Source organism: Poromitra crassiceps (genome assembly GCF_964638095.1).
Source record: "Poromitra crassiceps genome assembly, chromosome: 16".
Taxonomy (NCBI): Eukaryota; Metazoa; Chordata; class Actinopteri; order Beryciformes; family Melamphaidae; genus Poromitra; species Poromitra crassiceps.
In genome coordinates, this window is record NC_139645.1 from 9742803 (window position 1) to 9886981 (window position 144179).

The window sequence follows — 144179 nt, forward strand, 5'->3', positions numbered from 1 at the left end:
CTACAGCTTTGTGCGAGTGTAAATGTACATTAAATGTGTAATCTCAGTCTATAAATTTCCACAATCTGTAAGCCTATTTAGACCATAGATTTAGAAAGCATGCTCAATGAATAATGATCTCTATCACTCATTATGTGTGTGTGGTTGCACTGATCGAATAATTCATATATAGGCTATAATAATGATATCCTAATATAAAAGAGAAAACTGCTGGACTGAATTGAGACGATGCGGGCATACTTTTCATTGATAAAAACTAGCCTATTTTTGCTCATATATTGGCATACAGCCTACAGGACACAGTTCCAGCTGAAACATGCAAGAAGCCTGCATATTTATTGGGGCTATCCCATATTTATCCCATCTATATTATATGTATAGGCTTTTCTGGCATGTAGGAGAATATCACCCTCACTCCATTTGAGGCTCCGTTTAGCCTATGATATGCGCTGCGGTGATTAATAGTGATCATATTTCTCCACGCATAGTTGAGCTGTTAAGACATAAAGTGGTAAGTAGGCTTAATTTAATTATGTAGCCTACAGAGCCACAAATGTTTTTCTTGTTATATTCTCAGTTGACTGCAATCTATTTTTCATATGGCGATCTTATATGAACGGTGAGTGACTCCAGAGAGCCGATTATATGGGTCTGTCATGGATTTTGATCTTATCCTCTGAAGCTAACCTGGTCGCGACCAGGTTAGCTTTGCAGCGTCAGTTGCCATGGTGATTGAAAGTTAACTTGCTTTGTAGTACGGCTAAACCAGGTTTAAACTCAAACTTACTCGGATAAGGCATTAAACTAGCTTCGTAGTACAGGCTACTGCTCTCAGTCACAAGGCTAGTGACTGGGAACTGAGAGAGCAGATCACGTGGGGGCTGGGTTTACCTAGGCTAGGATGACCATGCCACGACAGGTTTTGCAGTCCACAGAGTAAGATTTATTTAAATATAGCAGCAGAGAGCATCAGGATGAGCACACTCAAAATAATAAACAAAATCTATATTGAACTCTAAGCTTACCTGTAAAGAAAACCCCCCCAAATAAACAACATGGTTCTTACCTGCTTAACTAATAACAAACACAGGAGAAAAATTAATTAAGGATAGAACAGAGATTCTCACCCCTACATGCTGCTATAGGACTGCTCACAATTATAATCAAAAGTTTAGTACTTGATACAATTATCAAATGGGTTTAGCTAGGCTAACACACAAAGACTGAATCAGCTCCTGACGTGACACAGCCTGGTTGGGAGGAGGAAAAAGAGGAGTGAAGAGGCCTGGGCCAGGCTCCTTTCAAGGCCAGTCCCATCAGCCTCCCAACCAATTACCAGCCGCACCTGTAGCAAAAAGAACATGGGAATGGAGTGACAGCTCCACCGGGGGCAGGGAGGGAAAACACATGTCAGAACTTCAACAAATGGATAGTCTCTAACCCCAATGTGGACTGCCACAGAAATGACCCACACTGGGTCATAACACACACACACACACACACACACACACACACACACACACACACACACACACACACACACACACACACACACACACACACACACACACACACACACACACACACACACACACACACACACACACACACACACACACACACACACACAGTCTCTCTGTCCTGATCATTTCTTTGTATCTTTCTCTTTGGAAACAGACAGGCACCAGTGGACCCAGACGTCACCGCTGTGATCAGTGTGACAAAACATTCACAAAACTTCACCTGTTGAAGCGTCATCAGAAAGTTCACTCAGGGGAGAAGCCCTACTCCTGTCAGGAGTGTGGACACTCTTTCAGTCGGTCAGAAAACCTAAAATCACACCAACGCATCCACACTGGAGAGAAACCCTACAGCTGTGACCAATGTGGGAGCAGCTTCAGTCACTTAGCTACCCTAACAACACACCAACGCATCCACACTGGAGCTAAACCCTACAGCTGTGACCAATGTGGGAGCAGCTTCAGTCAGTTAGGTGCCCTAACAACACACCAACGCATCCACACTGGAGCTAAACCCTACAGCTGTGACCAATGTGGGAGCAGCTTCAGTCGGTTAGCTAACCTAACAACACACCAACGCATCCACACTGGAGCTAAACCCTACTTCTGTGACCAATGTGGGAGCAGCTTCAGTCGGTTAGCTCACCTAACAACACACCAACGCATCCACACTGGAGAGAAACCCTACAGCTGTGACCAATGTGGGAGCAGCTTCAGTCACTTAGCTACCCTAACAACACACCAACGCATCCACACTGGAGCTAAACCCTACAGCTGTGACCAATGTGGGAGCAGCTTCAGTCGGTTAGCTAACCTAACAACACACCAACGCATCCACACTGGAGAGAAACCCTACAGCTGTGACCAATGTGGGAGCAGCTTCAGTCACTTAGCTACCCTAACAACACACCAACGCATCCACACTGGAGCTAAACCCTACTTCTGTGACCAATGTGGGAGCAGCTTCAGTCGGTTAGCTAACCTAACAAGACATCAGCGCATCCACAATGGAACAGGCTACTGGTGTAGTGGCTGTAAGAGAACCTTCACTCGGTCCGATAGTCTGAAGAAACACCGCTGCATCTAACCACCTGCTGAAGAGCACCTCCGCTGCCACTCAAGTGTTAAGAAAATAAAAAAGACAGTGTTCAGACACACAACAGACAATCCGTTTTCAGTTGTAATTGTTTCTGTACTGTATGTGTGTGTTTTTTTTTGTATGTTCAGAAGTTGCTGTTTACATTTTTGAAGATTATTCATAAAATCCTGCAGTTGCAGTGTGAAATAGTGACCGCACACAGCATGGAAAATATGATCTAGATAAGAGATGGAGGTTCTGGGTGAAGTGTTTTTGAAATCCCAGTTGAAAAAGGTCAGTCCTGAGTTTGATTTAGATTTTTTTGCAATGTGTTTACATTAGTTTGTATATTGATTGTCCTGCAAGTAGGTGTGTGTGTAGCAGAAGAGTTGCCATTCACTGTTTTTTCAGTTTTTGTTTAAGATGATGGAAGTGTGTTGAAAGCACCTGTAGTTCTCTGTGAGAGCACCTGTGAAGTGCTGGAATAAAGCAACAATGTTCTTTTCTCACATCTGCGCCATTCACTTTCTACAACTGCAAGTATTGAGTGTGTGCATGTGTGTTATTGCTTGTGTGTGTGTGTGCATGTGTGTTATTGTTTGTGTGTGAATCCCTTGCCTCCTGTTACCAGAATGGAACAATGCAAAACTAAAAGTAGGCTGTGTCGACGCAGGATGGGAAGAGATTCAAAGCAAAGAGTCAAATTGGACACACAAAGGCCAGAGAAAGGGACTGGAAACAGACTCATGCACTAAAGATGACATCACTAATGCACTACAGATGACATCACCATGGAAGGATCCATCATCCAGAACAGGAGCAAACACATCTTACCTGTTCACTGTGAATCCACCACATTCACAACTCTTTCTGCAATGTGTGATGTCTATTGTGATAGCTAGAGCAAATCATTGGATATTATTGTTAAAGGGGTGAGACTGACAATACATATTTTCCATATTAAATATATCAGGTGGTAAATCAATTAGGTGTGTTTGAGCGTTTAAGATAGACTCTGTATAGGCACAGCACGTGTGTGTGTGTGTGTGTGTGTGTTAATCACTCTACAACACAGGGTCAGACCAGGGGGTATGTATGTGGGTTTTTTTATGTTCTGAAGTTGCCGTTTAAATGTTTGAAGATATATTCGTAAAATACTGTAACGGCGTACAGCAAAGAAAAATATGATCTAGTTTACTTAACTTTTTTTTGGTATGTGCAGCACCACACAGCTTTTAGCTATGTTTAATTTAAGGAAAATGATGGTGTATGGAAGTGAATGGAGAGTTTTCCCCCGTGATGGGCGTGGCCTATTTCATGCAGTGTCTCTATGCCATGGGAGCCGCTGCTTGAACCTTTGATGCGTTTGCCTCATTTGCACATTTCCATTCAGCATGTGTTCATGTGGCCGCTCTTAGTAATTATGTTGATGTTTCCTATGTTTGTAGATTCGGCCCTAAATGTGCTTAAGTTGATCAACTTGTTCTGTAAAGCTGCATTTGATAAAAGTTATGTTTTACTAGTTTACTACTAGATCATACCACCACAATAAATCTTCAAAGTTCTCAATTTCACGGTCTTCCCCCTTTGCATCGTTTCCATATTGGATGACACACACACAAGATGCTCACAAGTAATTTTTTACAAGTCCAAGTCTCAAGTCTTTTAGCTAGAGTCCAAGTCAAGTCTCAAGTCTTTTAGCTAGAGTCCAAGTCAAGTCTCAAGTTTTTTAGCTAGAGGTCAAGTCTCAAGTCTTTTAGCTAGAGTCCAAGTCAAGTCTCAAGTTTTTTAGCTAGAGGTCAAGTCTCAAGTCTTTTAGCTAGAGTCCAAGTCAAGTCTCAAGTTTTTTAGCTAGAGGTCAAGTCTCAAGTCTTTTAGCTAGAGTCCAAGTCAAGTCTCAAGTTTTTTAGCTAGAGGTCAAGTCTCAAGTTTTTTAGCTAGAGTCCAAGTCAAGTCTCAAGTCTTTTAGCTAGAGTCCAAGTCAAGTCTCAAGTTTTTTAGCTAGAGTCCAAGTCAAGTCTCAAGTCTTTTAGCTAGAGTCCAAGTCAAGTCTCAAGTTTTTTAGCTAGAGGTCAAGTCTCAAGTCTTTTAGCTAGAGTCCAAGTCAAGTCTCAAGTTTTTTAGCTAGAGGTCAAGTCTCAAGTCTTTTAGCTAGAGTCCAAGTCAAGTCTCAAGTTTTTTAGCTAGAGGTCAAGTCTCAAGTCTTTTAGCTAGAGTCCAAGTCAAGTCTCAAGTTTTTTAGCTAGAGGTCAAGTCTCAAGTCTTTTAGCTAGAGTCCAAGTCAAGTCTCAAGTTTTTTAGCTAGAGGTCAAGTCAAGTCTCAAGTTTTTTAGCTAGAGGTCAAGTCTCAAGTCTTTTAGCTAGAGTCCAAGTCAAGTCTCAAGTTTTTTAGCTAGAGGTCAAGTCTCAAGTCTTTTAGCTAGAGTCCAAGTCAAGTCTCAAGTCTTTTAGCTAGAGTCCAAGTCAAGTCTCAAGTTTTTTAGCTAGAGGTCAAGTCTCAAGTCTTTTAGCTAGAGTCCAAGTCAAGTCTCAAGTCTTTTAGCTAGAGTCCAAGTCAAGTCTTGAGTCTTTTAGCTAGAGTCCAAGTCAAGTCTCGAGTCTTTTAGCTAGAGTCCAAGTCAAGTCTCAAGTCTTTTAGCTAGAGTCCAAGTCAAGTCTCACGTCTTTGAGAGGCAACTCCAAGTCAAGTATTTTAGCTAGAGTCCAAGTCAAGTCTCTTATGGATGAGCGTTCTATCATCTGCTGCATGCCATCCAGTCTGCTTAGAACACTGCATAGCTCAAACTAAGGGATTCAAAGCATGTAGGCACTATTAGCATCCAGCATCAGCATTGATTAGTTAACATTAATATATTAATATACCTTTCCTTAATGTTAATACACACAAAGACAAAGATTGTTCACAAGTCCCAAATCTCAAGTCCAAGTCAAGTCTCAAGTCACTGTGTGTGTGACTTAAGTGCGACTCCAAGTCCAAGACAAGTCTCAAGTCCTCATCTCTGACACACATACAGTACACTTAAAAAGAGAGAACAGTGCACAAAATGGAGCTTCATTTGGGACAACTTTATTATGATATTGCCAAAGCTGTACATATTCTATAAATATTTTTTTCAAATACTGAAATACACCTGGCATCTCATTTCATGGAGTCCCTGTGTTTACAGCAGCAGGCTAGTGACAGGGAGGGAGGGGCTTAATAATCCCCTTTAAAAAGGTCTAACTCCAGCAGGGGGCGCTGTGTCCCGTTCCCAAAGCCAATTTGGAGATGCTTCTTCTCATTGAGCTCATTAATGTAACAACTAAAACAACAGCATCTTGTGACCATCCTGATCATTTCCTCCGCAGTTTAATTACTACAAAATAAAATCCACCGTGGACAACAAAATAAAGCATCTTCCAGTGATATAGCTGTATTGATATATTGCTGATCTGGGGGGGAACCGGTTCACTACATGATACACGCGCGCGCACACACACACACACACACACACACGCGCACACACACACACACCGTGAAAGTGCAATGGGACCAGATTCAACAGTTCTTCACTATTACAGAAACAACATTAATTAAGACATGGAGGAAACAACTACAGCAGGGCTGGACGGCAGTTGGGCTTAAACACGTTTTCCGAAGACAAACTCCAAACACAGTCATGTCACACTTAACTCATCATATTCACGTCAATCAATAAGCACTGTAGAAAAGAAATGTAGTCCTTCCTTACATTCATCACTCTGAAAAGCCAGCGAGACGGTTACTTGTTAAAACCTGGCTCTGGCAATGGCTAACTACTAGGTATTGCACATCTAGCGAATAAACAGTTTGTAACATTTTATTCTGAGAAATGTACAGCATATATATATATATATTAAATAAATACTATATATAGAAAATATATATAATATTTATTTGATTTTATCCTTATAATAATAACATGCAATTGATAACAGCAGACCACAGACAAGAAATTTTACAGTAGAACTAGAACAGTAATTGAGCCTCACAGGGCAAGCTAGGGCAAGAGAACACATCTTAAGACCACTCACAGTATTTTAGGGATCAAAACGGCGAAAACCCTCGACAAGCGTTTCCATGCGGCGCTCCGGTGCAGTGACCCGACTCCGCCAGATGGGGGCGGTGTTGAGGTTACCGGTGCAGTGTACAGTAGCGTTTCTCACAAACGGGACACACACCGGCACGACGAAGAGGGGGCTCTTCTAAATGTTTGGCCAGTTTTCAACTTGGACAGACTGGAACTTTACAGTAGCGCAGGAGAACGCACACAGTCGTTACGGAGTGTGTGTGTGTGTGTGTGGGGGGGGGGGGGAGTGGGCGAAGCTACTTCGTAGTGAATCTCGAGGCTGCGCGTGAAGACCTGCACGCACTTTGCGCCTCGTGACCGCGCCCCTCGCGCCCCGTAACCGTCACCGTAGCCACACACACGCCTCCTATCGTTGGGGACAGCTGGGTCTTGGCAGCGGGAACACTAGAGGACCACGCTCGGGGGACTGGTTTCTCCCCCGGGTTAAGGAGCAGGTAAACGCATAGCTAGCCGGTATGGCCCTTTAGGACCGTGGCGGTGAGGGTTCGGAAGCATTTTTTTTTTACATGATAACCACAGACCAGGGTCAAATACATCTACACACACAGGGGGTCTAGGGAGGGTCTTTTCTTGCGCTGTACATACAACAGGATAAAGGAGCAAAGGGTGTGTGCTTAGAAGAGGTTAGGGATTGTCAGAAGTCTAACAGAACTGAGATGCCGCTGCAAGTAGAGAAGCACACCGCAGGCGGGCAGGTGGGCGGGCGGGCGGGGGTGGATGGGGGCGGGTGGGGGTGGATGGGGGCGGGGCGTCGACTAGCTGGGAAGGGGTCTCGGCGACAGGAGCTTGGACTTGCCTTCCGCCTCCTTCCCCTTCACCGCCGCCACGTAGGAGAAGAGGCAGAGGACCGAGTAACAGATCTGATGTGCCTGTGGGAGGAAAAGATGGCCGTGAGGAGAGAGAGAAGTCTGGGCACTTAACTGTTCCACAGGCATGATGACGTTACGTCTGCGTACGTTACTGGGGCGGAGCGGGCGCGGGCGGGGGGGGGGACATGGAACCAAGCTCACTTTTGATGTTTGACCCAGTCTCCAACAGAGCAGTTTGCATAATGCATGTGTTCAATTTGCCCTTTGGGACACTAATAAACTTGAACTTGAACTTCTTGCCACTGGCATTTCAAGTGTGCCAAAAATTTTGCATTCAGTCATTAAGTTGTCCGTAGTCGGCACTAAATTTGATGGCGGTTGCGAGGTCTTTTAGCGATTTCTTGCTACTGTAACCTCATGTATTAGCACCAGTTAAATGATGGATTGCGCCAAAATCACCTGTGTCTCCGGTAGATGCCGTAGCTCTGTTCAGTGCACATGTTAACGCTTAGCATACAATATGTTTGGATAACACATGTTAACGCTTAACATACAATGTTTGGATAACACTAGTAGTTGCCTTGGGTTACTAAACTATGAGGAGAAACCTTAGACGGTTTTCTCATAATTGTGTTGCTAGGGGACAGTTTGGTTGCTAGGGGACAGTTTGGAACCTTGCTTATGTCCCGTCAGTTATTGTACTAGCAAACACCGCAACAGGAAGTAAGCTGGGGCACATTTAGAATGTTTATGTTGTCGAGTTGAAACAAGTCTATATTCATCCAAAATGTGGTTGGCCTGTAGATTTGTAACTTCTGAAAACAAAATCTCAATGTCCATCATTAGTGACCTGTGATATAATTCATACTTACTAATACTTTACTAACTTTGCTCACTTCCTGTGTAGCAGAATCAGAGTAACTTTATTGATCCGCGAGGGGAAATGGAGTCAACAAAACAAGTTACACTCAAAGTCTTTTGGAAAGAGAGAACGCTTGTGTCGTCTTTTGAAAGTAGTTCTAATAAGTTCACTTTAATTCTTTCAATGGCAGGTCCAGCAGAGCTGCTACAAGTTCTTATTTTCTCATTCTAAATATAATGCTAGTCGCCGGCTATGATTACTTATCGACCCGTATGCTGAAGCGCTAACATGAGTAGCTATCTGCTATCACAGCTAGCTTGCATACGACCCGTATGCTGAAGCGCTAACATGAGTAGCTATCTGCTATCACAGCTAGCTTGCGGACTCAGAGAGATGATTTGGAGCCAATCCGGGTCAGACGACCAACGGGTCAAACTCATAAAAAGTCCGAGCAGTCTTTTAATCAGAATACAGAGGCAGGCAACTGGCAATTCCTCAGTGTCGAGTGCTTCCTTGGAGATAGGGCCTTCCGTTTTCAAACTCAAAAGACCCTTTTCACGGGGGGCATTTTGTGTCGAAAAGGCAGAATAAACACAGGTGCAAGCAAAACACTAATGAGAGTTTCCAAATTTCAATCATGGACGTTTGAAACCCTCATTAGTGTTCTGCTGTGTTTACCCGGCCTTTTCGACACAGAATGGCCCCCGTGAAAAGGGTCTATACCATGGCTGAATCAGAGCATACCTCCAAAGTGGCGTCTGCCATGCATTTCAGATGCCAAAGTCAAACACTGTGAGGCACATTTTCTGCTGTGCACCACCTGGTGGCGATCACATGCGCTGGCATAGCATTTAGTGCGGCGGAGGAACAGAGGACTCACCATGGGGGTCTTGTACTTGTGGATCACCACTTCTTTAGTTTCAGGAACTATGCCGGTGCAAGAGACAAAACACACAATTCAAAGGCAGCAGGAACCCCAAACGAGGTCGAGCTAGGGCTCGCAGGGGGGGTGTGTGTTATGTAATGCACGTTATAACCAGTGTTGGGGGTAACTCATTACAAAAGTAGCATATTACATGTAATAGATTACTTTTAGCAGTAACTCAGTCATATAACTTATTACTGTACCAATAGGATTTCAGTGATATTATACCAGTTGCTTTGTCAGGTAACGGAAGTTACACATTTAGTTCAATTTTATTTTTTCAAAGCACATATTTAAATAAAGATACAATGCTTTCTTAATCAAATTGTGTGCTTTTATGCAAATAGCCACTATAGATGACAATAACAAAGGAAAAGGATAACATTTAGAATTTTGGACAGTTTACACTGACTTCAAGACGGGTGACATTTTTTTTCGGGATGGTCCCGGGGCGGCGATGTCATTCTGCTACTGCTGTTATTTTGGTGAAAGTAATGCAATAAAGTAGTGTAATAAGTAACGAGTTACTCTACACAGACAGTAATAATGCAAAGTAACATATTACTTTCAAATGAAAGTAACTAGTAATATGTAGTATATTACATTTTGAAAGTAACTTGCCCAACACTGATTATAACAAGGTGCAGAATGAGCTGTGGGCCAGGAGAGTCCCCCCCACAACAGTCAGCATCACATTTAGCATCAGATCAGAGATCAGATCAGAGAGGAGGATGGGGACAATAACGGTGCCTCTTCTACATTAATACAAATACAATAGCTAATGAAGAGGTTAAACCCTTTATATGGCAAAACCATTTCAATGTGAGCAGCAGGTGATTGTTGGTGAGAGGGACAATCGTGGCCCACGGAAAAGGACAAATAAAAACACAAATGGCTTAACAAGAGACTGCACATGTTGTGGAGTTTCAAATACTACAAAAAATGATAATACGGTAATAAAAAACAAGGACAACCTCTTCCCCCGAATGAATTGAAAGGTTAAAGACGTCACAGAAGCTAACAGAGGTCCAAATCCTTTGACCCAGGACCATGTCACTGTCCATGGGACAGATTGACTTTTCATTAGTAACTGTGAACCCATAGCATAATAGAGGCGGGGCTGAGGTCAGGACAGGTGAGAGGAAAGGGGGGGGGGGGGGGACTGCACCCCCCCCCCAAAACAGTCCCACAAAACAGTCCACTTGCCGGGGGCGCCAAGGCAGACTGTCAAAGCATGAGGGGCGCGAGAGATGGGGTCTGGGGGTGATTTCCAAACAAAGAGCCGGTTATGGAGGAAGCAGAGGAAGACTCGAGGCGACATGGTGACAGTAAAGAAAGAGTTCTGCCAAAGTAATGGAGGGACTGACAGAGGTATATTCTACAGAGGACCAATTGAAGAAGAAAGGAGAAAGATGACAACACTTTACCTGCTGGAGAATGAAGGTTTTCATAGTGGCAAAGATGAGGGCAACATTACAAAAACAGCACATATACTGTAGACACGGCAGTAACCCAGCCCGGCACTGAGATGGACGTGCTAGTCCCGTCAAGGTTCCCTAACAAGACCCAGCCTGGCACTGAGATGGACGTGCTAGTCCCGTCAAGGTTCCCTAACAAGACCCAGCCTGGCACTGAGGTGGACGTGCTAGTCCCGTCAAGGTTCCCTCACAAGACCCAGCCTGGCACTGAGATGGACGTGCTAGTCCCGTCAAGGTTCCCTAACAAGACCCACCCTAACAAGACCCAGCCTGGCACTGAGATGGACGTGCTAGTCCCGTCAAGGTTCCCTAACAAGACCCAGCCTGGCATTGAGATGGACGGACTAGTCCCGTCAAGGTTCCCTAACAAGACCCAGCCTGGCACTGAGATGGACGTGCTAGTCCCGTCAAGGTTCCCTAACAAGACCCAGCCTGGCACTGAGATGGACGTGCTAGTCCCGTCAAGGTTCCCTAACAAGTCTCAACCTCTATGAACCAGATGCAGCAGCTTCTCATATGTGGTTTCTTCCTAAGCATCAGAAATGGTGCACTAACCTTTCCAGACCCTTTCCTACAGTAGTACAGTCTCACTACAAACACCACACAGTGGTTTCAGTACACCAGTCAACCCAAACTAAGCTACATGCTAACTTAGCATAGCTTTTGTTCTACTTTCCCTACTCAATACAGATGACTGCAGACCACCCCACTAACATAGAATCAGTTAAAAAATATAATAACAATAATAATAATAAAATCAAAAGAATAAAAAAAAAAAGAGTAGGCTTCATGCTTGTGCTTTTGACTGCTCTGACTAAGTCTCTCCACAATTCTGTCCCTCCACTACCAACAAGAGGCTGGGAAAATTTGGCTACAGGAGGTTAAAATTTAAAAATTCCCAAGATGCCAAGAAGAGCCTCTGAAGAATTCATTGCTCACTTGAAATGACTACTGCCATCTAGTGGCTTAAACTGAACCCATATGAACTCTTGTGAATCACTTTGCCATGAAGCTGAGTTACTGCCGTGCCGAGTACAGGCCTAGAATCAATAGATGGTGTATTTACCAAATTCCTCCAGGACAAAGACTCCCTTCACTGTATTGCACTTTTTAATGTGACTCAGCTCTATGAAAACCTAAAACAAACAAAAAACAAACAAAAACAAAGACAGAACATTATTAACTCAACAACACTTCATATTAAAAAAAAATAAAAGAATAAGCATGGTAAATCTGTTTTTATTCAGTATGACAGGTAAAATAAGACAACTGCACATGGAATGCAAGCTTTTAACTGCTAACAAAAGAAACAAGCACACTATGGGAAGTTTCCATGATCAAACGCATACATGGGCAGGGGTTAAATGAGTAGAAATGCATTGTAACGTTTAGTCAAAGGATGAGTTGTACATTCAAATCAATTCAAGATGACTTGTCTCATGAGTAAACTATTATCGGTAAATGGAACTACTAGTAATTGGAAGATATTTCTATTTGGATGTCAACAGCAAAAAGGTCGCTGCTGGATACCGCAATGTTTCTCTTTTTTGTATTTATGCTCAATGATATGTAATATGGCCCATATAATGCATACATGGAATTTCCATCTAAAAAAAAACGCAGACAAAGACACAAAAGTAGATTTGCCAGACAGCTACAAACAGTCAAAAGAAAAAAGAAAAAGGAAACCCAATAAAAATGTGTAACCCTAATAAAGCAAACACAGCAGAGGTGTGTGTACCTTCCGCTCCTTGCAGGGGGAGAGAGCATGGGAGAGAAATGATTTGGATTATTATCGGACACAAGAGCACAAACACTCGCCGGGCACTAACCACACCTCGTACAGATTTACGGCACTAACCACACCTCGTACAGATTTACGGCACTAACCACACCTCGTACTACCACACCCCCGTCACAAGAGAATCAGTCCCAGACTAGAAACTAGGGGGGGGGGGGGGGGGGGGGGGAGACTAGATGTTTGACTAGGGTTTTGAGAGCTGGATTCACCTGTCTTTTTCTTTGGACTTTGGAACATCTCCAGCCAGCCTCCCAGGGCCCCTCCATGCCTCCTCCTCCAGCAACAAGGGCTGGCACCAACACCACTTTACCATGAGGCCGCTCACTGCCGTTACAGTAACGTCACACTACTGTACCAAGCGGGATGTCACCTCCGACACCATCAATCAACCACTGGCCCAGCACCAGACCCACACCGCGCACTCGTCTCACAGCCATAGGTGGCCGCTCGCTAGGGCATCAGCTACAATTCCCAGCCAGGAGTTTCATGGGACAAAATTAGGCAAACTACGGTAACCTAAACAGCTCAACTGGCACTGTGAGATGAGAAAGACCACATCTCCACATGAACTCTCAAATCTGATGCATTATTAAGCTCAACATGATCAAAATGATTCCAATTATCGCCGGTATGGCCAAATGCTCTTCCAATACGACCGGTATATGTACGACGGCCGGGAAGAGTCTTTGTCAAATAGTGCCGGGTTCCTCTGAACTTCTGTAATCAGTTCCTCGGCAAGCAATGCCATGAATGCAGTGAACTAACAAATGATCCACCCGTGTAGAAATGTATTGTGATTTCTTGAAGATGTTCAATTGTTGTCAGTCTCTACATCTCTATCCCCCCCCCCCCCCCCCCCCCCCCAAAAAAAAAAAAAAAAAAAATCACTCAGACTCACTCTCTCATCTTGGGAGATCTGACCTGAGTAAAATACGTCAGTTCACACCTGGCATTAGAATATGTGTCCCCACATGGGTCTGGGGTATCCAGATCTCACTTCCCCGCTCTATATGCAAATAAAGACATCTGCATCCAGTGTGTCTTGTGCGCTTCTCTCTTGTTACTGTGCAGTTGAAATTCTGATCATAGAAAAGTCTCCATATTTCTTGAGATGACCAATGCGGCCGGTAACGTTACAGAATTCGGGATCTCCGCAGCTGCAGTGTGCTTTTAATGAGCCATATAGGCGAACAAAATAATTTTCTTAATAATTGTACAAATTTAAAAATTTAGCCATTTCAAAGGAAAATAGTTTGTCAGTCTGCAGAATAACCTAATAACATGGTGAATATATAACTGCTTTTGCAATATTATTAAATGAGACGTTTCATTCAAGTTTCATAGCCTAATCTATTGAAAAATAAATGTGTTGTTGATGTTGCTGTTGATTAGTATTTACTTTGAGCTTAGAGGATTAATCAACGTTATAGGAGAGAGTTGTATGTTGTCATTGAGCCATGATTTCCCTTGTTATGCAGAGAAGGTCAGTAGAGAAGGTGGTCCTTAAAGTGTCCGAGGTCGGATCGCTGTTCAGACACACACATGAACGGGAGCCGATGCGAGTCAGCCCACCTCCGAAGGTGGCCTGAGGCGGTCGGATTTCAATGTGCATCGGGTGCGTTCAGACCTGTACTTTACTGAGATCGGAGCGCCAAAGATCGGAGCTGAGCCAGTGCAAGGTCTGAACGGGCTCCAAAAGAGGAGCATCCAAATGGATTGTAGAAGGTGTTTTAGAGCTGCAGGTAATCTTTGGTCCATGAATCAAGTCATTTGTGAAAACCTTTCATCATACTCAAACTCGATAAATCCTGTCCAATGACATACACATTTTTAACAAGCAATTTCTTTAAAGATCTAAAAAAAAAATGAATGAAAACCTTGCCATGCTACGAATCACAGTTTCAATCGCAGCTGCAATATTCTGTCAAATAATGCAACTAAAGCTACAACTAAAACGGAACTGCATAGGTTGACATTGCTCTTTGATAACAGCTGTCGCCACTTATTTTATGTCCAATATATTAACAGCAACAGGACCTTGCTAATGATCTTTCCTCGTGGTCACTTTTTAACGGTCCTGAACTTGCGAAACATGGCCAACAGAACAGGGCCCAGATCTCCAATGCTCACTAGCGTAATGATGAAGATGTTCAGTAAAACACAGGAGTATGTTCAAGGCTCCAAACTTTAAAAAAAATGAAAAAAGGTGCTATGATAAAATAGCCAATTATTAATGAAAAGTCTTCGAGGTCTTCTGTCTTACCGGTGACGTTTAACACACACACACACACACACACCAACACTTTAGCATTTCCTCCCAACATAGATGAACATAAGGTTTTGGGCGCCACGAATATCAAACAGAAATTTGTGTGGAAGGATGTGTTCATCTGAAACACATGCACCCAGACTGACGGACGCACACACACACACACACACATACACGCACACACACACACACACACACACACACACACGCACGCACACAATGATACTGAGTAAAGCAAATCAAAAAAAGCAATAGCACAAACCTCTTCCTCTAACTTCCAAAAACCAACAACAAATTCAGTATAAAACTACGTGTTTTTTTCCCTCAATTGTAATTGGCCAATTCCCCCTGCTGTCCCAGTCGTTGCTCCGCCCCCTCTGCCGATCTGCGGAGAGTTGTAGACTAGCACCATGCTTCCTCCGATACACGTGCAGTCGCCAGCCCGCTTCTATTCACCCGACAGGCGAGGAGTTTCACCGGCAGGACGTAGCGCGTGGGAGGATCACACTTTTGCCCCCCGGTTCCCCCCCCCCCCCTCCCCGGGCAGACACCCCCGACCGACCAGAGGAGGCACTAGAGCACCAGTCTGACCAGTACGTCTTGAATACGGAATGGAAAATCGTACACATTTTGTCATCATTAGCCACTGTGACATGATTTCATGTGGACTTTAGAGGAAGAGAGACACAAGATGCGAGGAAACGATAAGAGAGACAAATGGGAGAGACAAGCGGGGGGGGGATGAGCGGAGGGAGGGAGGGTTGAGAAGGGGGCGGAGTTAGAGGGATTCTGGTCATCATGCCCCTGTCTGTGTGAGGTGCACAGCGCTGGTTGGCTAGTGCGCTGGCCTCCTACCTGGCTGTGCATGAATTTGAGGTTGATTCCTTCCAGTGTGACCTGCAGCAGGCCACCTTCACCAGTTTTCATGTCCTGGACCGGGAACTCTCCGCCCAGCTCCGGACCTGGGGGAAGGAAACCCGAGTTAGGCGCTAGCGTCTTTGAGTACTTAAAAAAGTGCTATATAAGTCCTATCTTCTATTATCATTATTATTATTATTATTATTATTATTATTATTAGGAAGGATACCAAGTCTGCAACTAGCCGCTTTGCCATTCATCTCAATAGTCAAAGTACACACAATTATTACAAAACAAGCAATCTAGACAACCTGCGTTACGCACGACTGGGGATGTGACAAACAACGTAGCAATTGTTTAGCTACGTCAAGCTTGAGAATACTTGAGGATGTTTTGAATGATGTTGAAATGAGATGAAACCTTTAAAAAAAAAAATCAAGAAAAATCAAGATTGCAGCCACCAACACAGTCAGAAGTTCCATCAGAAGCAGCTACAGCATACCCATAATGTCATTCTTGAGAAAAGTCTGCAAGGTCTCGTAAGAAACGTTTAACCTTTTGCTGGATAGTCATTTTGGACAAAAAATATCTTTGATATTGATGTGAAATAGGACATACACAAAGCATGCACGCACGCACGCACGCACGCACGCACGCAAACACACACACACACACACACACACTTATTCCATACCTGGTTTAATGCTCTGCTGTCTAGCAGCAGCTCTTTCCATACTATCTTTCACACAGTAGTAGAGTTCACGACACTGGAATGCAGAGAGGAAACCAGGTTGTAAAGCATGTTGTAAAGCAGGCTGTGTTACTGTGACGTACCACTAGAGTGGATTTACAATTGTGGCATGCACACGGATAGCGATCGGGAACCTTTTTGGTATAGAACTTGTTGAGCTGCGTCTCCTGGCCGTTGCGTCTCCAGAGACACAGCACCTTGGTCTTGGGGCAGTAGGTCATGTTGATCAGCTTCTCGTACCACCAGCGCTCGTAAACGGTGCCGATGTTGCTGCGCAGGACTATGCAGTCGTCGCACACCTGTGGAGGAGTCGTCGAGGGAGGGTTATTCCTCCGCACAAAGCGCGACATGCTCGAGATGGAAACTCATATCTGCCAACATTAGGCTGTGAAAAAGAGGGTGATTTCCTGGGGTACCCATGATAGAACCCATCTTAAATTCTGATATTTTGAGGTGAGAGGTCTAGGGCGACCCCTTTGAAAATGGTTTTTCCCGTCGTTAACATTTGAAGCATCATTTGGCCCCGTTTCCGACAAGCTAGCATGAGAAGGTTGGTACCAATGGATGCCTTACGGTTACCCGACTCTGCCAGATGGGGGCGCTATTTTGTTAGCCTTACAGTAGGTCATCTCATTTCATATGTTACCAGAAACTTCACTCTGGCTTACAAACTAAGCCCACTACAGCCTCTGAATGAAAAACGGGAAATCACTTCGAAATCGGGAGCACAGCCGGAGAAAGGGGTTGAAAATCGGGAGACTCTCGCATAAATCGGGATTGTTGGCAGGTATGCAAACTTGAGGGAAGTTTCCAGATATTCCGATTCCATTTCCTGATTTAGTTTCAAGTGAAGCATTTGCCTACCTCCATGAAGAAGATGTCGCCTGTGGTATCAGTGCCAGCATGCACAACAAATGTCTGCTTCTTGATGTGGCGACTCCCACTGGGCCTGATGGAGAGCTCACGGCCGTTCTGAAAGAGGCCACAGAACGATGCACAATTCCTTCAATTAAACTAGCCAGTTGACATTAGAGCCCGACCGATACTGGATTTTTGAGGCCGATGCCGATATTGGGGAGTAAAACATGTCCGATATCGATATATCGGCCGATAGTTATATTATATAATACATATTATAAAATGGCTCTCTCAAATCAAGCAATCTGATTGGTTCACAGCCATTGTATAATTCCAGTAACCGAGTTCAATAACCCATGGCTATGGGTTATTGGTTGCCATGGCAACTCTCTTACTAAAAGGCAGCGCTGCACTCGAGCCAAACAGCTTTCTCCTGATCTGCTGTATGGAGGGTCACTAGTCGGACGCATGATGGCGCAACTCTCTTACTAAAAGTACCTCAAAAACAAAATGGCGGAGACAGCTTTTCAGATCCTTGTGAATCGATCTTCGCTTATAACTTTACTAATACTTCACAGAAAATGATGTTTTGTACAAGAATAGACGCGGGCTAATGTCTTAACCCCTCTCTCGCGCGCCCTCACTCTTAACCCCGCATTTCTAAATAAGACGTAACGTTACTTGGTGTGGGCATATGGCTCTGGTGTCGGGCTTTGTAAAAAGTCCAGGCAAGCGCCAGGATTGGCCAATGTCGACTTCAGTCTCCAGAACGATCCAATCAAATCACCCGCACGTCTATCTTCTTGCTAGAGGTCCCGCCTTACAGTAGTGTTTCAACTGACTCTCAGAATACCATGCCAGTCGGACTTATAGTGTTATTGTTATTATATTATTATACTTGGAACCCTTTTATAAAAGCAATATAGCACTCGAGCAGCGTGTGTTGTGGAATATATCCCCCTGCTCAGTTGTTATCCCACTCGGCCTGCGGCCTCGTGGGATAACAACTGATCAGGGGGATATATTCACCACAACACACTTGCTCTCGTGATATATTGCTTAAATATATATTAAAAAGAATTGCAATCATCCCTCAAATATCAAACACTTGACAAAGCTGTGACTTGACATGACTTGAGATATGTAATGTAGGCAGGATATTTGGCAGCTTATCAATAAACTTCATTGTCCAAAATGACATCAATTGATGTCAATCAGTTGAAAGGGTCAACTTCACTGGGAATTTTATAATTATAAATAACTAGAAATACAATAAAAAAAAATATATAGAACAAATATAACATATAACTTGAGTTAAGAAAAAAGATCAAATATACACACAACATGCTGTCTATAACTTAAAAAATACAAAATAAAAAAATATCGCCCAACATATCGGCCGATACTGATATATCGGTTATTGGCCGATATCGGTCGATAATATCGGTGGACCGAGATATCGGTCGGACTCTACTTGACATGTTTGCTAACGGGACAGATATGTACCATTTGGGCCAGTTTGTCCAACAACTCATTGATCTCTTGGCTGTGTGTGAGGCCGACGTGGGACTTCCCCATCAAACGCCTCACTTTCTTCCGGACGTCATTTTTGGTCACCTGAACAGAGAGAAACAAGCGCCTTGATGAGCCACGGCAAAATGTGCAGGACAGAGGCCCATCATCTGACTGTACAAAGATCACAAGGACAAAGAGAGTGAGACATACTTTCATCATCAGCATGTAGGCAATCATATTATGCAACAGGGTGGACAGTAGCCTGTCCTCATCTTCCTCCAGACGCTTGCGGTCATGTTCCCCTAGTGACAAGTATCTGTAGTGAAGCAAATCCAACACAGAGAAACAAGGGAGTTTTTAGTCGTTCGAGATGCGGGGCTTGAGATAACTCAAGTTAGGATGAGAAAGTGGAAAGGCAAACATGTGAAGCTGAAAGCATGCTTTTAACCTTTCAATCATCTCCTGCGGGCCCTGGTCCATCCCCATGCCCTCGCGCTCCAGCATGACGGCGTCTAAGAAGGCGTCTTCCCAGAACTGGACCTGGTCCCACAGCGTGGAGCGCTCCTTACCTGGAGACAGCACACGTGTAGCTTAGCTTCCTAAATGTGCCAACACCAACACTTACATCAGCAACACAGTCAGCTGTGGTGCCACCCGACACATAGTGCAAATGACCATAATAGTCATAAACATACAAACCCAGGCCAAAAACTCAATGAGTAATTTAAATGCCCCTTACCTTCAGGCCAACTATCAACAATATATTACACACACACACAATTTCATACACACATTATGGACATAACTTAATGGCTTCTGTTGGCTATTTTGAACAGATAAAATGTCATATCATGGTAAGGGTGGGCAATGTGGCCAAAATCTCATATCAGATATTATCCTAATTCCCCATATGCACTGCAAAACTTGTCATTTTGGTTTGTTTGTTCAACTTCAACAAAAGGGATTGTAAAAAATATTTTGTTATTTCTAGTCTCAAGTGGTATACAAGCGCAGCATAGCTTTTGGTCTACTTGTCTCCTGAAACCTTCATTTCAAATGTTTGATAAGACTCATCCTCTGGTAGACCTCTTGCAAGCATTTGTATGTCTTTCTCAAATGACTTGTGTGTGATGCTGCCTTCAAGTGCTGCTCTTCATAAGCTCCTTCTTCCAAGTTCAAAAGTTTTGATTACTTGATAAACTTTCAAGTGCCTTGGGTTGGGAATAATACATCTGATGCTAATATTGTTCCGTTTGGTGGCTGCTGCTACTTTGTGCTGCATCAGCCTAATTAAAAGAGGGAATGTAAAGTGACGTTTTAGTTAAAAAAAATAACACAGTAATCAAATGCATCGCTTTTAACATGAGTCGTTGACACGGCTTCCATTATCTCCTTCCCTAAACGCCATCTTGCTAAATCAAGTATAGAAAATCCCAACATTCTCCATTCCTATTAACCACTGTGGCGGGCCATTTATGCGCACTCAACTCACAACTATGATATTTCCCACGGCACTTGAAGGCAACATGCGCTCAAAGAAGATGCTGAAGCAGGAAACGCTAAGCTAAGTTAAATGGAAAGTTACGCAGGAATAGCGAATACTAACAGCTATAGCAAAAGTAATGAATGAAAATTACGGTACACATGGATTGTAGACTATTGCATCATGATGGCCACAATCATGATTTTTTTTTTTTTACCAGTAACGATTAAGATTTTCTCATCGCCCACCCCTATCTCATGTTAAACACAGGAGGAAGGACAGAGAGAGATGTGAAATTCAGTGAATAAAAGCAAAAAAGCAGATCCTTCACAAACACAGACAGGACAGCTAGCCCGGGTGGACAACGGATGCACCCCACACACACATGAGAAAAGGCGCAGAGGCGAAAGGTTATAACCTGCCCTACTTAGAGAAAAGGTTTCCATGGCAGCATCCTCGAGTTGGTCCCACATGGAGCTTTTATCACGCCCTGGAGGGCGGTCCCAGGAGGCGCAGCGGGAGAGAAGAGGAGCAGGAGAGCGGAGGAGGGGGGTTAGGCCAAGAGGTGAGCAGGTTAATGGCAAAAACAAGAGAGCGAGCGAGCGAGCGAGGAGCCAGGACAAACAAGAGATGACCCAGGATCGTTTACTCACCACCTCATAGCCTACAGTACAGCTTGGCAATACGCTTAGAATGACATTTCCAGCGAAAATGTGTAAAGTAAAGTAAGTAAGGTCCCACTGATTGTCACACAATGTGTGAAATTTGTTCTCCGCATTTGACCCATCCCCTGGGGGAGCGGTGAGCAGCAGCAGCGCCGCGCTCGGGAATCACATGGTGATTTAACCCCCCAATTCCAACCCTTTGACGCTGAGTGCCAAGCAGGGAGGCAATGGGTCCCCTTTTTATAGTCTTTGGTATGACTCGGCCGGGGATCGAACTCACGACCTCCCAGTCTCAGGGCGGACACTCAGACCACAAGGCCACTGAGCTGGTTGTACGTTAGCACGATCAAGTAGGTCGAGCAATGACCCGTTTACTGTGACTTGTGATTGTGGGGGTGTGTGTCTGTTGAAATGTCATGTGTGTCATTTATTTCGCGTTTTGCTTTCACACGTGATATTTAGAGATACAGATTTAACTTGAGGAGTTAAATTTGATCATAAAACATACAAGTAAACATACAATTGATTAAAAGATCATCTTCAATGGTGGCAATCGCAACACAGCAAATCCTTCTACACAGTTTCTGAAGAGTAGAAAATGAAAAATAATCCTGCACTATGCATATGAATGTTCCCTGCTTATGACATCAGTATAATGTGTTAACTATATAAAGTGGGAACTAAAGTGATGTCCGCACACTCAACATGCTCCCCGGTAAGAGTTTATTGACGTTTCGATCTTACGATCTTCATCAGAAATTGAGATGTTTTGAGCTTATGATCTTGAAGATCACAAGATCGAAACGTCATCAGAATTTCTGATGACGATTGTAAGATCGAAACGTCAATCAACTCTGAGCAGGAGCATATTCGGTGTGCGGACATCACTTTATTTTTCAGGTTTATCGTTTATTTGCCCTGCACCTGACCCACTGAGCTGATGGGCCCTGCACCTGACCCACTGAGCGGATGTGCGTGCTCGACTTCCTTCTTCATTGAACTACACAGTATATAAAGTGGCACATACCTAGCAGGCCTTCGCAAAGGTATATCCTCATACTGATGTCCTCCATGGGCGGGGCAGGCGGTCCCTTCTGCACAGCCGGTGCCGGTTCCTTTGCACCTGGTTTCAGCTTGTGGGTCTTTCCCTGGGGAAAGAGACGCTCGTGTTAGCCGTGCCATAATCCAAACTGTTATTCACCTCACGTTACCCCACGCCCCAGAGTTGAATATTCTACGTCTCACTTCAAACGACTGGTAAACTTACAAACACAGAGCTGGTGGCTGGGTTGGTCTCGATCTCGCTGTCGGACAGCGTCCCCCTGGACTGGGCCAGATGAGGTGCCACCCGCCCTCCGAGCCCGTCTCCCGCGGTGCTGCTCAGGTCGCTGTCAGCTCCCAGGGTTTCTCCAGAGCTATTGCTTATCTGAGACAAGTCAGACATCCGGGTGTCAGAGCAATATAATGGAGATGTGGAGTGGGATCACTCGTCAAAAGTTTGGTCACACCTGATTGAAGGTACTATGAGTTTCATTATCTTAAAGCCATTTTCATCTAAAGGCGTAAGGCCCAATTATGCTCAACGTTAAATACCGATTATGCATGCGGACGAAGTCTTCTGTTGGTATGCTGCGTTCATTTCGTGCGTAATTTTGCACTTTGTTTTCTGAAAGTTTACTGCCACCCATTTATATTAATACGATTATTTCATACATTTTATGTCTTTATTATTAGTGAAAACCTTTAGAAATAAAGAAAAATGTGTGTCAAAACCTTTGCCCGGTAGTGTATAATGCACCTTTTAGTATTCATGTTCTTCATAGTCACACATTCTGTGCACAAAAATCTGTTTATGCTACTGTTTTCAATCCATAACCTAATAATACTAATTATGGTCCTCAAATGGAAGGTGCCACCAATGATTGGGGCAGAACAGACACACTTAACACGTTAACTGCCAACGACGTATTGATACGTCAAGCAGAATCCAACCGTTGACTGCCAGCGACGTATTGATACGTCAAAAAAATCGTTTTTTTTTTTTTGACGGTGGATCGTTGATCTGGCCCTTTTGCATCTTCTATTATACTGTTAGAGCCGCCGGGCGTGTGCAATCCATTCCGCCGACCCACTGAGTGGCGACGGTGCTCAGACTATTGAGTGTTGTTTGGCCAGAAACGCACGCATTCCAGCTGAGCTCAACCGAGGACCCAGAAGCGAACGAGCCTCATTCTCATACTGTAGGCGAAAACCTTTCACACGGGCGCACGGCGGTGGGGGGTTCCAAAGGTGGACTGGGTGGAAAGCACACTTTGAAGCGCGCAGCATAAAGCCTAGAGTCACACAAGGCTTCGTCAAAGCTCTCAACCGAAAATCCAAGAATGGATTAAGCCACATCCACGCTCGCCGACGAGGGGCCGCCAGAGAGGGAGGCTGCTGCTCACTGCTCAGACAGGCAGGAGAGACTGGCTTGTGACTGACAAACGCTGCTGAAATCCACCAGACACGCCCACGGAGGGAGGAGTTGTAAGGAGAGGGGGTGCGGGTGCTGCTATGGAGGAAATTACTGTTCAGAACTATATTGTTTATGTCTGATGTCTCACTGATGCCAAAAATAAATGGTTAAAGTGACTGTTTGATATTGAATTTCACAAAACTGCGATTATCTCATCTTTTTGTCTCAGACGCTGAAACCATGCTGTACTCAACGGCTAATATCTACATAACTACTAACTCTACAAACTAACTCTTTTAGACAGAGAAAGCACACATTCTATTAGTACTTTTGTGAACTTTGTGTTGACAAACTCCAAGCAGAAAATTATCCTTGGCTCTTGTAAAATGAGCCAGAATCCTCAAAAAAACCCTCTGGCAAAAGCTACCTACAGTAAAAAAAAAAGGCTGGCAGTGAATGTGTTAACGATAGGCTAAACCTGCCTCCCTCATTTTTTACTTTGATTTGATTTTTGTTCGATATTAGCGGAAAGGAACTGAAAGTGGATTTAAAATGCTGCAGGCCAAACATACGACCCTGGAACGTTAAGAGATTCTGCCGTAAAGTACTATTATGGAGTTAGAACAGATAAGAAGAGTGATGTGTATCATCTGTGTGCTGGTTGTGCCCTACCACTGTGCTGGCCTCAGAGTCCTGGCTGGCGCTCCTTGTCAGGATGGCCGGCTCAGAGCTCGCCACGGACTCTGTGTCACTCTTCTGCAAAGCCACAGAGAAGAGCAAAGAGTTCAGTAAGTCAAGAGGGTCAAAACAAAGTCAGGGGGATTCTGGTCACCTGCATCTTTGCTTCCAAAGTTGACTCAATCACAGTTTATGTCTCTAGGGCGCCAGAGGTGCAAGGCAGACATTTGTAGGAACCGAGGGGGGCAGTTTCGTTTCGTCGCACTGAGGCCAAAATGCACAAGTACCAAAAACTGCAGTTCCTCGAATGGCCACTTGAGGCTGGCTCCAAAAGGGAGTTGTTCCCCATTCAACCCCCATGTTAAAATGCCCGACTTTACAGCAGAAATAAACAGACTGCTTCAAAAAACAGTTGGGAGTCTCTAGAGGTAATTTCACCTTTCATTAAAACTGTAACGGGGCTGAGTTTTTATATAACTCACCCGTTTAGAGTAAAATAGACGGTAAAAAACAACAACTATTTTACAGGATGAAGTTAGGCGAGCCACCCAAACAGTCCAGCAGGCTGGTCCGGTGCTCACAGGAGAGGGCAATCTTCTTCGTCTTCATCAGAGTCATGACTCTGATGAAGACGCACTTGCGTCGAAACATTTGTTTTAAATAAAAAACCTTATCTACAATTGATCCGTGTGCTCCAGTGCCATACTTTAGTGATCTGAACTAAGGTTTCTCCTCCAAAAAAAGACTATGTTTTAGTCATGAGTGACAGGTTGCCTGTCCAGTGATCTCGCTGATCACGGACCAATAGCAGGCGGTACTGTGGCTCTGGGAAACCCCCCTCTCGTCCAAATATGGCAACAAATACACCACTTCTGGCTCTAAAAAGACGGCAGCGGCCAAAAACCGAGGCTTCCAAACCCGAGTCCACAAACCAAGGGGTGACATCACACTCACTACGTCCAACTTTTTTTTTTTTTACAGTGTATATAATAGTAGGAACAAACCTGAGATCCAGAGTTGACACTGAGGCCACTATCAGCACTGATGTGGGACTTCTTCTCGTCTGCGTCAGTCACCTCTGGACGCTGCTGCTTGCCTCCTTCTGACCCTGTGGGGACAGACGTGACTCTCAGCATGTTGTTATGAACATGTTCATAGATACTGAACTCTTACCTTCACTGTGCGTCGTCGCACCACTCAGAAGCCACCACAGTTACAACACTGATGCTGTCCATTTAAAGTGCCCACGCCTCCACATTAACACTTAACAGTTGTGACAAAGCAAAACATCTGTAAAAGCAAGTCATTGAATCTGTCTTTTCAAGAACTAAAAACCTTAAAATGCATCTAGGTTAAAAAAAAAAAAATCAATTAACAAAATTTTCAAAAATTCAAAATTCAATTAACTTTTTAAATGTTCAAAAGAGGTAAGAAAACCTGTTCTATTTCATGTCTACACAACTCCGTATGTAATACTTTACTTGTATAATAATACTAATACATAATACAATAACTAACACATAAAGTAAGCTTCGGAGAGCACATACTGTAGAGAAGTGACAAAGGGGCAAGCAGAGAGTGCGATAAAGTTGGGAACAAATTACAGATGACAACAAAAACTGCAAGAGCGCGACAGTAAATCTGAGTTAATGCTGCAAATGTGGCCCAAGTTACACAAAAAAGACAAACACAGGCAGTTAGGCATGCAGACATACTGATGGACAGTCAAGATAAGGAGACCTTTTCTGTTTGTCATCTGCGCTTTTTTGTATTCCTCCCATTTGTTACTTTAGGTATCACCTTCTGTGGTGTAGATATGGTGTCTTGGCGGATGCTTCCATTTTCTCGCCAATTGTACTTGGCTAATTCCCCCTGCCGCCCCACCCCCTCTGCCAATCTGGGGAGAGCCGTAGACACACACACACGCTTCCTCCGATACATGTGCAGTTACCAGCGGCTTCTTTACAACCTGACAGCGGGGAGCTTCACCGGCAGGACGTAGCACGTGGGAGGATCACGCTATTCCCACCAGTTCCCTTCCGCCCCGAACAGGCGCCCCCGACCGACCAGAGGAGGCGCAAGTGCAGCGACCAGGAGGACACACACCCTCATTCCGGCTTCCCACCCGCAGACACAGCCAATCGTGCCTGTATGGACGCCCCGACCAAGCCGGAGGTAACACGGGAGCGCGAACCTGCGACCCTCGTGTTGGTAGGCAGGGAATCTACCGCTGCACTGCTCAAGACCTTCTTGATTTTCAGTTCTTTGCAGCATTTTGCAAAAAATGTTAATGAAACTTTAAATACGCCAGCAAATTCTGGAATATTGGCTGTAAATACACCATTTACAGCATGTCACTTGAAACTGTAAAACATATGGTTAAAGAGTAGGACATGGAGGTTATTCCTCGCTGTTCATCTTGATGCAAGGAGGGAAAAAAAACATACGCTTTGCTTGAACCATTAACTATAGCATGGGGGTACCCCAACTTTTTAATGTCAAGGACCCCCAACAGATGTGCATTAGGAGACAGACCTCAAGACTTTGTGGCAGATAGCAACATCTGAGAACTCTTTTGCTGTTCAATATCGTACAGAATGACATAACTGCCTATAGTGTAGGTGGAGAGATAAAAGTGGAGGAGAAAACATCATTCCTTACACAGTACCTTCCCACACATAGCTTCTAGGTTTCTGGATCCTATTTTGGAAACCACTGGTATTCCAGATGCCACCACATTCCTAGACATTGCTCAGCTTACAGCCACAAAAAGTGGGTAGATTAAGCCCATCTTTTGTTTGGCAATTCATTTAACAAGGTTAACTGGCATCTAGTCATTTTTTATTATTTTTTGCTGTAAGACAAATATGCCAAGTATGTATGAAACTAAAACGAGGATCCAACAACTTCTCTCAGCCCTATATCAGGAAGAAATGCCTGGATCCTTCTTGACAAATGGCAAATTAAATACTACTACAGAATTGCAACACTACCTCAATCCTGCATGTTATACATATATATATATATATATATATATATATATATATATATATATATATATATATATATATATATATATATATATATATATATATATTATATCTCATGTCATGTCCAGTTAGTACAAAATAATTTTAAACCAACGTGAGAAAATCTCATGTTGCACACTTGCACACTTTCTCTAGGAACCTACAGGGGGCAATATTTTAACCAAATCATCTCATGAACAATTTCTGTACGAATTGAAAATGACCCAATCATAATCTTATACATTTCACATACAAATAATAAAACCTATACTTCTTAAAGACTGTATCCATTCTGACATGCGTAGAAGTCCTTTGCATTTGTTTCTGTATAAAAACACGTTTGAAAAGGTGGAGAGAGAAAGGGGTGGAAAACGTCAACAGCTGGCATTTAAGCAATAATCCCAATCTTTTTTTGTTTGTTTGTTCTTTGGTGTGTGAAAAGTCTCTTACTCTGTGGTTTTTCCATAGCTTTTTTATCCCGGTGCTTGCTCCACAATTCTACCCAAGATGCATTGCAAGCAAGGAGAGAAAGACAGAGAGAGAGTCAGAGAGCTGGTTGAGTAGGCACGTATGGTGGATGAGCATTACAAAATTATAACCAAAAAACAAAAATCATTGAAATTCTGTCATTATTGAATGGAGATGTCTTGTAATGCTTGCATGTAGCCGTGTTTAAATCGGGGGGGCAAAATTAACTCGCGTTTGCTTGTCAAGTTGGTACAGCTACTAGGGTAACATTACAACACATCCAAAGCTCTTGGCCCCACAGTCCTGGAGAGCCACACCATGATGTCAGTGAGGTTTGGTGGCTCTGACCACAGGGGCAGTTCCTCGCCGATTGTATTCGTCTGGCTCTCCAGAACAAGGGTGCGAGAGATGGCATCTTCAGAAAAAGAGGAGCGTGTGATGGGGATGAGAGGCCGCGATTAGCCAGCGAGTGGAATGGAGCGGTTGCAGAAGCCGGGGGGGGGTGCAAGTCTCAAAACATTCTGTAGAATTTGAAGGTGCATCTTCTAGAAGGACGAGAGGGGGGTGCGGGTAGGAGAGGGTATCACGAGGGTGGTTGACTGAACCTGTCCCCTGTATACAGACCCAGACCGATTCTTGAAAAATCAGAGTAGCAGGATTTCCGAGAATTCCCCCGCCCCCTCCCAAGTTAGTCGGCCAATAGAAACGCGACATCTTTGCAGCCAATGGAAACGCGACATCTTTGGTGCGGTGGAAATTTGCCACTTTACTGGGGCTGTTTACAGGGGAGTGATGCATCCACCCTCCATGCTGCGCGCTGGGCGAGCTGCCATTTCTACAGCACGCCTCGCGGGAAAACCTGCAGTAAAAGGTACAGACGAGCACCGGCTCTCTGCCGATGCTACGTACCTCCGGTCTCCCTCGGCCAGTACTGCAGATTTAGGTATCAGAAGAGGAAAAACAAGAGACATGCATCCAAGGTGCTGAGAGGCAAACAACGCAACTCCAGAGGAGGAAAGAGGGCAAACAGGGGGCACAGATGTTTAAGCAAAGGGGGGCACAAACACACGCAATCCAGCCTGGAGGGACAGGCTAATATTCCACACACTTCTCCGGGAACCTACAGGGGGCAATATTTTAACCAAATTTTGAACTTAAAATTTTTATTTTAAATTGATGAATGTAAACCACTACCAAACGTGGAAAAACCACTTAAGCGTCTGGTGAACAAACAAAGGATTATATTTTCACCACATTTCCGATGCCGGAAAAATATTTTTCCCAGAAAGCCCACTGAGTGAATATCACCAGAAGTTAGTCAAAGTGTGTGGAATATTACCAAACCTGCAAGAGTTTCTCTAGGACAAGTGGAAGGAGATTGATCTTAAATGCTGGGAGATAAGGAGGGGGGGTGGGGGGGGGGGGTACTGAGGTTGATGAGCTTGTTGGGGCAGGGGGGGGAGGGATCTCACAGCGCGCATGCAACCGGGGCCGGAGTGGTGTACACACCAATCGAGGCAATAAAGTTCTCCTCGTTCAGACTCCGGGTATCGTAATGGCGGGCTCCTTTGCCCGACGCGGGGTGTGGCACCTGCAGGTGAGGCACGTGCAGGAGGCCCTGGGGTCTGGCAGTCTCCATGCGCCCAGTAGGACTCTCTTTACTCCCCGGGCTGCCAGCACTGTCTGTGGGGCTTCGCTTGCGTTTGTCTGGGTCTACCAAGGGCACCAAAAAGCAAGGGGCCGAAAGAAAAAGAGTTCATCAAAATGAGAGAAAAGTCAAATTGAGAAGTTGAGGTAGGTGGAGGAGGGGGAGTGGTGGAGGAAAGAGTGAAAACAGTGACAAATTATCAAGTTTTACAATAGAGAGGCAAAGTGACCGCTGCCTACTTCCTGCTTCAGCACTGTACCAGAGATTTTCATCCACCATTTATTTTCCAATAGACATTTCGTAAAATGCTTATAAAAAATTGTTTTACTTGTTCAAACTAAACGGTTCAGCTATATTTAGAATCGGGAGAGACCACAGAACATTTCACTTGGACCAACACAAAAAACAACAACATAGAAAAAATATTTTCTTTAAATCCGCAGTTTTTTATGTTTTGTGGTCTCTCCTCCTTCTAAACATAGCTGAACAGTTTGGTTTGACCAAGTAAAACAATTTTTATAAGCATTTTTCGAAACGTCTATGGGAAAATAAATGGCGGATGAAAATCTCTGGTACAGTGCTGAAGCAGGAAGTGACGTTTCACTTTGGCTCTCTATTACAGCAGGGAGGGGGGGGGGGGACTTTTGTAGTGGGTTTGTGATAGTCAACCTCTAGCATGCTAAGAAATGTCTAGCTTAAAGCAGGTCCACTGTGGTTATTTTTCAACACAAATTGTTTCAACACTTGACAAAATGAGTTATCAAAAAAAAACAAAAAAAAAACAATGTCTTATACTAGATCATAGAACCCAAACGCTGCATGTGTTTGCATACCTGCACTACATGAATGGATCTTTCGGAATATTACCTTTGGTTTGATAATGGGTGCGTGCTATCTCCAGTACGCTGAAGACGCTGGCCATGCCTCCGAGGCCTGCGTTGGTGTAAGAGTGCTCCAGACTGGAAACTGTGCACTTCAAGATGTCCAACATGCCCTTGTATACCTTTCTGCTCACCTCCTGGTAACAAAGCATAGAAACAAGGTTTTGTAATGGTTTCAAGCAATGGAAAAGCACAAGGCACCTTATGGTGGCGGTGCCCCATGAGGGGCAGGTGTTAAAGGGGTGGGGATCAGTCAGAGTGGTATGGAATGGTGTCAATCATGGCCAATCGACTCAGCTCCTCTCATCCCCTTTAGAAGCAGTGAGCTCTCTGCCGTGGCACACTGACAGCTTAGTAATGGATGAGGACAGTCTAGACCGGATCCTCCCAAGAGGAAACCGATGCCCTTCTACGGGAGTCATAAGAAGTCAATATGTGGCACCTCAAATATTCCACCAAGGGCAGATCATATTAGAACATATTTTTAAAGGGACACTCCGCCGATTTTCAATGATGATTTATTTTGCAGATAATCTCACACTCTGAAAAACTGTAAACCGTTTTGCAGGCATTCATTTAGTTTGACAGATATTGAGCGTTCATTTGAGTGAAAGTTGTGGACCAGTGATGTCATTCATGCACAAATGCCATCACTGGTCCACAGCTGAACTCAAATCAACTCTCAATAACCGTCAAACTAAATGAATGGCTGCAAAACGGTTTATCATTTTCTGATATACTACTGATTTTGTAATGATGACAAAGCCGGTTGAAGATCGGTGGAGTGTTCCTTTAAGTTTATTTTTAAGGACATTTTCACAACTATAGATTGTTTGCTCTGGTCCAAATCAGTTGATGAGTTTGTAAACTTGGGAGTGTTTTTGCCCTTGGCCGTTTCACCAGTGCAAGGTCACTGTACGAGCAGAAAATCTGTACCGGCATAAAATTAGGGCCTCCAGATTTTCGGGAAAAGGAAATTAAAACACAATGTATTTGTACGAACACAAGAGGAGAGACATAAAAAAAAAAGCCTTTTCTGCTCAGAACGGGCGATTCTTAAATTATTTTGTTCGTAAGTTCTGAACACAACACAACACTGATATTTCAATCATGAGAGACCGGTCGGTAAGGTTTAACAAGGGACTTTATTTAGCAAGTGGCGTGCATGGCAAGTACTTTGGCGTATGACTCCATTGTAAGATGGCGCTCCTCTTTAGGCGAGAGGGCGGCATATTTGGGCTAGAGAGAATCCCCCCCCCCCGGGATTCTCCACGAGTCAAGACTCGTTGGTGGTGGACTGGGGAGGTGGGTGGGGTGAAATGACGGCTTCAGAGGATGGTTTCAGGGGGAATGAACAGCCGCGATGCCGGCTGCTGCTGTGATCCGCCAGAGTGGGGGGTGACGTAGAACCCTTGCTATATATACTAGGGAGGACTGACGTCATGCCCGACGTCATGAACTGAGGACAACTGATGTCATGCCTGACGTCACGCTTGGGCTTGACTGACGTCACGGGCTGATCAGGTAATACAGATATGACGACCTCTCTCTCAGCTTGAAATTTGGTATGGAAACCTCACTAGTTAGAGATTTGGCAAATCTGTAGATCTGTTTTCAGGCGATCACTTTCACAGTTAGGGGGAAAGAAAGGAGCATCTCACCACATCACGTATGATGTCCTGTCGGGCGTCTTCCTCCGACTGGACGGCTCTGTTCAGCTTACTCAGCACAAACACACGCAGCTGCTCGTTCTCGAGCAGGCGACGCACTTTCTTCATATTGAGCCAGCCGACTCCCTGGCCCTCCAGGACACTCTGTACTACTTCCTTCAAGAACTGCTGGTTCTCACTGTATAAAAACAACAACAACAACATGTTGAGTCATATTCAGCAGATTCAGCCTACTACAAGCATGATCTCTAAAACCAATCGGACATGGTGTATTTACAGTGATTCCCAAACTGTGGGCCGTGGAGGTACTGCAAGTGGTCTGTCAACACTCCCGATTTTCACAGGCAATCAAATGGCGGTAGCAGGGTCATTTCTAAAGCTACAGTGGAGATCCTGTTATCAGAAGAAACTAGAAGACCTAAGGCATCCATTGCTACCAAGCATAACATGCTAGCTTGTCGGGAAGGGGGCTAAATAACGCTCCAAACAGAGGTTACATTTGGACGAGGGAAAACTATTTCAAAGGGGTCCCCTTGACCTCTCAGCTCAATTTATCTGAATGAAAATTGGTCCAATGGGGACCCACCAGTCTCCCCTTTACAGATAAGGTAGCATTTTTCACAGCCTAGCATTACTAGCTTGTGGATTGATTTCTTCTGTCGTTGCTCATCACATTTTTGTGTTATGCATGCAGATACTTCTGATGAGTAAGGGGGGTAGAAAATGTTGACAATCTGCTTTTGGGTATTTTGCCAAAATGTTTTTGTATGTGGATGGATTATTAATTTCCCTTATGCCCAAGTTCACATGCTCTGTTAATGAAATAAAAAAGTATATAATATAAAAAACCTATAGGGGAAACACATCAGCTTAGTCTCGTGTGTTGATCAGAGTTGTGATTAAAGGGTTGGTTGGGCCCCAGAAGATGTTCAGATTTCAAAGTGGGCCACAGCATTCTTAACTCTGGGAACCCCCCTGGTATACTATAATGGACTTCCTAAAACGGCTCTCTCAAATGGAGTAATCTGATTGGGCGAAGCGCGACCCTTAGGTGTGGTATAATGAGCATATACCACGGCCTGTCGTGATCTATCGCGTAAGTAACACATGTCATGACAAGAGATTGTAAAGTGCAAGGTGTAACATGGAAGTGGCCCCTTTGTAAGTACTCCGTTACCTAGTGTTGTTGACACGACCCTGAGGAGAGGGAGACTCTCGATTCTTCACCGTGGGACTGTGCTTGATCACCGAAGACTTCTGGTCCACTAGTGCCCTTGGTGCACGTGCGCCTGGGGGGGGAGTGCCAAAACAATGAGGTGGTGTGGACGCACCATAGATCAAACCAAGATCATACAATGCAAACTGTGCACACTACGACAGGAGAGCACTTGGTAAAAGTGGATTGGACACACACACACACACACACACACACACACGGACACACACAGACACACAGACACACACACACACACACACACACACACACACACACACACACACACACAGAGCAGTGTAAAGCAGAAAGGGTAGTGGCTGTTTACACTACCAGAATGTGTTACAAAAGCTACAGCATCAAATACAAAAGAGAGAAATTAACATCACATTGTGAAAAGGACACATACCTAGTAATCTACTGTTGCAGAGGAAACTACTAACACTGCTAGGGTATATTACTAATAAGATAGAGGTGAAGTGAAGGACAGATCAAACAGGGACATGGCACGCAGACACACACACACACACAGGAGTCCAAATGGCGCCGTTGGTGGTGGCATCACACATTGCCAGTGTACACATGTGCATAGGAACTACATCGATGAGACCATGCACCAAAGAAAATAAAGAGATGAGTGAAGGACAAGACAAAGTCAGATTATACAAGGCAGTGTTTCCCCTACCATTCTACAGGCCTGGCGGGCCCGCCAGTCCAACAGCGCCCCCGCCAGGCCAGAAAAAGTTTTTTTTTTTTTTTTTTCTCCCCAAAATTTCAATAAACCTTGGCATATTATTACAATACAGAAATACTGGTGTTGACAGTAATAGAGGGTGCCAAATCATTCAAAACGGGCAACATAAGCAATTTGTTTTTAGGAGCATTGTGCCAGCGTGCAGCGCTGTTCCAAAACATGTCAACGTGTGTCGTTGCCTGGGAAACGCACATCCCATAATACAACTGTTCGCATCGCATCCCATAATAGTATGATGACACTTGGGATGCCATTGCGAACATAGATGCAAACAGGTTAGCTAAAAGTTTAGCGTCGCCAGCGAGGGCCCCCACCGTTGCGGTCGAGGTACGTTTCGAAATCAGTCCAGGCCTGAACATTTTCCTAGGGGAAACACTGCAAGGTATACTGTAACGTCAATAGCGAACTAGTATAGCCCCACGGCTGAGATATCCTGTGCATCTGAGTACCAAGGGCTGGACCCATGATTTTTAACGAAATAATCATTAAACCGCAAATCTTCACATTTAGTCAACCGAGTCTATTTAATCTGTGTCACTCCTGAATCAAGGTAGGTCATCATTCATGGTGCAAGTGCAACATCTATGACACAAGATGATTGGACAAAAAAAAAAAAATCCTAGCATTAGCATGGATACTATGGCCTACTCTGTGTGAATTCCAGAACGAGGAACACTGTTAGCTATGGGCAGGCATACACCTAAAACACTCGGTATGGGATGTGTGCCTTCACAGGCCCTAGATTCTTCTCATAATCATTTCCAAAGCTTCGTATGAAGACTTAAGGAGGTCCAGCTTCAGCAGTTCTATGAGCGGGAATTAGCTTTTCTTGAGATAAATGAAAATCCTGGAGACCGAAATGAAATACAAGCACTGGAGTCTGCACTGCTACATGTTCTCAACAGTTTGCTAGAAGAAGCAGATTAACCAAGTGACCTTTGAGGCCATTTACACCTGGCACTAACATGTGTTTTCTGTGATCAGATTGCAGTCGGATAGTGCTTGACCACATTAACCTGATTGCATTTACACCTGGTATTAATATGTGTCTCCAGTGTCCACATCCGATTGCGATCTGTTCAGGCAAACTCCATAGAGTAGAGGGGCAGAAAAACAGCAGTGACTATTGCCGCATGTGGTTTGAGAGGACGCATTGCATTTACCCTCGTTTTCAATGTGGTCACAATGCGTCCCTGACCACCTCCGGAGGTGGTTTGGCCAATCAGAACGCAATCTGTCCTCAATGCGTCTTGGGGGCATTTACACCTGTACTTTCAAGCGGTCAAACACTATCCGATTGCAATCTGATCACAGAGAACGCATGTTAGTGCCAGGTGTAAATAGCCTCTTTGTTTCATCTGCCTTACGCTGTGATGAGTGCTAGAGCGCATTCAGAGGGCCTAAACAAGCAAGGGCAAATCAAAGGGTGTAAGCCCTCCTCAAGCCATTTTGCCACTTCCTGATGATGGTTCCCAGGCACAGGGTTGGGGAGGAGGACACTCCTCCAGGGAGAGAAGAGAGAGGTCTTCTGATCTGACAGGCGTGACAGGCAGCTTTATTGCCACATTTATGGGACAGAGGAGATCTCTTTGTTGATTATTACTGCCTGGCACGTCACGGGGAGGGGACAGCAAATGAGGCATGGTTTTTTTTATTGCACAAGCAGAATTTATCAGCAGCTTCATGTTTGAACATAAAGTCACAGACATCGTTGTCAGGATTTCTTTATGACTTTATCTGTTCAGCTTACGTGATCTAATTGACTTGTTCTAATTCGGTGATTTCAGTTCAAACACAAAGCCTGTGAGAGAGGCATATGATGCTCTTTTTGAGAGGGAGAGACAATGGATTTGTTCTGTCCATCACAAAATCTGAGGCAAAATTGGAACTTGTGGTTCTGATAAAATGTCTGATTGAGACGTTGGCTTTAAGAGACAGAACTCAGCTATGTAGTTCCCATGGGGTGTCTGGCTGGCTGGCGGTGGTCATTAATATCTTGGGTTGGGTGGCACCGGGGCTATAGGCAGGCCTCAGGTTACAACATTTGCTTCTTAGGGTGGGTAGAACAACCCAGAGCTTTTTTTGGTTGGTTCTGGCCCTTGTCCTTAGGGGTCAGCTTATGTTAACAGGAGACATGAAAGCCTCCATCCCAACTCAATCAAAAGTCTGTGCCAGGTAAGCAGCAGGCAAGCCACGTAAAGGAGCTTGGCAGCTCTGCAGCGTACCAAGAGTCAACATCAATCTGAAAGACGAATTTGGAGTCAAGACAAGATCCTCAGATCTGCATGTGACTCGATGAGACTCATCAGTCATTGAGCGCCGGGCATGTTGCGGATTACAACAACCCTCACCTCCCCTGGTTTTCCCAGGCAATACTTTGACAGGTCTAGTTCATCCCTATTGCCTCCTGAAGAGGGTGCTCTCGTTCCATGCTCACACATTACTTTGGAGGTCATGGGGACAGGAGCGGAGGGGAAGGGTGGTTTCATTCTCATCGCACAATCTCCAAGTGCTGCAATAGAGAGCCCCAGGAATGAGTCCGGAAAACATCGATGCTAACACTTCCGGGTTCTTCACTGTTTTCGCCTATGGGATTTTTGAATGCGTTTTTGGCGCGATGCTTCAAATAAGGTCTCTGGGCAACGCAAGCTTAATCAAACGCGAACCAGTGTTCAGCAGGATAATCTTCACACATGAGGACCACTTTTATGAGTGTTTAAGCTTTTACGTGCCGTTAAAAGGGCGGCTAGCTAGCAAACGGCTAAATGAGACTACACTGTTGAGTCGACGGGGATATTATACGTCAATAACGTCATCACTTCAAAGGACGAACACGGAAATTCTCTTTCCCTCACCTGGTTCAGCCCGGGGTAATCAGTGCACAGCAGCGCACACATCAACATCACTCCAGGTTGAGTGGTGACGTGACGGGGAAAGCCTATGCGACACTGTCTCTAGTTCTGGATTAGCTTAGCACGAGCTTTTCACTTCTCGGGCTCGCATTTACACTTCAAAACTCATGAAAGGGGTCCTCATGTGTGAAGATTATCCCGCTGAACACTGGTTCGCATTTGATTAAGCTTGCGTTGCCCAGAGACCTTATTTGAAGCATCGCGACAAAAACCCGTTCAAAAATCCCATAGACTGAAACAGTGAAGAACCCGGAAGTCCTGGCCTTCCGCGTTCCGACTACAAAAATACGTCATCCCTGGGGCTCTCTATAGCTGCTTCTTCATGAAGCATGAGCAAAAGAAAGACAAGGACTCATCACCCACCACATTCTTGATGTCTGTTAGGCCGAGGCAGACGACCACATAAACAATGTGCTGCCATCAGAGGTGGACAGGTGGTGGACTTGATGAGTGCACACTACAGTGCCATCTCCTGGCACATTTTGCTAATCTTAGAATGTGTGTTTGAACGAGTGCAAACCTTTTAGACCACGGGCCCCCCGCCCCATACACCACCCATTATCCCCCTAGCCACTAATCCTACCCCACCCCTCGAATCCTGACTCTCCAGCACCTTCCTATTCCTATGGCCCCTTTTCCCACGCCCCCCTCAAACAGCATCCATATCCCGCTAGTCACTAAGCCTACCCACCCCTCAAATCCAGTTTCTCTAGCACAGGGGTGCCCAATACGTCGATCGCGATCGACCGGTCGATCGCGAAGGTAGTGTGGTAGATCGCATGGCATTGAGTGGAGAGAAAAAAAAAAAAAAAAAAAAAAAAATCTTTACATAGTGCCGTAGTGAGGATGGATGATAGGCTAATAGGCCCATTTGCCACTTGATTGACGTACAGGCGCGCCAGTCAGATCTCGCTGTGGCAGCCAAGTTTGTATATATATATAAATAAATATGTTTGGTAGATCACTTTGACTTGGTCATTTTAAAAGTAGCTCCCAAGCTGAAAAAGTGTGGGCACCCCTGCTCTAGCACCTTCCTATCTCTATGGCCCCTCCCCCCCTCGCTCTTGCTCCAAACACCCATTTCCCACTAGCCACTAAGCCTACCCACCCCTCAAATCCCATCTTTCTAGCACCTTCCTATCCATATGGCCCCTGCCACCCTCCCTCCAAACACCACCCATATCCTGCAGGCCACTAACCCTATCCTATCCCTGCCCCCCCCCCCCCAAACATGACCCATATCCTGCAGGCCACTAATCCTACCCACCCCTAGACTCCTGACTCTCTAGCACCTTCCTATCCCTATGGCCCCTTTTCCCACCCCCCACCCCCAAACACCACGCATATCCCCCTAGCCACTATTGCTACCCACCCCTCAAATCCTGTCTCTCTACCACCTTCCCATCCCAAGCTATGGCCATTTTCCCACTAAACTCACTTAAACATCCATGAGTGACTGACTGTCCTGACTTTTCCATCTCATGACCCCGGCGCCCAGCGCCGTGGTAAAAATATGTTTGATAGGAAAATTTGCATAATCTTAATAACTATGTCTAAGCTTAATCGTGATTGTTGTACAGGCCCCAACACCATTTGCACACAGTAGTTGGCGATAGTGAAGTGAAATAATAGTTAAGTCAGAGGGAGGCAACAGTCACTATGATGGGTGATATGGTAAGACGACTCAATGCTCTACTGGATCCTTGATGTCAGGTGACTGAAATGAGGACAGAGAAAGGGGGATGCTGGGAGATGTAGTTGACTGGCTTGGGAGAAGCATGCAGCTCACTCGATCAAAAGGGCAGAACCCACCTTCTCCGCTCCCCGGGCCGGCCTCTGTAATTATCGCCATTAGAGAATTTAGCCCAAATACTGCACACAAAACCCAGAATTAGTGCCGCACAAGAAGGTGGACAGAGAGAGGGACACCGGCCCAGACACAAGCAGTCTGAACATCAGCCCGTAACACAGCAGACATGCACACTCAACACGGCGCCAAACAGAGAGAACATAAGGTAGGAGATAACAAGAGAGAAAAACAAAGGACAGACAGAAATGAAATGAGAGAGACAATATGTATTGATGATGGAATCAGCCTAGAATGGTTGAATGAAAGGATTAATCTCATGTCTTTGGCATTGCTGCAGATTCAACATTTTCCAAAGAGCAGCACCATCTGGGAGCTGCACATAGCTAGCGCTCACGCTGCATATCAATAAGTAGCCTGGGCTCTGTCAGTAACACTGCGTAAACCTGGGGTCTGTCTAGTACTGTCAGTCCAGTGTGCAGGTTCTAATCTGAAAATGTACATCTAGAGCAATGGATGGTAGATTGAGTTGCTTCTCTAGAATAGCATGTAGGCTAATTCTAGCAGCAGACAGAGTTTTTGTTCTAAAACACATAAATATAGCGAAAGTGTGATTCAGAATCATAACGGAGCGATCGGGTAAAGTGTGGTCTTCAAAGTGTCAACGTGATTCCTGCTAAAACAGTGAGTGACTTCTTAAAGGAACACTCCGCCCATTTTCAACCAGCTTTGTATCATTAGAACATCAGTAGTATATCAGAAAACTGTAAACTGTTTTGAAGTCTGTCATTTAATTTGACAGTTATTGAGTGTTAAAGTGTGGACCAGTGACATCACTGGTCCTCATTAACTCAAATCAACTCTCAATAACTGTCAAACTATTCATCATTCATCTAGTTTGACAGTTATTGAGAGTTGATTTGAGTTAATGAGTTATTAATTTGAGTTAGTGTGGACCAGTGATGTCACTGGTCCACACTTTAACACTCAATAACTGTCAAATTAAATGACAGACTTCAAAACCGTTTACAGTTTTCTGATATACTACTGATGTTCTAATGATACAAAGCTGGTTGAAAATGGGCGGAGTGTTCCTTTAAGGGGAAAGGGAATGGAGAGCCACCAAAACAAGCAAGCAAGGCAAAACACACATTAGAATAGGGAGACAGGTGGAAATCAATCCCATTCACTGAGGACAAATCGTTGTCAATCACAGAAATAAATAACCATCACTACATTAAAGAAGCGTTAGTGTTGAATGTGGTTAAAAGGAATTGAGCATCCATCTTGCAGGACCGAAGGCACATCATTCCAAGGAGATGCCACACCAATAACAGCATGTAGGTCACAACTAAAGAGATCTGTGTTGACTATAAATGTGTGCATCAGAGCGCATCAATATAGACTCCCACCAATCACACAGAGGGCAATGGCAAAGGAACAGGGGGGCGTGGCATGAATATACATGAATGAAAATACAGGTGTATCAGCTATCTTAGTCCTAGGCTGAGAAACGGGGTGTAAGAAAGGTGTGGGTCATAGGAATATCTAGTTAAGAGAGGGGAAGGGGGGAGGGGCAAAACAAACTAATCACACCAGACATAACATACCCGGGCTGTCAGGGTCATCTGAACAACAAAGACAAGACAAAATCAAAATCAAAATCAAAAGGAACGGAACATTTCCTATGGCAGCTATTCCACTTGGAGTGAAGCTATTGAGTCAACGATACCATGCTTCACCTTTTTCTCTCTCTCTGGAATGGTCCCCATAACATTGACGTGTGAGGACTTGAGAGAAAAGTCTACATGATATATCCTCAATATCCTGCTTAGAAATAGTGCCATATCAATTTAGCAATCCAGAGGGAAGAACGTCAAGCTATAAAGAAACAGCTCTACAAACCTGTTTGCTCCTTTTCCGCCTCAACATCAACATCAAAATTAAAATATTCTTTTACGTACAAAAAGTTATTTTGAAAAAGAAACAAAAATAAATAAAAGGGCAGACAAGGGAAGAAAGTAAAGATTTTGAATAAGAATGCTAAAAAAATACAGGCTGAAAATACAGGGCTGTGCTGAGGAAACATCAAATAGCGAAGAATGGTACACTATTCAGTTCTTAAGTAATGCAGGCCATATCAATATAACTATTTTGAGACTTATCAAGGTTTCATAAAAGCATATTGATACAATCAAAATGACATTTTATTCAATTGTAGCATAATCCAGCGTAAGAAAGTACGGGTCAGCCATAAAAGCAATAATGTAAATTTTTCATATAGATAGATAGATAGATAGATAGATAGATAGATAGATAGATAGATAGATAGATAGATAGATAGATAGATAGATAGATGATAGATACATAGATAGATAGAGTAAGTTCCGTGTCCATTTTCTCCATAGACATTTCGATAAATCCAAATGTAACGAGTTTTAAGACTCGAACCAAGCCAACACGTGATCCAGAGAATCTTGAGTGACCATAAAACATTCGGTTTAAGCGAGAACAAAAAATAACAACGGGAAAATTAATCTATTTTTTCCCCGTTGTTAACAGATTTGTTAGGATAGATCCATCTTTGGTGCAGTTGTTTGTTTTCTGGAAATTTTTCCATTCTACACAGCTACGCTACGCTGTGATGTCACAACATTATGGAAGTCAAAACTGCTCGTTTGGAGAAATTTATTTTTTCTTACATGGCTGATGTGGCTTTAATAAGAATAAATAAAATTATATTTCTTGTGGCTCATCTCACTCTGAACCCATACTGGAACATCTGGGACAGAGAACGCGGCACCAACACGGACACCAATGTCATCGACTTGAGATGCATAAAGAAATGGAGTAAGATGGAGTAAGAGTGGGCAGCTTGGCTGTGTGGTTGTACCTTTTAGACTGGGGAAAGGTGTGGACTTCTCCCTCGCTGCCTTGTTGGGAATAGCTAGATTGGATAAACTGAAACTGCTGCCATGGTTCTTGTAAAGATTGCCTGTGGTAGAAGTGAGAGCAGTTGATAATCACAATCAGAAAAGACAACTGATAAAAGTATCCACTGAAACCAATGATATCGCAATTTAACATTATCCACTCTTCAAATATCCAATATGTGCGGGCTGCCACTGGCAAAAGCAGTAAGCACATAAACTCAATTCAATCAAACCAGTGATATAATTAAAAAAAAATCAAACTCACAGACTCAATTTAAAAGCATGCAAATAAAACAAAAACAAAATTTCTCAGGTAAGGTAAAACCTCAGTCTGACCACCGTTTTTCTCGTTATGCGATTATGTGCGCAAAGCCAATCTGAATCATCGCCCTTTGTAAATGTCGATCAATTTGAACAAATTTCACATGTTGCACAATCATGCTGGACCGGGCTGGAAAAAAATATCTGCACTGTAAAGAGTTCAGGTCAAGCATACTTACTAGCAAACGACATGAGGCCTCCGAAGCCGTCGCCGCTGTTGTTGGAGATGGTGGAGTTGGGGGAGCTGTTGCGGGAGTCTCCCTCTCCGTCAGACTCGCCAGGCAACCTCAGGCTACTGGGACGTAAAGGACGATGTGCCCTGAAAAAAGTACCAGAATGCATCAGTGGTGCCTCAGGGCTAATGTCCAACAGCTCCGGAACAGATGCGGTACGGCTACGGTACGGCTGCGAACAGACCCAAACCCATGTAATCTGTCAGACACATGCAGGGTCCGACAAAAATAGAACAGGTGCGTATTTGTTCCGTACCGCGTGTCTTGCCCAGCTAGTAACATGGGCGAGAGTCTGATCCGACAGTCTTACCGGATCCGCAACGCAGCCGGAACATAACATCTGGTGTACATTAGGTGTTAAAGACACAGAGACATATGTGACAGGGACTGGTGTTTTGTGTAACAAGTAGGCCAAGATCATTCTTCAGTTTCTTACAAATGATGAAAGTGCAGATTGTAAGCCTTAAAATGATGTGTCATATACTTTAAAATCTGAAACTAGTTGAAGATATGCTTATTTGAATGTTTGTACTCACTCGCGGTACTGTACGAAAAGCAACATTCAGAGAAAATCGCCCTGAAAGTTGGTGAACAAGCTTGGTTTACCCTGAACAACCGTCCTTCCTTTGCTAACAAATTATTAGTGATCTTAAAACGTTTTTTTGGTTATAGCGAGTGTGTTCTTCAACGTGTAAACTTGCGTAATATGAAGAAAAGAAAACGTTTTCTTCATTTGCGCTACTTCACGGTTGCTTACTTCTTACCACTTTCACTAGACCGGGTCACATATAGTGCATATACATAATGCATACGATAAGGGAAACTCAAACACTCACATCACCGCACACAACACAACACCACCAAAGATTCAAGACCACCATGGAATCGACAGGGCATATTGAACAAAAATGAATTGGTAACAGGAATGTCCAAAAGGGCTTTTGGTACAAGGACATCGGATGGGTGGTCAAAGAGCCCCTTTGAATGATGATCAAACATTCATTCAAGTGATGAACAAGTTGAAACACACTTGTTGCCATTGAGGTTCTGGTTGAATCGAGGGGTGTACGACTCCACTTGCTCTTCAGCTTCGGGGTCATCCTCAGAGGGGAAGCCATATTGCGGCTCAAAGTATGGGTTGTCATACTCTGGCTTTTTGTTGGCTGGATCCAGCGGGCCGGCGTCGGCAGCGGTTCTGGGGAACGGCTGGCTGCCCAGGCCCGGGACAGGGTTCTGTAGGGCTGTGCCCGCCGATGCCTCCAATTCAGCTGCTTCCACCAGCTCCTGGAAATGAAACCGAGGAGATGTCAATTAAGCCAAAATAGAGCCATTTTACGGGTGTAAAGCACTTTGATGCCTATGTTTTGTTGTTTTATATATTCTGTTTTTATGTTTTTGTGTTTTATGTTTCGGGGACAACGGATGGAAACTAGCCTTGTGCTAAATCCGGCGATTTTTACACTTTTATTATGTTCCAGATGTTTTTATCTGTTCCATGGTTATTGTGTTCATTAATTTTGCATTGTCCCGTCTAAATAAATAAATCAAATCAAATCAAATCAAATTGATTTGGACTTTTTTCAGATCTCGCCCCGACTTGGTGGAATGAGCTCCGCCCCCCCCCGCGGCTACAACGGCCACATCTCTGCCCATATTTAAAAGAAAACTAAAAACACATCTATTTACTATCCACTTTCCTACCTCTCCCTCTACTGCACCTCTTTCACTCCTGAATTGTTTTATACACTGTAATAATCTGCACTCTTGATCATCTTTTATCTACGCATATTTTTATCATGATCACATATTGTCTGTTTTAATCTATTTCCATTGTTCTGCTATGTTTTATTGTGTGATGTATTTTATCTGTTGTACGTCTCTTTGGATAAAAGCATCTGCAGCGGCACTTTATTGCATCTGCAATAAAGTAAAAGTAAGTAAAGATTTGCAGTTTCCATGGCGATTGCAAATTTGGACGATAATGCATTGTTGTCAGTCCGTCTGATAAAGTAATGGCAGATATTCAACAGACTTTTCGCCCCCCCAATTTTTGATCGCCTATATCAATCCAGATTAGATTAATTTAGCATTCATTCTATTTTGACTGTACGTGTATTTATTTATATAGAGTAACTACTCCCCAAACCCAAACCAAAAGCTGATCTTTGGTGCCAGGTGATGTCACCACCTGTTGTACTCTATAGTAGTAGTACTTTATTGGCATATAGCAGTCCATAGGCTGAATTAATTACCAATTTACAGGTTAAAATGCAGACATCGGCACAAGTTAAAATTCAAAACAGCACATAACTAAAAAACTTCAGGCATAGACAAGATAGAAGGTGACATCCCTTGGCACCAAAAATCAGCCAATAGTAGATGAATTTCAATAGCATACTTTTGCCATTAGATGTCAGGCTTTACACACATTTTGGTGTGGGGTTTAGTTCATCTTTATGAAGAATACAATATTGAAAACATTAAACCTCAACCTTTGTACTGGTGTGATTATGGTTCATATGGTATGCATAAAAATGGCTATATGTGAAAATTAGCATCCTGCCCAATTATCAAAATTGTCAATGACAATATGAAACAGCAAGATTCTTCAACGGCCCTAGTGATGACTATAACAGCATTGGAACGGGCACACACATGGTTGACTCCCTGGATGACTGTGCTGGGACTTGAGCTTGCAGTGGTGCTGGAGCTTGAGCGGAGCGTCAGTCCGTCCGAGGGCTCGGCGGGTCCGTCCCCGCCGGGCGGACACTCCGAACCGGGACCGTCCCGGAATTCCTGGAAGTCCTGGAACTCCACCTCACTCGCATCCCCCAATGCAGCATGCGTAGGCGGGTCCAAGCCTAAAGCATCAATGGACGATACCACATGTAAGTAAATGGTGTTTTATTTATGTTTTTTTTTAACAAATAACAAAAATAATTAGCTAAAACAACCACCAACCAGTGACAAAACCACTGAAGACGTATATAGTTAGGATCATTTTTCAGTTTATTATGTGTTCTTGGGAATATTATCTCCACTTCCACTGCATAGTATTGTGTAACAACTTACTTGGCGTGTCTCCCTGGATGTCTCCTTGGATCATCTCACTCACAAGGTCTCCAAGTGAGGAATAGGAAGAGCTGGAGTCGTCGTACGCCTCACTGTCACTGCCGCTGCAACAAATTCAAGTTCTTATTATACCCAAGGCCCGCTAACTGAAACTACCAACTGGAACTAATTTGACACACAAACCTCAAACTCAATTTAGCATTTCAGCAGACAGAATTGCGCTATAGACCGAAAGCCTGGTTTTGGTTTGTTTAAGTAAAAAAAAAAATCACACTTCGAAAGCATCTTGCTTCCTGTTGTCATGTATTTCCTGTTGAAATAGGATAAGCGGGGACATAATGACAACGTGACATAATGACGACATGGTTCTTCCGTACCTGTCCGTGGGATCGGAGTCATTGCCATCGTCCTCCAGTGGACCGGCCATAGCCTCGACCAGCTGGGAGCTGCCGTCGTAGACGCGGTAGAGGACAGGCTGCAGCTGGTGAGCGTACCACTTGGGCTTGTCTCCAATCAGGGAGGGGTCGTACACATCTGAAACAGGAAGTGTGTCGATAACGCACGGCGCACAATTAATAATTCACACGTTGGCTATGATCCCGTGTGGAGTCTTACTGTTATGGATCCTCTGAAAGGCCAGGTTGGTGGGGTTGAGAGCCCACTCCCCGTAAAACTCCACCGCCTGGGTGTGAGAGAGTTTCTCTGCGAAGCTGGAGCGCCGCGGGCGAGAAGCCAGAAAGGATGTCGCCTGGAAGGCCACGACCGGTCGCGGGAAGAGGCGCAAGGTGCGAGTGTGCATCTGGAACCCCTGGAGAACATTTGGGGAGTTGAAGAACCTTACCATGGCAACCCTGCAAAGACAAAGGAGAGTTGAAGTTATTCCGAATTAATATTTCTTTCAAATTTGGAATCGGACAGGACTTTTAAGTTTGTATAATGCACAAAACTGAAAAAATGGATGGAATCATGGAATTTGGTCATAAAAATGGAATCAACTGTAAAACATGGAATATTACAAAATTTTCCATAATTTGGGTGAAATTGATAAAAGTAGGCCTAATTATCAAAATAAGAAGTAGATCTAATGATCGTAGTAACCTAAATTATTTCATAATTGTAAAATAGGCCTAGAGAAATGATTCAGTTTTTGATTGGGGTGGTTTGAGAGGGGGGCCGGTCTTGCGTGGGACCCTTACTGCACCTCACGACTTAGTTTTCAACTTGAGAAACACATCGAAGAGGCCGTCTGAGAGAGCCAAGTCGTCAAAAAAAGAAAAATATCGCTCTTGACACCTCAATTAAAATTAAAATGGAAAATTCAGGAAAAAATAAAACAGAATTTGGAAAATAATCAAACAGATTTCATATGGCTCTAGCTTAGCATCTTGCAGTAATGAGTAATGAGACACTTTAACTAAATGGACAGTGGAGAGAGACATGGTGACGGCTTGCCTCGTGGCCACATCCACAGAATCCACGTCGTTGCCATAGATGAGGGGGTTGAACTCGGTGGACGACGGGGAGGCGCGGTCTCGTCCGGGGGGGAGCAGCGGCAGCTCCTGGCCCTCCTGGAACTTCTCCAGGTTCAGGATGGGCTGCGTGTTCAAACTCATACTGGCCAAGGCCTAGAACAAGGTGAAGACGGCACACGTTTTAAAACTCACCGCAGTGGAGCTCGAGGGAAAACACAGCCATACACGATGGACCACTCCCACTATTGGCATCAACAGCAGTTTAATAATAATAATACTAATTGTTATACTTTATTGAATCTATGATCTAATCTTATTGACTGCCCTCTCTACAGGAGGATCAGCGTTCAGGGTCGGCGACAGAACAGTGACGTCCCAGAAGCTTGTAGGAATTAAGTATCTCATTCAAGCACACGTCAGCAGTGCCTTGAACTAGGGCTGGGTATCGCCACTGACTTCCCGATACGATACGATTCCGATACACAAGGTCCCAAGTCGATACGATTTCCGATACGATACGATATTTTAGTTACAATACCAGTTTTGCTTTGATAATGGAAGAGATTCTCAAATAACTAATGCTGTAAATTGTACAAGGAACCCTCTAACCTGGTGCATTATTAAAAAGTATTAATATTTACATTAAGAATTGACCATAAAGCAAGCAGTTACATCATGTAATTCTTTTTTATTTAAACATGACCAACATACTCCTTCAACATCTTATCTTTCTTTACAGTCTTCTGTGAGAAGCCAAACAAATTTAGATTTCCACTATACAACAGAATCATTGAACAGCAGCATGTTGGCATGTTGTAAACAGTGTTTCATAAAGTATAAATGCTTTGTAAATAAAATAAAATAAAATTAAATACAGCTCATGAACATTTCCAGTTCACAAACATTAAAGTGCAAACAGATTTGAGGTCTGTACATCTGGCTCATCGTGCATGCACAATGCACATGTAGCCTACAGTATTTATGTTTTTGTTTCAACTACAAACATAAATAAACGTCAACTTGAAAGTATGTTTTAACTACCACACAGAGCCTATAATATTATAGCCTATGTTTATTTATTTAATTTTTTTGTTGTAAAATATCGATACTGGGATTTATGTATCGATACTTGTTCCTTCACATGAATATCGATTCAATATCGATATATCGATTTTTTTTTTTAACCCAGCCCTACCTTGAACACAGATCATCTGTTTGAGGAGCAGTCTCTCCAAATACTAAGACAGAAGTGAGATGAGGCGAGAGATGATAAACGGTTACTTAGACCTTAAGTCTTGTGCGTGTTGATGCCCGCTGTGGGAGTAGCCATTTTGGAAGAGGAGGGCGCAAGAGGGAAGTGAGTCACCATACATGGTTTGCTTGAAGGGAACTGCTGCAGACTTTTGAGTCAATGTTAGGCTTAGCATGATGGAACACATTTAGTTGCTGGGGGGGGTCTGGATGAATGTAACTCGGGTCAAGGTGATTAGCTCGGTCAGATCTCGCTCAGGGTTACAGGAACACTCACTGATGCCAAGATAGATGCACGCACGCACATTCAGTCATGCTCAAGCCGGAGCTAAGCAGAGTCGAGAAGATCGCGGGGGGCCACACAAGTTCTCTGCCAACGTTATGCGTTGTAGAGAAGTCTCGAGAAGTAACATAGTAGTAGGGACAAGCAAAAAAACAATGGGACAGAGAAGATGTTCCGTGCATGGGCATTCCACATGCCACAGGAGGAGAGATGAAGAACCTTATTGTCAGTGGAGAAGATCTGCTTTTGGGTGATCACGGTCAATCTAACCAGACACTAAAGAGGAAGAGAGATGCCGGGAGAATCACATGAAAGCCTGGGATGAGAACTTCATGAGCGACACACGACTGGAACAACATGTGACGAAAAGGGTCGAGGCCAACGCCCTTTCCGTTCTTTTTCTTTTTCTCCTCTCAACAGCACTTTCTTTAGTTTCTTATCCCCATTTTGTTTTGCTGACAGCAAATAAAGAAAGTGTATTTCTGGGCCCACCTTCATGGCACTGAACTGAAACCAACTGCGTGGGAAAATAAAAAATATATTGCTGAAGTGGTTTGAATTCACTTTGCGCAATCAAAGACATAAATAGGCTAGGGGGTGGGGGGTGGAGATGCCAGCAAGCTTGTTTTTGCTTTCTCATCGTTTCCATTTTCAACTTCCAAGAAATCACTGAAGAGAGGAGATAAGAAAATACACATTTTTGTTGTTTGCTCTGAAAACCGATGGATGGCCACTAGAGGGAGTAGTGAGATGGAGAGAGAGAGAGAGAGAGAGAGAGAGAGAGAGAGAGAGAGTGTGTGTGTGATAGAGAGAGAGATGAAAGAGAAAGATTGAACAGATGCTGAAAACATGAAAGACAGTGGTGGGAAAATACATAGACAATGCGACACAAAAACAAAAACAGTAATGACGTCACCTGTACAACTCAGCCACTAAAAAGACACTAACGGTCATCCATGGTAACCGACTGGGAAAGAGCCCCAGTGGTTACGATGGAATGGTGATGACCAATACAAAAGAGCAGATCTTTGAAGAAAGAAAAATAAAGAAAGAAATACTTGCAGACTTAATGCATCCAAATCATCGCCTTTAACTGAAAGTCATCAGTTCAGGAAATAAATAAAATGTTGGGTGAGCTGAACTGATATAGCATCATCTTTGTCAAAGTAAAGAAACCAGCCCACTCGTTTGGGCCTGATTTTAACGTGTGGTCTGGTATTAAGTGCAAGTATTTTTCAGTGACTCGCATATCGGCAGCATTATACGTTGGCATTACAGTGTGGAGATATATTCTGTAGTTCACCAACAACAGTTAACCATCTTCAGTGACATCGTTTCCATTCAGATATCAATTGATCAATTGATTTCAAATGCACAACTGCTATAACTGAGGCTGTAGTTTGCACACGTTCACACCAGCCTCTCAATCGCACTTTGCGCACACAGTGTTCACACACAGGTACTGAACCGGCTCTGATTCAAGGCATGATCAACTGCGCAATTAGTGAGTTTGGGACGCAACATAAGTGGCAAATGTGTTAGTTCTAAGAGCCCATGATATAAAGTGATATTAACTTAACGAGCGAAACAGCTTCGGTTCATACTTTTGATATGACTTCACGATTTGAGATGAATCCACAGAACCCACCGGCAAAAAGCAACTTGATGTAGGACCATAGAAAGATACATTGCATTGTTCTCGTCACTGTAGTTTGAATGTGTGATGAAAAAGCATGACTTCCTGGAGGAGGGTTTCAAAATAAAAGCAAGTGAGGAGCACTGCTAGTGCTAGTTACCTAAACCAACAATACTCCTCATACCTACAGCAAATCTATTATGGTGAAATACTGCTTAACCCATTGATACCTGATGCAGCATTTGCGTGTATATCCCTCATTTGTGTGTGTATCCCTTTAAGACCAAAAGGGATACACACACAAATGCTGCATCAGGTATCAATGGGTTAAACAACATAACAGAGATAATTGTGCGCGTTCTGTGGTATTGCTGAAGCTTAGGCAATTTAAGATCTAACATTTCAAAGCTAAAAGCTCCCCAGATAACATCAATGTCCAAAGCTTTGGCAAATTAAGATCGGTAAGATTTCAATGCTAAAAGCTCCCGGGATAACATCAATGTCCTAATTCAATTACATGTGCTAAAGAAGAAACGAAAACAGCAGGCAAGGAACAAGATTAGAGTGACCGCTTGTACACACTGCGAGCAACCACAAAGTTCTGACCGAGAGAAATAATCTATATATTTACAGATCCTTTCCAAAAAATTTGAATATCATGGAAAAGTTATTTTCTTCCCATAATTCCTTTCAAAAAGTGAAACTTTCATAGATTATAGATTCATTACACACAAAGTGAAATATTTCTAGCCTTTATTTGTTTCATTTTTCATAAATTTGGCCTACAGCTCCAGAAAACCCCCCAATACAGTATTTCAAGAAATGATTATAGTGTGAAGAAAATCAGCAGTTACTTCTCAGTTATGACTGACTCCAGCCTCAGTCCACTCCCTCTGAATCTCAGCCAAATTTTTGAATCGTCTTTGCTTGACAATCCGCTGAAGCCCCCGGTCATCCATGATATTTCCATGATATTCTAATTTTTTGGAAAGGATCAACGCAACCGTTCTCTAAGCATCCTTGTAGTCTTTTAAGCCTGGAATCAACTTTTTGTCCATGTTTGCACGTTGCCAAGACAACGGACAAGTTCCCCGAAACAGAATCACATCAGCAGGGACACGTGGAAGTGCGGAAACCTGATCGATTGTAGACCGCGAAAAGTTCAGCGGTGGCAAACCTTGGCGTTTCCCTGATCACTCAGCTCTATTCATAGTATTCCACGGTGTCACATGCATTTTTTCCTACCAATATGGCGCTTTGCCATATATTCACAGCTCATTGGCTGTGGCTGTCACCTGATTATTATGATCACCCGTTAAACCCATTACAATCACCCGTGATTGTCCTACCTACCAACACGGCCATGAGGTGATGTAACATAATACTATGAGCGGAAATGAATGGGCTCGCCGATTGCGTCGCTCGCAGTGTGAAAGCGCGCGGGGAAAGAGCGGTGCCTTCAATCAGAACCAGATTCTGAGGGTATGTTAGATTCTTATAGTTAGAGGGTTAGTTAGTTACTACCACTATTACAAGTACAACTAAGGCTTTTTGCTTGGGTGGCAGCGCCCCCTAGTGTCCGCATTACCTCCAGGGGCTAGTGCATGCAAAGAAAAAGAAAGAAAAACAGTTGTTTCCGTTAGTGTGCTACGACACTCCATTCAAAATGCTCCCACACACTCTATGCACGGTACATACAACTCTGTTGAAGTAGGAACTCAGTCCCTACTCTTCACATGGCTGAAAGAGAAGTTTCAGGTTTATATACAAGTGTGATCAATTAGCAGTCAGAGAGACATCATAGTTTTCCTTCGTTTCGAACTTCGGGTTCTCACACTATGCTTAGCTGCACCTCGCAGCGAACCTCACTGCGAGGTGCAGCCAAGCATAGTGTGAGAATCAGAAGTTCGAAACGAAGGAAAACCTGGGTTGTAGGACAACCCCTACGGTCTGTCCTTAAGCAGTACCTGGGCTCCAAATATGCCGGTGCAAACTATTCGTATGTATACAGTATATACCAGGAGCCCCACAGTGTTTAGGCAGCTATGGTGCAGCAGGATCGGAAAATATCACACTGACAAATATCAAAACAAGGTCCGAATCTGCTTTGGTAAACGCGCCTACCTGCTTCAGATGTTTCTTAAGTTCGCTTGCCTCAGGCTCCGGCAGAGGCGGGAGAATCTCTGCATTGGTGGGTGCTATGACCTGCAGAAGAAAGGCAACACTTTAAATTGAGTTGAAATTCATTACAGAGTCATGTTCAGAAAAACAAACAGAAATCCTCTACAAATGAATGCCCCTTGCATCTTAAAATCATACAAGCACAGAGGTTCTGAATCAGCGGGTGAATAACAAATTATTTGTAAATTCCGTCCTGATGTGGTAAAATTACTATTCTAACATAATAAAAACCAATAAACTAGAAAATGATTTATTTACAAAAAGCTCTGGTTCAGCCCCCCTCCTCCTACCCTTGCCTCTGGGGACTGACCTAGAATCACACCATTCAGATGTCTACATACCTAAGACAGGAAGTCTTAGATTAGGGCAGTTTACTGCAGATAGTGCCCCCTAGTGGCCTGGTAAACCAGCCCGTCACGTGAACTCACATTTCATTTGGTTCTCCGTGACGGTCTGGCCCCGACGCCATGGGGGGGGTTTAGCAGGGGCGGGAGCATGGGCGGGCGTAGTTGCCTTGACAGACAACTCCTTCAGCCAATCAGCGTCGGATCCAGTCAAACCCAAATCCACTCGGGAGAATGGCAAAAACATATTTTCCGCCGAGAAACTCTGCGGTTGCCGCGATACTTCTGTACTCGTTTAATTGTTGTTATTGAGTCTATTTCTGCAATAACTGCACTTTATGGCTGTTTAAACTAGACAAACGCTGACATGACTCCTCGAGACGATCAGGCAAGGAGGCGGCCATTACTGTTTTGTTAGTGCAGTGCTAGTGGCGTTCCTGATTGGGCAACGTGCGCTGTCAATCACAGCGGAGTCGCTGATTGGCTCTTCCGCTTCTGCTAAACCCCCCCACTGGCGTCGGGGCCAGACCGTCACGGAGAACCAAATGAAATGTGAGTTCACGACACGTGACGGGCTGGTTTACCAGGCTAGCCCCCTAGGTCTTGAGGGAGGTATTACAACAACTCTAAATTCTCTCAACACTGACGACATGAAAACAGACAATAGAAGAAGGATCCGCCATTATGGAAATAATACTGGCCTTGTTGCTGTCAAGGTCCACGAGCCACACATCGTCCGGCATTTTGAAATCCGATTTGTAGAGGAAGAAGCTCGCTGGTACACCTATAATGTAGGGAGTAGGAGCAAGGAGGAGCTGTGGAGAGGAGAACATGGATCAGTCAGTCAGTCACATCCCACTGTCACCTGTTCAGAATCACATCGCTGCACCAAAGTTCCACTGTACATTTGAGAGAATTCTAAAATATATAAAGGAATTCTCTAGGGGGTTGGGTGATGTGCTTATTTCAAGATATGATTTGATACAGGGCTCGAGTTTTGAGAGTGCTCCAGGTTCTTCTTGGGTTCACCCATTTATTGCTGTTGAAAACAATATATATTCAGTGGAGAGCTTGGGAAATTTATTGTAATGGTCAAAGCTGTCTCATTTGTGATCACTACTACTGCAGAATAAAATGTAACCAATATCGTATAACGTAATTCATTCTTCTGTCCACCAATAAGTATTGTCATTTGTTTTGCATTGCAATATATTGAATTTCAATATATTGTGCCTATCTCTTGAATTCTCTACTGTAAAATAATTATTAATATATAATATTATTTATAACTTTTCACACAACTTTTTACTGTCGTCATCACAGTTTCAAATATCCTTATTCAAATCTGTCATCATGTACCTGTTCAGCAGAGGCCATGCATGTTGGCAGTAAGGGGATGACAGGAAACATGTACTCCAGAGGGTAAATCATGGCGACGAAGGCCATGACGCTCATAGACAGGGCGTTGTAATCTCGGGACTGAAGCACCACCTGAGGGGAAGACATCAAAAACACACAGGCATTGTATCATGAGGCCACAACTACTAATAAACATACTCTTCTATGCTGTTTAATCCAAAGCTGGCAGGTTTTTAAATTGTATCACTGTCATATGAGAGAGAGAGACAGAGAGAGAGAGACAGAGAGAGAGAGAGAGAGAGAGAGAGAGAATTTCTCAATAACCCTAACGATTGCTCAACTTGACCACTGCACAAAATAAAACCGCAGCAATGACGACGTTTCCCCAGACATACACAGAATATTTGGGCTATTCATGGTGACTCCCAATTAGGGATGTTCATCAATTATCGAAAATCGATAATTGATCGTTAACTCATTCACCGCCAATGACGTCTTTGACGTGTTATCAGAAATAGCCCTCCCCGCCAATGACGTGTTTGACGTGTTTTTGTTTTTATTACTGCAGGGCGTAGTTTAAACACTTCCCCAGCCTGTCACATGGTATCAGGTCCCTATCATCTAAGACAACACGTGAACAAACACATACCGCAGCTGTTGTTTTGAAATTGAGCAGGAGGAAAAGCAGAAAACTGGTAACGCTTCCTTGTGCAGACAGGAGAAACGCCATTGAAACGCGCCTCGGCGCGCTGCACGAGCTGGAGTCGCCTTCCTCTGTGCCAGCCGGGAGAAAGTAATCAAGAGATGTGTTTGATCATCGGAGGAATGAGGAAATGATCGATCAGTTTGCGAGGGCGGTGAGGACGTGTTGAATAGCCGAGGGGAAAACGGGAACGATCAGATAACAGGGAGACATGGACGAGGACGGGTGCAAAATAAACACACAACAGCAAGGCACAAGGCAGAAGCGGGAGTCAGAGCAGCCCGCTGTCCTTTCTCAAGAGCTATTCAGTTGGTTCATGTAATCGCTGGGCTGCGTGCCCTCCAGTGTTGCTCCTGGCCAATCCCAGCGCCACAGGGCGTGGTTATTGCTTATCCTATGTGGTGTTAGAAATCTAAAAGGGGGATTGTGTGTGTGTGTGTGTGTGTGTGTGTGTGTGTGTGTGTGTGTGTGTGTGTGTCTGTCTGTCTGTCTGTCTGTCTGTCTGTCTGTCTGTCTGTCGGTGTGTCTGTCTGTCTGTCTGTCTGTCTGTCTGTCTGTCTGTCTGCACACTCACTCACACCGAGTAAACTGTATTGTTGAATGTAAAAAAAAAAGCACTTCATGTGTATATATATATATATATATATATTTTTTTTTTTTGTCATTTGTGTCCTAACGAATAATATTTACATGTCTGATGTCAATACAGTTCAAAATAAAAGAATTGAGAGCGAGTTCTGCATGAGATTGTGTGCATAAATACATAAATGCCATTTTCTGCAATTTCTTTTCTCAGAGAGACATTTTGGGGGAAAACAGGGTGTATATAAATGGCTATAAGTAGAGTACAGAACATGCTAAAAGCTCACTTTTTTTTTCCTGGTGAACCCAGAGACGTACATCTTCATTTTGAGGTATTGCAAATCACTCTGGTGCTAATAGATAATTTACTGTGGGCTTTGAAAATGACCAACAATTATGAAAATCTTTGGCCTGTGCTAAATATTGGCAGTCCTAAACTGGCGGTGAATGAGTTAAGGATTGGAATCGATCCTGTGGCATTTGGATCGATTTTTTTATTATTATTATTATTATTATTATTTTTTGGACTAGGTTTGGGTGGAATTCGTTCCTCCTCACCCCACTCCATTGCACAGCCGACTAACGTGAGGTGGAGCTTCATATACCGTAAATTCCGGACTATAAGCCGCACCTTTTTTTCCCGTTTTTTGGCCTTTTTTGGCCCCTGCGGCTTATATAACGGTGCGGCTTATCTATGGATTTTTTCAAAAAAAAAAAAAAAAAAAAAAAAAATCTCTCTTTTTTAGCACTCTTTCTAACTATAAATCCACTTCTGTTTTAATTTCCTCTCTTGCCCTCTTTTCACCACACTGTATGACACTGTATGACACTGTGTGCACTGTAAAAAACAACACAGGTGGTGTTGTGTTATGTTGTTTTGTTGAAATGTTAATAAATGGGAGCTTCCTCAAACAGCCATCTCTTTCCCGACAATCCCCTCTGTGCATGAACCCTTACATATGGTAATTAAACATTAAAACACAATTAAAAAAAAAAAAAAAAAAAAAAAAAATACCATTAAAACACCCGCGGCTTATAGTCCGGTGCGGCTTATATAAGAAAAAAATAGTCAACTTTGCAGGTGCGGCTTATACACCGGTGCGGCTTATAGTCCGGAATTTACGGTAGTCTCTAGTTTTCTGGCTGGGCACGGGCCTTTGTGCCAACAAAACTGTTTTAAACATGGGAAATTCACACCGGCATGCGCCGGGGACAGCAGTGTTGGAGAGGAGACACATTGAAATAAAGAGTTAATTGAGGAGAACACGTTGTCTTTCATATTTTCGGCCATAGACATTCATTTTGTAAAAAAAAAAAAAAAAATGAAAATTTTCTAAGTATTAATATGATCGATAATCGATAATTGATCGTTAATTTTCACCGATTATCGATTTTGGAAAATTTTCAAAATGAACATCCCTACTCCCAATAATATTAGACAAGTCAAACGCAAACAGACTCTCCAATCTGATCAAATATAACACGTTTAAAGTGTTTACTATAAAGCAAACAATTATTTCAGCGGCTAGACTCGCCTAAGGCACCGGCACACCCGTCGTCGTCGTGACCACCACAGATAACTCAATAATCTGTTGGAAAAACAGAGACGGTGTCGTGTTTGGAGCAAGCGATCAGCCTGCTGCTTCTTCTAGTACTGTAACAAGCAATGAGGATTCCCTCTCCTCAATTCATCTTTACTCTCGCTAGAAAACACCATCCCATCTCATTCATTCATCTGTAAAAATGCAAATAAAGTGGCACCGATTGTACTAGTGAGCAGCGCATCATTTATTGATCTACTTGTTTATTTATAAGGGGGTGGGGCAGGTCAGTGCACATGCACGGCTGCACGCACAAGACAACAGAGCCGTGGATTGGACTGCCCTCGCTGCAACGACATGGGCTTTGAGCAGTGACACTGAACACGTTGTGAGGTTGGGTTAAGGGTTAGGGACTATAGCAGGGGTGGGCAATTATTTTTCATGGGGGGCCACATGTGAAACCCAGATTGTTGCCGGGGGCCGAACAAATATTGTCATGCCGTAACCCAGGAACTTTGATGATAGAGAGGACCACAAAAAAATGTCCTTGCTACCAGAGCGCCAGTTTTTGCTGAGCGTTGGGGGCCGAACGGCGCCGGCGCAAATTTTGGGGGGGCATTTGAAGTCAGGTTTAGAGGAATACCTCATTTTAAATTAACAGTTGTGATGTCATTATTCAGTCTTAAACACCAATATTTGATCCTTTTCTCACTCACTCCTATGTCATTAACCTTTTTGACCACCTGCGGCTGCTATATTTTAAAGTTACCAGCCAATAGACCCTTCTCACGGGGGCCATTTTGTGTCGAGAAGCCAGGGTAAACACAGGTGCAAGCAAAACACTAATGAGGGTTTCCAACTTCCATGATTGGGATTTGGAAACCCTCATTAGTGTTACCCTGGCTTCTCGACACAAAATGGCCCCCGTGAGAAGGGTCTATTAGAATTTCCACTAGCCAAAATGTTTTTCTTTAAATAAACCAGAATATGAGTGTGTTAATTTAAGCATAAGTATCAGTAAGTGGCCCGGGATTCTCAAAGCCTGTGTTAAGGGTCACACGAACAAAAATGCACTCTTGAAGCTAAATAAATCCATAACCAACAAGTTAATTATTTCCATTTTTACTTCAATGTAGAACAGTCATTTCTTACACATGAGATTACTTTTAGCCTTTTAGTCATAAAGATTATTGAAAGATATTCCATATTCCAGACTGAAATGTTATAACAGAAGTGGAGTATTGGCCAGAATGACATGAACATTTGGACACTTATTCAGCGGGTACCTTGCATGTTGCATTCAGGTGCACTGTAAAAAAAAAAAAAAAAAATTTTTTTTTTTTTTTTTTGGCTATTCCAGCGCGGGCCACACAGGGGGCGCTCGCGGGCCGCATGTGGCCCGCGGGCCGCCTTTTGCCCAGGTCTGGACTATAGGGTTGGGTATTGGCAAGGACCTCACGATACGATACGTATTACGATGCATGGGTCGCGATACGATTGTATCACGATACATTGCGATACAATAGATATTGCGATATATTGCAATACTCAACATAATTTACTGAAGTTTTTAAAATAGAGCTGAAAATACAACTCGCTGTGTACCACCCAGGTAGTGTAATAATATGTCACTTTAGTGGACAAATTGAGTCAAAAGTGTGTTACTGAACGCACTGAAATAAAAAAGTATTCTTATCGCGTCGATGAACACATGGTTGTGGGAAAAAATCAATATGGCGATATATCACGATATTTTTCTGAAATATCGATACAGTATTGCAGAAAAAAATATCGCGAGATATTGTCGTATCGATTTTATTGCACGCAGCCCTATTAGGGACACGACATGGGCTTTGAGCAGGGAGACTGAACACGTTGTGAGGTTGAGTGTTTGACTGTGTATCAATGTCACTGCTGTGTAAGCCAAGAGCGAGCAGAGGACACCACACCTGCACCGGACGAACAAGGCGTCAGTTACACCCCCCGCTAATGCTAGTCATTTTGAAAGGCTAAGAATAGGCCCTGTCACATCTGGAGTCGCCCATTATGCAAAGTCACAGGCGTTATAAATGACACAGCTCTGAGGGGGCAGTAGAGCGAGCGTCTACCCCTCCTCTCATACGCTCCATGCTTCCTTTTCCCCCCAGCGTACGTTTTCCACGCTTCACTGACATGGCTTCAGTTAGCGACGCCTGCTGCGGCTAATGGGAAAATGTCGGCTGAAGGTCGCCCGGGGCGGCGATTCACCCGGCAGTCTTTTGACAAAAAAAGACCTTCCTGCAGGGCGGGGACCACTGGGGACACGCAGCTGCACTCCACAGGACACCGCTGGCCAATCACAATATTCTAAATATAACTTTCCTTTGAGCATTCTCCTTGAAACAAACACACTTCTCTTCTTCTTCCCGCTCGTTAAACATCAGTAGGGGAAATAGAGAGAGATAGGCAGGAAGTAGGGATGGGCACGATTAATAACCGATGATCGATGGTTAAGAATTTGATCGATAATCGATCATTAACACATTGACTGCCAGACGTTTTTTTTTGCTGTAGGTAGCTTCTGCCAAGCCGTTTTTTGAGGATTATGGCTCATTTTATAAGAGCCGAGGATTCGTTTCAGCTTGGAGTTTGTGAACATACAATATCTCAAAAGTACTAATAGAATGTGTACTTTCTCTGTCTAAAAGAGTTAGTTTGTAGAGTTAGTAGTTATGTAAGCATTAGCAGTTGAATACAGCATGGTTTTAGCGTCAGAAAGAATATTCAGAGATAAACGGCTTTTTGTGAAATTGGATGGAACAGTCACTTTAACCATTCATTTTTGGCTCTCTCTCTCTCTCTCTCCCTCCCCCTCTCGCTCTCTCTCTCTCTCTCCCTCCCTCTCGCTCTCCCTCCCTCTCTCTCTCTCTCTCTCTCTCTCTCTCTCTCCCTCCCTCTCGAGTTGCTTCAACTCCTCCCTCCGTGGGCGGACAAGCTTGTCACCAGTCAGTGCTTTGCTGCTCTCCTGTGCCTGCATGTCTGCACGGCCGCTGTTTGAGGAAGTCGGGATGGACTCGCTCGTTTGGAGTTTTGGTTGAGAGAAGCTTTTGCGATTCTGGTCATATTTATGCTGCGTGTTTCAAAGTGTGTTCCTCCACCTGTAATCTATCACCCGATCATAGTAGATCGGCTGAATCTATTATGTAAATTTGCAATCCCGCATCGCCAGCAATCAGCGCGAAAAGGAGAATGGCTGGGCTGAGAATGGCGTGACAAGTTAAAAAAATGCTTTCCTTTCTCTAGCCAGGAGAGCACTGTTGCCACTTAGTGGGTCGGTGGAATGGGTTGTAAACGTTCGGTGGCTCCAATAATTATATAAGAGATGTAAAAGCGTTAGATGCACAACCCACCGTCAAAAAAAAAAAATCGATGCCAAAAACGTGTAAACACGTTGTTGGCAGGGAACAGCTGGATTCTGAAAACGTGTTCATACGTTGTTGGCAGTGAATGTGTTAAGAATTAGTGATTGTTTTTTTGTTTTGTTTTTTTTCCCCCTCAAAAAAAAGAAATCCCATTTTTCTATCCCCCATTAGTGCTAATTTTTAATTTATTTATCCTGGTTGCTTCTCCACCCTCTGTCGATCTGGGGAGAGCCGAAACTGGCTCCATGCTTCCTCCGAGACATGGGCAGTTAGCCAGCCGCTTCTTTTCACCTGACAGGGGAAGCTTCACCGGTAGGACATAGCACGTGGGAGGATCACGCTATTCCAACGAGTTCCCCTCCTTCCGAACAGGCGCCCCTAACGACCAGAGGAGGAACCACATCAGTGACCAGGATATTGCATGTTTTGGTGAAGGGGTTCCTATATGAAGGAAACCCCCAGGGGGCACGGGGGGGGGACATGCAAAGTCCACACAGAAAGGCCCTTTTGACGACCCCAGGACGGGCACGCATTCCTTCAGCGCTCACAGCGTCCCAGGTGGGAATCGAACCCAGGACCTTCTAGCTGTGGGGCGACATCGCTTACCACTGCACCACCATGCCCCCCCAAGAATGAGTGATTGTTACGAATTTCGTCGATCACATGGAATTTGATTGATCTAATGATATCAAATAGAGGTTGAATGAATGAATTTCACTACATGGCAGCAACGGGACAGCTTACAACCAGGGGCACAGTTAAGTTAACATATTATCGTTGGATGCGATTGATATGATTTGATATGATTGATGTTTTTAAAAGAGGCTCAATTGTGATTAAGAGTGCAGTAGTGTTGGCTCGTGAATTTCTGAACGTTTGGCAACAGGGGCCAACATGGGGATGCCAGTCTTGCGAGAGAACTTGAGGTAACGTCAACTATTTATTAGCCTCTACTAGCATTTAGCGTCTAATACTGATATGATCATGCGGTATGTCTCTTGGTTGTTATCAGACGTCGTTGTAGCTGTCATCTGTCACCCTACATTTTGGGACACTGTGAGACTTCCTCCTCCTAGGCTATCTTTGATCGCACTACTGTGACAACGGCCATCTTTGAACCTCTCTCACTGTGCGACGCAGGACAAGCGTTTTTCTAGCCAAGACCAAAGATATCTCAACGTTTCTTTCACGTTGGTCATCCTTCGTCTGGGACAGCTCAAATTAAAACATAAGAGGATTGTTGTTGGAGTATACGTTCATCTTCTTGGAATAAAAATGTAATTTGGGGGAAAACACAATTTCTTTAGTATTTTCTGTCATAGGCATTTTTTTGTATTAAAAAAAAAAGATTAATCGACAATCAATCGTTAATTTTCCAGATGATCGATTGAGGAAATATCTTCAAATGCCCTAGCAGGAAGGGTGTTTGATATCCAGTAAGTGTCTGCTGTATCCTCACCTTGTGCTCCAGCAGGATGCAGCTGAGCACCTGGAGGCAGGCGTCCACGCCCAGCAGCTCCAGAGGCAGGTGCAGGGGGAAGTCCACCATGCAGAAGCGGGAGTTGTCCGGCAGGGCGAAGGTGAGCGGCCGTCTGAGCTGGCTGGGCAGCACCTCCACGTCCACGCGCCTCTGGCCCGCCACCGGCACCGGGGAGCGCAGCAGCCGGTACACCCACGACTCCATCTCCCGCAGGTCGGCCAGCAGCTGGCTGCCTTTCTCTTCCACCGACAGCGCCCCGGTGAACACCCGCCACATGGTGTCTCTGACCAGGACAACATGGACATACAGTACATGGTCTATTATTATACATTCACACGTCAGACACTGTTTCCTTTATATTCTTTTAGCCAAAGGCTTATTACTAGGGCTGTGCAATAAAATCGATACGGAAATATATCGCGATACTTTTTTCTGCGATACTGTATCGATATTTCCCATATCGATTTTTTTTTTGCACAGTGACACAATGAGAATACTTTTTATTTCAGTGCGTTCAGTAACACACTCAACACTAGTTTTGACTAAATTTGTCCACTAAGTTATCAATATAAAGTGATGTACATTACACTACCTGGGTGGTACACAGCGTGTTGTATTTTAAATTTTTTAGCTATATTTTTTTTATTTTGAGTAAATTGTGTAGAGTATTGCAATATATCACAATATGTATGTATCGCAATGTATCGTGATACAATCGTATTGCGACCCATATATCATGATACGTATCATATCGTGAGGTCCTTGCCAATACCCAGCCCTACTTATTGCCCAACCCTTATTGCCCTGGATCTTATTTTGGTCATTTATACCGTAATATGATATAGCCTAAATATCATGTTATAAATGACCAAAATAAGATCCACTCTTACACTGCAATACCGACTGGAACTGTTAACAGGCCCTGGAGCAAACCTGTCTCGAAAGACAAAAATGACCCCAAGTGTCAACATCTATTAAATATTCTCGAGGAAACACTGCAAATGGATAATGATATGATGATAGTTTTTTTTATTTTTACCTTTATTTATACAGGGAGAGTCTCACTGAGAGCAATGCTCTCTTTTTCAGGAGCGCCCTGTTCACATTCACACACACATTCACACCTGGAAGCTGACCAGTACAACCACAGTCTGATCTGTTGGCCACTGAGCAGCTCCACTGGAGCGGTTGGGGTTAAGGGCCTTGCTCAAGAGCACCTCAGTGGTGGTAACGAGGGAGGGGCAAGCGCTGCCTTTTCACTTTGCCCAGATTTATCCTGCCGGTCCCGGGGATTGAACCGACGACCTTCCGGTCACTCTCAAGCTCGCTTCTCTAACCGTTGGGCCACCACAGCCCGGGATGAGAGCACAGTGAGTGATATACAATGATCAATTGATAAAGGCCAAATTTATACATTGATATAATCAAAACACGCTTGACTAATCTCTGTGAAATGTAATAGGCTCAACTTTACCAGTAGACAGTCAGCATTCATTTGAGGTAAACAAATTGATGGAAATTAAATAACGTGGTTTATTTTATTGCTCCAAACAGCTACCATGAGGCCGGGGCAAACTGTGCCACACTCTCTCATCTGATGAGCAAATGAGATGGAAACAGGGGAGAGGCTGCTAAGTAATTGCCAATATATTGATGAGAAACTCTCCACTACACACACACACACACACACACACAACCATTAAATCCTCTTTGGAGTGTGTGGCGACTCGAGGTATATATCATTAGGCCTTCGGAGACCTCCCACCAACTGCAGCTGCTCCCCAACGGCAGACAGAGACCTCAATCTGTCAGCATCGCCATAGCACAAAAGCATCTCTCTCTCTCTCTCTCTCTCTCTCTCTCTCTCTCTCTCTCTCTCTCTCTCTCTCTCTCTCTCTCTCTCTCTCTCTCTCTCTCTCTCTCTCTCTCTCTCTCTCTCTCTCTCTCTCTCTCTCTCTCTCTCTCTCTCTCTCTCTCTCTCTCTCTCTCTCTCTCTCTCTCTCTCTCTCTCTCTCTCTCTCGGACCTGTCACTGCCACACCGCATGTCAACCACACCATGTCAGGGGAAAAGACAGGTGTGCTCAGCCCTGGGCTTGGTTAGCCTGAGGGACCACGTCGTTCTATACTGATGATGATATGTGGATCCGTTGAGACTGAGAGACCACATCATTCTATACTATATGTGTGGGAAAAGCTGCACTGATTCTGAAGCTATAAATAGATGGCTATAAATAGATTTATAAATAGATAAGTGTTGAGGAGAAAACGTGTGTGCACCCTACTAAAAAGCAGCAGTCATGAATAGCATACCAATAAGTCAATATGAAATGACAGCACCTATAATAAGGGTTTTGTTGAATGTGTTTTGCCATTTATAGCAAGAAGATAATTAACCTAAAGACCAGTGTAAATTACCTTCATCCTTTAAAGCTGTGAATTAAATGTCATGCATTTGCTCTATCTGACATGAAATGCCAATCAATCACGTGTCATTTAGAAATAAATAAATAAACGTACCGTGAAATACCGTACCGTGATATTTTGGTAGAGATACCGTAGCGTAGCGTGAAATTTCATATCGCTACATTCCCTAAACCATGAATAAATAATTTGGCAGTAATTTGGTGGAATGAATCTGTGATTTCATTTACAACAAATCATTCAAAACAGCAACTACTACTGTACGAGCACTCTGGATATTGTCATTATGTATCATCAGGAGGTGGAGTGTGATAGTGGAGAGGGTTTTGTGAAAACACAACCCGAGCCACAGATGGCCTGCATACAATATCTGCACACAGCGTCAGAGAAACGCTCTTGTATTGACTTTGTATCAGACACATGATACACATAACAAGCCAACAATGACACAAGCAGGTGGGGGAGGACAGAAGGCACTGCAGCAAAAATCAGCAGTGAAAAGGCAACAATATGAATTATTATTATTATTATTGTTGCCTTTATAATATATTCTGGTGATGAGAGACAGGAAAGAGTGGGGAAATGACATGCGGTAAAGGTGCCCAGGCCGGATTTGAACCCAGGAACTTGTGGTTGCACCCGTCCCTCACACACAGAAATGTGATGGATATTTTGGTACCTTCTTAACAGTGCACAACAACTGCTGTGCCATGTTTTACTGTGTACTTAGTCTCATACTAACTAGCCATTGGAATCGCTCCCAGAAAAGCAGATCAGAGCATCCCTGTTACATTGAGTACACAGATTGATTACGCAGATCAAAAATTATGTTAAAGGCAAAATATTTGTTACAATTAGACATAAATGCAAAACCCTTTCGACTCATATGTACGCTCAGGAATATTACGCTAGACTACTACTTATCTAGCCTGACAGAGGAGTTCAAGTGTGCTAAGGTTAGACTGGAAATGACTCTGACTCAGTCAAAGGATCCAGTGGTTAGGAGTGTAGCGCCCACAGTTAAAACAGGGAGGAAGTGGAACCCAAAGGAGGCAGTACAGCAAGCACAGTCAGCTCTTAGACACAGGGATATCATAGGTCAGGTGCAGCATGGGCGTGGAGGCTTAGGGTTGTGCATAGGGAAACCTGTGTGGAACAAGGCATCAGTAATAGAAAAGAGGAAGATGGTAGTTGAAGAAGTACATAGGCAAGAGGAGGCAGTAAGATGTACTAAGGCAGTGTCGCAGGCAAAGCAAGGACAGTGGGTGAACTGGGAGAGTGTAGAGAAGAGAAAGTTGAAGTGGAGAGAGTTGTGGAGCATGGAGGCCAGCAGAATTAGATTTATTCTAGGGGCTACTTATGATGTGCTGCCATCTCCCCAGAACTTAAATCAGTGGTTGGGCGAGGATGGTGCCTGCCCGTTGTGTTCTAGTGTATGTACACTGAGGCATATACTGTCAGGGTGTAAGGTCAGTCTCTCCCAGGGGCGATACACCTGGCGTCACAACCAGGTGTTGAAATGTTTGGCAGCTGCAGTTGAGGAAAAGCGGCTAGAAGTAAATTCTCTAGTTGCTAGCAAAGAGACTAGACAGATCAAATTTGTACGTGAGGGAGAAAAGATTAGACCAATTAAGGTCAGGCACAAGTTAGGGCAGCTAAGTGTAGGTGGAGCCTGGGAAATGAGGGTTGACTTGAATGAACAGCTAGTCATCCCAGCATATATAGTTAGCACCCGGCTACGTCCGGACTTGTTACTGTGGTCTGAGGTAGAGAAGAGAGTTTATTTTATCGAACTCACAGTCCCGTGGGAAGATCGAGTTGAGGAGGCTTATGAGCGCAAGAAAGCTAGGTATGCTGAAATGGCAGCAGAGGCAGAGCAGCGAGGTTGGAGGGCTCGAGTGCGGCCTGTAGAGGTGGGCTGCCGTGGTTTTGTGGCAAAGTCCGTTATTGCCTTACTAACTGAGTTGGGCATTCGGGGACGGAGCCTGAAACTTGCGGTTAGCAACATGTCTCAGGCAGCAGAACGAGCAAGTGAATGGCTGTGGATAAGGAGGAAACATGCTAGCTGGGGAGCTCGCTAAGGTCAGATTGATTGTTTGTTGTTGGTCATGATTAACGGTCCGCATCAACAGGGCTGAATCATTGACGGTGGTGGTGTAGTTAGGGATTGTTTGTTGTTGGTCATGATTAACGGTCCGCATCAACAGGGCTGAATCATTGACAGTGGTGGTGTAGTCAGGAATGTCATACCGAACTGACCTGGATAGCTAGGCTTAGATAGTGAGGTAATATGCAGTTGTGCAGTGGTAGCATGGAGGGGGGTGTTTCCAGGACGCTGGATTACACCGTTAAGCCTTCTTGAGGTGTCGTGGGCCTAACTTAACGAAACGTCGGTGAAGGAAGGTGCCCACTTGAAAACCCCAATGACATGCTTCATACTGCTGTTGGCTAGGGTAGGTAACTGGTGATTTGTGTCTTGTTTATTAGTTTGTTAGCCTGTTAGCTTGTTTTATTCTGGATTGGGCTTCTAAATGTGTTTTTCCTCGGATTTTGGCACAAGGGATAGTAACATCTTGTCCTGTGTATTAATTAATACTATTCTGTCTGCTTTTCTGTCTTAAACAATGACAGGAAAGAAAGAAAGAAAGAAAGAAAGAAAGAAAGAAAGAAAGAAAGAAAGAAAGAAAGAAAGAAAGAAAGAAAGAAAGAAAGTTTCAAATAATGGTGTTAAGAGGAGAGCTGCATAACGCACACCATGATGTAACCATGAGCCTCACCTCTGGGTGGCGCGGGGGAGCCCGGCGCGCTGAGTCAGCCTCTGACTGCAGCAGTCCACCAGCCTCTTGAGAATATACAGGCATTCCCTGAAGGTGGAGAAGAAGGGGTAGTGGCTGAGTATGCACAGCGAGGTCAACGTGCTGTTGCGGTTCCTGGCGGCCATCTTGGCGGCGCTCCGTCGGTGCCGCGGCGACTTGCCGGCGTTCGGCTCGCCGCCCGGCGGCCCGGCGCTCTCCGCTCCGGACGCGGGCGCCGAGTCGCCGTTGGCGGGCGTCGATAACGACGCGGAGGGCACGCCGCCGCCGCCGTCCGACCCCTCGCTGGCGGTCTCCGTGCCCGGCCCCGCCGCGTCCCCGTGAGCGCCCTTGTCCCCGCGACTGCGGTGATGCCCTCCTCCTCCTCGCTGAAACGAGCGGTAGAAGTTGACGCACATGCCGTAGCGGGTGATTCCCGAGTCCTTGTCGGTCAGCGTGAAGACGAAGGAGGTGTCGTCGCGGAGGCTGACCCGGCGCTGGCGGACGCTCAGGCAGCCCTCCGGCTGGCAGAAGAACACCACGTCGGGGGAGAGCGGGAAGTCCGGGTGGTCCTCCAGGGGGTAGCGACGCAGGAGCTGGGGGGTCTGAGCCACACTGTCGCTGCTGGGTTGCCTGGTGGGTGGGTGGTGCACAAACATTGGGTTGTTTAAAAAAGTCCTACAGTAATAGAGAGGCAAAGTGACCGCCTACTTCCTGCTTCAGCACTGTACCAGAGATTTTCATCCGCCATTTATTTTCCCATAGACATTTAGTAAAATGCGTATAAAAATGGTTTTACTTGGTCAAACCAAACGGTTCAGTTATATTTAGAATCGGGAGAGAGCATAGAACATTTCACTTGGACCAAAACTTAAAAAAAACAACATCGAAAAAAATATTTTCTTTAAACCCGCATTTTTTTTAGGTCCGAGTGAAATGTTGCGATCTCTCCTGTTTCCAAATATATCTGTACCATTTGGTTTGAACAAGTAAACCTATTTATATAAGCATTTTACGAAATGTCTATGGGAAAATAAATGGCGGATGAAAATCTCTGGTACAGTGCTGAAGCAGGAAGTGACGTTCACTTTGGCTCTCTATACACAGTAAACAGAGTTTATTACTGTATAATCACAAGCAATACACAAGTCCAGATGTGAGTCTATAAAGTGTATGCTGTGGTGTTTCTGTGTTCCGTCAGCTTGTATTGTAAACCCCGTCTGTAAATCTAATTACCCTTCTGTGAGAATATAGTTTTGAATTTAAATTGAATTGGCCATGAAGTAGTGATAAGCATTTAATGCAATAATCAAGACATTTGAATCACCTGACAGGATATCAGCCTAGCCTGCATACCACAACTAACTTTGTGAGCGGTGGCTCAGAGGTTAGCACTGACGCCTCACAGCAAGAAGGTTGTGGGTTCGAATCACCACCCCGGTCTTTTCGGTGTGGAGGTTGCATGTTCTCCCCGTGTTTGTGCAGGGGCCTTGCTCAAGGGCACCTCAGTGGTGGTAATGAGGGAGGGGCAAGCGCTGCTTTTTCACTTTCCCCACCCAGATCTATCCTGCCGGTCCCGGGGATTGAACCGACGACCTTCTGCTCACACGGTTGCTTCTCTAACCTTTAGGGCACCACTGCCCACAACCTTGTGTTGCAGCAAGCAGTCATGCATGCAAGTCCAATCAAGTATCTAGCCAATCCAGTTTTAAATCTATGATCACAAAATGACTTAAATGACTTTTATTTAGTTATTTATTTAGTTTTATTTGTAAAGAATATGATTTTGATTGATTGATTTATTTTCGTGCCATGCACACAGGGTGCCCAACCCTCATGGGTATACTGTATATACAGTATACAGTATATACAGGGCGAGGGTGTATGATGTTGCGAGACCCGAAACATCCTATGACCCCAGGGTACATCACTGAGGATACGTCCCAGTTATGCATCCATGCGATGTTTTTTTTCTTTATAAGATACATAATTCCACACATCCTCATCCCCAAACTCAGATTTTCGAAGTATCGTGTACAACCTAAAACATATCTTAAAATAGAAAGGGTGTATCTACCATCTTTCCTATATAACATGATACAGACCAAATTATTCAACATGTCTAGTTACACGAAGTTTTTTTTTTAAACCAACATTGCTGCTATTCAAGATCTAGTTGAGTTCTTACCTAGCTCCGACCACCACCAGGTAGTCCAGGAGGCGGGGGCACATTTTCTTTTTCTCCATGGTGGAATGAGCTTGTCCTTTACGTCACGGCATCTAGGACACACATATATTCCCTCTGGAGTCTGTGGCAGCTTTCCAATCACAACGGAGAAGGTTTAGGTGCAGGGATGATGAAACACAGCTCCTTCACCATCATCGTGACGGTTAAAATGACTGATTCGAAACCTGTAACACAAGAAACAGAAGGCAAATATAGTCTTCAACTCTAAAAGTGTGATGCAGGCCTTGTTCTTCTGTGGTAACAATGAAATGTTAAACACTGCAGTGCAGTGCAAGCCGGTTACTAGAAACACCCCTCTGCTGTTGCGTGAATTAGACAAGAGTTCAGTTCACTTTATTTATACAGGAAGGGATAAAATGACATTTCACATGTACATTTAACTGGCCTGACTGACTCAGTTACAAACTGGTTTTCAGCAGGTTCCTGTTCTGCAGTACATTAAACAGAAAAATAATTATACAAGGACATGTTCAATTTCACTACATACAATATTACAGACCTAACAAAAACAATTACATTTACAGACATTCATTCAGTCATCAATACGAAGACAACAACAACAGAGATTAAAACCTAAGGGTGAGTTGGATCAGTGAATACAGGTGTTTTCTAGCATCAAATGTTGTTTGTAAGCTTTTTTGAAATGTGAGATAGAGGTTATTTCTCTGGTGTGAAATGGAATCTCGTTCCAAATTTTGGTGTATGTGTGGGAAGAATGATCTTAGTCCATAATTATTTTTGTATGCCGGTACTGGTATAAGTGCATGTGAGATTGATCTAGTGATGCGTTCTTGTCTTGTGTTGTGTCTTGGGAGTAGAGCTGTAAGTGTTGGAGAAGAATTGTTTCTTAGCATAAAATAAAACTTAATGGCTAGGCTTTTTGTGTAGTTCTGAAAAGTTGGAGCAGAGGAGTGTGAGAGTGCAGTACAGTGGTGAGTCCAAGGTGGAAAGTTACCATGAATTTTATATGCTCTGTTGTAGAGTCTTGCTACGGGTTCTATGGTTTCCTTTGTCGTGAGTGACCAGATTGGAAGACAGTAGGATATTGTTGAAAGAAAAATTGCATGTAGGTATGTATTTGAAACAGTGACAGTGAGAAATGGTCTAATCTTACTGTAAACAAATAGTTTACAGTAAGAGAAATTAAGAGAAAATTAAGAGAATTAAGAGAAGTTCATAAGGGTGAGAAAGGCTAAAGCTGCATTCACACCGACCTATTAAAGTTTTTCGCTGGCATCAAGTTTACATACAAAGTCAATGCAAACGAGCGATTGAGCGTATATTCGCCCGGGAGAAAAATCGCTGAGCGTCCGAGCGACAGAGACAGAGCGATAGGGAGAAAATTCGCTCGTCGCCCGAGATGAAATATCCCAACTCGAGCGAAATTACGCCGGCATCAGTCGCTCGCTGTTCAACGCTGATTGGCTGCCGTGTTGAGGGTGAGTCAAGGATCACACTGGCTTGGAACAAACCGCTGGTTTATTGTGTGGCAACAAACCGCATTGACAGGCTGATTGACAGCTGACATGAAGTGAAGTCTGCACTACCGGTATAGAGCTCGCATTAGGAGCCTGCTGATAGGCTTTAGCTTGTAAACAACTACGGTGGCTCGTAGTGGACAAATATCACGACATTGCGTAACGTTATAGCCCCAGATGTCCCCAGATTTAAACAGAGCGACAGAGCGATTCCAAAGGGTTCAGTCGAGCAACGGAGAGAAAAATAAATATCTCGGTGTGAACACAGCTTAAGATATAGTGAGAAAAGATGATGTAATATTACCGTAGCTGCGACCTAACCAAATCTAACTGACATCACTATTGTTGTTCACACAAAACAAGGAACACTTCAACTCTTCAAATATTGTTGTTTTTTCTTCTAGGGACGTAGAGCAAAAAACTTCACCAAGATTCTTGGGCTTTTATCCAGCATTTTGCCTCAGAATCCAAATTAAATGTTTTGACATTAATCTGTCAATTCTTTGACATATCTGTCAAAATCACATTTTAAATCAATGCATTAAATACAGGTTAATTGCATCAGTCAATACAAACATAAAGGCTAAATATGGCTAGTATTAGTCTGCAGATAAACCACAATGAAAAAAGACATGTACCAGTAGACTGGCAGTGGCCCGCTCCAAAGGAGTTTTTCTTGTAAACAACTCGTTTTGTATAGATATAGATATTATTATAGCCGATATATATCGGCTATATACGTATAGCCAATACCGATAATAGCCGATAAAGATACATTTCCCATTATCGGCCCGATAATTTATCTGTTCGATATATATCGTGCATCCCTCGTTCAAGCAGCATCCCACATTCTATTTCAAGTTATAACTACATGTTATATCATGATAGTCCTTGACAATTAGAACGGTCATGCCAAGGCTAAAATTCTGCTTAAGTTTACATTAGCAATATTTATAGCTCACGAGACCAGATTACTGTATGCAAAAAGGAGAAATCCACACTCTTTGATATCATACATTTGTGATGTTCTATGTATTCCTCCTGGAGCCATTATGTGATTCGTGTTCTCTTTGGTGTATCCACTTTCTGTATACTGTCCATGTGGTGTAGGTGTAGAGTGGAGAGATAGTGATATCTATAGCAAACTATTTTTTCTTCTTCCGGTCGAGACAACGTATAGCGTGGAGAGAGAACAATGCTGCGGTGTGCTGTGCCTTGCTGTTCAAACAAATGACAGAAAAGCCATTGAGGAGGGTGTTGTCGCTACCAAGGTGCAAGCTGTGGTTGCATTGCATCCTGGTCTTGAGTGGTCTCTCGCACCCGATTTAGAACCTGGTTTTTAAATGCGGCCTGTATTCGGATAAGTTATCTGGATACAGGTCGCATTTAAAAAACCAGGTGTGAATGGGGTGAAAGAGATCTGAACACAATTGTGAGCCAGACTACCTCCAGATGTGGTCAGGAAGATCTGATCACATCCTGATCATGATGCATTTTTACACATTGCAATAACATGCAGTTTTTCCTTATCCAGATAACTTATCCGGATACAGGTCACATTTAAAAACCAGGTGTAATGTGTCTGTCTCTCTTCTATGATGAATTTCTCCCTGTATGGTTGTTGACCATATATATATATATATATATATATATATATATACATACATTGCAGGTACATCTACTAACTGTTGAAGTGCTTTAGGGTGGGTTTCTTCCTCTGAGAGCATTAAAGGCATTAATAATGATGTCTGGAAAGCCAACATCAGCAACGCCGATGCATCACATTGTCTGTGCTTGGCCAGTTATCTGCAGGGTTAAGAAAAACACACCACCACCAGAATGGGCACAGAAATGCAAGGTGCAGTCGACTCACTAATATCAATTATTATTATTGTTAGTTATTGTTATTATTTTAAGAGTGCTAAAGTGTTTTAGAGTAGAGCCCGGTCCGATATATTGGACCACCGATATTATCGGCCGATATATATCGGTATCGGCCTATATTGCCGATATTTTTCCCCCTTAACTCAAGTTATATTTTATGTGTGTTCTATTTGTGTTTTTGTATTTCTAGTTATTTATAATTATTAAATTCCCAGTTCAGTTTACCGTTTCATTTTGGACAATAAAGTTGTTTGATAAGCTGTAAAATATCCTGCCTACATTACAAATCTCAAGTCATGTCAAGTCATATCTTTGTCAAGTGTTTTGATATTCGAGGGATCATCGCAAGAAAATTGTGTAATATAATCCGTATCTATAATATAAGAATATCGGCCGATATATCGATATCGGAAATTTGTTTACTCCCTAATATCGGTATCGGCCTCAAAAATCCAGTATCGGTCGGGCTCTATTTTAGATTTTAGATTTTTCTATCAACATCACTTCTCAAAAGACCATTATTTTTTGAGCTGTTATGAGGCGCTCTCTGATGAGGTAAGCAGCTTAGGGGGGCCTGGGGTGCGTGGGGCTGCAGTTAGCTAAGCTCCCTTCAAAAGCTTATACTATGGCCCTTACAGTCAACTGACAACTAACAGGCAGCAGCAGGAAGCTCAACCAACAGGTCTGCACTCAGTCTGCACATGACTACCCCCCCCCCCCTCCACTGCGGAGCCACTTACAACATCTCCTCACGATCGAGGCAACGACGGGAGTCGGTCATCTTCAGATGATGAAATCGACAAGTTGGGGTGGCACCGGGCACTTCCTTCTTGCGCGGGTGGTGACGCAGAGTAAATGTGTCCAAAATCAACAGCAGTGCCACGAACGGCATCGAAATCAATCCCAACTGCTACGTGAGTGAGCCAGAGCCTTCTTCATAGCCTGTCTGTGTGAAGCAGAGACGTGCTTAGTGAACAGGCTGTGCTGGAGTCAAAACACAGCTACAGCAGGCAGCAGCAACACTGATGGGTTAATCAGATCAGACGCACGGTGCATCTGGACCCACACTTGTAGAGGCAATGAGAGCACATAAGCCACTCATCTGAACACAACCAGCAGCACGAGGCAGCCTGCAGGGATTAAGCTGGGCTCTAGAGACAATATTTATTGAGTTGTGCCCAGAAATACTATAATTTGCATGTTTCCCCCCACCCACACATATTTTATCCTGGAGACTATATGTTACTGATCCACAACCTCCCACGTGCTTTTCTGATGTTTTGTCCTATATATCATTCTGTTCTATACGGTTGATTGTTGAGCAGTTAGATCTAGTTAGGCTCATTCTCTGTCGAGTCATTTGAGACATGCATGTGATAAAAGGCTATAATAATATATCAACTTAAATTGAACCTCAGTAGGGCCGTATGACATGCATTTTATTTATATTTTATTTATTTCTAAAAATGCAATTTTATTTTTTCCATTTTTTCCATTTTAATTTTAATTTAGGGGTAGGATTGATTATTGTTTTCCTCTTTTTTATGACTTTTGCTCTCTCAAGACAGCCTCTTCAACATGAAGAAAGAAGGATCTGGAGCACACGGTCAATTCAGCAATTTAATATACTGTAGGTGTCTGCCTCAGACAGGTGTCTTCCTCAGAGTGAGGACGACACTGCAGTGCTTGTGTCAAAACGTCAGTCTCTTTGCACCTATATTAAATTGCTGAAATGGCCGCGTGTGCTCCAGATCCTTCTTTCTTCATTCACTTCGTCCCTGTTCTGAAGAGGCACCGGTTTGCAAAGGTTCATCAGCTGATGCGCGGATTTCCCTCTGCGTTTAGCCTCTTCAAGATGTTTCTCAAAGTGAAAACCAAGTTGTGAGTAGGGATGCACCGATCCACTTTTTTCACTTCCGATCCGATTCCGATACCTGAATTTGGATATCTGCCGATACCGATATTATGCCGATACCAATATTTTTCTTGAATATACAGTATAGGCAAAGATTTGGCCAATTAAAGTTTTTTTTTTAAATATACCTTGCAAAAAGCAGACAAAATTAAGAAAATATACAAGGCAAAGAAGGATACTATTATACATTATTACGGCCAGCTGTGTGCTGGAATTGCAAAAAAAAAAAAAAAAAAAAAAAAAAAAAAAAAAAAAAATTCAATTCCGATCCGATCCGATCCGTGAATTAGTGCCATATCGGCACCCGATACCGATATTGGATCGGCCCCATCCCTAGTTGTGAGGTGAGGTAAGGGTCCCACGCAAAGACCAACCCCCCCCGTCTCAAAACACCCCAATCCAAAACGGAATTATTTCTCTACAAGGTACATGTAGGCAACACAACAGCAGCATTTCAAACGGAATCTGAGATAATTAACCAAAGCATAAGATGCACAAAACATGTCCGATAAGACAAGTCCACGTCGACAAGTCCAGCACATGCCTGAGTCAAAAAATGTAATACAAATAAAAGGCAAACTAATCTTTTTGCCAGTGAAAGAATCCGCTTGGACCGCCAGACGGACCAGCGTCAGTACAGTACTGAGGAACAGCCTTCACTCTGACAACAATTTAAAGAGCACATCAGGCCATGCCTCAGAAACTCCACCCAGAAAGACAAACACATTGAAAGCATGGCCATTTTTCAGTGTCTCTCATAAACCTGTTATCCTTCGTTACACTGACAAGCTAATGGGTCTTAAAATAGACTGTGTGGATGATTCTACTTATACGTTCCAATTCAGCTGAACACACGTTTTTGGAGGGATGACTAAAACCTCCATTCTACTAGAAGAAATTTTTTTTTTTTTTTTTTTTTTACCTTTATATAACCAGGCAAGTCATTAAGAACAAATTATTATAAGGCACAGCCTTTTGAGGGATAGGGGGTAGGGGATCAAATAAATACAAAGTTACTTAGAACAGATTAAAACTCACAGTTAAAACATAGCAAGACAGACAGAGCTAATAAAACAAAAACAATCTGAGCGCACAGGCAGGGGATAAGAACTAGTTCAGGAAGCAGTTGCAGGTGTCAGTGAATATGTCCATGACAGAGTCCTTGAAAGCTGACTTGGAGATGAAATTGTCCAGTTTTAGTGTTTTTTGTAAGCCATTCCAGTCTGTGGGCACAGCAGAATGGAATGACGACTGACCAATTACAGAATGAGTTTTGGGGATTTTCAGCAGGATGAGGTTAGCAGAACGGGTGTTGTACCCAGCAGGTGCAGTATGCAACAAACTACACAGGTAGGGGGGTGACAGACCAAGGATAGTTTTGTAAATTAGCATGAACCAGTGTATTTCCTGACGGGTGTGTAGGGATGGCCAGTTTACAGAGGAATATAAAGTGCAGTGGTGAGTTCTGAAAGGGGCATTAGTAGCGAAACGGATGGCAGAGTGATAGATAACATCTAGCGTTTGCAGAGTAGTTTTGCAGGCAGATCGGTAAATGGTGTCACCATAGTCTAGTATGGGAAGAACTGTCATTTTAACCAGGGTGAGTCTAGCAGAGAGAGTGAAAGAGGAGCGCATTCTATAGAGAAAGCCAATTTTTGATTTGACCTTGGCTTGTAACTTGTTATGCTGAGAAAATGACAGTGTTGTCCAGCCAGTTTAACTTGCTCACTAGGTATTTATTCAATAGCTCTAGATATAGTCAGGTTACACTTGAGTGTGTGTGGGGGATAATAGTCAACTACTGAAATATACAATATTGCACCTTTATGGAACATCATGCCACGCAGCTCCTTGGCAAAGGTAACAAGTAAAACGAAGTAGAGTACTTTGAGGGAGATCAGTCTGTACCCTTTCTGATTGAGCTACTTTGGAGCAGGATAGTGGAAAATCCTTTCAAATTTAGCCAATTTTCTAGCTGACAGATAATCTACAGGGTCTTCCACTAGTGCAGCGGTTCCCCAACCTTTTACGACTCAAGGCGGCCCACTGGAAAGTCTCACCGTAAACAGTAGAGAGGCCAAATCATGTGTTCTCAGAGCACTTTTTAGGGGTCTGTGTGTGACGTATACTGACTGAAAACAAACCTTACCCCGACTGAAAGAGGGTTGAGAGGCGGGACATAGCATGTGGATGATTTGATTGGGCCGTTCTGGGGACTGGAGTTTACGTTGGCCAATCATGGCGCTTGAACGCTGCGAATTCCACTCGGTGGATCGATGGATCCCACCGGAGTTGGGGGCAGAACAAGCCTGCACCGCTTCGCAGTATCCGCACCGCAAAATAATGTATTTTACCGGACAAATCTCACATGCCAATCAATACAACCTACAGTCTCCGCTCGCAGCAGAGGGAGGGGGGCTACCCAAGTTGGGAGTCGGGGCGTCAAGGCAGTTTGACGTGCCTCATAATGCGTCCAGTACTGAAGTTGTTTAAAACCACAGCTGGACTTCAGCGTCAGACGCTTCCAGTGCGTTCGGGGCTTCAGAAAGTAGCCAGCTGGAAATGTCCGACCATCCGGCCGACATCTGGCTCTTTATGGAAAACCCTGAATCTATTGTGGTGTTGTGGCATAATAGACAGGCTAATTAAATAAAGCTAATTAAAATTGTAAAATTAAATCATTAATTAGCATACCATGATCTCTAGCCATCCAAATTTTGATATCCCAGGGTTGCAAGCAAGCCTGTATAGTAGCCACCATGGAAGGAATATTTTGGTTGGAATATTTTAGTTGTAAAAATGCTTCATAAAAAAATGCGCTGTATTTATACGTTATTGAAAAGAAAATCTGGAATGCACATCAGGATTCAGTGCTAACACACTGTCCAATGATTCAGGATTCAGTGCTAACACACTGTCCAATGATTCAGGATTCAGGATTCAGTGCTAACACACTGTCCAATAAATTCAGGATTCAGGATTCAGTGCTAACACACTGTCCAATGATTCAGGATTCAGTGCTAAAACACTGTCCAATGATTCAGGATTCAGTGCTAACACACTGTCCAATGATTCAGGATTCAGTGCTAACACACTGTCCAATGATTCAGGATTCAGTGCTAACACACTGTCCAATGATTCAGGATTCAGTGCTAACACACTGTCCAATGATTCAGGATTCAGTGCTAACACACTGTCCAATGATTCAGGATTCAGTGCTAACACACTGTCCAATGATTCATGATTCAGTGCTAACACACTGTCCAATCATTCAGGATTCAGTGCTAACACACTGTCCAATGATTCAGGATTCAGTGCTAACACACTGTCCAATGATTCAGGATTCAGTGCTAACACACAGTCCAATGATTCAGGATTCAGTGCTAACACACTGTCCAATGATTCAGGATTCAGGATTCAGTGCTAACACACTGTCCAGTGATTCAGGATTCAGGATTCAGTGCTAACACACTGTCCAATGTAACAGTGTTGGCTGAGTCATGCTCGTGTGCCATCAGGAGAAGACCGGGTTCAAAAAGCACCACATGGTGTCGTGTTGATTCAGCTGAGTGGCTGAACTTGTTACCTTGTTTTTTTTAATTATTTAAATAGTCTTAAGCATGCCAGCCTCCTACTGCCTTTCCTTTCATATCACCTTTCCTCAGAAGACCACAGTAACCCGTTATTGATCATAGATCATTCTACTTATCTGAGAGACTGGTGGGAACACATAAGTCTGGGTGGATTGAAAACGGGGAGAATAGTCGTCCATGCATTCTCTCTAGTACACAGGCTACTCTTCTGTGTGTTACCTTATACTGGTGTATTTGACACAGACACGCACACATGCACACACCAAACAGAAGGCTGCGAAAAAGAGGACCACTTTGAAAATGTTTTGTCCCAAAATGTAGCCTAACTTTGGAGTGTTATTTAGCCGCCACCTGACCTAACTGACAAGATACCATGACATGGTTGGTAGTAGGGGTGGGAATCACCAGATGCCCACGATACGATACTAAAGCGATACTTGAGTCACGATACGATAGTATTGCGATATGCTAGTATTGCGATATGCTAGTATTGCGATATATTGAATATTGCAATATTTCGATATATTGTGATTTCTTACTTTTTCAACTGCAAATTATGTCCCCAAAGGAAAACTTTGTCAACATCTGGTTTATATATAAGATCAATTTTCCAGTCTGTTCATCTGACTTCAACCATTTTTATTGCAGCAACATTGTCAAGTAGACAGAATCAATTGAAAAAGCAATTGATTCTCTTATTCTAGTACTGTAATAGCAAACAGTCTTTTTGCACATTATATAATAAAATATCGATACTTGGCATCCAAATATCGATACAATATCATCACGCAAAACATTGCGATACTATGGTGTATCGATTTTTTTCCCCACCCCTAGTTGGTAGTTGGTACCAATCGATGCCTTAGGTCTTCTAGTTTCATATACACCACCAGAAACATGATCAACATATTTCCCAAATATTGCGATATTTCCGGAAATCGTACAAAGCCTACTCCTCAGGGTTAATGTGTATGTAAATAAAAACTGCAGTATATTACGTAGACCTAGCACCATTTTTTATCTTGCAAAGCCATACGGTCCATGGATCAACATGCAGGCCTAAGGCGAGCAACATGAATGCTTCGTGGAGGTTGGCTGATATGCCTATTTATGAAGTAACAGAGCTGGAAGCACAGCCAGAAACAGAATAGTCCCAAGACAGGGCCTATAGTATGATATGTTCACATGGGAAAGACACGACTGCCACTTCAGTGTTGACTAGTAAATGAGTGAGCTCAATATTGATATTGAACCTTGTTATCCTCCATGCAAATGAGATAAGGAGTCACGTTCAAAATTGAACCATCTTCGCTGGCAAAATGATGGTGCAGCTTAAGGCAACAGATGTACCTGGTCAGCGTGGTCTGCAGGCAGCTCTCACTGGTGGTTATGTAAGCACAAGGGGAGAGAGATATGATTCATAGGCCTCCAACATGGACAACATTTGCCAGTCACTATAAACAGCAATAATAGCTTCCTATAGACCTTATTCGCTAACCCTGGACGGCACCATATTGTTGACATACCGTCCTGCGCGCACACAGCGCTGCAGCTGACAACTAGTAACAGCCTTATTGTCGTTTCTGTTCCATTACAAAATAGCGATGGTAATGACACCAATAAAAACTCCACAGTTGTTATTTGTATGCTGCCGACGGCAGCCGTTAATGCCTGTAATAAATAAACAAAAGAACGAGGTGAACAGACTTTGCTGTGAGGAGCTGTCAGAAAGTTTCACCTGTCTCAACTAACTATCCACACACATCTCCTGTGCTGCTGACGTATCCCCAGTGTCGCTCCCTTCACGTCTGAGGACGGTAGAGATAGAAACAAACCACGGGGACTTTATTGCTGTCATTACTACAGCCGTGTGTAACGCAGGTCATCACCCGAACACAATTGGAACGATACAGGTAACGCTAACAGCGGCTAGCTTCCTATAAACGCTGCTCCACATAGGCTGTCACTTGAGAGCTGCTGCGTTATGTCGACAATATGGCGGCGGTGGGCGTGCGCGTACGTGAGTGACGTCAATCGAATAAGGTCTATAGAAAAGGCTCTGTTGAAATTATTGTTTTAGTTTAATGAGAGAACGCACATGATAAGAGGGATAGAGTAGCTTATGGATGCATTCACTCTTACAGGAGCACATATAGCCTATATTTACAGCATTCTTGACTTGAGGCTGGAATTGTATGCAAATAGCCAGCGCAGTAGCATACCATACACCCATGTTACATAATTGTACAATGTTAGCTTACCACATATGTAGCCACATGTGGATAATATGTCCTAGTGCCATCCACATGTGCTACTTGGAGATTATCTTTATCGAAAGGCGCTTTTTTTGCCTGCTTTTCCCAAATTCCTTTCCGAAATCTTCTTACTTGCTTTGGCATGGCTACACAACAGCTGATGAATGATAAGAGGTGAAAGATAGACTTGGATTATTTGTGTCCACCCACAGACGGGCCATAGAGCAGAACATCGGGTACCATCTCGACCCATCTGGCAGATGATCCAGTGCCCCATGGTGCAGGCTGAACAGATGCAACAACTATTTTGGTCCGCTGTCAATAAAACGGATTATTAACACCAAATGATAGCCCGGATGGCTCCTCACCAGCCCATACGCACACCAACACAGTATCATGCTGTTCTATATTTATACCCACAGACTGTATATTGTAAGAGTTGTAGATTTTATGATGGTCGTTATCTGATGCAGTATCTGTTCTATGTTGCCGTTTGTTGTCTTTAACTGAGACTGTTTCTATGTCCTGTGCTGTGGCCTCAACAGCCAAGCCAAATTTCCCTTCAGGCACAATAAAGTTTCTTATCTTATCTTAAGTCATCAATGTGTAGCCTATAATAGGATGCGAGTATCTACCGTCCCAGCTAATCATATGATGTTCACCAATCATATATGATTGGTAAAGTAAGGATAGGTAGGTTTAGTGCTCTGTCACAACGAATGATAAGCTTGCTCACTTTCTGGGAGGCACAATATAAATCTATGAGATGAATGAATCCATAATGTATATTACTACAATTCTTAGTATCACAACGATGTATAAGCTACATGATGATGTGGGTATTATAAAATGAAGCTAAATATCAGTTCATATTCTGATTTGGCCATTCACTTGTTCAGTTTGTGGTGATCTCACAGTGATAGTTTAGCTACGCAAAATATCACGGGCCTAAAATACATAATTGACTACCGTGCTTGCTTGCCTATCTATCTTGTCGAGGCCTGTCATGATACTAGCTAGTGGATTGCAGATCATCCTGTTGGTGAGGTTAACGTTACAGTGATGGGAAAACTGTCAAGCAAGCAATCAAGATAAGACTGTCGCGGGTTTAATGCACCTAAATCATATCTGAGCTTATTAAAGTGTTTCACCAGCTAACACTAAGCTAATTGTTATTATGGAAATTAGCCAGAGTAAAGAGTGTGTGCAACGACCCGCTACACATCGGGATATAGCGAATACGACAAAGCTGACTGCTTCTGTTGGCCAGCTAGCAGGTATCTTGTCAGTTGTGTGTTTCTAACCCCCTGGCAGGCCGTGTCTCCGGTCTCGCCCTACATGTTCACCCTACCGATGCATCCTCTCGCCTCTCCTCTCCTCTCCTCTGCTCTAGCTCCGTGGTTTCCTACGTCACGGATGGATTAGCTAGCTAGCTGCTAACAGGAACAGGCTTGACTGATTTGTGAACGGCAAGCTGGTCAAATGCAACAGACAGTTTTCCATATCAACAAACGGGACAAATCTGCGACGCTACATTGACACTGAGACTGGTTCGATAATAATACATGGGTAAGAAAAGCCGTACCTGTCTACATTAGCTGGTTAGCTTAGCTAAGCCAGCTGCTGTGCTGATGACGGCCTGGGTGTCGGGTGCCCTCCTCGGTCAGTGAGAGAGAGACAGGCAGTGATGATGGGGCGGGTGAAGTGACACTTCTCTCTCAGTCAGATCATGACATCCGTGCTGCTGAAGCTGCCTGCTAGCTGCTACTCCGTCTCATTCAGGTTCACAGGAACATAGCAATAATAATATGCTGCAAACTGGCTCTGCCTCTGCTCGTTGAGTCAGTCACAAGCAGCTATAGCAACCTGTCTCCACTGTACAACATCCTCTTCATCAGCTCCTTCTGCACGGACGGAGTTCCGCATACTAACGGAAGCTACAAACAACCGTGACGAGAAAGGGAGAGAGAGAAAAAACACCCTCCTCCTGACCGTCAGTGGTACACCTGACCATACCACACCACACGTTTCAAAGATCTCCTATAAATAAATAATCATATTTAATCCACATCCACCATTAAACATAAAAGCCATGAATGTAGCTACATTTTATGATCACAAAACTCACTTTTGTCTGAATGTGTCCCAAAAGTATTTATTTATTTATTTATTTATTTATTTATTTATGTGTTTATTTGTTTATTTGTTTATTTGTTTAAAGCGTGACGTCAGCTTTTCTGCCCCAATAAGGAATTCAGACAGGGTCACACCCTTTTCAATTCCCTCTGTACACCCCCACTCCCCCCCCCCCTCCCATAGTGTTTGACTGGAGACACCTCAGAGCCTCAAGCACAAAACCAATTGAAGAAACATTACAAATTGTGTCTGGTTCTCCACAGAAACCAGTAGTCATCCGTTACACTCAGTTACACTGAGTGATTAAAAGCGCCACCTCACATTCCATAGCAGAAGGAGCCAAAACAGAAGTTGGCTTTGTATTGCCACTCACACTCCCAGTGTCCCTTATCGATCTGCTTGTGTGTGTGTGTGTGTGTGTGTGTGTGTGTGTGTGTGTGTGTGTGTGTGTGTGTGTGTGTGTGTGGTGTTTGTGTGTGTGTGTGTGTGTGTGTGTGTGTGTGTGTGTGTGTGTGTGTGTGTGTGTGTGTGTGTGTGTGTGTGTGTGTGTGTGTGTGTGTGTGTGTGTGTGTGTGTGTGTGTGTGTGTGTGTGTGTGTGTGTGTGTTTCTCAGCTACAGCAAAAAATAGATTTTCGGATCCTGTTTGATCGCAGCAATTTAAACCTACAAAAGAATGATTGTAATTGCAAGCATTACCCACGTTTACACTGTCACTACAGAACATCAGCAAGTTACACACATTACAGTTTAGTCAATAATGTAAAAGTCAAAATAGTCAAAGAGCTATTAGTGGCCGACCTCATTGGCAGAACATCTTCAAACTATAAAAACTTGATAACTGCACATGTTATGTTAGGGCCCTAAGCATAGGGAAACTTATTTAAAGATCGAAAATTGCATGGAAAAACAAAACAAAGAGAAATAAACTGAAACTTTAATATTGTCTCTGGTTTCATATTCTGAAATGCTAGACATGTTGTCTATTCAAACAAGGATCGGATGTTGTTATCATACACAGTCAGGAGTCATGACACACCCTGTCACCCTGTACGCACATCAAATAAATGATCACACATATAGCCACAGCTGTCTACTGAGTGACTGTAAGTGAACATTCAAAATATCTTAAGTTTATTGATACTGTTAGAGCTCAACTATGACTTGTAAAATCTGACCGGGAAATGAGCGATTCTGGTTCCAAATACATCATCACACTACAGCGTTTAATTTATACATACAAAGCATAAGATCTTAAGGCGTTATACAAGTATATTAAAATAGGTTTGCATTTATCCACATTGTTTTTACAGTGTCACCATTTGAAGATAGAGGGGAATTCAACCAGAGCTGCACACCAGAGGGGCCAATTTATATGTACAATAAACTTCAATACCTACAGCATTGACATAAACTTCAATACCGTCCTACAGCATTGACAGTACAAACATCACAAACAAAATAGACTGGACATTCACAGATTCATGCTGTTTGCTCTGTATTTGGTCAATACTATCTATGCCAGTGTCACTTCAATTCCCCCCCCCCCTCCTCCCCAATTCAAATTCACCCATCACACTGAGTGATTCAAAGCCACCTGACATCCAATAGCAAAAGGAGCCAAAATAGAAATTTCACAGCCAACTGAAGCATCCCTCTAATTATGGTTTTTGTATTGCCACTCACTCCCTTATCAATGTGCCTTTTTTGTACAGCTGTCAAAAGTAATGGGTAAAAAGAAACAGAAACAAAAGCATGTAATCATTCAACTGAGAGAAATAGCATCTAATCAATAATTTGGAGAGGGAAGGTGATGACATGATTGGATCCATGGTCCGTCCTCCACACACCTGCTGAACGATAGACTGCTTCAGACAGGAAATGGAATGGAAACTGAGATGAATTAGGGTTTACTGATTTCAAGTTTATTTATTTCATCACAAGCAACTCTCAAGTTAGCAATGTAACATATTACAGCTAAAGATTGGAATACAACGTGGAACTCTTCATTGGGTCTTCTCTAACCTGAAGAAACATCTCTTGCATGGGAACTGTCCATTATGGTTTGGGCGCCTCCCAAACCAAAAATGTGTGGCTAAACTGGCTATGGTTATTTTCAGTTCCGCCTATTCCTGGCTAGGCCACAACTGGTCTAGACTTGTTTGCATGTGGGAAAACATTACGACAATGGGCCTATGACAAGACAATTATTGGTGTAAGTGGGAACAAAGCTGGGAAAAGATCCAAGATGGTTTGTCTGCATTCAACCAATCACAATTTAGGGTGGAGCTCAAACCGAGGGGGTTGATGGTTGTCAACTTGTCATCAAGGTGGTCCACCAGTGAGAACCAGTAATTAGGGTCTAGCGAATTACTGGTTCTAACTGGTGGACCACCTTGATGACAAGTTGACAACCATCTACTGCTTTGATTTTGAACAATTTGGTCATTTAATCAATACAATGAAACATAAAAAGCCAAATAAGATTCAATTTAGATATCACAACTGAATTTAAAGACAACACATGAGATACCCCATGAGATAAACTCACTATTTTGTGCTTTTACCAGCACTAGAGTTAGGATACATTACATTTGGTCTGGCAAATACCACAGTTTTCCTCTGTTCTGTTGAGAGTGGGCTTCAAAGACACACTCCAATATTGTGAAATGGGCAGGCGTGTTATGGGAATTAGAAATAATAAGAAAAATAAATTATTTAACCATCTTGACAGATCCACAACATGGAAATTAAGACTATTCCTCATATCCATCACCAAGTGCTCTTGTACAAAATCAAAACAAACATATCATTCTGATGTAATCAAAATTGGCCTTGCACATTGTTGCAATTGAACAGGACATCACATGCCTGTAGTTTATTTTTTTATTCGTGTGGTGAAAAACAGATGCTCCCATTTCAGCTGTAATATGTCAAATGCATGATTGAGTCAATAACCTGGAAACTGAATTGAAAATTAGAATTTCTGATTTAATCTGTAACCCCATGCAATACCACGTGACCCAGAGGTGAAAAGCATTGATCACTGGAATAGTTTGTGAGGGAGGGGGAAACAGTACTCATATCTTCCTTCAATCAAAATGAAACTAAAATAAGCAGGAATGCTTTTCACAGACAGATAATGAAATGACGACAACGCTTCATTTCCAAAACTGAAGTTTGTTGAGTGATCAGATTAATAATCTAGAACCCTCTTTACAGTGCTGACCCTGTTAAAAGTGATGGAGAGGGAATCATTTAGTTTCCACTGACATTTTTCGATCAGCTAGTAGTATGCAACATTTCATATTTACACTGCATAGGAGACACCATGGCAAATTCATACATCTCATAACAAACATCTGTGTCATAGATCTCTGTACGTGATATCATTTTAAGATAACTTACTAATCATTCCTGTTGTTCTCTCCGCTCCCTGTTAATATATATTTTGTCATTTGTCTAGCTAAACGTCACACAATTTGACTAGTTGCAGCTGCTGGTGTACAATACCTAGTCCAGACGGATACTAAGACTATGGCAGTCTGTTATATCAAGTTAGTTTTACACTGGACATTCATCTGTACAGTCCCCCCCCCCCCCCCCCCTCCCCATCCCCATCCCCAAATATTGTTCAAATATTTTAAGGGGTGTCCTGATGGCTCAGTGGTACATGTAACCGCCTCGTCCTGGATTTGAATCTGTCCCCGGGCCCTAAAAAAAAAGCCTCATAACGAATCTTGACAAAATATTAAGGGGGGGAAAAAGGTTGTGAACCGCTCTCTCCATCCTCTTCTGAATATGCATGGTTTATTGATTATTATTTTTTTTACATTTCTCCACGTGTGGTTTAAATGCTATTCATAAAATCACATATCAGAATGGCCAATATAAAAATAACTGCTGCTTTTGAATTAGTTACATGGAAAGTTACAATCTCGCACAGACATAATGTTCACCATGGTATTTGCAGAAGCCGTTTTTCAATGTCGCTTTCCCGGGTCTGGATGGGCTTTTATTTTACGAAGTTGAAAGGAAGGTGAAGAGTCATATTTTGTTGTCATCTTTACACAGAATGTGACGACACAGATCAGTGCCACCTATTTTCCAGGTACAAGTGCTCTGTGTAAAGAAAGCTTTAGTCACGTCACCATTTCCTGTACACGTACAAATAACTCCGCAAAATGACTCGGCTCCAACTACACTTTATAGAGAGCCAAGGTACGACTCAAGGGATTTAATAAGCCATTATTTCTTTCTCATCTTTTTTGTTTTCTCTAAAATTTCATAAAATGCTTATAAAAATAGTTTTACTTAATTAAACCAAGTGATTCAGCTATATTTAGAATCAGGAGAGACCATAACATTTCACTCGGACCAAATACATACATATTATACACATATCTCATTATGCTCATGTCCCAGGTCGAACCACCCGGAGGATCCTCACCCAACCCTGCCCTGTCACTGCCCAGGGCAAACACCAAATGCCTGGACAGGAGCTTTCTCCACTCTGCCATAGCAACATGGAACAGCCTTCCCCCCGCGGTTGCTGGAGACATTACATCAAGCAGTGTTGATGCCTTCAAGAAGAGACTGAACAAACACCTCCTCAGCACCAGACCCTAAAACTCAAGGACTTCTATTCATCATACTTAATCAGTATATATTATGAGTAGCTGCAGATCAATGCTAGGCTCTCTGAATGTTGTTCATGAAGCCCGTATCTGTAATAGCACAATAAAAAAAAATCTCTCTCTCTATATATATCTATATATATAAATTATTATTTTATGTTTTTGTGCGAGACGAGTGAAATGTTCTATGGTATCTTGTGATCCCAAATATAGCTGAATTGCTTGGTTTGACCAAGTAAAACTATTTTTATAAGCATTTTACAAAATGTCTATGGGGGAAAAAATGGGCGGATGAAATCCCTTGGTTCGTATGCCTAAACAGGAAGAGGGCGTGACTTTGGCTCTCTTATGATCGAGGGCTCAGTCACATCACCGTCGATTCAAACTTGTTTTCTTGTGCGTTAGTGTATGATTGTACAATCTTGTGGATTATTTTTTTTCTCCATGCGAGCACTCTATACATTTTTCTTGTGAAAATAAATATGCCATTTACATGTTTGTGGATGCATGTATAAATGACCAAAAGGGTCCCTTGTTAACTTGGAAGAATAAACTCAAGTAATTTAACTAGAGAATATAGACACCTCTAAATTACCAGAGTTCTACATCACATTACGTTACCTGAGCAACTACACCACCAACTCATTAGATTTCAGTCCCTTCTCTACTAATAGTAGCCGTATCACGATGCACAATCCCAACCAGATGACCAGATGATGATTTATGATAATTCTTTTATCATAACACCAAAAAGATGTTGCTTAACAACATCCGATAGCAGTCTGCTTATCCCCAAACTCCATATCCTATTCCATCTATGACCAATACTCAATGTGCAGCTGTAATCTTCCACTGACTTATCGAGTACCACAGGGATGACATATTTTTGTAGTCGAAAAGGCGGAAGTCCCGGACTTCCTGGATCTTACGGGGAAAAGTGAATGGGGTTTTAGAATGGGGATTTCACTTAAGCGCATAAAATAAGGTCTGTGGTTAACACACGTTTATGCGAGTGGTGATTTGGATTCAGCAGGATAATCTTCATGAATCACTTTTATGCCTTTTGAGGCGTTTTCTAAAAATCGCATTTAAAAAAAACGCCTTTACGTTTCAAGTCATCAAAGCGATTCACGTTCGTGCGGATTATCCCGCTGAACCCAAATTACCGCTCCTATAAACTTTTGTTAACCACACTGACCTTATTTTACGCAGTTAAGTGAAATCACCATTGGACTTTTCCCCCGTAAGATCCAGGAAGTCCGGGACTTCCGCCTTCCGCCTACAAAAACACGCCATCCCCACGGTGCTCTATTGTGAGACAGCCACAACAGCCAAGACCTGCTCAAAGCCTTCAGATTAAACACGTTAGAGAAAGAGTATAGAACTGCACTAGAGATCGACTCGACAACTTTCAACAGATATTAATTTGTTTTAACACTGGCTAGAGAGCCTGATGCTGGTATTCGCATCGGCAGATTCAGCCCTTCTCAGAATCAACGCGAGAGCAAAGTCTGAAAGAAAACTAGGCGTTCACGCTTCAAACCCCTCGGCAAACACAAATCCATTCTGGAGTCTGTGGGAGAGCGAAGGGCATCCGTACTCTCCAAAGCCTCCAAATAGTGGGGGAAGGGGGAAGGGGGGGAGGGAGACTCAATCCCAAAGGTCCTCCGTGAGGTTCACTCCAATGTCAAGTCTTTTCTGCGGTGCTCAGAGGACGCCGTGTCTAGTCTCGGGGCTTTTTCTGAAGCCGCGAAGTGTGACGCGTGAGGTTTTGCAGTCACTCGTGGACGTCCCAGATCTCCGAGAGCAGAGGGGGCAGCTTTTTGTCCTGGAGGCGCAGGGCGAACACCTGCTCCGAGTGGACGCTGCTTAGTGTACGCAGGCTCACCAGCTTCATCAGCATCCGCGGGAACATCAGGTGGTCCTGGAAGGCACATAAAAATGTTGGAGGTTTCAGCTTGGTGGTCAGTATTTATGCAGTTCACTAGAGCAGTGATCCTCAACCGTTTTCATATCGAGGACCCCTAATTTAAGACGCATAGAGCCACGGACCCCCATTTGATGAGATTTAGTCTCTCTGAACCAACTCTGAGAATATTTTTTTATTGCTAGATAATGATTTTGTTCAGAAGTCCATGACTACCTGTATTTTAGATAGAGAAACAGTGAAACTGTTATCTTCTGCATTCTAAACTCCTCAAAAAAAGTTTGGAAACGTTATTTCGGTTGATTATTTCTCCCCTTTAATAATACCAATTGATATTGTATTTTATATCGTTGGAAAGCCTGATTAGTCACCTTTACAACGGGGTACAACTTGTAAGGATCATGCTTTCGTGGAATGAGCAACACAGCTAAACGTGTGGGTAGCTCCCCAAAAACCCCGTTGTAAAGGTGACTAATCAGGCTTTCCAATGATATAAAATACAATCCCAATTGGTATTATTAAAGGGGAGGAATAGTCGACCGAAATAACGTTTCCAAACTTTTCTTGAGGAGTTTATAACGTCTTGTAAATTAAATAATGATGTTTAACAATTCATTAATTTGCTGGGGACCACATGGCACCCGTGGTGGTGCCCGGACCCCACGTTGAGAACCACTGCACTAGAGGGCATGGTAACATGTTGGCACACCGTACCGTACTGTATATAATAGGTGGGCAGAGCAGGGTGGCTTTGATGTCCATTCAACAGTAATGCAACACACTGAACCCACAGCAATTACTCCCCCAACGGCCTTGTTGCAATACGTTTGTACTAGGGAACTTTACATGCCAAAAAGTAGGTGTATTCCATTTAAAACATCACATTTTCATTTGTTTAGTATCAATAGATTTTTCTTTCAACTTGGTACCATCTCTGTCAGATGAGCATTATTTACTGCAGCTTTTACAAGTTACATTCCCCCCATTATCTCATCTGTTTTCAACCAAGCCATGATAAGATAAGATGAGATTACGTTTATGGATCCCCGAGGGGAAATTATATTGTTTTGTTTACACTGGCTTCCAAAAAGGAACCGTTTTATGCTTCAAGGAAGTCTAGGACAGTCACTTTAAATACTCACACTCACCTGTTAACACCAACATGCTGTGCTGGGTAGCACAGTGGTGCTATCACTCAGTAAATTGCTAAACAGTAGACCATAATAGTACCCGTTGAAGAATCAGCTGTGTTTCCCCCCCCATGACGATATCATGACGACACATGACTAGTATGTGGTAAAGTACCAATCTATTCTACACATTTCTTTCAGGGAATATGAAGATGTGTACATGGTTTTTACACCCTATACAAGTTCATATATAATATATCCGAGTGCACATATATTCACACACCTTCAAACACATTACATTCTATTTTAACAGCAGGTAAGAACTGAGGTGTGCTACCCAGCTGCATCATGGGAAGCACAAGTTCTGCTTGTGCCCTTGGCTATCGTTCATGTACTGTATTTGCAACTGTTCAACCCCTTCACCCAATCAGAACCAAATGATAGTTAACCCACCCCACCCCTGAACCAATGTGCTTGTTGTGATGACGAGCGACCAGGTCACGCTGACATGGGTCACAGCCAAAGCGGTTGTGTAAACCAGGGGACACTTACATTTGGTCTCTTTATCATGATGTAAGAGCGAAGTGCGTCCACATAGGGCTGCTGCAGCCTCTCCACCAGATCATGATCCTGCACATTTGGCCGATCTAGATGGTAAAAGAAAAAAAAGTGATTTCAACTGTGATGAACTGTAACATCTCATTGCAACTGTAAACATACTAAAATGACATAATAATAACTAGCCATCAATTGACACAAGGGCATTCCCACCCCCAAGAATATAAGTACGGTAATTAGCCATATCACAATAGAATTTAGCATGAGTAGTAGGGATGGGCATTTCTAGCCTAAACAGGCGAGTCAAATTTGACATGGTCTCCCTTGATTCTAAGTATAGTTGAATCGCTTGGTTCGACAAAGTAAAACAAATTTGATCAGCATTTTATGCAAGGTCTATGGAAAAAATGAATGGCAGTAACAAGCCTTGAAAACCTTTCCCTTGTGGCTGAGTGTTGCTGTAATATAGACAGGTTAAGACCATTTCTACTTCATTTCTAGCCTTTTTTAGAGCTACTGGGTGCTGCACTGCTGTCAGCTGAGCCTATAGCTGTTCTGCTCCAGTGCGCAGCTCCTACGGGCAACGTCACATGGACAAACATGTCATTCTTAAAAAGACAGGCGCCGGTAAAAATAAATAAAAATTAAATAAATTAAATAAACGATATTCGACTTTCGATAATAAAAGTCGATCTTGATAATAAAAACGATTATTCGAAAATTCAAATGTCTTTGCCCGTCCCTAATGAGTACATCATCATTATATCGAGGATTCTGCTTTAGCTGACCCCGCTTTAGCCTTTGACCTCTGACCTGCTGAGAAGATGTTGATGGCAATCAGCAGTGCATATTCTGCCTCGTCCAGGTGCAGGTCGTTCATTCCCTTGGAGAACTCGAAGATGGGGTTGATGAACTCAAACTGAAGCCCTGAGCGGGTGAGAGGCGACAGAGATGAAGGAAACCAGAAGTCACTTTCAGGAAGGAAATGTGTTGCAATAATAACGCACTCCGGGTTAGAGGGGTCCAAAGGCAGCATGCGGTCTGACTTGTTGTTAACAGTGAAGTCAGAACAATAGGCAATTGTCCTACCTTTACAATATAAATGACAACAACCAAACAGCACGAAGCAACTGCATAGTCCCATTCTGATTTAAGATGATTTTTGGGCACTGATGATACCAAATAAGCATGATCAGTTTTATATCTTAAACTGAACGCCTCAATCGCACGTTTCTCTCTCTGTTCCACTTGCGCAATACAGAGAGAACCTGGCAAACGGTGCTGCTGCTTGTGCTTTTCCATTCCAGAGGACAACCAGACAGATGGGGGCGCAGGCAGTTAGCCGAGGCGATGCCAAATACACAGGTGCAATATATCTTCCACAAAGTTTCGACAGTTAGAAATGGGCAAACGCACCCGCTTTGGCGAAATCCTCCTTGTTATAGCTGAAATCCTTCAGAAACGTGATGCTCTCGATGGCGGGGTTATACCGCCGAGACGTCTCCAGCAGCATAATCTGTGGAAGCCGGGCAACTTTGTGAGAGGAATGTGTATAAGGCGGCGATGCAGAGGCAAAGTGATGTAGTGACATGTAACAGGTTGAAGGAAGGCATTCCCTTGTCGTCGTAAAATCATCATATGAGCCTTTGCCGATTGCAGAAACAACGTAGTAGTGATAACAAAGCATGGACTAACCTCAATGGTGGACGTCTTAAGCAGAGCGATCTGGTCCTCCCTGGTGAGCTCCAGGAAGCCGGGAAGCTGCTTGGCAAAGTCCACGATCTCCTGAACCGACATGATGGCGAGCTCGGTGAAGTGGGCGAAGCGCTGCTGACGGACCTCGCGGTTCTGCAAGTCCTGACTCTGCGGCCACGGCTGTTGGAATAACACGCGCGCACACAAAATTAGCCGACGGCGCTACATTTTTTAAGCTACAGCGAAGCTTCCGATATTGGCAGAAACTAGAAATCCAACTGTACAAACCATCAACATGCCCCCCCCCCCCCGTCCCCAAGGTGGTCCTCTGAAAGAACCCTGGCTTTAATAAACACATCCGTAAGCTGAATGACAGAGAAGCTGGTATTTGGTCATTGAGCTGTCAGATTTCAGCACTTCCACTCCTGACAGAATAGCTGCCTCCCACCACTGATTCACCCAATAGATGCAGCCTGTCGCACATTTTTAGTGCAGCTTGGAGCCAATGTTCTCCACCGCTCAGAGCTAATCTAACGTGTGTCGAGCTTGCCAATCAGAAGTCATTAACATGAGAGTCAATCACAGCTAAACTGACAGAGCAAGATGGCAGCACAGCAGCAAAAAAACAGTGAGATGTGGTATAATAATAATAATAATACATATTACTTATATATAGGGGTGGGGGAAAAAATCGATACACCATAGTATCGCGATATTTTGCCTGACGATATTGTATCGATATTGCAAAAAAAAAAAAAAAAAGGCAAAAAAAATTGCAGGCCATGCCAGGCCACCGGGCATCTGCCCGAAGCGCCCGATGGTGCAGTCCGTGCCTGCAGTGGCGTATTGAGTCCAGAGAAGCTTAATAATGTAGCCTACGTGTGGGGCAAAAACAAAACAAAACAAAAAAACACTGCATGTTTTACTTTTGGTGAGGTCAAGGAAAAGGAGTTAGGAGTGACAATATCGAAATATCGCAATATTCAATATATCGCAATACTAGCATATTGCAATACTATCGTATCGTGACTCAAGTATCGTTTTAGTATCGTATCGTGGGCATCTGGTGATTCCCACCCCTACTTATATAGTGCTTTTCTAATTACTCAAAGATGCTTTACATACAGTATAACATGGTATGCTGTCCATTAGTAGGCCTAAAAGGAATATCCCCGTAACACGGCCTGAGCTGATAGATGTTGAATTTTTGTATTCCACTATTTTTATTTATTTATTTTTCTCACATTTTCTCCCCAATTGTACTTGGCCAATTCGCCTTCTGCTGTCCCAGTCGTTGCTCCGCCCCCTGTGCCGATCTGGGGAGAGTCGTAGACTAGTCAAGTCAAGTCAAGTTTATTTGTATAGCACATTTCATACACAGAGGCAATTCAAAGTGCTTCAGATAAAATGGTTGACAGGAAAATAAAATAATAAAAGAAGAGAATAAAATGGACATTTAAAAGCATCACAAAAAAAAAAAAAAAAAAAAAAAAAGAGTATAAAAAGTGCATTAACTCATTGAGTGCCAGCCACTTTTGGAGAACGGATGCTCCCAGTGCCAGAGTTTCAGAGCGTTTTCAGTGATTTCTCGAGGCCCACAGAATATTGTGTGATATTACTATGTAAACACTGAACACGCACAAAGAACGATGAGACTCTATTCTATCATCTGCAAAAAAAAGTTTATTGATCCCATTTTCCGTTCTTTAGTTATGAGCCGGAGAAGATAGCTTGATTCATCCAAAAACAGCAATTTTTTTCTAGAAGCTGAGATAATTGGCCTTTTGTGAAATTAAACATTTCAAGCACATCACTGACTCTGAAGCTAATCTTTTCTAATGTAGTCACACCTCAAAAATAATTTCCTTCAATAAAACAGTGAAGGCCAGGGAATTCTGTTTGGCAGAATAATATTTTTTAGCTACAACCAGCAGCGCTGGCCCCTGCGTGCGCTGCTGGTTGCAGCTTCTTGCTGATCTTGATTTGCTGCTGGTGGGCATCGGATATTCTGGCTTGCATTTGTCAATCCTGTCCTGCTGCCTGGGTCTGTCTGGGTGTTGCGCGCTGCTCTGCGTGCCCCCCCCCCCCCCGCCCCGCCCCGCCTCGCCTCAACTGCACACTCCTCCTCCTGTCTGTGGTGGCTCTCTGCTGAGTTTGCTGTGCGCACAGTGAAGGGTGATCGACATCCTGCTTTTTTACAGCGTTCCGCGTGTGTTTGTCACCGGCAACGATGCTTCCAGTTGAGAATAATAACAACTCCACGGTGTGGATGTGCGGATGTGCTGTCGCAACCGACACGGAGCGGCTCAATTGTGGGAGCAGATTGGCTGCTGCAGGCACAGCTGCAGTAACGTGCTTCAGCATATCGATGCATACGGATGCGATGCGATTTCCGTTTCCATAACGACTTCTTCTTTGTTTTTTCCTTGCCTTTCTGTTATGTGGAGAGCACTCTCGCCACCTAAGGGTTCTGTAAAATAGGTTAGACACATCCAATAGCTATAATATTTGTACATCAGAGGCAGAAGGCTTTGATCGACGCCCCACCGTCAAAAAACGCAATTGACGAACATGTCCGTCCTTGGCACTCTACGTTACTATTTGAAATGACGAACATGTCCGTCCTTGGCACTCAATGAGTTAAGCAACAAGCGCAGCAGTTGCAAAAAGAGCTAAAAACTTACAGAGGACTCATTGGGTTTGCATAATAGAATAAATCAATTTATCTATATTGAGTCCCCCGACATACTATATAAGAAACATGACTGCACACACATAAAACTCAGGTCTGGGTACTGGCTAGCACATGCTTCCTCCGGTACGTATGCAGTCGCCAGCTGCTTCTTGTCACCTGACAGCGAGGAGTTTCACCGGCAGGACGTAGCGCGTGGGAGGATCATGCTATTCCGCCCAGTTCACCTCTCCCCGAACAGGCGGCCCCGACCAACCACAGGAACAGCTAGTTCCCTACCCGCAGACACGACCAATTGTGTCTGTAGGAGCGTCTGACCAAGCCGTAAGTGCCTGCTACTGGGAATTGAACCCGGGTCTCCGCAGTGGTGGAGCGAGTGCTTTTACCTCTACACTACCCAGACGCCCCCTGGCTGCCAAGTAGATACTCAATTTGTGATTGGTCACTACATGGCTACCTACCTGCATGGCTACCGTAAAAACAACAAACAATAAGAAACTGGCAATCAGTCTATGATCTGAACCATCCACTCACTGTTACTTTTGGTCGGTCGATGAAGGACCGTTTGTTGCATTGCTTCTGCATGGACACCAGCTTCTCGATCATCTCATGCTGCTCGGGGGCCAGCGAGGCCACTTCGTGCGGCGGGGTGGGCGTGACCACGGTGGACGTGCGGGCCGTTTCATCCTCGTGCTGCTTCTTCATCTTCTTTAGTCTGATCTGCTCCTCAGAGAGGACGCCTGGGGGGGGGGGGGGAGTCAACGGAAGCCAACACAATCAACAGACTGCTGCATGCACTACATGTAGGCTTACTAACCGCCGTTTCACATTTGATAGATATTTATGGAACATTCCTTTTGTATTGGGATCTTGGAATATCCCAGCTGGAAACCAGCCAGGGTTAGCTGTAGCCATTGTTAGCAATAATAGTTGATTGCGCATTTCGTGGTATTTTGGGCATACAAACACCTTAGCAACATGTCCACAGATAGAAGTTAGACATACAGTACTGTGTGTACGGCTGATTTAATGAGACACAAATAAAAGACAGAAGTGCTGATAAACATGATTTACTAGGAATTCATCAGAGTTGTGTTGAACTTATCGTCTCGTACCCATTAGTTGTTTGTGGTTTCTGTTTGGTGTGTGTATTGTTGATATGCTGTTTTATTGTCTGTCTTGGACGGCTCGTGCTGGGCCAATCACTGAGTGTTTTTTTTACAAACGAGAACCACAATGGAAACAAGTCATGGACTTTATTGCGTTTTAATCCTCGACAATTTGAATACCGTGTGTATGGATTTGATCTGTTCATTTGCATCTTTAACAACTGTCTTAATACATTCATTCATTCATAAAACTTGCACTACTGTTGAAGGGGCGGATCTGCCATGTTGGATTTTGAGGTCGGGGCTGGTGAGGCTCCCCCCGAGATCGGGGTAGGGAAGAGAGACACTGCGGAACGCGTCATCATTCAGAAACCACGCCCAACACGGAGGAAAACACAAAGGACCGACTATCGTGCCAACTTCTAGCAAAACAAACCGTGGCTAACCGGGCGAACAAAGGAACTCTCGTCAGATACATATAGAGATTTTGCAGATATCTAGGAGGAACTGGCTAGTGTCAAATAATGAGACGTTGTGTGCGTTTACTTCATTTATTTGAACTGCGAACGAGACGTGAGCTGATCACGTTTGTCTGCTGACTTTCTGCTTCCTGAAACTGCCCCCCAATCCTGGCGTTCTCCCATGTCGCTGTTGCACACAAAGATATACGGAAGATGAACACTCCAACTTACTTCATTGACAGCTAGATCCGCATTTTTCTTCTCAACGGCTTCCTTGTTTTGCACGGGAGTACAAAAAAACTTTAATTGGTGATTTTTTCTCATTTGTTGTCTGCGCAGCCCCACCACACAACAGCTTTTAGCTATGTTTAATTCAAGGAAAATGACGCTGGTGTATGGGAGTGAATGGAGCACTATCCCCCGTGATGGGCGTGGCCTATTTCATGCAGCGTCTCTATCCGAGATCAAGTGACGTCGCAAGGGGGGGGGGGGGGGGGGCGTTCCTGACCTTTGAACCGGGAGATTCCTAGTTTCCAATACAAATGGAACGGCGCAATGGTTAGACCTCGACTAAAAGCACAATCCAAAAGTTCAGAGAACTTTCCAGTAATGTCAAAACCATCAAAACAATAGCTTCCAATCTTTTCCACCATTATGTAGTACGCAAAAACACTCACACTGCTCCAGCATGCCCGCCTCGCGGCACTTGCGCAGGCGGCACTGCTGGCACTTGCGGCGCATGTACATGTCCATCTCGCAGCGGCCGTTGTTCTTGCACGAGTACTGGGCGCTCTTGATGACGCTGCGGCGGAAGAAGCCCTTGCAGCCCTCGCAGCTCAGCACGTTGTAGTGGAAGCCCGACGCCTTGTCGCCGCACACGCTGCACACCTCGTTGCCCAGCATCTTGGGGGCGGGACCCTTCTTCCTCTTCACCGGCTGGCCGTCTAGCGCCGACGTAAGGGAAGAAAGGTAACATCGAGCAGAAGAAAGCGTTAAGACTAATGGACAACATGGCTACAATGACGACACATAAAAACAATTGTGGCGTTAACGACAAAAAAAAGACAAGTTGGATCAAGAAAACAGTGGGCAGCAAGCCAGATATTAACAGGGAAAATAGCAGTGGAACTTGCCACACCAGTCTAATTACACACAGACATACATACGTGAGGTCACACACAGACACAGACTGGTATTTGTGGAATTGTATTTGACTTCAGCTGGGTAGTTACTGTACTGGGAAAATGTGAGGCACAGAAGTTAAGTAAGAACACACTGAATAGTTAAAAAATGTGTTTCATAAAAAAAGAAAAAAGATGAATGACAATTCTCCTCGATTACGTCAACATCTTTGACTTCCGCGCGGTTTTCAGTTCAACTCTGTATGACTCACAGTATCACAGATATATTTCTTCAGTATACCATTATTGCGTCTTGACTCAACATAAAATGTTACCGGCTCCACCGAAGCTTTCCAAACTCAAATTAATCTTCACCTGCTCTCACTTTATGTCTCACTCCTCTGTCTCAATTTTTTGAGCCATTTTTTCCCCAATCGTACTTGGGCTAATCTCCTCCTGCTGTCCCGGTCGCTGCTCCACCCTCTGCCGATCTGGGGAGAGCCGTAGACTAGCACCATGCTTCCTCCGACACATGCGCGCAGTTGCCAGCCGCTTCTTTTCACCTGACAGCGGGGAGCTTCACCGGCAAGACGTAGCACGTGGGAGGATCACGCTATTTCCACTAGGGATGCACCGATTGCCATTTTCTTGGCCGATTCCGATTTCCGATTTTTGAATAGTCTGACTTGCCGATACCGATTTTTGCCGATTCCGATTTTTTTTCCTCTAAAAACAACAATTGACAGCTTACACAAACGTTTTTGTAACTTTGTTTGAAAATTAAGATTCATAGAACAATTCTTACATCTAATGGGGATCCAAATAATCTTATCTTATCTTATCATTTGCATGAAGTAGGACCATCTCACTCAAACACATCTCAAAATAAAAGTGTTCCAGGTTAGGCTACTGGACAGAGCTTTTTTGTGCAAATACAATGAATACAAAAATTTAATTAAATCCAATAGCCTATATCCCACAGCTATCATGCATTTACTTTTCCAAAAGAAAACAGGTGCAACAGAACATCAAAATGATCCATGGACAAGGAGTTTATAGACTGGCTCCTGACCAGTCCTCTTGAGTAGAGGGGAAATGAGTTTATGAGTTACAGTAACGATCTTCAGTCTGAATATCAGGCGGAGTTTACACACAGTCCGAAGTTTGGTATGCGTATTTTTATCTGCCATCCGAAAAAATATCGTCACGCACAGAAATCCTTGCACACTTGTGAGTCCGATGCATTTTTATTATTATGTCCGTCGTTCTATTTGCAATACGAAACAAATAGTCTCTCCTGTATCTACGTTACAACATGAGTGACAGGCTGAGGCACCAGCGCTGATGTGGAATGGAGAAGGCAGGTCGGGGAATGGTTATACTGGACACAATGCTCGCGTTCACCTCGCCAAGTCGGCTGTGCACTGTGGCCGGGTGCAGCAGCACTGCTTCCCGGGTAGAGAGAGCAGAGAGAGGGGGGCCAGTGAGGTGAAGCGAGCCGCTCTGGACTCCAGCCGAGCGGGACGCGGCCGCATCTCTGTCTCCACGGCTTATTTTCGATTTGCATGTGTGACAAACTGCGAGATTTGTCTACTTAACTGACGGTGGAAAAAATCCACAACGAGGAAGGTATGCTGGCGTGTGTGGTGTGGTGGCTGGGTGCCTGTCTCGGTGCTTTGGGGTGCGCGCACGTCATGTGAAAATCGGCTCACAGAATCGGCTATTTAGAGTGACCGGCGCAGATCACCGATCGAGGCCGATCACGTGAAAATCGGCCATTTCCGGTCACGTGCCGATCGATCGGTGCATCCCTAATTCCCACCAGTTCCCTTCCACCCTGAACAGGCGCCCCGACCGACCAGAGGAGGCGAGGCGATAGTGCAGCGACCAGGACAAATACCCTTAATCCGGCTTCCCACCCGCAGACACGGCCAATCGTGCCTGTATGGACGCCCGACCAAGCCGGAGGTAACACGGGGGCATGAACCTGCGACCCTCGTGTTGGTAGGCAGGGAATCCAAAAGTACTATGTTTGGTACTGTACTTTCTGTCTGAAGAAGAAACAGGATCAACACAACAGTAATGACCACAGCAGCAGAATTTATTATGCAAACTGCCCATTGGTTTTCCAATTCTGGATTGGATTGCTTTTTGGAACGCACTGGATTCTGATTGGAGTTGTTGCTCATTTACTACACTCTCTTCCTGCTTACTCACAGAAGATCATTCTCACTCACCATGATGGATGACCTTTAGCCACCTAACTCAACGTCTCTGGAGTCCTTTTCTAATTGGATGGAAGTGAATGAGCCAGAGAGGTTTGGCAAAACTGACCAAAAGAATGAGCACAAAATCTCAAATCACTGAATGGCATTGTCCTTTGAGATCATTATGTGCACTGAACTCTAGTTTGGAATTGGATTTCAGTTTAGTATCAGTTAAGCTGTAAAAAGACACTGTCTGTGCCATTTTAGTTTACTAGGCATCTCGCGTGCTAGATTCGTAGGCCTCGCCCGCCCTGCAGCTCGACCACTGTGCGGGCTCACCCGCTCTTATGACATCACTGATGATGTCACAAACTGATCACCTTTGCAATCACTGATGACATCACAATAGCGCTTATGACATCACTGATGACATCACTTCCGGGACAAAATTGAAACAGAGAACATCGCCCACATGCTCCCTTTTATAATAGAAGATTTGTTTTAGTTCTAAAGAGAAATATTACAGTTGTGTGCAGCAACGGTTTAAAATAACTCACTCACTCAACTCTCTCTCTCTCTCTCTCTCTCTCTCTCTCTCTCTCTCTCTCTCTCTCTCTCTCTCTCTCTCTCTCTCTCTCTCTCTCTCTCTCTCTCTCTCTCTCTCTCTCTCTCTCTCTCTCTCTCTCTCTCTCTCTCTCACCTGTGTTGGCAGTCATGTCGCCTGCAGCAGGATCCAGCTTAATGTCATTGGGCTCTAGTGGCAGAGGGCTGCTCATGTCAGTGGGCGACGGGCCGTTATGGGGCGACGTGCCGTTGCGGGGTGACGGGCCGTGACGGGGCGGAGCGGGGAAGTCATCCAGCGACAGCAGGCCATCGTGCTTCACGTCGGTGCTCCTCCCACTGCTCTGCTCGATCATGCAGTCCAGCTGCAGCTCCGCGGCCCCGCCAAACACCTTCCTCTCACCTGCGACGAGAGGCGGAACCAACACATTTCAAAACACACTCTCTTCCCACATGTCGCTCTCTACTGCTGATGCTAACTGACAGGTGTGCAAAACTAACTTCACCTGCCAACTGCTGGTAAACAAAAAAGATTTATTTTTCAAATTAACATATATTTTTGATGGACATAATGTTGCCCTGCCTGTTTTCAATTCTATTTTGCGTTTATAATTTGACACACTTACATAATGGATCTTGTTTGTAAATGTCCATGAAGTTAAATTGCATTATAGTTTGACAAGAGAAAAAGACAAAAGACACTATATAACCGAGGCGAGGCATTCAAATGTTTTGGTGTCAAAAAGTGACCAGTCAGTGTGCTGGATAAACTTAAAGGGACATTTTGGTATTTTTCAAACTGGGCCCTTTTTCCCTCGCTTTTTGTGTGACTAATCTGAACAATTTCTGAATTTGGTCCAGTATTGTGCGAGATCGCTTCAGCTGGCAGCGGTGCAACAGGCTGGAGCGGAGGCACACAGGGTATATATATATATATACGAGAACGTCCATGTTTGTAGTTCCACTAAACGAGCTTGTTTTTGCCACTGACTGGCTCAGATTGTTATTACAAGAGAGAGATCAAATGAATGCTCGTATTTATTTACCTTCCGCTTGATCCAAGTCTCGCTCAAGTCAGCTGTTGAGACGAGCCGGGAGGAGGTTGCTTGCTTTGGAGGACAGAATTGTTATCTGAAAGATTTTCTAAGTCACGGCCGAATACTAAGCTGATTTCAAGGATATGGATGAGGCATTTGAATTCAATGGCCGCCCGTATTTATTTGAACAAGAGTATAATAACTATGGATGAAGAGCGCCTACGACTTGAAGAGCGGACGAGGAGAGAGAGGAGCAATAGGCAAGAGAGTGAACAAGCTGCTGCAAGGTAAATACAAGCGTTCATTTAATCTCTCGCTTATAATAAACTGAGCCTGTCGGTGGCAAAAACAAGCTCGTTTGCTGGACCTACTGTACGTGCACGGTGCGCCTGCCTCGGCTCCAGCCCGTGCGCCGCTGCCATCTGAAGCGGTCTCGCTTAATACTGGACCAAATTCAGAAATTATTGTTCAGATTAGTCAGACACACATAGTTTGGAAAATAGGGTCCAGGTTGAAAAATACAGACATTTTTCCTTTAATTGCCATGAAGACATTTTACAGGAATTTGATGTATTTTCAAGCATGCATAGAGCAAATTCCTCACTGTATGAACGCAACTTAGTGAGCTTGAAGAATCCACAAATATGATTAAATTCATGTGAAAAAATAACCCTTTTCTCAATTATCCATCTGACTGTACTACAGAAACCAATCAGAAGGCCGAGCATGACATGCATGACGTTCTTCTCCATGTGGAGCCACAGCGCTCTACATCGACAATCAGTCTGATTTCGAGAGAACTATGGATCCCTGTTCCTAGTTAGGGTTGTGCGATGTCACTCAAATAGCCATCGCGATGGCTCCACAGTGAAACATTGTGATGGACGATGGCATGGTCGCGGGGGGGGGGGGGATTAATTAATGATTCATGAAGTCGTTGTGGTGCCGTTTGGCTGCGCCGCTTCATTGTACGTTCACATTGACAACAGGACAGCTGAGCTCTGCATGTCACGAGAGACCAGCGGGCTTGGATAGGCTACTACTACAGCACACAGCCAGGCGACTCAAACAGTAGGCTATCACTAACAGCAATATTGAAAGGCACAAAACAAATAACGTTAACGTTACAGATCCTGACCAACGACGTGTGTGTGTTGAATTTAACCGGCTGGCAGAAAACGGGCAGAATTACTGGCGGCTAACGTTCGATTCGTGTGGGCTCAGTTTTGAGATAGAAACACAGCAGCGGGCAGCCTATGTAATGGAGCGACTTCATGGAAGCAGGCGAGTTGAATCCACAGTTGAAGACTTGTTGTAACATTAATCACATTGGGTTGAAAACAGGAAAGAACGTGAGGTTTCTTCTTTGTCTTAACATTTTCACAACAACACACAACTGACTTCTCCTCCTCCACCCCGCTCTACCACTTCTCTGAACTGGGGATAGGGTACGCTTGTTTAATGCCGCCTGCGTGTCACAGTTGAGTGGAGTTGGCCTTTTTTTAATGATTAAATCTGCACAATTTTTATTCGAACAGATAATTAATCCGGATGGTCAATCAATGCTATCGTCCATCGTGCCAACCCTATTCCTAGTACCGTAAATTCCGGACTATAAGGCGCACCGGTGTATAAGCCGCACCTTCAAAGTTGACTATTTTTTTCTTATATAAGCCGCACCGGACTATAAGCCGCGGGTGTTTTAATGTTTTTTTTTTTTTTTTAATTGTGTTTTAATGTTTAATTACCATATGTAATGCTCCCATTTATTAACATTTCAACAAAACAACATAACACAACACCACCTGTGTTGTTATTTACAGTGCACACAGTGTCATACAGTGTCATACAGTGTCATACAGTGTGGTGAAAAGAGGGCAAGAGAGGAAATTAAAACAGAAGTGGATTTATAGTTAGAAAGAGTGCTAAAAAAAGAGAGATTTTTTTTTTTTTTTTTTTTTTTGAAAAAATCCATAGATAAGCCGCACCGTTATATAAGCAGGGGCCAAAAAAGGCCAAAAAACGGGAAAAAAGGTGCGGCTTATAGTCCGGAATTTACGGTACATGCAAAAAAACAACAAGGCATTTTGAGCACAGACCAACACAGAGCTGCATGAAGACAACCGGGCCTGACAAAGACACGCTGGTAAAGAAGTCTCTCTTACCATGACCAACATCTGGGATATCAGTCGCAGACAGCGTGGACATCTTCCGCACAGCAGCTTGTCATTACGAAATCAACCTGCACCTGTGCAGAAAAAAATATGAAAACCAATCAGACTCAAATATGCCAAACAATTTACTACTAATTTGTTATCGATGCCTGAAGGAAAATTGTCTGAATGAATGCAGCTCCACTGGTTGGAGGGCGGTTTCTCTAACCACTACACCACTCTGCCAGACTACTTCCATAAAGTCCTGAGGCCCTATTTTGACAATCATGGCACTGGTCTAAGTGCATTGCACAAGTGCGTTTGGGGGGGGGGGGGTGTCCACGCCCACTTCAGCTAGCTAGGTCATTTTGGGGGACGCACAATCGGAGCACGCCACGGCCCAAAGGGGTTCTGTGTTTTGGGGTGTAACACAGACCCCAGTATAATAATCAATAATCACAATCCGGCACAAGATGCCTTCTCAAGCTCAGCAGCCAGCAAATCAATATTGTGTCTCCATATCTATATTAGCCTTGGTAGTCCACTGTATGAGTGTGTGCCTCTCCTGTGCGTCAAAGTGTACCCGTCCCCATACCTACACCAGGTTTTTGCTGCTCAAAAGAACACAAGCGCTTTCCAAAGCCTCAAGATAGCAATGCGCCTGATCACCTGATGGGTCTGGGATGTGGGTCACAAAAGTTCTGACTATGTTCCTCTGTAGAAGTAGACTTCTGTCAGATGTAAGATCATGGGGAGCTTAACATAGTTACATCCTGTGTTCAAGTTGTGTTTTGTATTGTATTACTTCTACAGAAGCATACTAGATCTGCTGCTACTATAGATTAGTGTCCATTTTGTATTTCGTAAAGATTTGTGCTTTATAGTATGATAAATAAAATAAGCTCAATTTCTTCTGACTGTGGGTGTATTGAATAGTATTGTGCGACTTGCACGTAGGCTGTATATACATTCCAAATAGGGAAATAAACATAATGTGATTGTAGTATGTCATTGATCTAGTGATTGTTTAAAGACTTAAAAACATTTCTTGATCTCAGATCTTAAGTAGGGCAGGTCTTCTTGGTTTTGTCTTCGTCTCAACCTCATGTGGATCTTGATTACAACACTGTTCTACAAAAATACACTGACAGGAAAACCCACTGGCTAAAAAAGCAGAAACGAAATTTGAATTTGGTCATGTGTCACATGTGGACGTATTTGAGGAAACTGATTCAATGGGTACCCTTGCATGATGCTGGGTTATTCTTAGCCAGCATGTAAGAAGGAAAACTATCTTGGAATTAACAAACATTAGAAAGCTTTCTATTAAAAACAATTAATATTAACAATTAATATTCCCCATGCCCCCTGGGGGTTTCCTTCATATAGGAACCCCACACCAAAACATGCAATATTCTGGTTGCTGAAGTGGTGCCTCCTCTGGTCGTTCGGGGCGCCTGTTCGGAGGGAGGGGAACTCGTTGGAATAGCGTGAACCTCCGACGTGCTATGTCCTACCGGTGAAGCTTCCCCTGTCGGGTGAAAAGAAGCGGCTGGCTAACTGCCCATGTCTCGGAGGAAGCATGGAGCCAGTTTCGGCTCTCCCCAGATTGGCAGAGGGTGGAGCAGCAACCAGGATATATAAATTAAAATAAAATTAGCACTAACGGGTAGAGCCCCGACCGATATTATCGGCCCGCCGATATTATCGGCCGATATTGGCGATTATCGATATATCGGTATCGGTAATATTTGGCACCGATTTTTTTTTTTTTTTTTTTTTTTTTTTATATTTAATATATATATATATAAGTTATAGACAGCATGGACAGCATGTTGTGTATATTTGATATTTTTTCTTAACTATTTGTTCTATTGTGTTTTTGTATTTCTAGTTATTTATAATTATTAAATTCCCAGTTAAGTTTACTGTTTCATTGCATTGAGTTTATTAATAAGCTGTAAAATATCCTGCCTACATCACATATTTCAATTCATGTCAACTCAATCATATCTTTGTCAAGTGTTTGATATTTGAGGGTTGCTGATGTGGTGCCTCCTCTGGTCGTTAAGGGCGCCTGTTCGGAGGGAGGGGAACTCGTTGGAATAGCGTGATCCTCCCACGTGCTATGTCCTACCGGTGAAGCTTCCCCTGTCAGGTGAAAAGAAGCGGCTGGCTAACTGCCCATGTGGAAGCATGGAGCCAGTTTTCGGCTCTCCCCAGATCGGCAGAGGGTGGAGCAGCAACCAGGATAAATAAATAAAAAATTAGCACTAATGGGGGATTAGCACTAATGGGGGATAAACATTTGATGATTAAAAAAAAAAAAAATCGGCCGATATTATCGGTATCGGTAATTTTTTATTCCCTAAAATCGGTATCGGTATCGGTTTCAAAAATCCCATATCGGTCGGGCTTTACTAACGGGGGATAAAATGGGATAAAAAAATCTGTGGAAAAAAATAATAATAATATAAGTGTAATGCACATACCTCAAACTAATGCGATGCAGGGAACATAGTTAAGATGAATTAAGACAGTGGGAAGTAAAAACCCAGGCAGGCCAATGTACTGCCTGTAACGCCAGAGGTTTCACTTAATGAAGGAGTTGAAGTGCTACCAAATAATAGTGTGAGCTACAGTAAGTTAAGTTAAGTTAAGTTAAGTTAAGTTAAGTTATCCTTTATTTATCCCCATGGGGAAATTCATCAGTAGCAGATGATGGTGTGACCAAAGATTGAATCATCATGTTTCATCCTCTAAATGATTTCTGCTTTCTCTCAAATATGACATGTTGCTTCATCCTAGTTCCACATCTTTGTGTCAAACCCAAATGTGCCTAAAAATAGGCCATTTTGTTCAGGATCTTTTATTATTATTATTATCATCATCCTTTATTTATTCAGGGGAGTCTCACTGAGAGCAATGCTCTCTTTTTCAGGTGTTCCCTGTTCACATTCACACCTGGCTGGAAGCTGACCAGTACACCCACACTCTGATCTGCTGGCCACTGATCAGCTCCACTGGAGCGGCTGGGGTTAAGGGCCTTGCTCACGGGCACCTCAGTGGTGGTAATGAGGGATGGGCAAGCGCTGCCTTTTCACTTTGCTGACCCAAGATGGATCCGGTCGCGGGGATTGAACCGACGACCTTCCGCTCACAAGCTCGTTTCTCTAGCCGTTGGGCCACCACTGCCGCCAATTCTAAGGCCAGTGCGTGTTCGTATACCTCGAAAGGAAATAAGAAGGCCATGCCTACGACAATTACGTGATAAAATGAATCGGGAAAATGTTTCAGCAAACAACTGCTATTGACCTTTTATTTTTAATTTCTATGGTCTGTATTTTTCTAAGCATCAGAAGCTGGCCTTATTCAAGCGAAGACAACATATGTTAAGTTGAATGCAGTCAAAAATACACCATTTTGGACTAAGCCTCACACCTGTTCCACTTATCTCCAATGAGCACCACAGATGGTAGAAACGGAACGAAAAATGAAATTCAAATTAGCCTACATGACTGTGTTCAGCTCCTGCTTACGGTCAGAAAATAAAGGGTGGAAAAGGAGAGCACAGAATCAAACAGATTAAACAAGACAGATTTTGCGATGATAATGGCAGTCATTTCCCCCAACAACACTGGTACGATCTCAAATACAATACAATACCAGTAAAGTGGTAGCCAAGGATAAAAGGTTGCACACAGAAGGGAATGATGAAAGTCACACTAGTGTTGGTAGAAGACGCTTATGGCTTTTGGATTTATTTATAGCTACTAGAAATAATGTGCGCTTCGCGGGCTTGCCCGTAGCTCTTCGCTCGCTCGCCTGCTCAACCGCAGTTGAGCGATTGTGCGCCGCGCTGGAGCCGCCGCCGGCCGCCTTATTATACTATAGTAGTGAGATATATTTGTATTGATCTATTTACAGCTATGATTGTGTTCAGTTAAGTTAGCGCTTTCTTTTGCTAAAACAGCGCTCAGATAAAAATGAAAGTGTGAAACACTACCGACAGCTTTAACCGAGACTTTGGAAGCTAACAAATGTAGCATCTTCTGAAGCAAGCCCATCGAAGCGACAAGAACAGAGGAGTGCTTTTTGGTCTACTGGCCAGCTAGAGGGCTAGCCTAGCAGACCATGCTACATTGTTTTTTATCTGGCTCTAGATTTGCTTTTAACTCTTGTTTTATTCTTCTTCTGCTTTCACATTTCTTTTTCTTTTATTCTCATGTGATACATGCTTGTTTTTGTATTCCATTTCATTGTTTGTCTGTCAGGAAGACTAGCTGTCGTCTTGGCGTCAGCTAACGGGGATCCTTTTAATACACAAATAAACAGCAGCAATGTTACCAGCCGTGGAAAAAAAACGATCAATAAAATAGAATTATCCATTAAATGATCATTTTCTTTCAAATATAATTTAAGTATCAACATTTTCCACTGACACAACACAACACAGTTTAGGCGTGATTCAAAAAAAGCACATCATTTTTGATTTAAGAGGCCCATTTAGCGGGAAATCAACCTCCCCCTGTTAGTACTGTGACGGCCCTAGTGTGTGGGCTTGACCTTACCTCTGAAGTCGATGTCGTCTTTATCGCCTATCCATCTTTGCCCGTGTTGAGTCCACAAGCTCAGCTCGTCGATATTATCCGTAACGCTGACAGAGGACTTGCCGGGCCGGCGAGCCTTCAGGACGCCCCAGTGAAGGAAGTACCTCTCTCTGACTTATTGGGTGGAAGTTCAACGCCTCGATATCTTGAAGGAAGCCAGAGAAGAAGGGAAGAGGAGCAGCGATCCCTCTCTACAATGCCCTGCGGGGGACAAGAGGAGAAACAGAGAGAGAGAGGGAGGGGGGGAGAGAGAGAGAGAGAGAGAGAGAGAGGGGAGGGTGCAAATGGGAACACAAGAGGTTACTATTGGTCGTTTGCATGGCTCTGAAAACCCCACAGGGCCGCGCGGTCCTCCAGCCTTTTCCTGTTAAGAGTATCTCTAAGCAGTCCATTTTATGCAAACACCCACACACTGCAGAATACACCGAGGGATAACCCCATCTTCCCCTCCACGTCTTCTTTCCATGAACACATAATAACCAAGAATATATTCTACTGACTGAGCTTCCATTCTGCGCAGGCTACGTCGCTATTCCAACCAATTCAGCTGGAAGCCTTACAAAACTACCGTAAACAAGATCTACAAGAGGGTATAAAACAATAGTGTGTGTGTGTGTGTGTGTGTGTGTGTGTGTGTGTGTGTGTGTGTGTGCGCGTGCGTGAATTAAGTTTGGATCTTTTGTGTACTGTATTATATACACATCATCACCAGTGCTTCGCTTCTATGACTAACTGCCCAATGAAGGGGGAAGTCCAGGTTCAAAACAGGCCTCGCATTCACAAATTCCGAGACTGCAAATCAATATAATTTCAGGCTCGTAAAGTCAAACCACGGTTTCTGTTGGGTGGTTTGGTTTACACGCAGTGTGGAGAACCACAGGCCTAAGCGTGTTGGATTTCAGAGATCATTTTGAAGTCGTCGGAAGAAGAACAAGCGGTGAACTCGACTCGACAGATAAGAAGTCGGTAGCCTAATTCCAGGTGTCAGTAAGAGTTTACTGGGTGAAATCACAGTCTCTAAAGTTTCAAACTTCTCTGCTCTGTCTGTGACCCGAAGTAACCCCAACTCTCTCTCTCTCCAAGTCCAATGTTCTGTACAGCTTATCAGTCAGTTACCTTTGCCCGCATGGCTGTTTCGTAGACTGTTGGAAATTAATTGAAAGTGCCAACAAATTGATGAAGAACTGAGTGGAATCAAGAACTTCCAGTTATAATGAAACTTGTGAAAGAAGCATGTGAGAAGATTTTTTTTAATCCTTTTTAAACTCAAGTTAGTAGTTAGTTACCATTAACACAAGAGGCACAGAGACCGTTGGATAGGTAATCTATTATTGGCACAGACAGTATATGAAAAAACAGAAATACCATAGTGGGATATTTTAGCCATTATTATAACCTGGTTGATAAGGCTCAACTAAAATTGGGTAACAACTCGCATATCATTAGACCTGCATTCATGCCAAAGTAATAATTAAGCCAGTTGTTTGATTTTTCAAATCAAGAAAATTACAAGCGAAATCTCAATTTGCTCCATCCTAGGAAAATTCAACTAACCCTTGTGTTAGGCTTGAGATTATTTTTGCTGCATTGTCTAAATATTAATACGAAAAACTGCTCAAATAAAAATCTGTCAATGTACATAACTGTCACTATCAACAGTGATGTTAGGTTTTAGGAGAATGATTGGATTGTGTGTCAGTGTGTGCAGGCCTGTGTGTGTGTGTCCAGAAAACAATGTCTCCCACTCAGTAAGCATAAACAAAACAAAAACAAAAAACTGAATGCAAATACAGTCAGTCAGCATGACTGGGTGGGAAATGCCACTTTCCTACAATCTCAGAGTATCAGCAGATGCAACAATCATGGTTAAGCAGAACAGTATCCCATACTCAGCATCAACATGGTGTGAAACCAAGAGTCAGTGCTTTCTAGACTAGATGTAGCTCCTAAGTGGACCAAAGTTCTCACTGATGGAAGAGAAGTCAGAATCAATGATTCAACTGCAAACTTGTTTAGGTCCAACGCTTCACAGATATCAAGGAGGCGACGACAGAAAACGATAGGCAAATTTAACAAAACCAAGATAGACAAAAATGTCACAGGAGGATGTCATCACAAAGCAAATTAGCTAACGCTAGTTGTCCACAGCACTGGCACATTAATCGGGGAAACACTTGTATCGTTGTTTCGCAATCGTGTCATGTAAACACTTCCAAGCAAGTTTAACAGCAAGTCACCTGTGCGAATGCGACCCGTTTCGTGTTGACACTGACGTTACCTGTTTGTGGTCAAATCTGACGACAGACTAGCTGTTGACATTAGCTAGCTAGCTAGACAAGTTAGTTTAACGCTAAATGCTGTCAGTTAGCCGGGATGCATTGTAGAAATAGCTAAAGTTCCAGGTTTACCCTCTAGCTAAACATAAAGTTAAATACTATTTTCATTAACTAGCGTTAGCTGTCAAACATTAATACCATAATGTAATTCTACCTCGATGTATTGGGGTAAGATAGGCTACACAGGCAATCCAAAGAAGGCCAATAACGTTATCGTTAGCTGTTTTTTAGTAGCACTAACGTTAGCCTGACACCCCCGCACTCGACAGGAACTCCCTTTTGACAAGTTCAGATTAGCTAGCGTTAGCTAACTTCACGTTACAGGTGCCACAAACACGTTGAGAAATCACAAAAGGCAACAAATTGTGTTGACTTGCCGGATAGTTCACAAGTTTGTAACTTCAGTTTACAACTGCTTGTTAGTCAACGTCAACGATGCCCCGTCCATTCGTGGCTGTTGATAGCAGCAGACAACTAGCATATTAGCTTGCTAGCCAACGTAGCGTCATGTGACTCTGCAGCCAGTCGCAGCAAAGGGATTTCTTCGGGGCTGATGCTAAAATGGATCGTCTGGAGGGACGTAACCCCGCCTCTGACCCTAACTCCAACCAATCATCACTCCCCATACATAAATTTAACCAATGATCACTACTAATATCCCTCCGGCTGATCCATTCTAGCATTCTTTCATCAGGCAGGCAGCAAGCCGACAGAGATGAAGAGGAGAAGCGAGAGAGAAATCCCCTAGTTTCTTCCGTCTTCCTTCAAAAAGCCAAATAATGGTAAACCAGCCAGACAATCATTAATTTCAGAAATAACATGACAAAGATCAAATTAAACTTGAGTGATCTATGTGTCTGTGTTGAAATTAACCAATAGATCCTGTTAAAGGAATCGTTCACCCAAAAATGAAAATTCTGTCATCATCTCTTGTGTGAGATGTGTTATGTTGGCCCTGTGTCCTGTGGCCCTACTGTTTTGTTGATGTAAAATTTGCTGAAATAGGCTTACACTCTTTAACACATTCATTCCTAGTATTCGGTTACATCACCACACGGCCATTTTGGTAGGAAAACAACAGGTAATTGTGATCAATTAACAGGTGATTACAATCAAGTGACACTTACAGCCAATGAGCTGTGTGTATTGTAGCGCGATATTGGTAGGAAAAAGGCTTGTGACATCATCGGAATACTATGGCGGTTCCCCAATGTTTCAATGTTGTCCGAGGGCCATGAAAAGAGTTCATTTTTATGTTTTTCAATTTAAAATGTAATGAATTTTTAAACTGTTGAGGCTATTGAATATTTTTCACCAGTATTGTAATACATTTTATTCAAATAATAATAAAAACAAACTTTTTCTCTCACTCCTTACAATTATGGTACTGTCTACTGTGTCTACTGTGTTACAGTAATAGTAAGTAGTAAGTATACCATCATAATGACATGTCCCATACAACAGTTATTCCCAAAGACTGAGTCGCGACCCACAGGTGGATCGCAGGAGATTTGATTTGGGTTGGTTTCTGTGGTAGAAATCATGAATTACCTACTGTATGCTATGCCAGTAAAACATAATTTACTCTCATTCTGTCTGTGGGGAAAGAATGTGGTTTATTGATGAGAAAAGACTTTTAGTTTTCCCAGAGAGATAAGCAACAAGAACCTCCTAGATGTTCCCTGTTGTATCAATAAAATGTCCATGTATCGATCATTGTAACATGTTTGAATAAGAACTCGTTTTCTATTGTTTTCATTCTATGACAAACAAATGTAATCTGACCTTGCACGTCAGCAATGTTCCAGTACAAACAAAGACATGAGACAGAGTGATGCCTCTCGCTCTTTTCTGTTTTTATCATTTCGATGGAGTGGGCGATTTTTCGATCAATTAAATACAAGAAAGACCTCTCTTGACTCAAGTCTGTTTGATTAAAGACAGTCTGCCATCACTGTTTACCTATTCCAGATAAGGTGATGTGGAAATGGCAGTAAAAAAAAAGACAGGAACACTCATTTATTTATACACACATTTATTTATTTATTTCAGGGACAGTGCAACATTAATGAACATTTGCATGTAAATGTGCCGGATTATAGCCTTAGCTAATTTCCATCCGTAGTCCCTCGACAGGTGAGGTACAAAAAAGTTTAAAAAGAAGAAATAGAAAAATTAGTGCATACATAGGGTAACTGACGGGTGCAATGTAAGTGACACATACATACACATAGGGTAGAAAGGAGAGGAGACATACATATACATGATGGAGGCATTTAACTTTGCAATTCAAGTGGGCACATACAGACCTTCAATTCCGGTATGTAATACAAATAAAACAAAAACAGGAAACATTAGGGACATTGACCAAGGTGGACATAGGACTTTCAAGGATAGACATATACAAAAACAACACATGAAACAAAAGGGTTTAAATATGGTCGCAGTTTTGATTTGATCTGAGCCATGACTTTAACAGCCCCTTAAAGGTGTGAAAACTGTTACTCTCTCTGACTGACATTGGTAGGCTATTCCATAGTTTGCTACCCCTGTAGGACAAAACATTTTGTCCGACAGAGGATTTGTGGTCACAATTCATTGATAAGGCCTATTGGGAATGTGCGATGGTCATTTTTAAAAAGAGGGTCCCCAGAAAACTGCTAGCAACAGTAATATAAATAAATAAAAGTGTCTGCTAAATGACGTAATATAATATAATGTTGTTAATAATTACTTACCCACTCATGGTAAAGCACAACCAAACATTTAAAGATAGCACATTGTATTATGTATTCACGTGTGTGCACTGATCACATGGCAGCATTTGCTCCAATTTCACATTTTGCTTTGAAAATGTTGGCAATAAGGATGTAATGATAATGATGATAAATGTCACTAGTTTACCAAAATATCACGGTGGTATAGTATTTCACTGTAATAATCCCCCCTTTTAATTAAACGTACTATAGGCCATATGGCCTTTCAAAGGGGGAAAGTATTTTGCTTTGAAGAAAAATATTGCTTTATTGAAGTGGAACTAACACTAATATGAGAAGGTTTATAATGTACATCAGTATGTAATTTACATCAGTCTAAAAAAAGGAGGATAAACTGTGATTAGGTGGGTTTACTCACATCATTATGGCTACTAGAAATATTGCGCACTTCGCACATTAATTTCTAGTATGCCTTGTACACGTCACGTGATCAGTGTCAAGTTGCCTGATCTAATAATATGATCTAACATGATTCTTTATGTTCTTGGTTCAAATGTAATTAATTCATTTAGACTTAAGAGTTTTTTTATTTATTTTTATTTTACTGCACACAATAGAGCAACTTATTTTGACACATTTCATTTCATTTCATTTCATTTCTTTATTTATCTCGAACAATAAAACACAAAACAGTAAAAGATCAATCATAAACAAATACATTTGAATAATAAAAAAATATATGAAAGACAATAGTTATGTTCGAATTTATGTTGGAATTTGGGATTCGACTTGAGACAACGACTTGAGGCTGCAGACTACAAATTGGATTCACGGTACGTCATGTCTGACGCATAAAACACTAAAATCCCAAAGACAAAATTCACTCTAAGCTGGGAGTTTAGCATTGAGAACGCAAGTTGCAAGTTGGCACATTCGAAATGTGTCTAACCGCAGGACTTAACAGTGAAGTAAAAGAAACTGGGACATTTTTAAAGAAAAACGTGATTACACCTCCCAAGTCAACTGCGCAGGATAACTGTTGTTTTGCATGATATTATATCCAGACATTAGCCTTGCAAAATATGATGAATGTCAATCAACTTAACTTAAAGGAGAACTTACCTCCAAAACACTTTTTTTCCAGCTTTTAACCAATATATATGACTTTGGGGGTGATGTGTGAAGAATTCTGGTCAGAATTTCCACATTTGACACCAAACTGTTGCCATTTTACCATTTGTATCATTTTTCAGCAGCATAACTGGCATAAGCGCCCTCTAAGGGTCAAACACTGCTTTTTTTTTTTCTCAAATGAATAGGAGATTAGGGGCACACTGACGTCACAGTGCCCCCAAAGACTATGGGATTTCAAGATAATTACTCCCCTACCCCCCCTGTACCCTTTCGGCTCCTCAGAACTCCAAGCCTATTCTTATTGAAGTTTGCTCTTAAAATACTGAACCAAACGTCGTCAAAGTTGGCACATGTCTTAATTATAGTTAGTTTCCCGCTGAATGTGTCACTATCTTACCTGGATAAGCTCGAATGATGATGTTTATATTATCAGTCCGAGTGGGAAGCACTGTCTCCAGCGCAGGCAGGCGGGAGCGGGCGGGAGAGAGTCGGTACTGTAAACCTCATGCACTAGCGCCAAGCTCCGGCGGCGCGCGCAGCAGAAGCTGGGCTCTCTCGGTGTGTCTGTGTGTGTGTGTTTTGCTGTGCGGATTGGGTTTGACCGTTTGATCAAGCAAGTAGCTCCTGTGCTCTTAAAATACTGAACACCACGTTGTCATATTTGACATATGTCTTCATTGTAGACAGTTTATCGCTGAATGTGTCATTACATTATAAATATCTTACCTGGATAAGCTCTAATTATGTTGTTTATATTATCAGTCCGACTTGGAAGCACTTTCTCTCGGCCAGTCAAACGGGAGAGTCTCTGCACTCTCATGCACCCGCGGGAGCGCGCACAGCAGACAGACTGTGAATGAATGGGCGGAGGAGGAGGAGGAGAGATCCGACAGGCTACTCAGCTACTGTGCCCGTCTGTGAAAAGCGTCCTGTCCAGTCGCACCTTCGCAAAAAGATGCGGGATTCCCTCAATCGCACAAAGAAAAATCGCACACCAGCTATTTCTGTCTGTGTTTGTTTGTTGCTCCGTGAGGTTACAGAGCGCCCCATGCATGGAGGAGCCAGGCTGTTTCGCCAGCCAGGGCGCAGCCTGCAACTGCGCTGAGAGAAAAACTTTTGCACAACTTTTAACAAGAATCATGAAAAGCCCCAAAACGCAAATTAAAAACAGATTTCATTGCGCGGTTTATCGCTAGTTGTACGAGGGAATGACGTGGAGAAATCTCGCATTGTGTTACCCCAGAGCGGGGGGTTTCTCCTATTGTGCGGTGATGCTGTAACGAGCCCATGTCACTTTGCTCTCGTAACGTAGTTTTGACACCTGCCATAGAGATACATGCAGAAAAATAATTAAATTTCTAGTTCGCCACTGAATTACCAAATTGATATAACTTTCAACCATTTTCAGATTTTCTGTTTCCATACAGACCAACAGCGTTGGCTAGTTGTTGATATTTATAGAGATATTGCCCCTCTCAAATAAATTATTTTTGAGGCAGTAGGCAAACTGTAATGGCGTCGATTTCCGAAAAAGAATCTCGACTTGAACACAGCCAAAGAGTCCAGTATAGACAAGAGCATATGTCATTTCTTGGTTTTTTCCATAGGTATTTTCAAATCACTGTTCTAATACATATCTAGGGGGTAAGTCCTCCTTTAAAGAGTCCTTGTAAAAAAAAAAGCAACAGTCTTGAATGAAGGGGGTGCAACAGTCAGACCAGATTAGCCGGGGTTCAGAGAGGGAACACGCTTTGGTCCCCAGAGAGTAGACCCCTTGATATCACGAGTCTCACGACTAAAATCTTTCAAATATTCACCGTGAATCAAAGAGCAAATTTGTTCCGGATGATCTCGCCACCCTCCACTTCCACTTGTTCGTAAAGCCACTTCCTGTCGCAGCGGCACTCGACCCCGCACTTGCGCGAGCCGCACTCGGGACACGGGTAGAAGCAGCCCATGCAGTCGATGTCCAGACAGTCACACATGTCCTTGTTGTTGGCCAGCAGTTTGCCTTTGTTGTCGTACACTTTACTCTTGGCTCCCAAGTTCTGTCTGTATGTATGAGGAGAAAGACTGACATTAATCACAGATGCGACAATTGAACTCGGGTTTTCTTGGAAGTATTTTCCCTCAGCAGTTTCCTTTCACTAATATGTTACTTTTAAATAACACAATTACAGTTGGACAATTATTAAAGTATGACATTGTAAAATGGTAATAACCTTATCAATAGGAAGTATGAACCACATTTTGTGTTTCAACACTATCAGGCAATGACAAACTGATTCACACAGTTAAAATATGACATTGATTGAGCAGAGACTGTAAAATCCTGGGGACAGATTTAGTTTTCACATCATTATGAAACAAACAATGGTCAAATCTGGCTTCAAACTAAATGCAATTAATACAAAACTAAACCAAGGAAAATGATGCACCGAGTATTCTTACACTGTTAGCATCACTATGTGCTGTTCAATGCCTGCCTTCCACGAGTTATTTTATGATTAAGTGTTTTTTTTAATGTTTTTGGTGAACCCACCTGCGCTCAACCTGCCTCTTCTACTTCAGTTAGCCAATTCCTGTTTCCCAGAATGCCTTTTGACAACCCCCGAACAACAGGCCTGAATTTGTGACATTCATCGAGTGTAGGTAGAGAAAGTGAATGCAATGGTGATAGTGATCAATAGTGATACTTAGAGAAAGAGAGCCTGTTTGGCCAGTCAATAAAAATAAAGTCTCCCTCTTACTGAACTAAGGCTTGTCTATGTCTTGTTGTGGCTGCATTGCATTCTGGTCTACTGAGGACACTGTCGGTTGAGAAAATGTGATCTCTTGCTGTCCTGCCATGGATTTCTCCCTGCATGAGTGTTGAACACCGGTAAGAAACGGTGAGTCTAGAAAGAAGCCCTCGCTCTTTGATTCTGAGGGGCCGACACCAAAACCTGACGTTTACCGCTCATGTTTTAGATCGCCGAAACATTTTCTACGACCAAAACTCCATTGTGGCGGCGCTGGATATCTCTTGGTGACATCATGTTTGGCCAGTTATCCACAGAAAAAAGAAAAATACCCACACACAAAAAAAAGCTATAGTCTCACCTGTCAGATGAGGTTTTGCCTCCTCGCCCGCCTCCTCGTCCACCCTGTGACAAAAAAGAAAATACATTATATATATACATTATATATATATAAAACATATTCCACTCAAGTAGGTTATCCCCACAATATGCTGGCTATATAGTTTCTATAGGTAGTTAGGTATTCGTAACTTCTACTTTTGTCATAGTCTGGTTTATGTTTTCACATATTACAGAGAGTTGCTGGTTAATGTTCTATTCTAGTTCAGAATCAGAATCAGAATCACTTTTATTGCCACAGTATGCAAGTTACATACGAGGAATTTCTACATGGTCCTATATCCCCTTTCCACCCACTGGAACCCAGTGCTGGTGCTGGTGGAAAATCCTGAGTGGATCGAAATGTTCATTTACAATAAAACTGACTGGGAGCAAGTCTGCAGAGTGTGGACTCTATTTAATTAAACTATAATGAGTATAACAATAATAATAGTCATTATTATATTATGTAACTGATTACTGATTGTGTATAATGAAACTCTGACATTATTTTTCTATTTTGCATTGGCAAAAGCAGTTTTCCTTGTTCTGGCTCAGTTTGCAGTGTTGACCACTATAAACAAGGCTCTTCCTCATGCACCATCACACAGAGTCTAGCAGGGCTGGACAGATGTCTCACATATAGGCTGAGTCTACCAGAGCTGGACAGATGTCTCACATATAGGCTGAGAGCAATGGCAATGGAAGACTCACCCTCATCCCCCCTCGTCTCTCCCTGCGTTGAGTGAAGGCATCCCTGGCCCGTCCTATGTCTGCTGGTGTCCCCATTTGATTGTTGGGGGCCGGCTCCTTAGGTGTCACCCCTCTTTTCCGAAGTTCAATCTATGGAGGGTTTTCACAGATATCTATTCATTTAGCATCATATAAAAGTCAAACTGGACAAAAAGCACTCAATGACTTGTGAGCAATAGTAGCCACACCTTCAACGGATCGTGCCGAGGAGCGAATATGGTGGGCACGGCATCCTCTTTCAGAAACTGCTTGCCATTGTAGTCCCTGAAGCATTCCGGCTTGAAATGCTCGGAGCAGAGGCAGGTGTTAGGGGTCGGGAGGAAGTTTTTCATCCCCAGGCTCTGCACCCATTGGCTGGCAAGCTGAGGTTTGCTGAGGGGGAACCTGCCATAGAAGGAGAGTGAGGAGACCATTACTTTTAAAGCAGGTTCAGAGTGATGCACAATTTAAATCATCGCACATATAACTGAAAGTTGTAGTCTATACTTTAAGTTAAGTTATCATTTATTTATCCCCATGGGGAAAAATTCATCCTCTGCATTTGACCCATCCTCTACTAGGAACCTTCCTAGAACTAGGAGCAGTGGGCAGCCGCAGTGGGCAGCCGCAGTGGGCAGCCGCAGTGCAGCGCCCGGGGACCAACTCCAGTTCTTTTGCCAGTGCCTTGGTCAGAGGCACTGACAGGAGTCTTAACCCTAACATACATGTCTTTGATGGTGGGAGGAAACCGGAGCACCCGGAGAAAACCCACACGAACACGGGGAGAACATGCAAACTCCACACAGAAAGGACCTGGGACGGACCGGGGTCCGAACCCGGGACCTTCTTGCTGTGAGACAACAGTGCTAACCACTGAGCCACCGTGCCATCCCAGAGTACACTGTGACTATTCCATGCTTTTGGACAATCTTATGGGGAGGGACAGTCGTCATGTCACCAAATGATGAATTTCCCCATGGGGATAAAGGATAACTTAACTTAACTCTCATCAAAAACAGAGCACGACTATATATTCAAGCAATGTGTGACATTGCATTTACCAATATAAAGGATTTATTGCAACCATTCTACCATAATTCGGTGAGCAGCCACAGAAGCTAAATCCAGCTGTCAGAAGAATGATGTACAAATGGTGAGTAGAGCTCAAATCTACATGAGCATCAGACAGGCAGCACCATTCACACACCTAACCTAATAACAGAGTTAGGATAAAGAAAATGGTATATCTCTGTATAATAGATAAGCTACTGTGCAAGCGTACTTTTTAAGCTCTAGTGTGGTACTGCAAAAACAATTACCATGAGAAAATAACACTATAGCCTACGCAGTATAGCCGTCGCGGCTATCTACGCAGTAGCGTTAGCTCAATTTGACTGTAGCATGCCAAGCTAACGATAGGCTAAGCTATGATGTACAGTTAAGTTACACTGGGTGGTAAGACTTACCTATAAAACCTGATTTCCGACCCTTTGATAAACTTGTTGGTGCATCCTGTTGTTGCACAGATGACGGGCATGATGTCGCTGGTGCTGAAACTACACTTTCATTCAGATAAATGATGGGGAAACATGCGTGGAAAGTGGGGACGCTCTGTTTGTTTTCTTTTCCTTCAGCTTCTTCGACGATCAGAAAAGGTCCGCTTTTATCCACTTTAACTTCCGGTTTCGAGTAGAAACGAGTGCCATCTAGCTGCAGCCCCAAGAATCGTTCAACAAACAGTGCATGTTTCTTGTATTTTCCTATTCCTCTTCTGAAGGATAAAAACTATGCAACACTTCTAATAATAAAAGGCATTCATATAGCAGTTTTGAAATAAATACATATATATTTTGTGTTTTACAGTCAGAACAATTATAGTCAAACTAGGAATAACAATAATTAAATTCAACAATAATAATTCAGGCGGTGTCCACACACACACACAGACACACAGACACACACACACACACACACACACACACACACACACACACACACACACACACACACACACACACACACACACACACACACACACACACACACACACACATACACATACACACACACACACACACACACACACACACACACACACACACACACACACACACACACACACACACACACACACACACACACACACACACACACACACACACACACACACACACACGGAAGACCAACTGGCTCTATAGGCCTACTGCTAATAATAATAGGACAAATCAGCATGTAAACAAACGGTTCTTCTGGGTGCAACTGCTGTTCATTTTAAGCAGCATTTCATTGTGAAACCACAAACTCTAACTAGGCTACTCCTTCATACTTTAAGATAGACACTCCATTCAAACTAGACACTAGCACTCCATTCTAACTTTAAAAATCCTACGTTACCACTCTTTCCTTTCCAGTCATTGATTATCCCATTCATTTGATCGTCGTCTATCATTGATCATTCCATTCGATCACTCTCTATCATCAATCCCTCTATTATTCCATCACTCTCTATCAATCACTGTATTCAGTCATTGCTGCCGTACAGGAATGTGTTGTTACGTCTATTGTTAGGTCACTAAGGTCATGTTCACATTACATGCAAATCTGATTTGCTGATAAAGTCATTAATCATCATTATCTTGATTGGTTTCCCAAATCTCATTTGGGAGTGTGTCCGCACTGCCACAAATCTGATTCTCAAGTCGGATCTGTGTGTCCAGACCTAAACAGCCTATCTGTATGGGTTGCTATGGTAACGACGTGGGTGTCAGTAAATACGTACGTTGGTGACGTGGTTTTCCTGCGCAGAAGCATTTGATGAGGAGTTGCGAGTGACGTTCAAATCAGATTTGGTGGATCTGCGCGTCCGCACTGAAGTCACATCAGTCGAAAGCAGATTGGAAACTACCTCCATATGTGGTTTGGGACAAGTGACACAAATCAGACTTGGAGCGTCCAGACTCATAAAACCAATCTGGATAAAGTCATTAGTCACTAAAGTTCACAAATCAGATTTGGCCTCCTAGTCTGAACATGGCCTAATGGCTCTGACCTTTGACCTCTGTATTGTAATATCCATAATCTATAACTCTACTGTTTCACTCATTGTAATTCACCCTGGATCATCAGCTAAATGCCTCGAGTGTAAACAATAAATGTAACAGATGCTGTGAGATTCCTTCCTGAAGGGGGCAGTCTCTCTAGTGTTTTAAACTTCTTCTGTAACCTTTCTGAGTCTGACCTTGTTGATGTAGTCTTTATCAATTCTTCTTGACAGCATATTATGCAGAGAAAAAACAAATGAGTCATTGTCAAACAGGAGAGAGACACGTTCTTGTCCTTTTTTTCTCCACTGCTTGCTAAAAATAAAATAGCGTCACCACACCTTCATACAGATACTGCCCTTGTGATGTCAGTGCTCTCTTCCGTTTCTTCACCCTACTCTAGCTTTAATAGCCTGTTTTGCAAACAGTAACAACATTTATTTCTCATTTGCGGCGCTGCTTATTCATTTCCCCGTGCCAATAAAAGATGTGCATTATTTCGGGGAAAACAGCCAGAGATTTGATTGTTAACCCATTGATACCTGATGCAGCATTTGTGTGTGTATCCCTTTAAGACCGCGAACCGCGTTAACGCCTTAGAAAATAAAAGGAAACTAGTCACACTCCCACCTACCATTACTGTTGTGCCCTAGAGCAGAACATAATCATGCTAAATAAGCCATAACATGACAACATGACGTGATGTTTGCTGTTATTTCTCAATTACAATAACACAGAACTAAGACATTATCATTGACCTGAATTAGGTGTCGCCCATGCTAAATAAGATCATGCTAGCTAAGCTAAAGCATTATAACCATGGGGCATGGGCCCATGGTCTTCTTGCCCAGGTTGTAGCAGCAAATAGCAACCTGCAACAATGAAGTGTTTAGCAGGGGGCCTCAGGTTTGTCTGCATCTCTGGATAAATAAGAGCGTTTATGCTAACAGAGCCAGCCTGAGACACTGCACCTCCTTTCCACTCAACACACATATTATACAAACAATGACGGTGTACAATGGACATTTAGGGTGCTATTCCATTCTTCATCTCATTTCTCTGCAAAGATGCCCATTAGTTCTGCCATAGTGGCATTTTGGATTCCGGTTTCCAGAAGAGAAAGGCACCCCTCGGGGGCCACGGTGGGGCAGTGGCAGCGCCACCGTGCAAGAAGGTCCTGGGTTCGATACCTGCCTGGGACGCTGTTGGCGCTGAGGGTGTGTCCCCCTTCTCATGTCCTCAGTGCTCGCTTCCCCGGTGGGCTATCTCGTCAAAAAGAGCCTTTCTGTGTGGAGTTTGCATGTTCTCCCCGTGCTCCCCTGGGGTTTCCTCCAGATAGGAACCCCCCACTAAAAACATGCAAAAAAAAAGGGGGAAAGGTACCCCCACTCTCATCAGAGAACAATGATGCGAGATGTGCTGCACCTATTAGGCGAATGGGCTGGGGGCTCAACAGGTTGGGTTTGCATGTTGGGATGAGGGGAACCTCTCTCTCTCTCTGTTTTTTTTTGTTAGGGGCTTGAAGACCCCCTACGGCAGTCAGAGACCCCCTAAAGGGAGTCGGAGACCCTCACCCTGCGGCCTTTGATCCCGGGTCGGAGACACGTGGGTGGGTGACGCCGGCGTCTCTCCTGGAGAGCCTAATCCTAAACCCACCACCATATCCATACCCTAACCCTAAGACCACCTACCCAATGCCTAACCCTAACCCTCCCCCATATGCCTAAGCCTAAGACCACCTACCCAATTACCCAATGCCTAAACCCAACCTGTGGAGCCCCCAGCCCATTTGCCTATAGGTGCAGCACATCCCGCATCGTTGCTCTCTGATGAGAGGCGTGTACCTTTCTCTTCTGGAAGTGATGACAAGGGCTCTTTAGCACGGTAATTGAGGAGTTGGGAGTGAGAATGGCTTGTTTTTGCCATGCACCTTAAGATCTGCTCTATCTGACTTTTGTATCAGGGGAGAGAACATTTCATAATTGGGGAAAGTATTTCTCCCTCAAGCCAAAACAGACTATATGAGTTATTTCCCGTTTCTGTTGCTCGAGGCAGCTTGAATTACCCAGACTACCACAGGCCTTTATTGCCAATCATACACCGTGTTTGAAAACTGCTGCAGGGAAAGAACAGACAATATTCTGAAATTATGACTTTTCCCCTTTTTCTCTTTCTAGTCTTGTCGTGCTGCATAGAGCCCAACAGTCAACATGACACCTCAGTTCCCAGAAGAGTATTTTCCCGTTCATCTTCTGCAATGAGATTTTGATGAGATTTATTAGCCATAATGTCGTAACCACCCAGGATAGACTTACCACGGGCGAGCTAATAGACCCTTTTCACAGGGGCCATTTTGTGTCGAATTGGTAGGGTAAACACAGGTGCAAGCAACACGCTAATGAGGGTTTCCAAATTCCAATCGGGGAAGTTGGAAACCCTCATTAGTGTTTTGCTTGCACCTGTGTCTAACCTGCCTTTTCGACACAAAATGGCCCCTGTGAAAAGGGTCTATTGTGAAACGATGGTGTATGTTCCTGTAGAAGCCACATACCGGTATGATATCACCCTTGTTGATTAAAAAATATATATTAGATGTCATGGAGAAGTACTACATTATCCACAATTGTAAAGAGTAATCTCGACATCTTTGATTGGTGGAGGTCTCTGTATGATAGTCTGTGATTGGTGGAGCAGGCCTGGCTCTGAGCCGACACACTAGTGAAATATCTCTGGCTAGGATATATGGAGGTAGGCCACAGCTTGCTGAGTAACCTAAAGGGGCTCAAACCACCACTGAGTGACTGAAAGTATTATCCATCAACTATTACAAGTCACGCCGGCACCCGTTTTGAAATCCGTTGCTCAGGTTCGTTCACATTAATGCTCGGAAATGCGTCTATATCTATATACGATAACGTCCTATGATGTCATTGCTGGAGTTACCTGTTCACTCCTTATATGGTAATGTACCCATCTTCCTGTCTGCTCAAGCCATTATGGATCGAACCATGTTGTCATTTCCCTGATGAAGGCCTGTGTGCCGCAACACGTTGGTGCATTTTTTATTTTTGCTCTTATGCATTATAACCATATAATAAAGGCTTTTTAACTTTTTCAATCACAAGAGAGCCTCGGTTGTTTATTTTTTTGGTCATCAACTGCACCACCCCTGTACCAAAGAGCAAGGCCAGATTAACCATAGGGCAACCGGGGCAGGTGCCCCGGGGCCCTCGGGGTGAAGGGGCCCTCCAAAAAAAAAAAAAAAAAAAAAATTGTCGGGCTCATGTTGGGCTCCACAGAACTATGACACAAATCTAAGACCAATCAGGACAAAATAAAATGTGTTTCCAAGAAGATTAAGTCTGATGATTTAGTCTCATTGGATGCCTGTGGGCAAGTGGTGACCAGGGGCGCGGGAAGTGGGGGTGCTTGTGGTGCTGCGGCACCCTCTGCTGTTTTGTATTGGAAATGTAATGTCAATTATTTTTTCATCATTGTAAAGCCACAGCACAGTGAAGAGGATATTAATGTGAAGATTAGCCTCTTCCTTTTGCTCTCAGAGTGCATCAGATTCATGCATTTTACTTTAAAATGTACAAAATTTCTTTGTCCAGGGGGGGCACAGGCCCTCCCTCGAAACCCCCCAGTCAGACTAATATCTTTATCCTGCTGGTGCTACCTCTTTGCAAAGCCTAGAATCGCCTATGAGTGAGTGAGAAACTGAATCTCAGAAACGGAATAATAACATAACAGTATAATACTAATGTTAATTTCAAATGAGTTATTCCTCTAAATATGGCGAAAAAACATCCAAACATCCGGGCGATGGGTAGGGGGGCCCCTGGGAGCTTCAGTGCCCCGGGGCCCCTGGGGGTGTTACTCTGGCTCTGCCAAAGAGCACCTTGTTGGTTTGTACTCAGTCTACAAAAGACGCACTCCTTTTTCCTGCCTCTCTACAGGTTATTGAGTTGTTGGGGTCAGTGTGGCTTTGGTCAGGGAACAAAAGTGGGGTCTGTGAGTGGGACATTTAATCCATGTGTCAGCCTCTTTCACTTTAAACCCACTCTGATGTCTCACGACTACGGACACTTTCTTTCACACCGACTTTTCCCACTGTGCCGATGAATTGTTACAGACGTTAACCCCTTGCACCCCGGAGTTTCCCATAATACGGTGGCTGTGAAGTGACAAATCACAAATGGCAAATAGAAAAAGCACAACAACAAATCAAAAAACACAATGGCAAATAGGAAAACACAACAAATAAAAAAAGTCCAATCAAAGAAATACATTGATTCAGACAGAGAAGGAATACAGAGTTCCCCTCATGCTATAGTAGGATTTTATGAAGTAGAGACAAGATAAAACAACAAATGCCAAAGCTATTCACATGATGTAGCCCCGCCCACTTGATCGGTTTGTGTTAGGACTTCCTGTTCAAAATGCTGGCTGTTTTACCTGCTCAAACCAGAGATTGTCTCTGGCCAAAGCTAGACATCCCATTCACACCTGGTTTTAAATGTGACCTGTATATTCCAGTCACATTTAAAAGCCAGGTGTAAATGGGGTGATAGTAGGGGTGTCACGATACACTAATTTCACGATATGATACGATACACGATATTGGATTCACGATAACGATACGATACGATATTTTAACAATATTTTTTTTTATTTGTATGTATTTATCATTTATTTAACCATGTGAGTCCCGTTGAAATCAAAACCTCTTTTCAAGGAAGCCCTGGGAAAATACTGGAAAAATAGTCTTTCATTTGAAATACACAAAATACAAAACAAATGCTGTTTTTGGAAATTGTTATTATAATAACTAGAAAACAACATGGAAGATGATGCTTCTCTTGCAATAGAATGTGTCACACTGTCACAAACTAAATGTTTGTTGCATGGTGAAAGAAAAATAAAGTATACAATCTATTTCTTAAATAATAATAATGCTCAATGGTCCCTAAACTTATGTAATCTTATGTACCCCTTGAGCTGTTTTGCAATGCCAGTAGTAGTCTACCCCCTCACTCATGCGTGTTGATTCTGCTAAATTTGTTCTATTATTATTCAGGAGCAAAAAAAAAAAAAAATTTTTTTTTTTTACGATATCATTTTTTTCTGACGATATCGATATCGTGACGTTTCGATATCGCGATATAGCGTGGGACGAAATATCGTGACACCCCTAGGTGATAGTGACTCACTGGAAGCAGGCTGCGGGGATAAGCTCTGCCACAGGAAGTGTAAATGCAATCGCTTCCAATTGTGTTTACACTTCCTGTTAGTCTCTCAAGCCAGTCTGTCTCTTCTACATAAGGTGAATACCGTAGTAACTTATGTTAAGAGGAAAAAACCCAAACTGTTTCGAATCGTGACAACTGTTTTATTTCAGTACCAAATCAATAAAGTGTCACTGACAGGAGTGCAGGTTGTGTGACTTGCATTCTAGGACCAACAGGTGGGTGTGTTTCCATGAAATGGAAATCGCGCGCAGTCAGTGCTTGTCGTTTCACACGGGGTGCACTTGCAGCTCCTGGCCACCGGGTAGGTGACCGGCACCGGACAGCCGTTGATGTGCTTCACCTCGTAGGACCAGTCGCCGTTGCAGATCTTTTGTTTGTGCGATGACGACGTGTAGACCAGATCCTGTCATTAACAACAACACATGACATTACTGTATGTGGTCAGACACAGAGTCACACATATCAAGAAACTGAAAGAAAAATCGCTTTGGCCAATAAAAAAAAAAAAAAAAAAATTCAGTCAGAGAAGGCATACAGTGTTTCCCTCATTCTATAGTAGGATTTTATAGAAAATAAAAACTCAAATAGGAATCTGGGGGTTTCTGACAACTCTAAACTATTATAATTTCAGGAATATGCATTTGACTGCTGACCTCTGACTGCAATTTGGATTTACACACATGGAAATAGTAATCTGATAATCTGTCTGGTCCTGTCTGTTTTTGTGATTATGTGTATTCTATGTTTTTGTTTTTTTGTTTTTAGTGTTTGTTAATAAAGTTGAATTGAACTGATTTCAATTGCTCTGACATTGTTTGCCCTTTGCTTAAAAAAAAAAAAAAAAAAAAATCCCTAAAACCTTACTAGATGGAGAATGCTGTCAATAACAACAATAAATACCAGTCCTCCTCCTCACCTTCTTTTCAGGTGTGGCTGATGGACAAATGGATGGGATGATGGGATGGGGAAAATAACAATGAATACCAAATCTACACACATTGGACTAAAACAGCTAGTAAAAAATACACGTTTAAATATATTCATGCTTATTGCCTCATACACAATAAATGTAGAGGCCTACTTTTTTATTATGCAGGTTTAGGTTATGCAGGTTTAGGTTATAAGTGACAGACTGTCACTTAGTCAGTCAGAGAGTGTTATCAGGAATGTCATCCCATTATCCTCTACCTTGTGGTAGCACTGGCCCTCACACACGGTGGTTACCGTGGTAACACTGGCTCACACACACACGGTGGTTACCGTGGTAACACTGGCCCTCACACACGGTGGTAACCGTGGTAACACTGGCCCTCACACACGGTGGTTACCTGGTTGGAGCACTGGCCCTCACACACGGTGGTTACCGTGGTAACACTGGCCCTCACACACGGTGGTAACCGTGGTAACACTGGCCCTCACACACGGTGGTTACCGTGGTAACACTGGCCCTCACACACGGTGGTTACCTGGTTGGAGCACTGGCCCTCACACACGGTGGTTACCTGGTTGGAGCACTGGCCCTCACACACGGTGGTTACCTGGTTGGAGCACTGGCCCTCACACACGGTGGTTACCGTGGTAACACTGGCCCTCACACACGGTGGTTACCTGGTTGGAGCACTGGCCCTCACACACGGTGGTTACCGTGGTAACACTGGCCCTCACACACGGTGGTTACCGTGGTAACACTGGCCCTCACACAAGGTGGTTACCGTGGTAACACTGGCCCTCACACACGGTGGTTACCTGGTTGGAGCACTGGCCCTCACACACGGTGGTGTCGACGAGCTCGGTGTGGCCGCAGCTCTCCACGGTGATGCTGCGGTTCACCGGACGGCAGCCCAAGATGCAGTCTTGCCTCGCCACCGCCACTGCCAGCATCGCTGCCATGACAACCAGCTGCATCCTCGGCAGGGTGCAGTACAAATGCCTGCCACAAGGGGGTGGATCAGCTTTCACATCAGATATCATGAGAGAGGTCTATAGGAGACACTTCTGTTCCTACACTGACAAAACACCTCCATACGGTCCATCATCTCTTATCACTGTCTGCCACTATCTGAAGCTGTCAGGCTGGCTGAATCTGTATCATCTTTAAAATGACCTTTATATAGACTGGAATGAACGTTTAGTATTTGTTTTTGACCTGTTTTTTTTATGAATGTATTGGTTCTCTTCTTGTTTTGATCCTTGTTTTATATTGCTTTTGCTGTTGATTTGGAGGTGTTCTTTTTTATCCTTTGCAAAGACGTAACTCTTTTGATAATACATGTAATAATAATAATAATAATAATAATAATAATAATAATAATAATAATAATAATAATAATAATAATAATAATAATAATGAATTAGCAAATTATATATATGAATTTCCTTTTTCGAATGGATGAAATGTAACTAAAAAGCCATTGGCCAAATAAATCAGGCAATCAAAGCATGTCTAACTTAATATGCTGCCTCATCTTCGGTTAACAATGGATTATATGTTTCTATTTCTATCTATATAATTGTAGGCTGCATGTTAGAAACCAAGCTAAAGGCAGAGCCAATACAAGCAGAGTAAAGGAGATCGTACAGGGGGGGGGGGGGCATAAGGGTGATGTCAATAATAATTTACATAATTTCAATATTCTCCTTGCATCACAGCTTGTATTTGAAAGCTCAAAAGCAGCTCAGCTTTTCTACAAACTGCCAAAAATACACAATTTAAGTATCCTACATAGACCTTCATCCTCACATTTCTACCAAGTTGTCATTGTGATCAAGAATTGGCAACAATTATTTAATTTCAATTATTTTGAACAAATTCCAAAGTGTGTGTCAAAGCATTAAAGGCGTCATTCGTTGTGTACTTTTCAAGCTACGCGTAAATACATATAATGTAAGTTATCCTTTATTTATCCCCATGGGGAAATTCATCCTCTGCATTTGACCCATCCTCTACTAAGAACCTTCCTAGAACTAGGAGCAGTGGGCAGCCACAGTGCAACACCGGGGGACCAACTCCAGTTCTTTTGCCATTGCCTTAATTGGTCAGGCGCACTGACAGGAGTATTAACCCTAACATACATGTCTTTGACAGGAGTATTAACCCTAACATACATGTCTTTGACAGGAGTATTAACCCTAACATACATGTCTTTGACAGGAGTATTAACCCTAACATACATGTCTTTGACAGGAGTCTTAACCCTAACGTCTTTGACAGGAGTCTTAACCCTAACATACATGTCTTTGACAGGAGTATTAACCCTAACGTACATGTATTTGACAGGAGTATTAACCCTAACATACATGTCTTTGACAGGAGTATTAACCCTAACATACATGTCTTTGACAGGAGTATTAACCCTAACATACATGTCTTTGACAGGAGTATTAACCCTAACATGTCTTTGACAGGAGTATTAACCCTAACATACATGTCTTTGACAGGAGTCTTAACCCTAACATACATGTCTTTGACAGGAGTATTAACCCTAACATACATGTCTTTGACAGGAGTATTAACCCTAACATACATGTCTTTGACAGGAGTATTAACCCTAACATACATGTCTTTGACAGGAGTATTAACCCTAACATACATGTCTTTGACAGGAGTATTAACCCTAACATACATGTCTTTGACAGGAGTATTAACCCTAACATACATGTCTTTGACAGGAGTATTAACCCTAACATACATGTCTTTGACAGGAGTCTTAACCCTAACATACATGTCTTTGACAGGAGTATTAACCCTAACATACATGTCTTTGACAGGAGTATTAACCCTAACATACATGTCTTTGACAGGAGTATTAACCCTAACGTACATGTCTTTGACAGGAGTATTAACCCTAACATACATGTCTTTGACAGGAGTATTAACCCTAACATACATGTCTTTTGGTGGTGGGAGGAAACCAAACTACCCGGAGGAAACCCACACGAACACGGGTAAAACATGCAAACTCCACCCAGAAAGGACCTGGACGGACCGGGGTTCGAACCCAGGATCTTCTTGCTGTGAGGCAACAGTGCTAACCACTGATCCACCGTGCCGTACTTTTTAAGCTTTTATGCATAAAATAAATACATGATATGATTGATTTGATATTATTAATACAACAAACCAATTATAATGGAATTAGAGCCATCACAGGTAGCTGCAACTATAAGAATAAAGTATGCTCCAAGTTCAGATCTATTTCATATGTACTTTTATACATTCTTCAGACACTATTATGCTATTGGAACATTTGAATAGCATCGTAAAAACACAGTTTTCATTTTCAGTTTCAATTTTTTTTTGTTTTGTTGCAAAAGCTTCATAGTTCAACGGAAATATTTTATGCTTTAAATCTAAAATGGTTCATGGATTACATTCTAATCTAACAAACCTATCAATTTAAAAGTCAATCAGAATGAGGGGGTCCCCGGTATATTTTTTTATCTTGTAAGGGGTCCTTGGCTGAAAAACATTTGAGAACTTCTGATCTACAGTACATCAAAGTGCATGCATAAGAATATAAACATAAAACACACCTGTAGAGCTCTTTGGACTTCAGTTGCGGGTCGTGTCTCTTCCGTCACTCTCTAAACATCTGCACTGAAACGACTGTCCTCCCTGTAACTTAAATAGGGCTGGGCATAAACCCTTGTAATCCCTCTAGCCTTGGCACGGTGCTGTTTTTCCTACACCTGTTTAGCTGTAAATGCAAATACCCGTCTCTTTCGCCCAACAAGTAATTGGAGAAGTCTGCAGCTCAAGGCTCTCTCCTCCTACACACGAGGACTGGAGGAGGGAGTCCATCATATCTTTCATAAATCTACTGTAGAAAATATGAGTCCACAAGGAAAACATCTGCCCCCACAGTAAGACATGGAAAACTCATATTACCTGTAATTAATTTGAAGTGTTCCTTCGTCATTGTGTTTTTCCCCCACAGAGCATCACGCATCATTACCAGTGTTGGGGGTAACTCATTACAAAAGTAACATATTACATAATATACTAATATACTACTTTTAATATAATACTTTTAGAAGTAACTCAGTAATGTAACTTATTACTTATAGGATTTCAGTAATATTATACCAGTTACTTTGTCAAGTAACTCAAGTTACAAATTGAGTTACATTTGATTAAATCAAAGCACATTAAAAAAGATACAATCGTTTCCTAATCAAACTGTGTGTTTTTATGCAAATAACCACTATGACAATAACAAAGGAGAAGAATAACATTTAGAATTTTGGATTGTTTACACTGACTTGAAGGTGGTTGACGTTATTTTTCCGGATGGTTCCGGGGCAGCGATGTCATTCTGCTGCTGCTGTTTTGGTAAAAGTAATGCAAAAGTATTGTAATAAGTAACGAGTTACTCTACACAGACAGTAATATTGTAAAGTAACTTATTACTTTCAAATGAAAGTAACTAGTAATATGTAGTATATTACATTTTGAAAGTAACTTGCCCAACACTGATCATTACTGTATGAATGTTTAGTTTATTCATACTGATCATTTTGTGAAAGTGAAACATCGGCATAATAAAGCCACTGACTGCAACTTCTTATTTGAGGTGATCTCGAAATGCACGGTGACTTTTGGACTAATAAGCCTTTGGCTCAGTTGAGAATAATGTGACAAAGAAGCGTAGCGATTTTCTTTTGTATTTTTGTCACTTTCCATTGCCCTACCTATGAATTAAACCTGATAGAAACTTGGTTGAACGGTGTTGACGGATGTTAGGCAGCATCGCTAGATAAGATTAAATGAGATGACCTGAGTCGAGGATGAAGAGCAGGGGTGTCCAAACTTTTTTTTGAATGAGGGCCAGATTAGATCATGTGAAAATGCCAGGGGGGCAGGTGCTTCTCGCATCATATGGGTTATAAAAATAAATAGATAAATAAATAAATCACATACAAAAGTAATCTAAGGACTTTGTTTACCATCTGAAAACATGAGTTCTGCGTGTGCTGTTCCTACTTGGTGCTTGTACAAACTGTATGATAGTGCGGTCACAGTTAGATGAATGAAAAGAAAATGCAAATTGAACTTGCTTGATTCACCAATACTGTGTGGAGGGCCACATATAGTATATTTTGAGAGACAAGCCGAGGGCCACTTAAAATTGGTCCGCGGGCCACAATTGGCCCCCGGCCCGGGCATTGGACACGGCTGATCAAGAGGATGGCCCAAGATGTTGTTGTTGTTGTTGTTGTTCTGAGGATATTTGTATTGTTGGACATGGTTTTGTCTGCTGCATTCAATGAAGTGAGCAGCACTGCTGCAGCAGCACAAGCTGGACAGTGGCAGTGACAGTCCAATATAAGGGCTTGGGCAGCAGCCATGGCTCATCTGCCCTTGCCAGCAGCCTCTGGGGGATGCAGAGTCCCTGTGCATCCTGCTGGACCGTCTGCCTATATACTCCATCCCTGCCTCGCGAGCCCGCTAAAGCTTTGTGTGGTGTGTCTTCTTCCTCGTCCTCTATACCTCCAACTGTGGAAGCCCACCGCTGAAATTCATCATGGTTAGCGCGCATTTTCTCCTTTAATTAACGGCACTTAATAGCTGATTAATCTTTTACTCAGAGTCGACCGCGTCATTATTCATATTCTGAGGAGGTCGGCATTATGCCGGGTAATTTCCCTTAAAATGAGCGCATCTGCGCTGAGAATTGATTCATGAGGGGTGTGAAGCTAAACCCAGTGCATCGCGGTGCCTGCAGCGCGTTGATATTCGACTTAATTACATAAACGCCTTAGTTACCCTCAACCTGTATGGTGAGCTGGAAAGGTGAAAGCGTACGCATCGTCAGCTTTAGTTTCACAATAGGAATATATTTTCCTTCGAGCCACATCGCATTTAACCGCTTTCTTTTATAGCCAAAACCGGAGAGAGAGCAGCCTCTCCTGGACACTAATCTGTAATGTCACCCATTCATGTCCAGTGGGCATCAATCTGGAAATGATGGAGCAGGTGATGGTTTCAGGGCCAACGATGATGTTCTGGCTCATAACTCTTAGCACTACTATATAAAAAAAGAATCTCCCAACGAGTTTTAGAAGTGAAGCCACAAATACACACCACGCTGACATGGCAGAATTGAGTCATTGGTTTTTATCTTTGGAGGAGAGAGCCCTCTCAATTCTCAACATGTTTTTATCAACATGTCATAAACATAACGGGTTAGACAGCGTCCACAAATAGGGCTCGCTCAGTCACACCTTGCCCGCTCAACCCCCCCCCCCCCTCACACACACACACACACACCATCCTCCTCGACTGCGTGCCCACGCAGAAACAAACTCCTCCATATCACCCTGTCACACATGGAATGCTCAGCCCAGCTCCAGAACCTGAACGCCCTCTCAGTCTGTGTTTAGACCAGACCCTGAACGCCCCCCTCAGCCTGTGTTTAGACCAGACCCTGAACGCCCCCCTCAGCCTGTGTTTAGACCAGACCCTGAACGCCCCCTAAGCCTGTGTTTAGACTAGACCCTGAACGCCCTCTCAGCCTGTGTTTAGACCAGACCCTGAACGCCCCCCTCAGCCTGTTTAGACCAGACCCTGAACATCCCGTCAGTCTGTTTAGACTAGACCCTGAACACCCCCCTCAGCCTGTGTTTAGACCAGACCCTGAACGCCCCCCTCAGCCTGTGTTTAGACCAGACCCTGAATGCCCTCTCAGCCTGTTTAGATCAGACCCTGAACGCTCCCCTCAGCCTGTTTAGACCAGACCCTGAACGCCCCCTCAGTCTGTTTAGACCAGACCCTGAACGCTGCCTCACCCTGTTTAGACCACACCCTGAACGCCCCCTCAGCCTGTGTTTAGACCAGACCCTGAACGCCCCCCTCAGTCTGTGTTTAGACCAGACCCTGAATGCCCCCCTCAGTCTGTGTTTAGACCAGACCCTGAACGCTGCCTCACCCTGTTTAGACCACACCCTGAACGCCCCCTCAGCCTGTGTTTAGACCAGACCCTGAACGCCCCCCTCAGTCTGTGTTTAGACCAGACCCTGAATGCCCCCCTCAGTCTGTGTTTAGACCAGACCCTGAACGCCCCCTCAGTCTGTGTTTAGACCAGACCCTGAATGCCCCCCTCAGTCTGTGTTTAGACCAGACCCTGAACGCCCCCTCAGTCTGTGTTTAGACCAGACCCTGAATGCCCCCCTCAGTCTGTGTTTAGACCAGACCCTGAACGCCCCCCTCAACCTGTTTAGACCAGACCCTGAACGCCCCCCTCAGTCTGTGTTTAGACCAGACCCTGAACACTGCCTCAGCCTGTGTTTAGACCAGACCCTGAACACTGCCTCAGCCTGTGTTTAGACCAGACCCTGAACACTGCCTCAGCCTGTGTTTAGACCAGACCCTGAACACTGCCTCAGCCTGTATTCTCACCCTCCTCCATCTGGTCTCAGCATGCGCCTCCACAGTGCCGTGGACCGTGGACAAGACTTTTATTTGGAGGCCATGTTTGATGAAGGCTGAGTGTGTGTGTGTGTGTGTGTGTGTGTGTGTGTGTGTGTGTGTGTGTGTGTGTGTGTGTGTGTGTGTGTGTGTGTGTGTGTGTGTGTGTGTGTGTGTGTGTGTGTGTGTGTGTGTGTTTGTTTTGACTGCTGGAGTCTTAAGTGTCTTGTGGGTTGGAAAACAAATGATCCTTGAGGAGTGTCTGAGGGCTGTCTGTCTGTTTCCATCTATCTATCTATCTATGTACAGTATCTATCTATCTATCTATCTATCTATCTATCTATGTATCTATGTATGTATGTATCTATCTATCTATCTATCTATCTATCTATCTATGTATCTATGTATGTATCTATCTATCTATCTATCTATCTATCTATCTATGTACAGTATCTATCTATCTATCTATCTATCTATCTATCTATGTATCTATGTATGTATCTATCTATCTATCTATCTATCTATCTATCTATCTATCTATCTATGTATCTATCTATCTATCTATCTATCTAGCTATCTATCTATCTATCTATCTATCTAGCTATCTATCTCATAAGCTGGAAAACATAAGATGATATTCCCCTTCAACGTCGGCTCAGGACTCTTTGTATGTAGCCTATAATGAAGCATTCATGCTATTAAAGTTGGAAAATCAACTATGGAAGACAAAACTATTCATATTACTATTCATATCTTGGAAAGGATGATGTGGATTTGGTCGCTTCTTGCTTTTATAAAGCACTTAAAACGATTCGACCAGTTTCTTAGCAAAGAATGACAGAAATCACTTCTATAAGGACTATTAGGTTTTCTTACTGCTGACTGAGACAAAACGTGATTTTCCCACCATGCTGAGAAGGTCAAAGGTCATCTTTGCATCATACCAGAATCTCTGGGTGGCAAAATGTTCCCTGTATTTCCAGCTTCATCAAATTCAGCAGGAAATGTTCTTACGATGTGTCCGAAAGCACCTGAAGGCAGCGTCCGTCTTCTCCTGCTTTGAAAAGCTCATTGCTGGGGCCGTGAAGAGGAACCATAATTGTGATGACTGGCCAGCCAGCAAGTGCTCTCAGAAGTGCTGAAATCCCAGATCAGCATGTGACCCGCACCGGGATTTGAGCGCTGTCCAGGGTGCTGGAGGCAGCAGCAGCACTTGAGTTCCACCCGAGCACGTGGGCAGAGTCCGTGCCAGGATTTCCCAAGGTCCAGGCGGAGATCCGAGGCATATGGCTGGTTTGTCGCCCGCGGGAGACTGATACCTATGGGGAGATGGTATCTATTGGCTTGTAATTATGTGTGATGTTGTACCCCAGCTGCCGTCCCTAACTTGTCCTTCCACAGAAAGTCAGTGCATGAAAGTTGAAACTATACCGACACTGTCGACACCACAGATCTGCTTCTGCTCCGTGCCTGCATCAGTCTGCTCCTCTGTCTGTATCCTGAGTTTTGTCAGTGAGCCAGAAAGTGCCGGATTGCTCTCATTCTGATTCTGTAAACCTTTGACTTTGAAAACCTATAAGCCTGCTGCTCTTCCCCCTATGTTAGAAACCCGGAACTGAACGGGTTAAGTTTATTATTGTCCTGGAGTGAACTCTTAGGTTATTGTTGGAGCCTTTTCTGTTTGGAACTGGAAGAGTTCTGTTTATTCCCTGGGACACAAACCCAGCGCTCTACTGTTTATTGAACTTTTTGAGTCAGTAAAAGACTTTACAACATTTATCTTGTGTCTGTCTCCTGCATCACTGGGTCCAGCCTTTTGAACAGGCATTACACATAATAGTGGTGCAGGTGAGCATAACAATTGTGCATTTTGCGATCAAAGCAGTTCTAAAGTTGCTAATTTGAATTCCTCATCATAAAACATTTATGATTTGACACCAAGATCATCCATATCAGACTAGTCTACACAACTTTATTGAAGTTACACTTTCCATATGGCTGCCAGTATGTTGCTGGAAAAAAGATTAACCTCCCCCCCTCCCTAAATTCAGAGTGCCCCCATATCAAATCTTTTTGGAACGCCTTTGGCTATAAGAGTACCATATTATGTGCTATAATTGCAAAATACACGATTGTTATGGAACTTTTAGCTAAGCTGCCACAATAACAGGATTAGCTGTGAATAGAAACACAATTTTAGGCATAGTGTTAGTACACAGTAGCTTGCAATTGAGTTTCACTGCATAAAGTCGCCATCTTAACAAGTCATATAGTCAGTTAGTGCGTCCTAAAATCTCAACTTTCCTTAAAATAAGGGAAAAACAAATCTGCCAATGGGGTTAGATCATTTCGCTTGTTTTGCAACGCAAATCAACTTTTTGGAGCATCAAGTGTCATTTTACTGATAGTACAATAATAAGAATCCTGATATCAACACTATACTGGTTTCAAGATATCCACACTCATTTAGAAAATTCTTGAAACAAGTGAGACTAGATTTGAAACAAGTGGACTTTTGTGTCAAATCAAAACTTTAGTAAGCTGGATTAGTTTGCTGTGTGTGTGTGTGTGTGTGTGTGTGTGTGTGTGTGTGTGTGTGTGTGTGTGTGTGTGTGTGTGTGTGTGTGTGTGTGTGTGTGTGTGTGTGTGTGTGTGTGTGTGTGTGTGTGTGTGTGTGTGTGTGTGTGATCTTAATAAGATGATAATCAGATAAGAAGTATTTGGTCAACAGATGCACCTGTTCTGCAGCTCTGGCAGCGGCTCAAGAGAGCATCTTAACTCCTGTGACCGCTGCTAGTGCAGCTTCTCTCCTCTGTCCACTCGATCACCCCTTATTACTGACCTCACAACTCCCCCTGGTGCTGACTGAGGTAGTTGCTACATAAAGTGCAAGGTGTGTGTGTGTGTGTGTGTGTGTGTGTGTGTGTGTGTGTGTGTGTGTGTGTGTGTGTGTGTGTGTGTGTGTGTGTGTGTGTGTGTGTGTGTGTGTGTGTGTGTGTGTGTGTGTGTGTGTGTCTGTGTGTGTGTGTGTGTGTGTGTGTGTGTGTGTGTGTGTGTGTGTGTGTGTGTGTGTGTGTGTGTGTGTGTGTGTGTGTGTGTGTGTGTGTGTTTGTGTGCGTGCGTGCGCGCGCGTGTGTGTGTGTGTGTGTGTGTGTGTTTGTGTGCGTGTTGTGTAGACTTGCTGAATGTCTTTGGTGCTATAGAAGAGGGAGGGAGAAAGAGAGAGAAGTCTACAGTAGCTCTTTAAAGCATTAGTGAGTGATATTTGCATTGTCAGCATTACTGATTATTTCAAAAGCATATGAATCTGGACTGGATTTTACATATTTTTTATCAGATTTCGTCTTGTGAAAAAGAACCATTGTGATTGTATAAAGCATTTTGGAATGATTCTACACAGATAGCACAGCAGAAACCTAAGTCCCTACAGGGAAATTATAGTACGATACAGAATATGGTCAGGTACGATTAGGTCGATGGACTCACACTTCCTACAGGAATATTTAGGCTCTGCAATACCTGACTCTCATTCTTTATATCAGAATTATTATTTTTTTGTAACATTTTATAATAATGTTAATATATAAGCCATTTACAAACAGTTAGTGATTAATTAAACGTTAATTACTTATTATAATATAGATGTTAGAATCTGATTACTCCATAGTACTCATATTAGTTCAACATTTATATCTGAATAAGCATGGAATAAAAATATACTGTATAACAGCTGATGCTGGTAACATTCACAGTTATAGTCCGATAAACACTGTAATCGTGTTAACTGATTATTTGAGATGATTTGATACACACACACACACACACACACACACACACATGTGTGTGTGTGTGTGTGTGTGTGTGTGTGTGTGTGTGTATGAGCTTGTTGCTGGATGGCCTAGAAAAGTGGATTGGGTGGGTGTACTGTATGTACAGTATAATATGCAAAAGTACATAACAATACATGTCCTTGGGCGTCCGGGTAGTGTAGCGGTAGATTCCCTACCTACCAAGACGAGGGTCGCAGGTTCGTGCCCCCGTGTTACCCCTGGCTTGGTCGGGGGTCCATACAGGCCCGATTGGCCGTGTTTGCGGGTGGGAAGCCGGATTAGGGGTATGTGTCCTGGTCGCTGCACTAGCGCTTCCTCTGGTCGGTCGGGGTGCCTGTTCGGGGTGGAAGGGAACCGGTGGGAATAGCGTGATCCTCCCGTCTTCTGTCAAGTGAAAAGAAGCAGCTGGCAACTGCGCATGTGTCGGAGGAAGCATGGTGCTAGTCTACAGCTCTCCCCAGATCGGCAGAGGGGGTGGAGCAGCAGGGGGTATTTGGCCAAGTACAATTGGGGAGAGAATTGAAAAAAAAAGAAAAAGACATGTCATTGGTGAATGCCATGTTGCCATGCTGAAATTTGTATAAAAAAAGTGGACAAATTGTATTGCTGTCACTGCATTACGTTTATAAACGAGTAGCTAAGTATGTATTAATATATATTATAACAACATAGTAACAACATAGTAACAAATCATTTCTAAAACATGAGTAAATAATCAGTTAACACTATTGCAACATAATGTAAGTTTGTATATGAATTTAACAGCATGTTTTACAAATGACTATAGGAAATTTTATTCCTTGAGTTGCTTCAGATACTAATGCCTATGATGGACTAATCACATTCTAACAAGTAATAAGTATAGCCTAAGTAATAATAATAAATTCATGTTTAATTCATCATTAACTAACTGCTTGTAAATGGCTTATAGATGAAAGTTATTATAAAGTGATGCCCAGGATGTCACTATTATCAGCACGATCAAATTAAAACATAGGTTAAAGGTGCAATGAGTTCCTATCTTTTCTCTGTTGATACTGTACATCTATAAAACATAGAGCTGAAGAGATAGATATGGGTTTTTTATTATTTAATGTATGCTATGCTCTTGGGCTTCAGTGGTGAGCTTTCTGGTTCATGCTGTGTATTCTAGCAGTCTCCCTGCAAGCCATATAGGCTGGGAAGCAAAGGCAGCAAATAATAGGGTATATAATTACTGCACTTCATTATGGTGGCTGTCCATATGGGTCTAAAAAGGCTCTGCACTACCAGTTTTGCCACTTGCTTGCCACAAATGTAATGTAAAACAATGTCAATCGTTTTTTAAAACTTTCTAATAAAATGCTATTCTCTTAAAAAGAAAAACTGCAATGAGTGAGATTTTTACTGCCCCATAGCACAAAATGAGCAAATCTGCAGGGTTTGATGGGGTTATTGATCAATATGACTCAATGATGACTTGGCCACAACAAACTCTGTGCTTCACCTCCTTGTGTTTTCAAATTCTCAACGAGGGGGAACAGTGGTAGGAGCGAGCGACTGGCATTGCAGCACATTTGTAGCGGTGTTGTGTAGTATCGCAATGTAGATAATATAGTAAAATGTATAGTATATGTAACCTATGTTGTGTGTAGATATGATGGAGTATACTGTGATGATACTCTTTGAGATATGCTTGCGTGATAAATATAACTGAACTGATTTTTATAAAAAGCAAATGATAAAGCAGGGTTATTGTTATGGTATTTTGCATTTTGCGATTACCTCTCCACTAGACATTTCTTATTCGTCTCTATTGTGAAATATGGGATTTATTATTTTTGTCAATTACAGGCCCAAAAAGTACCTGTTGATGTTGTTATTCCTTTATTTAATGCCTCTTGGAAGATAAAAGGTCAAAAGAAAGACAAAAACGGGAATTGTGGCTTTGGTTTGGGTACTAATGAAAAAAGAACTCGATTATATTCCAGTGAGCACTTATAGAATGTAGTGGTACTCGCTTATTATTAAAAAATAACGCATTAATGATTTGTTTACACTATTCCAAATTGCTGATTGCATCCAAACAACATGAATGTCTAATGCGCAACCTGTTGCTCAATGAATCCAAAGTATTGGGATCACTGCAACCCAGAGAAAGTAATAGCCTACTATAGGACCATGATTAATTATGAGGAGAATGAAATGGGGGGGTGGGGGTGGGGGGGTGGGATATTGTTTTTGAATAATTCAACTCAAATCTCATATATTGACAGAGGGTGATGAACCTAATGTGTTATTTTCTGGGGCTGCAAAATACTGAAATTGAAGTATGTATAATTCATCCCTAGTCATTAGCTGACATTGTCATTGTGAGTGCTTACACTGAATGAGTCGGCATGGGGTTTGTTCCTTTCAAAGCTCAAAGGCACTTCGGCAGGAAACATGGCTGCTGCTGCTGCTGCTGCTGCTGCTGCATCGAACCTGCGGTGGGGCGGAATAGGGGTGTCGATTATTACCACGGTGCGTGAATAAGTGTGTGAATATTTTAGACTTTCATTTCATGGAGCAGGGTTTTTGGTTGAAACCTCCAAAAGTGCAAACAATACACTTTTCTCAAAAAAATATGACACAGCAACTGTCGTGCTATCGGAAACAAACTGGAACAAGCGGGGAGTCAAATCTGTCTAGGTTTTTCCCGGTGCAAACTAAAACAAATGTGTCCTTCCTATGGCACTATACGCATGGTGAACGTATGATGATGATGAAGATGGCAGCCAGCCGCTGAGGGATATCAGGGTATAACGCCTGCTTGAGTTGTGGATGGGTAGACCTACAGTAGATGTTTATCACAGATGCAGTGATGGTGGTGTGGGGTGGGAAGGAAATTGAATGGGGCCCAGAGTCAGTTGTGTGCACATCGTGAGACTCTTATGTTAATAGGTCACTTACCACCAAGTGTGTAATTCAGCAATGATCTTTATTACATTTCCCCGGTAACAAATAGATTATAATAACGAATTCAAATAGGCTATCTTTCAATCTCAATGAAAAGATAGTAACCAACCAGAAAATGAGTCATTCATCCCCCAGCCAGTTGTTTTCCTCAGGATTAGTCATCCTTCTCCCAGCTAGATTAAACGGGGGGAAATGGCAGAAAAAACCACTTCCTCTGGGTTTAACTTCACTCTGATTTCATTAGCAAAAGATAACAAGGACATTATGCATTAACGCTGTTTGCTTTCCTTGATTGTTCACTGGAAAGATAACCCAATTATCCTGATTTTTCAGGGAAGCGAGGGACAATTTTGAGGGCGTATAACGGAAAAAGTAATTAAATGAGTCATATGTGCTAAGTTGACTTCTTCTGGGTTGAACTATTCCCCGTGGCATGCTTTGATGCCTACACTGCATACACTGATGACAACAACAACCTTCACAGGGGAGGGAGACAACTGCATTAATTATCCTTATTTGTGAAGGTATAAGTCAGGGCGAAATTTGCCACTTTGGGGGGCACAACTGAAAATAATAGAACCAGCACTACTCCAAAGGCATAACAAGCAAAGTAATGAGTGAATTGTTTTTTGAAATGAGTAACAAGTAAAATGCATTATTTACTGACTATTATTATTTATTTAGGTACCCCAGCAGCAGGGCTGGCTGATGAAGGGCAGAGACAGTGAGAGACTGCAGCACTGTGCGTAATGACCCGCTGTATCCACTGGGGGAGGACCGAGCACCGCCTGCGCTGCGGTACATCATGAACGACTCTTCTCGCCGAGGCGCTCCATCATCACATACACACACACAATGGGAGAAACACAGGGGTGTATAGGGCAGCGGCAGACAGACAGACAGATGTGTGATGCTCACATTTAATGGGGGGCTTTTTCTCCACTGATGTCAAGCCAAACTTTTATCCACCCTCGCGTCTTTGGAGTGTGATGACGGCCGGGCGGTGCTGTTGATGCCAACTCGCTGCATGCTGCATGCACACCTGCTTCTCATTTTTTTGGGGGGGGGGGGGGGGGTGGTGGGGGCAGCATCGCTGTCAGTAGCTACCAGGATCGATGCAGCAGAGAGAGGGCTTAAGTGGCGATAGATCCTGTTGAATTGAGACAAGACAAGGCGTCGAGGCGCAGCCCAAAAAAAAAGTCTCCTCTCAGAGTGCGTCAGAGCACGGATGTATAGTTGATGATATGGTCGCTGGTTGGCTACTACGAGGGAAAACAAGACGGGAATTTGGGCAGAGCGAAGCATTGCACCCTCACCTACCTCCAGAACGCTTTTGTGTAGGGAGCTGAGACGATATCGGCTGCCCACCCCCCTTCCCCTTTTCAGATGTAAGTAAAAAAAAAATGCCAGCATGAAGGGTGTTATCTGAATGAATTCCGTGCGTAATGTCTGCCCTAAACGTATTGTCTTCCATGCAGATCATCTCCGAATGCCTTGATGTTCACTGAATACTACTACTACTACTAATGATAGTAATTATGATGACAATAAATAGCAATAATAATGTTTTTGCTGTGTTCAGATGCGTAGTGGACCATGCCGTCACAAAACAACATAGGCTACAATAGGCATATGAATAGGAATGTGTGTCTAACTGTTGTTTTCTCTTATCATCAGTTGCCGAGAACGTCAGAGGAATAAAAGTAATTCAGCCACACACCGGAGGCTACATAAAAGATCCAGTTTTCATCATCACATAAAATGGCAACCAGGAGTGATCGGGGAGAATCAAAAAACGCATTTGGGTGCAAGCCATGGAGAATAGCCTAACCACCTGATGGGCACAGGGGGACGCTGCATGGGAGAGCTTGTTTTGGTGTGGCTTATTGACTTGGTGATGCTCAACAAATAACGGACTCTGACGCACAGGAGGGTGTGCGTGATATGCCAGCGGCCCTCACCCTTTTGCCTTTTGGTAATGATGTCATAAAATATCGGAGGCCTATATATCCTGCTATCATGCGTAATAGCATGGACTGTACACTCAACATGGACCTACCTGAGGTGTACTACTAGTCATTCTGAAATGTTTTGGCCTCGCATTAGCAGCTGATTGGTCGAACTGGTTGATGTCTCATAGCCTCTCTGTGCGCCTCCAGCCGCAACTTTCTCCTCTGGCCTGCTGCGTCCACATCGCCTCGAGGGGATTACACTGTTTATACTAAGGACCGAATTACTCTCTCATTCATTAAAATGGAGTTTGCTATGGTCGGTGCGGATGGCGGGTGCAACATGTACGGGTATGCCCAAGCGCGCACACGGGAGAGAGAGCGCGAGAGGGACCACCAGGCTGTCCAGACGCGAGCGTCCACAGCGGCGGCCACGGCTGCCGACGGCGGAACCGGTGCTGGGGAGGCGGGAGGAGGAGGAGGAGGAGGAGGAGGAGGAGGAGGAGGAGGAGGAGGAGGAGGAGGAGGAGGTGGTGGTGGTGGTGCGGAGGGCTCCTCCAGCGCTCATCTCCTTAACAACCACCACCAGCAGCAGCAGCATCAGCCTCCTCGCGCCTCCTCCTCATCCAACGCCAACAGTACCGCCTCGCGCCCCTCCTCCTCCTCCTCCTCCTCGTCCTCCTCCTCCTCCTCCTCACAGCACGAGCCAGAGAGAGTTGTGAGAGAACGGAAAAAGCAGCAGCGCGGCGGACGCTGGAGACGGAGCGGCGGCCACCGGCACCACCGGACGACTCTCGGCGGGGCTCACTCCGAGCTGG

At 43.4% G+C, this 144179-nt stretch overlaps 4 protein-coding genes across 8 annotated transcripts in view; 1 reads left to right on the plus strand and 3 right to left on the minus strand.

Moving 5' to 3' along the window:
• Positions 1–5661: 5661 nt before the first annotated feature.
• madd (MAP-kinase activating death domain) lies at positions 5662–81584 on the minus strand. Of its 2 annotated transcripts, XM_083653104.1 has the most exons (33): positions 81461–81584; positions 68691–68914; positions 66488–67135; positions 61268–61571; positions 53582–53713; positions 52924–53037; positions 51822–51902; positions 46508–46680; positions 45671–45906; positions 45433–45589; positions 45056–45159; positions 44639–44844; positions 43014–43267; positions 41930–42069; positions 41390–41491; positions 32988–33099; positions 31802–31988; positions 30127–30277; positions 29121–29324; positions 25119–25222; positions 24109–24192; positions 22249–22407; positions 22009–22129; positions 19282–19402; positions 19044–19149; positions 18825–18935; positions 17325–17432; positions 16595–16759; positions 16404–16476; positions 15707–15813; positions 11848–11917; positions 9259–9305; positions 5662–7576 (listed from the first exon to the last, which is right to left on the minus strand). In XM_083653104.1, the coding sequence occupies exons 2-33, from the start codon at positions 68747–68749 to the stop codon at positions 7463–7465; spliced, it is 4854 nt and encodes a 1617-aa protein (XP_083509230.1). In that variant the 5' UTR covers positions 68750–68914; positions 81461–81584; the 3' UTR covers positions 5662–7462. The 2 variants fall into 2 exon arrangements, with proteins under 2 accessions (XP_083509230.1, XP_083509231.1); XM_083653105.1 differs by lacking the exon at positions 29121–29324.
• Positions 81585–84373: 2789 nt separating this feature from the next.
• nr1h3 (nuclear receptor subfamily 1, group H, member 3) lies at positions 84374–110753 on the minus strand. 3 transcript variants are annotated; one of them, XM_083653026.1, is made up of 12 exons: positions 110621–110753; positions 107869–108108; positions 103310–103392; positions 100247–100510; positions 96896–97162; positions 95183–95388; positions 93201–93272; positions 91957–92136; positions 91678–91777; positions 91075–91188; positions 90256–90350; positions 84374–88570 (listed from the first exon to the last, which is right to left on the minus strand). In XM_083653026.1, the coding sequence occupies exons 3-12, from the start codon at positions 103350–103352 to the stop codon at positions 88424–88426; spliced, it is 1488 nt and encodes a 495-aa protein (XP_083509152.1). In that variant the 5' UTR covers positions 103353–103392; positions 107869–108108; positions 110621–110753; the 3' UTR covers positions 84374–88423. The 3 variants fall into 3 exon arrangements, with proteins under 3 accessions (XP_083509152.1, XP_083509154.1, XP_083509153.1); XM_083653028.1 differs by lacking the exon at positions 93201–93272 and having other exon boundaries at positions 95189–95388; XM_083653027.1 differs by lacking the exon at positions 93201–93272.
• Positions 110754–114185: 3432 nt separating this feature from the next.
• LOC310791428 (THAP domain-containing protein 1-like) lies at positions 114186–119539 on the minus strand. The gene is made up of 5 exons (XM_083653126.1): positions 119412–119539; positions 118155–118350; positions 117928–118056; positions 117197–117240; positions 114186–116146 (listed from the first exon to the last, which is right to left on the minus strand). The coding sequence occupies exons 1-5, from the start codon at positions 119480–119482 to the stop codon at positions 115918–115920; spliced, it is 669 nt and encodes a 222-aa protein (XP_083509252.1). The 5' UTR covers positions 119483–119539; the 3' UTR covers positions 114186–115917.
• Positions 119540–143665: 24126 nt separating this feature from the next.
• The window catches only part of kcna4 (potassium voltage-gated channel, shaker-related subfamily, member 4), a gene marked incomplete at both ends in the record, with an annotated part of 2706 nt that continues 2192 nt past the window's right edge, over positions 143666–144179 (plus strand). The window contains one exon of one of the 2 annotated variants that reach the window (XM_083652603.1): positions 143666–144179. This exon is cut by the window's right edge and continues 1051 nt beyond it. In XM_083652603.1, the coding sequence (XP_083508729.1) occupies positions 143666–144179 (514 nt within the window). The other variant, XM_083652604.1, reaches the window with a different exon arrangement.

Excerpts from the sequence above, each read along its gene's own strand:
- madd (XM_083653104.1), bottom strand. The coding sequence starts at position 68,749 with ATGGAGAAAAAGAAAATGTGCCCCCGCCTCCTGGACTACCTGGTGGTG. Across the intron at positions 67,136-68,690 it reads CTGGTGGTGGTCGGAGCTAG|GCAACCCAGCAGCGACAGTG; the intron begins GTAAGAACTCAA and ends CCCACCCACCAG. Across the intron at positions 18,936-19,043 it reads CCTACATGCTGATGATGAAA|GTGACCAAAAATGACGTCCG; the intron begins GTATGTCTCACT and ends CTCTCTGTTCAG.
- nr1h3 (XM_083653026.1), bottom strand. The coding sequence starts at position 103,352 with ATGTCCACGCTGTCTGCGACTGATATCCCAGATGTTGGTCATG. Across the intron at positions 95,389-96,895 it reads GGCGGGCATGCTGGAGCAGT|GCGTCCTCTCTGAGGAGCAG; the intron begins GTGAGTGTTTTT and ends CCCCCCCCCCAG. Across the intron at positions 88,571-90,255 it reads TCATGATAAAGAGACCAAAT|GACCACCTGATGTTCCCGCG; the intron begins GTAAGTGTCCCC and ends TGTGCCTTCCAG.
- LOC310791428 (XM_083653126.1), bottom strand. The coding sequence starts at position 119,482 with ATGCCCGTCATCTGTGCAACAACAGGATGCACCAACAAGTTTATCAAA. Across the intron at positions 118,351-119,411 it reads TCGGAAATCAGGTTTTATAG|GTTCCCCCTCAGCAAACCTC; the intron begins GTAAGTCTTACC and ends CTTCTATGGCAG. Across the intron at positions 117,241-117,927 it reads AGAGACGAGGGGGGATGAGG|GGTGGACGAGGAGGCGGGCG; the intron begins GTGAGTCTTCCA and ends TTTTTGTCACAG.